At 44.7% G+C, this 127,765-nt stretch overlaps 5 protein-coding genes, 1 non-coding gene and 1 pseudogene across 15 annotated transcripts; 4 read left to right on the forward strand and 3 right to left on the reverse strand.

Annotated features, from left to right (window-relative positions):
- Nucleotides 1-24,589: 24,589 nt before the first annotated feature.
- Plaat5 (phospholipase A and acyltransferase 5) lies at nucleotides 24,590-51,961 on the reverse strand. The gene is made up of 7 exons (XM_076847406.2): nucleotides 51,764-51,961; nucleotides 51,077-51,167; nucleotides 50,624-50,758; nucleotides 48,736-48,844; nucleotides 28,926-29,034; nucleotides 26,687-26,949; nucleotides 24,590-25,182 (listed from the first exon to the last, which is right to left on the reverse strand). The coding sequence occupies exons 1-7, from the start codon at nucleotides 51,789-51,791 to the stop codon at nucleotides 25,090-25,092; spliced, it is 828 nt and encodes a 275-aa protein (XP_076703521.2). The 5' UTR covers nucleotides 51,792-51,961; the 3' UTR covers nucleotides 24,590-25,089.
- Nucleotides 45,982-46,095, forward strand: LOC143393258 (small nucleolar RNA SNORA28). Its single transcript, XR_013090556.1, has one exon. It is a non-coding gene; the product is annotated as a small nucleolar RNA SNORA28 (small nucleolar RNA).
- LOC143392968 (galectin-12-like) lies at nucleotides 51,751-68,045 on the forward strand. 8 transcript variants are annotated; one of them, XM_077108910.1, is made up of 9 exons: nucleotides 51,751-52,069; nucleotides 58,881-59,585; nucleotides 61,200-61,288; nucleotides 61,413-61,626; nucleotides 62,460-62,579; nucleotides 63,097-63,154; nucleotides 63,709-63,735; nucleotides 64,300-64,388; nucleotides 67,809-68,045. In XM_077108910.1, the coding sequence occupies exons 2-9, from the start codon at nucleotides 59,517-59,519 to the stop codon at nucleotides 67,953-67,955; spliced, it is 813 nt and encodes a 270-aa protein (XP_076965025.1). In that variant the 5' UTR covers nucleotides 51,751-52,069; nucleotides 58,881-59,516; the 3' UTR covers nucleotides 67,956-68,045. The 8 variants fall into 8 exon arrangements, with proteins under 8 accessions (XP_076965025.1, XP_076703507.2, XP_076965021.1 ...); XM_076847392.2 differs by lacking the exon at nucleotides 51,751-52,069 and adding an exon at nucleotides 67,186-67,336 and having other exon boundaries at nucleotides 58,782-59,585; XM_077108906.1 differs by lacking the exon at nucleotides 51,751-52,069 and adding an exon at nucleotides 67,186-67,336 and having other exon boundaries at nucleotides 58,885-59,585; nucleotides 64,303-64,388.
- On the reverse strand, nucleotides 56,507-58,339 carry LOC143392967 (eukaryotic translation initiation factor 4B). Its single transcript, XM_077108905.1, is given in 7 exon segments — nucleotides 56,507-56,532; nucleotides 56,535-56,817; nucleotides 56,819-56,964; nucleotides 56,967-57,022; nucleotides 57,024-57,063; nucleotides 57,066-57,348; nucleotides 57,350-58,339. Coding segments are annotated over 7 exon segments (1,803 nt in total). The 5' UTR covers nucleotides 58,319-58,339.
- A 12,522-nt stretch (nucleotides 68,046-80,567) lies between the features above and the next one.
- On the forward strand, nucleotides 80,568-92,810 carry LOC143391926 (phospholipase A and acyltransferase 2-like). Of its 2 annotated transcripts, none has more exons than XM_076844722.2 (5): nucleotides 80,568-80,650; nucleotides 81,026-81,132; nucleotides 85,555-85,663; nucleotides 88,623-88,891; nucleotides 92,497-92,810. In XM_076844722.2, the coding sequence occupies exons 2-5, from the start codon at nucleotides 81,124-81,126 to the stop codon at nucleotides 92,596-92,598; spliced, it is 489 nt and encodes a 162-aa protein (XP_076700837.1). In that variant the 5' UTR covers nucleotides 80,568-80,650; nucleotides 81,026-81,123; the 3' UTR covers nucleotides 92,599-92,810. The 2 variants fall into 2 exon arrangements, with proteins under 2 accessions (XP_076700837.1, XP_076700836.1); XM_076844721.2 differs by having other exon boundaries at nucleotides 80,586-80,650; nucleotides 80,985-81,132.
- On the reverse strand, nucleotides 82,198-84,219 carry LOC143392131 (protein FAM161A pseudogene; annotated as a pseudogene).
- Nucleotides 92,811-103,411: 10,601 nt separating the features above from the next.
- On the forward strand, nucleotides 103,412-111,924 carry LOC143391924 (phospholipase A and acyltransferase 2-like). Of its 2 annotated transcripts, XM_076844716.2 has the most exons (4): nucleotides 103,412-103,529; nucleotides 105,957-106,065; nucleotides 108,929-109,197; nucleotides 111,678-111,924. In XM_076844716.2, the coding sequence occupies exons 1-4, from the start codon at nucleotides 103,521-103,523 to the stop codon at nucleotides 111,774-111,776; spliced, it is 486 nt and encodes a 161-aa protein (XP_076700831.2). In that variant the 5' UTR covers nucleotides 103,412-103,520; the 3' UTR covers nucleotides 111,777-111,924. The 2 variants fall into 2 exon arrangements, with proteins under 2 accessions (XP_076700831.2, XP_076964839.1); XM_077108724.1 differs by lacking the exon at nucleotides 103,412-103,529 and having other exon boundaries at nucleotides 105,875-106,065.
- The last annotated feature ends 15,841 nt before the right edge of the window (nucleotides 111,925-127,765 follow it).

Consider the following 127,765-nt stretch of genomic DNA (forward strand, 5'->3'; position numbering starts at 1 on the left):
TGATCCTTGTCAAAGGTGCTGAACACATACAGTGGAGAAAAGATAGCCTTTTGAATAAGTGGTGCTGGGAAACGTGGATATTCATATGTTCAAGAATGAAATTAGATTGCTACTTCTCATTCATAATAGTCAACTCAAAGTGACTCAAGGATACAGAAATTAGACCAGAAACTCAGTAACTGCGTGAAGAAAACATGAGGTCAACATGCCAATATATTGACTCCTACAGCATAAGGGGAAAAAAAAATCAATAAATGGGTTGGTATGAAATTTAAAGTTTTGCAGAGCCACAGGAAACAATAATATGAATAGAGAGATTTTAAAATGGGAGAAAGTATTTGCCAGATACTCTTGTGACAGGGTATTAATATTCATAATACATAAAGTTTCAAGGATGATATTGAAGAAAAGTGGTGAAAAAGAACAAAAAAACTTAACATCAGAAAAATGTATAATCAATAAATGAGCAAAAAACCTCAACAGACATTTCTCAAAAGAAGAAATACAAATACATAAAAAAATTCAATATCCTTAGCAATTATGGCAATGCAAATCAATACTACACTGGGATTTCATCTCATTCCACTTAGAATAGAAATCATCAGTATACAAACAATGAATGTTGATGATATGGGGGAAATGTACACTTATACAATGTAGGTATAACTGCAAATTCATACAACCACTATGGACAGCAGTGTGGAAATTCCTCAAAAGACTTGAAATGGAATCACCAGGTGACTCAGATATTCCACTCTTTGGTATGTATCCACAAGAACTATAGTAATACATGCATACCCATATTATGGCAACACAATTCATAAAATTCATAATGGCCAAGTTATGAAACCATCCTAGATGTCATCAACAGATAAATAGATAAAGAAAATATGGTGTGTGTGTGTGTGTGTGTGTGTGTGTGTGTGTGTGTGTGTGTGTATATATATATATATATATATATATATATATATATATATATATATATATAATCACTATGCCATATATTTGTATGTATAGATTCTCAAAGAAATGCCCAAAAGAAAAGATTTGGGTGATTTTCAACTTTAGAGGTGATATTGGATGAGACAAAAGAAATTTCCATCCACAGCTATTTAATGAAGGAGCAGCACTAAATATCATGTTAAAAATGACTCTCAGGCTGAAATGTAGGCAACCTGGATACCTTACAGCATTTGTACCATGACTCTCTTCTTCCATTCTTCTCTTTAGAAAACCTTAACATAAAGAAAATATGGTGTGTGTGTGTGTGTGTGTGTGTGTGTGTGTGTTTTTACTTAGACAAAATAAGTGAATTGTGTTCTTTGCTGATAAATGAATGGAACTGAAGAGCATCAAGCTAGTGAAATAAACCAGACTTAGATGACCAGGGGTCAAATGTTTTCTCTCATATACAGAAATGGGAGAGAAAAAAAAGGAATAGAAAGGGGATCTCACATAAATATAAACAATACCAATAGAGCAGTGGAAGGAAATCTAAAAGTAAAGCAAGGGGAGGTGGGTACTAGGAAATGAAATCAACCAAATTATGGTATTGAATGATAAAGGCACCACAATTAATCCATTTTTATATGTAATTATAATCACTGATTAAAACACAATTAAAGAAGCTGGAGCTGGAGCTTAGGGGCAGAATGCTTGACTGGCCTGTGTGGGGCACTGGGTTTGACCCTGAGCACTGCATAAAAAATAAATAAAGGCATGTTGTCCATCTACAACTATAAAATAAATTTTTTAAAAAATACAATTGAAGAGAGATCAGTAGAGAAGAGAAAGGAGAACAGGGTGATGGAATAGGGAATGGAGAGGAGGAGAAACTGGGAAAAAATACTGATCAAATTATGCTCTGTGCATGTATGTGTATGTCACAATGAATCCCAGTATTGTATATAATTATAATTAATTTTAAAAAAATTAAAATTGTACATTTTAGTTTGACCCTGCCAGTTCCTATTTTAGGAACCTGAGAAAATTAAGATTATTTTTAGTACAATTTATGATAACCACCCACTGTTATCTCTATGCCTGTACTTTTTTGAAGATTGAAATTACATAGTGACTATGAAGTTGCTTAGTGAAAATTGAAAGCATTGAATAAATATAAAACAATGAAACAATAAAAACACTTTCCATCACACAGGAAAGAATTTGAAGATTAGATAGCAATAACTATGCCATGTACTTGTGTGTATAGCTTTTCAAAGAAATGCTCAAAGAGAATATTTGGGTGATTTTCAAATTTGGAGGTAATATTCAATGGGACAAAGAAAAATTTCCATCCATAGCTATTTAATGAAGGAGCAGCACTGTTTTTTTTTTTAATTTTTTTAATTTTTTTTGTGGTGCTGGGGATTGAACTCAGGGCCTCACACATGTTCAGCAAGTGCTCTGCCACTGAGCTACTACCCCAGCCAGGAGCAGCACTGTTATCATGTTGAAAATGAAGGCAGCCTGGACACCTTACACCATTTGTTCCATGAATCTTCTTCCTTTCCTCTCTTTAGAAAGCCTTAAGACAGGCTTTGATATTCCTCCTGGTTCAGTGGAGGAGACCCATTTGGTGATGAATGTCTCTCAGAGAGATGATTACAGAGAGTGAGATGAGTTCAGACTGACAAGAGGGTGTACCCTGTGGTGCACTAACAAATCTGCAAACTGTTGATATTACTGTACCCATTACATAGATGAGAGTGTCCAGGCAGACTGAGCTGCTTGTGTATCCAGATTCCATCACAATGACAGGAGCAGGAGTGCTTCCAGTCTGCATGGATCCTTCAGTAAGCAAAACTATTTTGGGGGTGCTTAAGTTAGGAAAATAACACTTTATGAACAAGCATTTCTTATGCCTCACAAGGAACTTGGAAAGTTTTGAAAAGCCAAGTTTTCCTCCTGCTCCACTGCTGAGTGTCATAGTCAATGTGTATCCAACCAAGAGGGGAGTTACTAGGACTCCATGTCTGTCATCCCAGCTGCACAGTGGTACTGCATGAAAGTATCATTTCCCATTTGCCCAGGTATCATACTAGGCAATGTGACAGTAGGTTTCTTGCCTTAATTGAGCAAGTGGTAGGTATTAGATTGAAGGACAATGAAGGTGATGTGGAAAATACCATGTGAGAATTGACTACATTTCCATCATCTTTTATCAAGTGGGTGTCAAGGTCAGCTCGGTGGCTCATTACCAACAACAAAGCTGAGGAGGGCTTACAGGAATTTTAAAAGATTGCACAGAAATGGAATGAAGACTTCTGCAGATGCCCTAACCATGGAGATGAGCAGGATGGAAGGTGCTTATGAGACAGGGAAGACATAGCTGGACATACTATTAATTTGTATGTAAAGAAGCAATATGCTGTTGCTGAAAAAACTGGACATAGATTTTATTCAGAGGCAAAGGGCCCCAATTTTTTTCTTCCTTGCTCCTCAAATCTGTATTTGAAAGTGTTCCAGGTGATTTTGAAAATTGTCTTCCCATTTTAAAATCAAATTGGTTTTATTATTTTTTGTTGTTGTTTTTCCATTCATTGTTGGTTATTGAATAATTTGAGTGATCATACATGTTGGAGAATTGCTGCCACGGACCAGCATGGGCAGCTGAACTTAAGGTCGCTCATGTGAATTTCCAGGGACACCAAATAAAACATAGACACACACTTTACCTTTAAAAAGGCTTCAGGACAACTTCTTCACTCTCAGCCTCAGGCTCCCGAAATGGGAGAGCAAGAGAAAGTCACGAGAGGCTGGCAAGGGAAAGCGAGCACGTTCAGCAGTGGGCTTTTATTGGGGGGACCCTTGTTCTTAGAAAGTTCCACCCAAAAAAAGGCCAGAAGGGGCAGGGTTACAAGGAACAGGTGAGTGTAATTCAACCCAAGGGGCATCACCTACATCTGAAGACACACCCTCAACTTCCTGAACCAGAACAATGCCCAGATCACTACAAAAGGTAGTGATAGTCAAAGCCTCTCCCTTCAGGAAGGAAGGCACAAGTCATTTAGAGTGGATCCCCACATTCCCCTTTTCTTTGAAAAAGCAGGAGATGGGTCACTCAAGTCCCCAAATCCTTGTTTTGAAGGCTTGCCATCCTACAATTATGACACCAGAGATAATTAGTAGCAAAAAGGACAATGCAAGGATATAACATGCAGAATGCTTAAGCATATTTCCAGGATTAAAGCCATTCAATTCTTTAAGTATTTGATCAGCTAAAGAAGTAGGATCTGAAAAGTCAATCTTACTTTTTTGTATATCTTGAATATGATGATGGATCTCCAAAAGATCATCCAAGCTGTTATTATTATTTTGCCAAATGCCCAACAAATGGTTTTAACCTTCTACCAATCCCATTGGGAAGCATGGTATTTGGCAGCAGTAACACACACATACTTATAGCTAGCATGACATTTAAGCTCTCTTTGAACTTCAAACCTGAAAGTTCATTACAAATATTTATGACAGTTGCCTCTAAGGCATTTAGCTTAGTCTCAATCCTTTCAATATTTATTTGATTATGAAGAGCCTTGGAAGTATTCTGAGCCAAATTATTAAGAAAATTTGCATGCTAAATATTTTGAGATATGGCCACTGAAGCTGTGACCATTGAAGCAATAAAGGAAACTAAGGCAACAACTCCCACTATTACAAGTCCAAGAGCACACTTAAGTCTCACTAGCTGGGCATGTATTTGTCGTAAGACTTAAAAACTGGCATCAGCATACCATGGCTCTGAAATATTAGCTGACAATAAGACAAAAGAGGACTGATGAAGTATCAGCATTCCTTTCCCTCTATTATATCTGGTGATACAGTAAGTTAATTTACATTTATTACATGTTACAAGATACCTATCATCTTTCCTTTTAACTTTTACATTTCCAGTAATTAAAACATAAGGAGATTGAACACAGGCTTGTAAGCCATAATAGAAACCCTCTTTAGAGTTTTTGCCTACAAAGTCCAGTAAAGTCTTGTCAGTAAAATGTAAGAATTCTAAGGCAGCAATTAAGCACCAGACATCTTTCTGAATGCCACCTTTGCTGAAGGTCAACATGTTACTAACAAATCCTCCAGGGGTCATGGCAACACCTTTGCATAATTGCTTTTTGTCAATTCTAGGAGACCAGTCCAAAAAGTACCCACCATTTCTAGACACCTTATGCTGTACTGGGAAAGCATTTATACAATACATCCACTTAGGAAAAGTGCCAATTTCTATTGCAGAATGATTAGGACAATAAGGTATTAGTGGACATTCTGCTGAAAGGACTTGCTTGTTATGATACAGTCCCATTTTAATAACTGATCTGATCTAAGGCTTTGAGTTTCCAGCAACAGTAAAATTTGCTGATCTAGGTCCCCCAATTGCTGTATTTTCCTAAAAGGACACTTTTAAACAGCCAGAATGTTTATCTTTAGACCAACACAAAGGTGATTGAATAATTATAGCCAGAATAATTAAATTTAGTCACATGGATGGGAGTAATATGGGTGTGTGTAAATCTTCCCACATATATAAGTCATTAATAAATACTGAGATGAATTCTCTAGTCCACACTGCTGAGTGTACTAAAGGTGTATCTGGAAAATATGTCCAATAAGTTTCTCCCTAATTCCATTTACCTGACAGCTCAATAGAGCTAATATTGCAGCAAGCATCATTGTTGGAGTAACAACATTTGTGCAGCCTGCAGTATCAATCTCCTCAGGTCCTTCCATGTTGGTTGCTTCCTCATTTGGCCTCTCTGGGCCATCTTTCTTCTTCTCTTCCTTCAAGAGTTCTTTTTGAGGGAAGTCAGGTCTAGCATGTCTGGGTCGATCTTCAGTCATTTGAATCTTGACTCTGTTTCCTCCATGCCTGATGAAGCATTCAGGTACCCAAGTAGGATGAAAAGCACCTTCTGGCAAAATATAAGCATGACCTCTACCCTACATAATCACTGGATCTGGTCTTTTCCATTGACCAGATCTGCACAGTCATACAAAGACATTTGTTGACAAACAGCAACCAATTTATCAATCTTATCATTGGCTGTTAGAGGCCCTGGAAGATTAGTGTGGACCCATATGTGGCCTATAAAACATTGGTGCTTTCACATTTGCACCATGCTTTGTAGGGTGTGAAACAAATTGAATAACTCTTGTGGTGATGTATACCCAATAATTGAAGTTTCAATATTTTTTGTAATTCCAACTTCATATAAGCTGTCAGAATAAATATTGATGGGTTGATTTGTAAAATGACTTAAAGCATAAATTACAGCTTGTAGTTCTGCTCATTGGGTAGAAGCATATGAGGTTTATATTACCTCTGTATGAGCATGACTATAAAAACATGTTTTATCTGAGCTTGAGATCAGTGAATGCTGTTAGTGCACTATCTATTGATTGTGCATGTACAAGCCTTGGAAATCTAAATGAGTTACCAATGCAAATTGAATAATTTTTATCATGAGGATAATGACTCTCTGACTAGGAAAATTAGCAAATTTGCCAAAAATTCAAAGTTTGAAAAATCCAATCATTCTGTTGAACAGAAAATTGAATAATTATAATATTAGGATCTGATCCAACTAGCTGTAAAACTCTTGTTCTACCCTTTATCACTAATTGAGAAACAAAATCATGAAAAGGAGTTGATGACTTTTGAGGAGAGTGGGCTAAATGAATCCACTCAATAACTCCCAATGTTTGCCATATCGCCCCTATAGGAGCATAAACAGTTGGAAATATTAATAAATATATCAGCTCTTGTGAAGTAATTCTAGTAATTTGAGCATTCTTAATAGCAATTTTAACTTTCCTCAAAGCCATTCTCACTTCTTCTGTGAGCTAACAAGAAGTTGGGAAAGGATCTCCCTATAATGTCTGGAATAAAGGACTTAAATCTGAAGAAGTTAGCTAAAGATGGCCTCAGCCAATTAATATCTCCTAATAATTTTTTAAACCCTTAAAGGTGTATAGCTCCTTGACTCTCATTTGTAAGTTTTGAGGACGGATTATATGTCCTTCAATCACATGACCTAGATATTGAAAAGGAAATGTCTTTTGCACCTTCTGATATGCAATGCACAAACCCATTGCTGTGAGTGAAGTCTCTAATTGGGCAGAAATTTTTAAGAGTACATTTGAATTAGCATCAGCTAAAAGTATGTCATCCATAAAATGAATAATATATGCATCGGGGAATTTTTTCTCACAGGCATAATACCCTGTGCCACAAAATTTTTACATAGGGCAGTACTGTTATGCATTCCTTGAGGCAACACTTTCCAGCAATGTCTTTTAACTGGTTACTTAAAATTAATTGCTGGGACACTAAATGCAAACTCTTTATATCCAACTGGGTGCAAAGGAAAAAAAATCTTGTAAATCTACTAGTGTCAAATAATAATCTAAGGAATAGCTGCAGGAGAAGGCAGCCCAGATTTAAGGCTCCCATGGGCTCTATAATAAGATTAATAGCTCTAAGGTCTTATAATAATCTCCAATTACCAGAGTGTTTTCTTAATTACAAAGATGGATGTGTTTCAAGGGCTGAGTATAGGCTCTAAATGACCAGCCTGAAGTTGTTCCTCAACTAACATGTGAGCTATTTAAATTTTTACTCTGCTAGGGGACACTGACTAATCCAGATTGGCTCTTCTGTGAACAAATTAATTTTTTCTGCTGTTGTTTGGGACAGGGAAAAAGATCAGGGGCCCAACCAAAAATTTTGGCTGGGTGCATTAATTAATCTCCTTTAGGGAGATTTATTTATAGGTAGGTACACTGCCTGTAAATTTCCCTCAACTTCTCTAGGAATAAAATCTTGATTAAGCCCCTCAAATGACATGATAGAATTTGGAGTTACTGATAATAATCCTAAACTGCTTAAAATATCTCTACCCCATAAATTTACCGGTAACATCTAAAACATAGGCTTGAAAATTCCAGGATTACTATCTTGGACTTCCCAGCAAAGATCCCAGGCACTCTAAGCAGGTTGAAATATCTGTCCTATGCCTTCTAAATTGGCAGGAGAAAGAATGATCAAGGCTTGCCATCAGAGAAAAATGCCCTTTTATTGAGGAACAGCTCTACATATTTATAGAGCCAGGGGTAGTTTGACAGTTGGCATGGGGTGCTTTTTGATTGGTGGGTAAGGATCAGGTGAGCCAGCAGGGCTAGTCTGATTGGTGGGTAAGGATCAGGTGAGCCAGCAGGGCTCACCATTGGATAGCAAGGACCTTCTTAGCAAGGGGTACTTCCATCCTGCTCATTCCCCTTACTCCCATACTAGTGGTAGAAAAGCCCAATGGGTCCTATATACTACTCATCAACACCTCCGTTAGGCCCATACATCCTTTGGTTCTCAACCCATACACCCACCAGTTAACATTCATCTCAAAGATCCTAACACCTTCCCTGAGCCAGCTGGGCTAGTCTGATTGGTGGGTAAGGATCAGGTGAGCCAGCAGGGCTCACCATTGGATGGCAGGATCATGTGATCAGCAGGGCTCACCATTGGACAGCAGGATCATGTGAGCCAGCAGGGCTCACCATTGGATGGCAGGATCATGTGAGCCATCAGGGCTTACCATTGGATGGCTCTTCTTGGGGGATGGGGAAGTTAGTCTTTGGAGCCAGGGCAACTCCCAACATTCCCCCCTCTTTGTTATTAAATGAGAGTGGGCGTCCACTCATTCTGGGTGCTTCCTGCTGAGATGGGGCTGTGTGGGAGAAAGAGAGGAAGGAAGTAAGGAGCCCCCACAGGAGGGCAGAGAAGACCGATATCAACAAGGTTCCTTGCCACCACAGATCCATGATGATGTCAGTCCATTCGGCATAGGTCTCAACTGGAGGTACCATCAGTAGCCAGGAGTTGGTAATTTCTGAGGAGAAGCTGGTTAAAAGCTTGATTAGAAATTTTACCCACCTGAGTCTGAATGAACTTTATGATAGGAGGAAGGAACAGGCACAGGGAGTTTTTGTTTTTATAGCCCAAATCCAATGGGGTCTCTGGGTCTGAAAGCTGCCTTGTTGGCCCAAGGGGGGTTAAGTGTTCAACACTGAGCATGGGGGTACAGTGTTCAGCCTTGAGCGGGGACTTGGGCGTTTGGGCTTGAAGCAAACAGGTGATATAGAACCAGAGGGTTTGAGAAGCCAGGTCATTCTGCAGCTAACTTTGTTTGGCATGACCTGCAGACCAGCCTGTCCTTCACCTAACATCCTCAATTCCACTCTTCATTCCTAGTCCAATCTAGCTCCCTCTCCTCTCTATTAAGGCTGTTCTTCAAACTTTCTCTTAACTGGGTGTACCAGCTTGCTTCTCTTTTTGCTTTTATCGAAGGTGGCCAAGGGAGGACAGTGGCCCATTGTTACCATATTTCCCTTTGAGAGCAGTCAGATCTCTCCAGGTTTTATGTGAAACATCTCAACTTTAAATACTGATACTTGAAATTCCTACAAAACTGAGAGGGTAAACAAAACACACATGTTCCTTCTTAGGCCCAAAAGGCAACTGGTAAAGTGCTCTCTTATGATCATACTTATTCAGGTGTCACCATGCTCTGGACACCTAAGTGGTTTGTCAGAAGGACAACACACAATGATCCCACTACCAGCCAGACAAGCAAGTAGGGGATCTGTAAGGAGGAGAAGAAGGTCTGGCTGGAGGGGGCCCTTAGGGTCACTTGCCTTGAATCTTCAGACATAGGGCAAAAAGAGCACCCAAGAGGGGCCAGAAATGAGGGGGAGCAAGAGTACTTGATGACAGGTGATGATCATGGGCTCTTCTGATGAAGGTGTAGGAGTGCCAGGCTTAAGCCTGGAAATGTGAAGCCAAGGGGTAAGTTGGTTATTAGACAACTTGAGTTTGGCTGCCAAGGGAGTGCACATAATCACCTGAGCAGGACCCTCCCATTTTGGTTTTAGAGGGGGGCTTTTTCCCCAGTGGGCAATAGTAAACAGGTTGACCAGGTATTAAGGAGGTAAGGTTTTGAGAGAGACGGATCAGGAAGAAGCCAGTCTTGATAGCGCCAGAGTTCAGAGCGTAGATGGAAGAGGAGGGGCAGAGCATAGGTTTTGGAGATGGGTAGGGGTTCTATAGTGCCGCAGTCTGGCTGAGCAAAGTAATCAGGGGGTGACAAGCAACTTGTAAAGGTTGATACAGCGGGAGCTGCCTTATTGTAGGACAGCAGAGGTATTTATATCTAACTCATTATACATAGCTTGTTTCAATTAACATCATCTAGCTACATCAATTAGTCATTAAGGAATACTCATAATCTTAATAATTACACACAGCTTAACTTAATTATCATCTAGATACAGCAAGTCAGTCATTAAGGAATCTCCATTATTTTAATGGCTTGCTGGTGTTACTTCTCAAACCACTCCTCCTGGCAAAGTGCCAGGCGCCATCTTGACTTTACTGTGGCCCTCAACACTGTAGGCAGTTCAGGAGGAATGAGGGAATGGCCATACATGACTTCGTAAGGTGAGAGATTAGAAGGCTTCATTGGCAAGGCTCTAATGCTCAATAAAGCAAGGGGAGAGCAAGGGGAGCACCTTTACCCAGTGAGCTTGGTGAGCTTGGTGAGGGTCTCTTTAAGGGACCGATTGGTTCTTTCAACCTTTCCAGAAGCCTGGGGGCGGTAAGGGCAATGAAAATGCCAAGGAAGTGATAGCATGTGAGTCATCTCTGAGTTACCTGCGAGGTGAATTCTGGGCCATTGTCTGATTGGATAAAACAGGGGATTATGTGAGTCAACTGCCGTGGAGGCCTGCTTGTTAGAAGTGGGAAAGGCTTGATTTTTTACTTGGGGTATGTTGGTGAAATCAATCTGCCAGTCTGCAGCCATGGTACGACCGCAGGCCTGATGAGAAGGGAAAGGTTTGGGTTTTAATGGAGTATTGGTATTGATTCTCTGGCAGATCTGACAAGCGGAAGTGATCTGTTGTAGGAGGTTCTTATTGCATGGGGAAAGGGTGAAAAAGGAGTGAAGGAAAGTTAGTGAGACTCTGTGGACTAGAATGGAATAGAGAGTGAAGAAACTGGAAAAGTTGTTGGGGATCTTTGGGCCAATCCCCGGTAGTGATGAAGAGTAGCGGAGAGGAGGTAAAGCTCTGTAGGGCGGCTGATGGAGCCACTTGATTGGCCTTGGAATTCCCCATAGTAGTAAGAGAGGAGTCAGTTTGATGGGCCTTGCAATGGATTATTTCCAGTTGGGAAGGCAGCCTGGAGGCTCATAGTAGGCCTGAAATAAGTGTGGAATTAATGAATGCCGTCTCTCTGGTGGTCAATAGCCCTCTTTCTTCCAAATGGCTGCATGGGAGATCTGTATATAGGGAGAGGGTTTTTCCCTCCGCTAGCTCGCATGCCCTTGTGGCAGCTATGGGTTCAGCTTGTTGGTTGATGGTATTGAGTGGGAGAGGTTGTGCCTCTATGATGGATGAGAGGGAAACGACAGCATACCCCGCTACTTTAACCCCTTCGTGTATAGAGGAGCTACCATCTGAGAACCAGACGAGATCTGAAGAGGGCAGGGGTCCCTCAGAAATAGTGGTAGGGCAGGGTAAAATCATCTCTAATACCTCCAGGCATTTGTGGATGGGATCTTGTGAGGGAGAAGATGGGAGAAGGGAGGTAGGGTTTAATGGAGAGCAGGGCTGAAAAGAGATGGAGGGATTTTCAAGGAGAAACAAGGAGGGATAGAACTCTGGAAGCCCCTTGTAAGTGAGAAAATCCTTTAGATGGTGAGGAGATGAGATGGTTAAGTTTGTGAGCTTCTTTCTGGAGGTCATGGGCTGCTGCTAGGGCTCTGAGGCATGGGGGCCAGCCCTTGACAGTGGGGTCAAACTGTTTGGATAGGTAGGCCACTAGTGCAAATGTGGGGCCATATTCCTGACCCAGAATGCCCAGACTTTGTCCCTATTTTTACATAGAGGTGAAGGGTTGGGAGAGGTCAGAGAGATGCAGGGTGAGTGCCCAGAGGAGGGCCTTTTTAAAGGGCTTCCCTACCGCTGAGAGTAGGGGTTCATCTTGGGGACCCTTGGCCAGATTATATAGGAATCCAGGCCCTGAAGTACCCAGCCAAACCCAAGAAGGAGATTCATCTTTAGTCTTTGGTGTAGATATAGACACAATAAGCTGTTTTCTGTCTACTGTAGTGGCCTTTTTCCCTTGAGAGATAGAGAACCCTAGATACCTGCAATTTGGGCCTTTTGTGGAGAGGCCCGATATCCCTTTAAGGCCAAGAAATTAAGTAGGAGAACTATGTCATCTGTTGAGCACTCTTTGTTGGGCTAGAAGAATTTGTAGAGGTTTGCAAGAGGCTCAGAGAGCAGGATTGGATCAGAGCAAGAAGAAACCCTGGAAGAGATCCCTTAGAATGGAGGGATCCAGGGACCCAAAAAGGGGCCATCTGCTTTGGTTGCCTAAGGGATAAGTGGGCCAGGCCTGGGTGCTATATTTGATTCAAGAGGCATTGTAGGGGAGAGTCAAATGGCAGAGAAGACACATTACCCATGTAAGGAGGAGGGAAGAGGACACAGAGAAGGAGGAAACTGATTTATTGGCAAAAGGGGCATCCCTGCTAGAGCCAAAATATCAGGAGTGCCTAAGTGGCAGGTTCGAGCTGCAGAGATTGGTCGTCACCGAATCCTGACAGTCGAAGCTCTCATCCTGGACAGAGCCAGAGTCATGGGAGACCTTGGCCAAGGCTTTTTTGGGACCCCTCCTGGAGAGGCAGGACACTCCCAGGGCCGGAAAGTGGGGAGAGGAAGGGGTGGTAAGCGTCTCTCCAGCGGCCAAGTCTTAAAGGTGAGAGGACTAGGACTTTCGAATCTGCCCAAGGAAGGAGTCCCTGAGGGCCACCTTAGCCTTAAAGGCTGTGGTGGGGATGCTTTCCTCCCCACAGGTGGGCAAAGAGATTTGCTGGATGTTAATCAACATATTGCAAGAGGGTGGATTCGGGGCACTGGGGGTGAAAAGATTGGAAGTCATAGGCCAAGGTTTGTCCAAAGAGGTGTGGACTACCTCAAAATCCCTGAGGAAGGACAGTCCAGGTTAAAGGCAAAATATATCCTCTAAATCTATGATCGAGAAGTGGGTGGCAGTGTGGGGGATCTGAGACAGCAGGGTGTATGGGTTGGGAACCAAAGGATGTATAGGCCTAATGGAGGTGTTGATGAGTAGTAGATAGGACCCATTGGGCTTTTCTACCACTAGTATGGAAGTAAGGGGAATGAGCAGGATGGAGGTACCCCTTGCTAAGAAGGTCCTGAATAATAGGTTGTAGGCTCAGAAGAGCTTTTGTGGACAGGGGGTATTGAGCCTGATTGGGGAAGGTGTTAGGATCTTTGAGATGAATATTAACTGGTGGGCAGAAAATGGTAGAGGGGATGTGGGTATCCCATACAATCTGGTCAACCAGGTTAGTATGGTATTTCATGTCACCCTCCCAAGTGGAGCAGAATGGCCAGTCTTCTGCCAAAAGGGCCAGAAAAGATGAACAGGTCGATTCTGGGGGCCTGACTGGTGCCAGGAGCCCAGATGTTGATTGTTGAATTGAATTTAGAGAGAATATCTCAGCCGAGCAAAAGAACTGGACATTGGGGCATAACTAGGAATGTCTGAGAGAATGGGAAGTTGTCTATAGAACAGAGTAATAGGGGAGTCTTTCTTGGATAGATGGTCTTTCCTCCTACCCCGACAATAGGAGAGGTGGACGGCACTGTTTGCCCCCAGAATTCTGTCAGGACTGAGAAGGTAGCACCGGTGTCAAGGAGAAAATCAACCTTGCGTCCATCCACCTGAATTTGCACCCTGGGTTTCTGTCTATTGATCATTAAGGCTGGGGACAAGGACCCAAGGTTCCATCAATTGATTGCCATGCCCAGAAAATTGGAGAGTTCCCTGGCCATAGGCCTCCTATGGGATCTAGAACAGAGCCCCAATGACCTTGTTGTTGACATTTAGGGCATGGAGTACGCAAAGTGCATGGTGCAGAGCATGCCCTGGCCCAATGTCCCTCCTTGCTACACTTGAAGCAGGCACCCAGGGGGGTTGGGGGGGGGCTTTCAGTAATGGGTGGCGACCCAAGGAAGCACCCTGCAGGACCTGGGTGAGCTTAAAAACCTTAAAGGCTATCACCAAGATCTGTCTGGTGGGTGGAAGGGCCTTGTTTGAGCTTTTTTAGTTTGGCCCAGATGTCAGTGTAGCTCTGCGAGAGGAAATATGTCATAAGGACATGACGGCCATCTGGGGCTTCGGGAGTTTGATCTGTGGCAGCAAGTGGCCCCGGAGGGTGATTGGGATTAACTCTGTGAGTTTCATCCGCATGGGCTCTGGCAAGTTCCCAGACTCTGGTACGTTCCTCAAGAAGGAAAGTATTGGACAATAACATATAAGTGAGGCTATAAGCCTGGAGGACCCACTGAAACTCTCTTATGTAAGTGGTGGGATCTGTGGTGAATAAGCCCAACCTTCACTTGTGTTGCATGGGGCCATTCATAGAGAATGAGACATGTACCAGGATATTGCCCTCAGGTCCGCATCCTCTCTTAAAGGGGCCATGATATGTGGGACTAGGGGCAGGACCTAGTTTGGAGGGAACTAAAAGTGTTGGCTGAGTCAGGGGGAGCACCTGAAGGACTAGACAGAGCTAACAGGGGAGGTTGGTAGGGAGGGGGTTCATCTGCTGGATAGGTAGGGGTGAGAATGAAGAAGAGAAAAAGCCTCAACATCTCCTTCCACTTTTTCGAGCACTCGCAGAAATTAAACAGATCTCTGAGAATTGTGGGATCTAGGGATCCTCCTGGGGGCCATTAACTTTGATTGTCTAATTGATAGTAAGGCCAATCTTGTGTGTAGAATTTAATAAGGGGGAGTCTGCAGGGAGGGAATAAGAGGCCCCATAGGTTAGGAGAGGGACAAGGGTGGGAGAGAGAGAGAAAGAGAGAGAGAGGAGTGTGCCTGTTCTTCCACCCCTCAGGACCTCCCGCTCATGAACCGGGTTCCAGAGAGTCCACCGTAACCATGAAGGTCGTTGTGGGGTGCATTCTCTCCTCCAGATTGGGTGTCAGAGGTTTGCCGGATGATCACAGTCAAAGCCTCTGTGTAGCCCGTCTGAAGTTGAATACACCCAGTTAGGAGAAAGTTTGAAGAGCAGCCTTAATAGAGAGGGGAGGGAGCTAGATTGGCCTAGGAATGAAGAGTGGAATTGAGGGTGTTAGCATGGTGACACCTGAATAAGTATGATCATAAGAGAGCACTTTACCAGTTGCCTTTTGGGCCTAAGGAGGAACATGTGTGTTTTGTTTACCCTCTCAGTTTTGTAAGAATTTCAAGTATCAGTATTTAAAGTTGAGATGTTTCACATAAAACCTGGAGAGATCTGACTGCTCTCAAAGGGAAATATGGTAACAATGGGCCACTGTCCTCCCTTGGCCGCCTTCAATAAAAGCAAAAAGAGAAGCAAGCTGGTACACCCAGTTAAGAGAAAGTTTGAAGAACAGCCTTAATAGAGAGGGGAGGGAGCTAGATTGGACTAGGAATGAAGAGTGGAATTGAGGATGTTAGGTGAAGGACAGGCTGGTCTGCAGGTCATGCCAAACAAAGTTAGCTGCAGAATGACCTGGCTTCTCAAACCCTCTGGTTCTATATCACCTGTTTGCTTCAAGCCCAAACGCCCAAGTCCCCGCTCAAGGCTGAACACTGTACCCCCATGCTCAGTGTTGAACACTTAACCCCCCTTGGGCCAACAAGGCAGCTTTCAGACCCAGAGACCCCATTGGATTTGGGCTATAAAAACAAAAACTCCCTGTGCCTGTTCCTTCCTCCTATCATAAAGTTCATTCAGACTCAGGTGGGTAAAATTTCTAATCAAGCTTTTAACCAGCTTCTCCTCAGAAATTACCAACTCCTGGCTACTGATGGTACCTCCAGTTGAGACCTATGCTGAATGGACTGACATCATCATGGATCTGTGGTGGCAAGGAACCTTTGTTGATATCGGTCTTCTCTGCCCTCCTGTGGGGGCTCCTTACTTCCTTCCTCTCTTTCTCCCACACAGCCCCATCTCAGCAGGAAGCACCCAGAATGAGTGGACGCCCACTCTCATTTAATAACAAAGAGGGGGGGAATGTTGGGAGTTGCCCTGGCTCCAAAGACTAACTTCCCCATCCCCCAAGAAGAGCCATCCAATGGTAAGCCCTGCTGGCTCACCTGATCCTTACCCACCAACCAGACTAGCCCAGCTGGCTCACCTGATCCTTACCCACCAATCAGACTATCCCTGCTGGCTCACATGATCCTTACCCACCAATAACACTAGCCCTGCTGGCTCACCTGATCCTTACCCACCAATCAAAAAGCACCCCATGCCAACTGTCAAACCACCCTCGGCTCTATAAATATGCAGAGCTGATGCTCAATAAACGGGCATTTTCTCCAACAAGGAGCCTTGTTTGTTCTTTCAGCAGGTGCAATATATAAAGGCCAGCTTTGGGGCCAAAATCTACAAGAAAAAACAGATTTGTCTGCCCCAGTATCTACAATACCTCAAAATTTTTTATGATTGATTTTAAGTTCTAGTAAGGGGTGCTCCTGCTGGATTAACTGAGTCCAGTACACTTGGTCTGGGGACTGGGAAGTTGAGGTCTAAGCAGGCTGTCTGCAGAATGGCAAGGCAAATGTACTAACTGTGCCAGTACATCTTTTGTGGAGAGCCAAATGGCATTTTCTGATTGCACAGTGATTTTTAATCTCATCTCTAAAATCTGAATCAATAGCCCCTGGCATTACCTGGATTCCATCTTTTAAATTATTTTTGTCCCAAAATTACCTGGGGGTAATGGCCCATGGATTCAAATAGGAACTTGCTGTGGTCCCATTTCAGGTATTAAATTTACTACCATGGCTGGTCATAAAAGTACCATCTGGAGGGAGCTGGTTGGTAATAGTGAATATCCATCATGGCCGGCTGTGATGACATCAAAAGCCTGCGACTCTGACCCCTCGTCCTGCACATACTCCAGAGCCCCCATTGTTTGTTGAGCCTGGGGTAGCCCCTGCCCCCCCCCATTTTTTGGCCCTGAAGGACTCAGGCTGCTGCCATGTCTGTTCCCATCCCCCCTCACCATGCAGCTTTCTGTCTGGGAGCACCACCAGCGCAAACTGGGAGAGGTCTCTGCCCTACTGTGCCAAATGCCCAGTCCTGCCACAATTGAAACACTGCCCTCGAGAACAGGGTCTCTGGGATTGGGGCTGGAGTACCTGTTTTAAAGCCGCAGCAAGCATAAAACCTTGTAATTGTGTGGGACCAACATTCGCACAAAGGCGAATGAACTCAAAAACTGTCCCTTTCTTCTGATGGGGTCGGAGGATGTCCTGACAAGCTTTATTGACATTTTCAAATGCTAAATGTTTGACTGTGAACTCAGAGGTGTTTGAGTCTCCAATGGATTTGTTTGCTGCCCAGTACAGGTGCGCTATGAAATCAGAGAATTGTTGTTCTGATCCCTGTTTAATCTGACTAAAATCCATTTTAGACTGAACCCAGGAAGATATTTGGTGCCACGCCCTTTTGGCACATGCAGTGATCTGATCAGAAATGGCTAGATCATAATTCAATCGTCTTTTTATGTCTATAAATTGCCCAATTACCATTAACATCTCCAAAGGGGCATTAAAAGCCTTGCCTCCTATTCGTCTCAGCCTGTTTGGTGCAATCATCAGTTCAGTGAGCTCACCAAAGGAGATAATCACTCCTGGAAAGGCAAGCTTTTGCCATACAAAACCAGTCATTTTGGGGTAAAGGCTCATGGCATAATGAATCAAGCAGACTTGCTCCTGCCATAGGTGCTGAGCAAGCATGATTACAGAAGAAGAATCCAGCAGGTTGCAGCTATTAACAGAGATAAAAAGAAACATCTTAGGAAGGAGTTGCTGCTTCACAGCCACTGTGGAAATCACTATGGAAATTACTCAAAAGACTAGTGATGGAACCATCACCACAGATCCAGCTACTATTCCTCAGTATTTATCCTGAAGAATTAAAGTCATCATGCTACAGTGAGACCTGCATACCTATGTTTATAGCAGCACAATTCACAATAACCAAACAATGGGACCAGCCTAGGTGTCCATCAACAGATGAATGAATAATGAAAATATGGTAGGGAGAGAGAGAGAAAGAGAGAGGGAAGGAGGGAGGAGTAAAGAAGAGTAGAGGTTTATTCAACCATAAAGAAAAATGAAATTATGTTATTTGCAGGAAAATGAATGGAACTTAAAGACACCATTGTGTTAAACAAAATAAGCCAAACTCAGAATGTCAAGGGGCCTATGTTTTCTGTCATATAAGGAAGCTAGAGAGGAAAAAGGAAAAGAAAGTTGTAAGGGAAGGGTGGAGGTACCATGAAAATTGAAGAAAGATCAGTAGAATAGAGGAAAAGGGCCAGGGGAGTGAGGAAAAGAGAGAAAGGGGAAACACTGGGAAATGATATTGGCCAAATTATATTGTTATATCGTGTGCATGTATGAATATGCAAAAAAACTCACCATTTATGTACAACTATAATTCACCAATAAAAATATGGAAAAATAAAGTGTCATGTCAATGGTGTAGTTAGTAGCTATCTAAACGTAACTTTTGTTGATGTTTCTTTTTTTTTAATTTACTCACTAAACAATTAGTCACATAAAATATTATGTTAGGCTGTAACCAAAGGATCAAAGTTCAAACTGTAAAGTAGAATAAAAAATGTTGATTAAATAGCTGCACTTTGTAAAATATTTATTTTATTTTTTACTGGCAATATGTCTACAAAATTAATCTAAAAGATTTTTCTTCACTGTATATTGATTTTATTATTATTATTAATTTCACCTCATGATGAGTACTGGAAATAATTTTGTCACATCGAGGATTAAAATATGAAGTACTTCAGGAGGCAGATGCACTAGGTACTGCCCCTGTAAAATTGATTAATTAATAACAGAAGGGACCTGAGCATGATTCCCGGCAGCACTCTGGCTTAAACATTTCCCTGCACAAAGGTTAGGGAGCAGCAGAGTACAGCCAGCCAGCCCTGTTCTGGAGAGAGCATAACAAACCCAAACCACCAAGGCCTCCAGTAAGTCAAGAGAACTTTTGAAGAAGTGAGGACTGAGAGTTTCTGAATCTCGAGGCCCCCTAGTGGAACACTGTAGGAACTACACCCTTGGCAGTTCAGCTAGATGAGGGGTGGACCAACAGAGAACAGACAGAATGAGTTATACTGAGGCAGGGGACTAGTGAGGACAGACTCTGCCTTCTTCCTGTGTCCATTAGATACCACCCTCAGGGAAAATAAAGAGAAGCAAATATTCTGGAACGCCTAAATTTAAACTTGAAATAGCTGAGGGTACTAAAACTGCTGTGACGCAGGACTGGGGCTCTAATGAAGGTGAAGCTGTATTTTTTCTAAGTTACATGTTTTGTACAATTTAGTTACTCATCTTTAAAGAAAATTCCTTCTGCTACTCATAGGCTGTTGAGTAAAATCCAAACACCTCCCAAAATGGAAACTATCTTCATATGTGCTTACAGAATCTCATAATAATGTAATATAATGTAGTTCTGCCAGTGAAGGACGGGCAATACCATGGTTTTCCCTCATGTGGAAAAGGAGTCTTTTTCATCAGTGAATCCCCAGAAGCTAACAAAGTGCCCAGGGAGTAGTAGGTGTGGACACTGTGGTGTGCTGTGCACATTTGTGGTGAGCTGCCTGCTCCCCACTGCCTTCAGGACTGAAGGAGACTAAGAGGATTAGTAACTCAGTCCTCTCTGAGAGGGCTGCCCCCCCCCCTTCTTTCGCCTCCTGCATCAATAGAATAATAAGTGGGAGGCTGTGGAGATCTGGGCCTCCTGTCTCCCTTCAGGCAACACCACAGAGCCTTCACACTGCAGAGCTCCCGTAGGCTGGCTTAGGGCTTTCTCTGTGCCTGCCTCACAGTTCAGCTTCTCCCTCTACCCAGTCCTGCCATTTTCTCCAGTAAAACTTCCTGCTCACAAAACTTAGGATCCAAGTCCGCTTCCCAGGGAGCCTGATCTGAAATAACAAGTTATCTATAATGCTGAACTGAACCGAAATGGCAACAAACATGAACCTCAAAAAGCGTATTTCCTATAAAATAACCTAAGTGGGGAAAATCTGTTAATAAGTGATACCTACTTGTCTCATTACTATGGAGCTTCTCTAAGGAATCCCAGCCATGAGTCTGAACAGAACGAGAAGGACTAGTTTTCATGAGTCACAGCGTATGGCAGGTCCTGCTGGAAGCCAAAGTGAGAGGCCCAAAATCATGAGGTGTACTGTGGTCTTGTGCTGGCTCCATCCGCCACCTCCACCAGCTTCTCCTCAACCATCACGTGGTTCCAGAGGCCTGACCCACCATGTGATTTTAAAGCCAGTACCATGAAGCCCTAACTCCAATTGCACTGTCTTCTACTCCAGGATTTGACAGTCACTTAAACCAGTAAATTCCTCACTTTGCTTAAGCTATTTTGTTGAGTTTTCTGTCCCTTGCAACCAAGACAATCTTAACTCTAGTTCTACTGGAGCTTCAGGAATGCCCAGAGAGACAAAAACAACTGAAGGCTTTTTTCCCATATTTAGGGATTGGCAGATCAATGCTGCCATATGCTCCTTTTCTTTCCACCACTTTTCTTTAATATCATGTCTGCCAGGATCCTCATGTGTGAAGTATGGGTTCTTGATAGACAAGATGAACCTCCCCAGCCATCCCACCCTTCCTGAGCCCATTCTTGCAGTGGAATAGCCTTGAATGTGTGTCCCCAGAAGGCTACTTCATCAATGACTTATAAACAGCTACTGCAGTACTATTTTTCCATTGCCTTGTGACATTCCAGGGCTCTGGGGGAGGTGCCTTCCTGCTTCCTTGGACATTCACCAATGGGGTATAGAAGTATGAGAGCACAGAGCCCTCGGCATCTGCTTTTGAATGAGTCCCAAAGAAATGTCTTACTATAACCCCTTGAGCTGAGGGGTGGTGGAGACTGATCCTACTGTAGTTGGTCCAGAGTGGGCTCCATCAGGCTCCAAAGCTGCCCTCCTGATAGGTGTCACTGTCCCGGTGAACTCTGCCATAGTCACAAGGTTGGTGGTCTCTGGGTGGCATCAATCTACTAAAGAGGTTTAGATGTTCCGTGGCCCCCTGGTTACTCCAGACTAAAATGTCTTGTTATTTCCGCTCTCATGAGCAGACACTGAATGTGGATAATCCTAACTCAGCATCTGTGAGTTTCTGGCACCATGACACAACACTTGAGGTAATTAACTTATAAGGAGGAAAGGTTTATTTTGGCTCATAATTTCAGAGGTTTCAAGTCCATGGTCAGTTGGCTCCCCTTCTTTGGGTCTGTGGCAAGGCAAAAGAGCATCATGGTGGGAGCACTGCTTACCTTATGGCAGCCAAGAGGCAAAGAAAGAGACAGAAAGGGGCCAGGATCCCATTAGCACCTTAAGAGCATGCCCCCCCCATGACCTAACATCCTTCCGTGAGGTTCCGCCATATAAAGATGACACCACCTCCCAGTAGCACCAGAAACTTGGCAACCAAGCCTTTTAAGACATTTATCCAAAACAGAGCAGTATCTGCACCCTGCAGAGACCCTCCCATCCCAAAGGTGCCATAAATCAGTTTTCAAAATGTATCCTACTCACTAATATCCACTACTACTCACCAAATAGCCAAGACCTGATTTAGGATGATCTGCACTTGACTCTGTCCTGCTACTGAGATGCAGGATGGCACAGCCCTTTGCCCCTGGCCAAATTGTCCCTATAGTGATACATCTCTGGCCCCTACCTACCTTCTTCTCTGCATTTGTTATAAATAGGCTCTTTGTTTCAATTTATTTCACTAAGGGGACATGACCACTCTGAATGTTTACCTGGGTAAGTCACAGATCAAGTTGGTTCAGTCGGGTAGCATGTTTGGGGGGCGGGGCACCAAGTCTATAAGGAAATAATGAAAAAAGTCCACAGAGCCATGGAGTGAGTGAAGGGACTCGTAGGGATGTTTCTAAAACATATAAGACAGCACCTGGAACAGCATGAACACTCAGATGTCATTGTTAGTCATCATCTGAGAGCAGAAACTGTCAATAAGAGCCTCCAGTGTAGCCCAGTGCAGTGGTGAACACCTGTAATCCCAGCAGCTCCAGAGGCTGAGGCAGGAGGATTGAGGGTCCAAAGCCAGCCTCAGCAACAATGAGGCACTAAACAATTCAATGAGACTCTGTCTCTAAATAAAATACAAAATAGGGCTGAGGGTGTGGCTCAGTGGTTGAGGGCCTCTGAGTTCAATCCCCAGTGCCAAAAAAAAAAAAAAAAAAAATCTTCCAGTCTAGCAGAGGCCCCTCTAGCTGCCTACTCAAAGTGACAGGCCCTGTTTTAATCCCTCCTTTCCGCTGGGCAGAAATGTTATGCCTGAAGAGAAGATCCTGCTGCTAAAGAAAAGTGTGAATTACTGCTCTGGGAAAAACAGTCAAGGCCACATTGTTCTTCTCTTTCTGACTCAGGATTCACCTGACCACTGCTCATGGGTTCAGCAAAAGACGGAATACACTGTTCATCAAGAGCGAAAGACTAGAAACCTGTGGTCTCCAGGATTTTTTTTTCCAAAAGCTCTTCTTAGAACTAGAAATGCTGGAAACTAATCATTTACAAAGCACTCCCCACACTGCTATATAAACTCAGCAATGCTTTGGCTTTAAACTTTAAGCCATCTTTTTAAAAACAAACATAAAAACTTTTTTTATATCTCTCCTGGCAAACAGAATAATCTGAGTCAGCAAAAATATTTTTTATAAAACGCACACATAAAAGACCATCAGACTCAAGCAAAGAAAAAAAAAATCAGTTGGTTTCCATTAAAGGTGCTGCCAGGTGAAAGTTGGTTTCAAAGGCACTGGAAATAGAAACTTTGAGAACAGAATTTCAATTGGCTCAAACAGTCTTCTTAGAATTTGTGCAGTCATTAGTTACTCTGCTGAAGTAATAAAAGAGGTTTCTATAGGAACAACATGAGGGTGGAAATGGGCTGTGGTCACAAGAATGCTGAAGGTTCAGAGACTCAGGCAAAGGCATGGATACTCAGGGCTTGCTACTTGGCATAAGCTCAAAATTTTTCTTTTAATGAATGAATAAACCCAGCTCCTAATACTCCAGAGTTTTCTGCTCCACAGGGCTCAAACCAGACAGAACCCAGAGATGTATTTCTGCTCCAGACATAAGAAAAAGATGGATGAGTTCATTATTTAGAAGTCACTGAATACTTTTTGGTGGAGAGATGTTGTTAATCAAACAACATCCAGTTTATTTGATTAGAGATTAAGATGGTCCATAAATTCAAAACCTTCTTGAGATTAAAGGGTTCGCTAAAACATGACAGAGCTAGTTTAAGGAATAGACTTCATTAAATATTATAAATTCCTGGTACTTGGGTTCCATAACATCTCTAGTAATTAGAGAAATGCAAATCAAAACTAAGATTTCATCTCATGCCATCAGAAGGCAGTTATCAAGAATACAAACAACAATAAGTACTGGTGAGAATGTGGAGAAAAGGTATACTTATACATTGCTGGTGGGACTGCAAATTGGTGCAACCACTTTGTAAAGCAGTACAGAGATACCTTAGAAAACCTGGAATAAAACCACCATTTGACCCAGCTATCCCATTCCTTGGTCTATATCCAAAGGACTTAAAAATAGGAAGCTATAGTAATGCAGCCACATCAATGTCTACAGCTGCTCAATTCACAATAGCTAAACTGTGGAACCAACATAGATGCCCTTCAACAGATGAATGGATAAAGACACTGTGATATATGTATACACAATGCAATATTACTCAGCAACAAAAGAGAACAAAATTATGGCATTTGCAGGTAAATGGATGGAGTTAAAGAATATCATGCTAAGCAAATTAAGCCAACCCCAAAAAAACAAAGGCCAAATACTCTCTCTGATAAGTGGATGCTGATCCATAAGGGGGTGGGGGGGGACATGGGAAAAATGGAGGAGCTTTGAATCATGGGGAAAATGGAGGCAAAGGGGAGGGGGTGGGGGCAGGAAAGATGGTGGAATGAAAGACATCATTATCTCTAGGTACATGTATGACTGCACATATGATAAGACACTACATCCTGTACAACCAGAGAAATGAAAAGTTGTGCTGCAATTGGGTACAATGAATCAATTCATTCTGCTGTCATATATACCTAATTAAAATAAATAAATAATGTTTTTTTTAAAATGGCAGTCTCAATACAGATCAGATAGTGAGTAAAGAAATGGAAGGAAGGGGTGATTGGGAGTTCACTGCTTTCCCCGGGGGTGGAGAAGATGGGGACAGGAACCAGTCATTAAACGTCATCCTAGTTGTAGTTTGCAGAAATGAGGGCTTGCTCTGTCTACAAGCACCCAGGACTACCCTGCAGGCAAAGAGACAGGCTGCTTGGGAAGGGAAGAGGGAAGGCCAACAAAGACACATGCCCAGAGTCCAGCATTCAGGATGCAGTCGAGTATGGATGGCTAAGAAAAGAGACAAAAAAAACCTCGCAGGTCTCCCTGAGAAAGGCCACCAGGCAATCCTAACTAGAGCTTATCTGAACTCTTTCTGGGTTCCACCTTACTGCTCTCTTCCACATGCTTCCTGTTTTCTGTGCATTTCCAGAGCCACAGGGGAACCCATCTCTAGTTTTCTTGGGTGATCAGCCTAAGAAACAAGCACGGCTCCTTTCTCCCCTGAGGGTCAGATTAAATGGTATGTGAAATGCCTCACACAGTGCCTGGCGCATAACAGACACACAGTAGATATGGGTTCTCCCCATTTTGAGAGTCCGTGGTCACATATATTGGATGTATTTCTGGAGGGGGAATTGGATACATTGTAAATTCTTCCAGAAGCTCACAATTTTCTTAACAGGGCCATTGAGGGAGGGAGGCAAGGGAAGGGAAAGAAGCATACTCTCTTTACTGGTGTCGGTAGTTTTTCCTCAACTGGAGCATCCAGCACCTTCAGGCAGTTAAAGGTTTGGGCCTGATGCTATCAACAACCGCTGAGATGACCGCGCCCGCAGCCTTTGCTCCATTCATCAGGGCGTGCTCCACCTGCAAAGCACACCAGGCCACAGGGCAGTCAGCACGCATCCTAGCCTGGCACCCTCTGCTGCCTCTGCCCCACCATTCCCCTTCAGGAACCAGCCTGCTGGGAGTCTTTTCCCAGAGAAGGAACCAGTTTGTGCTATCATATATTTCCAAAAGTTCTAGAGCTGCGAGAGTCCAAGAGAGGCCAGGACTGCTGGAGACGGGGACCCAAGGCGACAGGCTTTCTTTCCCTTGGGAAGCATCCAGGGGTCTTGGTCCTCATCTTCCTGCAGCACAAGGGCTGGCTCCAGGTGGGGCTTAGAGGCCACTGAGCCCTCAAATGGGGAACCTGAGAGCCAGGGAGGGGAATTCACTTGGACAGAATTGCAAAGTAAATGAATATCCAAGGTTAGCCCTTGGCTGGGACCCCCAGACTCCAGGGCCCAGAATTCCTCAGAGGGCTTCAATCATGCCCTGCATCCTCGGGGGCTTTTCTTCACACACAAATGCTCATGGGATGGGAGATCCCTCGTATCAGAGCGCACCAAGACCCTGGGCACTGGTGCACACAGAGTGAAGCACAGGCGAGCAGAGGAGGCAGAGACCAGAAGAGGGCAACCAGAAAGCACAAACAGGAGCGGGAACAGGTTGGAGGCCTGGCAGTGCTCACTGGGGGGCATGAGGACAGCAGAGAGACCAACCATAGGATTTGAGCCCAGTCAGTTCAGAGAACAGAAGAAAAAAAATGGAAAAATTATGATCCACCTTTAACCCTTGATTTTTGGCATCCAGTTAAAAGGAAATAATACACAGTTCGTCGGTTCATCTCATGAGGTTTTGTCAAGGGTCAGCTACTAACAAGAACCATCCAGATTCTTACAGATACTTGGGCTTTCAAGTCTCTCGCACGTGTACTCTATGTACCACAAGACTGATTAATTCATCAATGCCCTGTACAGCAGGGGGTGGGAGCGTCACACAGCCAAATGCAACAAGAGGCAGGCAGGTAGGTAATGGAGAGGAGCAGGGAACACTAACCTCCCACACACCCCTCAGAGCCACAACCAGGTCCTGCAGAGGCTCACTATGCAAGAACAATGGCCCAATGGCCTGATCAATTGGTTGTTCAAGAAAAGCTGGAATCCAGACCTCTTTATGTAAAATGTCTAGATTTTTAAATGTTGGCAAGTAACTTAAAAAACATGTGACAACAACAGATCCAAGATGAGACCAGCACCCGCCTCAAGTCTCAGAAACCGAGCAACTAGACAGAGACCACCACCCTGGCTAAGGGCCGAGCTGGGACTCCACTCAGGGGGTGTTCCCATCAGCACCGTGCTTTTTCTCCACCTCCCTGGGGAGCAGAGGTGCACGTACTTCCTGAACCACATGGTCCTGTAAAAACACAAAGCCCAGCTCGCACAAATAGCATGAGGAAGCCAGTGATGGGCCATACTGATCCCTGATGAGTTGACAGAGCCCAAGAAAGCTCCACGGGAAGCCACCGTCAGAGTAAGTGGGACCACACCTGCTGGCTCCTGTGCACGCCGTATCTGAGGTCGTTGACGAAGTGCTCACAGTTCCCTTCGATCAGGCTGTACTGCACGATCTTGTTGATCATGTTCTTCGTGCGCTGGATGATCTTGTCCACCGGCAGGGGCAGGTAGGTCCCGTCCAGCTTGTTGTTGATCTTCCAGGAGCACCCGTGCAGCACATCCTGCAGGCGGCTATATTTTACGACTGCACGGTTGCTGAAGACAGAAGTTATGCTGCCAACCTCAAATTCCTCACCTGGAGACCAAAAGGAAAAGAAAAAAAAAAAGTGGGAAAGCTGCTAAGGGGTGGGGCGGGGCGCTGGCTCAGCCCAAGGCTTCAGGAGGGGCTTGGATTAAATGAACCTCAAAGGACCACCTTTCCAGAGAAGCCTTGGGCCTGCACACTCCACTCCCACAGGAATCTTTTAATATCCACTCCAGAAGCTCCTTAGGCTGTGGCCCTGGACTGGCCAGTACTGACCTGACCAAGCCTGAGGACTTGAGTCTTGTTTCCTAACCAGAGTTCACTCACCTCTACCCTCTGGATAAGTGTCAGCTCTGGGTAAAGGGTGGTCACATTCACAATGACATGCCTCCGTCAGGTGAGGACAAGCGGTCACAGCTCTGAATGTCCACTTCCACCACTGCCCACCTACATCCCCTGGGACTTCATCTCTACTCAAATACAGGGATTTTTATGAAGGGTTTTTTTGAAAATGGGCTGCATGTCTTCGAAAAAAAGGAGAGATATTTGAAAGCTGCTGCCTTATATTAACCCTTGGAGGAGACAGAGATTCAGAGAGGTTAAGGAATCTACTGAAGCCAGTGCATGGTCATTTAAAACCAGCTAGAAGATAGGATTTTGAATGTTCTTACCAAAAACAAATGAGAAATGTTTGAGGCATTGGATATGCTAATTACCCTAATACAATAACTACACCTTGTGTATCAAGACACCACACTGTACTTCATAAGTATCTATCATTAATGTGGCATATACAAATGAAACTGGGGGGGGGGGGAGATTGTTTTTACACTGCAACTACTTTGATAGGCAAATCCATGTTCCCCCACCACCACCTCTTTGTAAGTGTCCAAGAGCCTGAACTGTTCCTCGTTCTTCTCCTCAGAGAAGAGCAAACTTAATAAGAGCAAGCAGTAGACAATTGAACATTCGGATACAGAGATGGCAGAATCCATTTTTACAGAAAGATCTGAGGGGGGGTGCACAGTTTTAACCATTTCTTTGCTTATGCAAGAGAGGAGCTCATAGACTGCATGTGGAAAGGGGAGGTGGAGAGGAGTTTTTACATTCTTCAGTTAGGCTCTAGACAGGAAATGCAGGCAGGAAGTGGGTGGGGCTGAGAAGAGAAGTGGCGGGAAAGGGGCTCTGCTCAGTGGTAAGGTCCCAGCAAGGTGAGAGACTGGGCCAAAGCAAAAGGACTACACATGGGGATAAGTGTTGACAACAGGCTGCGGCCACAGGCCTGTGGCATGTTATTCTTTGGTAATTTCATTCTGAACAGTCAATGGGATACTAAAGTCAAATGTCCTCAGAGAGTAGTGACCAGTGACTTCTTCCCCCACCTCCAACCCTGCCCCCCAGGCACCATCTCCTGAGGCCACTCTGTGCTATATTCAGTTTTAATTGTTTCCCCTTCTGTTCCAGTCCCTCTCCATAGTCACCACCTGGTCCCCTAAAATCTCCACTAAACTTCCATTCACCCAAGTTCAACATGAGGCTGGAGTTAATGCTGCTTTGAGAACAGACGAGCCCTGGGTCGACATTTAGGGTAAAGCAGCAAGAATGAGGATGAAGGTGTCACAGGAGAGCTCAGGAGCAGGAAGCAGCATTCGGAGATAACGGGAAGGAAGTGACATGTAAGCACCCACCACCACCACCCCCCTTCAGGGGTATCTGCAGAAATATGAAGAAGGATGCTGAACTGCTGTCAGTACAGAATGGAGGCTCGTGTTTTTCTCTGTAAAAGTGCTCTAGAAGGCCAGGGAACTCAGGGGACACTCTGCATTTGTGTCACTCTCAGGCTGGACACTCAGTGGCGACTGGAGAACAGAGACCAGGCTCTACTTCACAGTTAATGAAAGTCCAGGAATGCTCAAGGGTGTTTTATTGCCAGAGAAGGCAGCAGCTGAGGGACATGGTAATTGACTGTACTTCTATTTATACTGATAACTTCAATGTCAATATTTCAGTCTTGTCTCCTCTCTTACTCGGAGGAGCCAGATGGACCACATAGTCATCTTCTACATAGATGGCCCAGTGCTCATAGCCAATTCGAAAAATCTCAATCAGGTCTCCGGGTCTGGGTCTTGGTCTGACCTGTAATTGGGGAGGAATAAAAAAAAGAAGGATAAACTGCACAGACTCAAGGAACTCCCAAGACCCCTTTTGGGGGATGAGGGAGCTACAGTTCACACATAGATCCCCTCCCTGGAGTTCATCTCTTAACAGAAAGAAAATGAAACTGGAGGAAGCTCCACAGAGGACTGCAGGACGCCCCTCTCCTGCCACCATCCGCATGATCAAGCCGTCGGGGCCGTCAGTGCAGTGATCACGCACTGTCCAGCTCCGAGTGCACAGTCTATGCCTGTGATGAGTGGCTGGGCTACTCGAAGCACTTCTCCTTTGAATGAGCATGTTGCACTTTCGGAGGAGAAGGCACTGCGGGGGCACTGAAAGAGGGGGCCCCTCCAGAGTTTGGGATCAAGGAAGGCAGGATGCTTGTTGGTCAGCGGTGGGGTATGAGGACCACCGGTAGAGCTCTGCCTCATCCCAGAACCCTCAGCCCTATCCACCTTGTAGTCTTGACCTGGTCATCACATTTCTGGAGTCCATTTAATAGGGAAACCAGGGTCCAAAGCCCTCCTTCCCCTGCCTGCACCACAGGGACTAGACCATTCCAGGCCTGCTTGCACAGACCGCACACCAGCTCCAGCCTGGCAAAATCAGTGAATCTGTTATCAAGGGAGTTGAACCACATCTCCCCGACAAAGGGTCTGAGCCTCTTCCAAGTGTGTCCTTCCTTGAGCACTGTCCCTCGGCCCTGGGAGACCCTAGAGCGTATCCTTGTTTCTTTAATCATGGTTTCATAATTCTTTAAATTCCTTCTGTTTAAACTACTTCGTGGTTTCTGTCTCCTTTTTGGATCCAAACTACTGGTAGACTATCTGTCAAAGAGGACTGAAGGAGAGAGTGTCCATCTAACAGGCATTGTGTGTGTGCATGTGTGTGCATTTCAGGGAGAGAAGGAGAGAGAGAATGAGGCCATGATGAGCATCCACATTGTTAAAATACTTGTCAAGGGGCTGTGGTTGTGGCTCAGTGGTAGAGCGATTGCTTAGCATGTGTGAGGCACTGGGTTCGATCCTCAGCACCACATAAAAATAAAAAATAAATAAATAAAGGTATTGTGTCCATCTACAACTAAATTTTTAAAAAATGTACTTGTCAAGCACTCCATCTGTGTTAGATCCCAAGGCACTAGGAATTTCTCAGAAAAGAAAATGGTACGATCTTTAATGGTACAATCTTCAATGTACACAATGAGGTGGGTATGTTGGTGAATGTGAGAATGCATGTTTGTGTAACATAAATGTGCCTGCTTGTGTGTATGTGAATGTGTAGGTGAACATAGATGAAGATGCATGAATATCTGAGAGTGACTAAATGCGTTCACATTACACATATATGTAGCAAAGCCTCAGGTTCCCCTGATAATGGATTTCTTGTAATAATCAGAGTTCTTTTATCCTGGTTATTCCAGTAGTTGTGCTCAAAAGCATAAAATTTCCCCCTAAATTCTTATTCCCAAGCTCCTCCTGCCTCCCAAACTACGGCTGTTTTTCCAGGAGTCATCCTGGGAGGAAGCTTCTGCCCACCAAGGCCTGTCTGGGCAGCAGGTCAGCGGTATGAACTACCCTAACCCGCCTATCTGCTTTCCAATTGCATTGCTCCTTACCCCGGGCTGCAATGAGTTTCTCACTTAGTCTAATTTCCTCAGGGCTGTTTCTCTCCTCCCACTTCCCAGCCTGATTTTTCCTGGCTGAGGACAGTCGTTTGCCAGAGGAAGAATTTGCAGAAGTAAAAGTGGCTCTTGTACTTATTTCTTTAAAAGCTTTTCTATCATTTACATTCCATAAGGTGTATGCATTTTAAGTGTACAGTTTGATAGCTTTTATAATTTATAGTTTGTGCAACTATCACCACAATCCAGTTTCAGAACTGACCACTATGCCCCGAAGATGCCCCATGACCATTTGCAATCCTTCCTAGTTCCTACCCCGCAGACACAACCTGTCCCCATAGCTGTCACTTCCCTTTCTCTCTACCATCCCCAACCCCAGCCCCAGGCAACCACTAAGCTACTTTCTGTCTCTGTAACAGATTTGCCTTCTCTGGACATTTCATATAAATGAGATCAGTCACACAGCAGGTGGCTTTTTGTGTCTGGCTTCTTTCACCCACAGTAATGTGTTGTCCCATCCACATCATGTCAGATATATCAGGGCTCCATTATTTGGAGGCATCACATTCTCCTTCACTGATTTTGTTCTTTGTTTTTGTCAATATTATTTTAAGTATTCTGGGTTCTTTGCTTTTCCATACAAATTTTAGGATCACTTAGTGTTGGGGACCACAAATCAAGTCAAGATGGCGCCTGGCAGTTTGCCAGGAGGAATGGTTTGTGAGGCAACACCACCGAGCCATTAAGATGATAGGGATTCCTTATTGGCTGACTGCTGTAACTGGATGATGCTAATTGAGTCAAGCTGTGTGTAATCAGTTAAGTATATATACCTCTGCTGCTTTGCAATAAAGCGGCTCCAGCTACCTTGGGTGCCCGCTATCTTGAGTTCCCGCTCAGTTCCCGCTGAGTTTCCTGGCAATAAAGCAGTTCCCGCCTTTCAACCTTCAAGTTGCTTGTCACCTCCCGGTATTTTGCCCAGCCGGACTGCGGCAGCTTAGTAGATCTATGTTTTTTTTAAATACTTGTATTTCAGGAGAGTTTGCATTTAATTTATGCATGGACTTGATAAGAGGTTTTCCAACCCAGACATGGACTGTCCTTGCATTTATTTACATGTTTTTTACTCTTCCTCACCAATAGTTTATGGTCATATTTTTTGTGTGTTCAATTTATTTCTGAGTATTTTTATGCCATTATGAATAGTTACTTTCTTAATTTCTTTTTCAGATGTTTTATAGCTGAAATATAGAAACACCCAATGGTATTTTTGTGCATTAATCTTGTAACCTGCAATGTTACCAAACATATTTATTCATTTTAATTGCTTTGTAAGTGTGTTTTTATACATGCATTGATTAGAAGTGATGAGACTGAACATCCTCACCTCGCTCCTCATCTACTCACTTGCCATTCAATATGTTAATTGCGTGTTTTCATAGGTCCTATTTTTCAGGTTAAGAAAGATCTTTTTTAAGAGGATTTTTAATTTTTTAAGAGAATTTTTATCACGAATGGCAGCTAGATTTAGTCAAATGCTTCTCCTGGGTGTTTTAGTCAGATTTTGCATTGCAGTAACCAAACCATCTGACAAGAATGACTTCGAGAAGGATAAGTTTATTTGTGGCACATGGTTTCAGAGGTCTCAGCCCATTATCAGCTGACTCAGGGGTCAAGGTGAGGCAGAACATCCTGGGGGAAGGGCCCAGTGGAGGAAAGCCGCTCAGCTCACCTGAGTCAAGAAGCAAGGGCCAGTGGGAGTGAGGAGAAGAGGCCAAGGGGAAGATGAATGCTTCCAGGGCACCCCCCTCCACCGTGACCCACCTCCTCAGGCCACGCCCCACCTGTCTACAGTTACCGCCCAGTCAGTCCATCCAAACTAGGATGAACTAATTAGTTACAGCCCTCATAATCTAACCATTCCACTTCTGAATATTCCTGCATTAAACAGGTGATTTGGGGGGAACACCTCATATCCAAACAATAACACCGGGGACATTGAGAGGATCCTATGATCATGGTCCTTTGCCCCATTAATGGTGTTTTACATTAATAGATTTTGGAGTGTCACACCAAACTTGCATTCCTAGGATAAATCTCACATTGCCACTGTGCACAACCTTTTCATGTGTTGCTGAATTCAGTTTGTTACAATTTTTCTGAGGATGTTTGCATCTATATTCTTAAGAGATAATAGTGTCCAGTTTTCTTTTCTCTGTGTATCTTTGTCCTTCTTTGGTATCAGGATAATTACTGTCTTCATAGAATGAGTAGGAAAGCATTTACTTTGTCTGTTTTCATCGAGAGTTTCTGAAGGATTGGTAACTTTTCCTCTTTATACATATGGAAGAATTCTCCAGTGAAGTCATCTGAGCTAAGCCTATTGCTCCACCCTCTGTGCTAGAGATTGAACCTAGGGCCTCAGGCAGGATAGGCAAGCACTCTACCGAGTGCTACATCCCCAGCCCTGTACAATTCCTTTCTGATGTATGTAAGATTCTTTCATTCCTGATTTTGTAAATTTGAGTTCCCTCCCTCCACCCACCCTCTCTCCCTCTCTCTCTCTGTATCTAAAAGTTTGTCAATTTTATCTTTTTGAAGAACCTGTTTTTGGCTCTGTTGATCTTTCTCTATTCCTTGTTTTATATTTCATTGATTTTGCTTCAATAATTATTTTCTGCTTTGTGGTTGCTTTGGGTTTAGTTTACTTTGTTTCTTTGCTAGTTTCTGAAGGCAGGAGATTAGATTGCTGATTTGGGGTCTTCTTTTCTAATGAGGGTTTACAGCTATAAATATTCTTCTAAACACTGCTTTAGCTGCATCTCATAAAACTTCAAATACTTTGTTTGCATTTTCATTCAGCTAAAAGTATTTTCTAATGTCTCTGCTTCTTTTCTGACACGTGAGTTATTTAGAACTATTTTAATTTCCAAATACTATGATTTCCCAAACTGTTATGATGTTATTTCATGTGATCAAATAAAATATTTCATATTATTTCAATCTCTTTAAACTTATAGACACTTGCTTTAGGTCTTAAAATAGGGTCTACCCTGGAAAACATTCATGTACACTTGAGATGAAGATATATTCTGCTGTTGTCAAGAAGTGTCAGGACAAGCCGGACTGTTGTTCAAATCTTCTATAGTCTCATTGATTTCTTGTTTAGTTGTTCTGTCCATTTTCGGGAGTAAGATATTGAAGTTTCCAAACTATTATTTATGAATTGCCTATTTCTCCTTTCAATTCTATCACGTGTTGCTTCATACATTATAGGGTTATGTTGCTGGGTGAGCATGTGTTTTCATAATTGTTATATTTTTCCAATGAATTAATTTTCTGTCACTATAAACTGTCCCTTTTTTCTGATAATATTCTGACACTCCTGCTATTGCTACTATTTACCATTTTTTTGTATCCTTTTACTTTGAACTCATCTCTAACTTTGGATTTAAACTTTGGATGGGATACGACTCAACCTTGTGCTACCAAGTCAGATGACTTCTGCCTTTTTTGAAACATTTAATCCATTCACATTTAATCAATTTGGATTTATGTTTGTCATTTTGCTATTGGTTTTCTACAAATTGCATGTCTTTTTTTGTTTGTTTGTTCCTCCAATACTCTTTTACCAATTTCTTTTGTATTAAATACATACATAACTTCCAATGTATCATTTTCATCCCTTTGTTGAGTTTTTATATTTTTAATTATCTTCTTGTGCTGATTGCTCTGTGGTTTTCATAATATGCATCTTTACTCATCGCTATCCACTTTAGGGTAATGTTAACTGAATTCCAGGAAAATGTGGAAACTTTGCTTAACTTTGTTTAACTCCCTTCCCTCCCCTCTCCCTTATCCTATTATTGTCAGACATATCTACATAAGTTGTAAATTCAATATGTTAGAAATATCATTTTATACAAACTTCCATTTTTAAATTAAGTAAGGGAGGAAGAACATACATAATATATGTATAATAACAACATGTATAGTATAGAGAGAATTTTATATTAACTACGTATCTGTCATTTCTGGTGCTATTTCTGTCTAGTTTCATATCCTGATTTGATGGAGCTTTTTTTATTGCACTATTGTTATCATATTTATTACATCTTTGCATGCCAGAAGACCAAGGACAGAACTGAAAATTATTATTTCATCCAATTGTCTTTTAAATGAGGTTCATGCTCTCTTTTATAATGTAATAACCTTCCTGGTACTGTGATGGCTCGGATCTGGAATGTCCCCCAAAGGCTCCTGTGTTGAAGCGTGGTCCCCAGTGCAGCAGTGTTCAAAGGTGAGGCTTTTGGGGAGGCGATTTTGGGAGTGCTCTGACCTCATGAATGAATTCCTCCATTGGTGATTTCACAGCTGAATGGACTATCAGGAAGTAGAATCAGTTGGAAGATGTAGGTCTCTGGGGCATGTCCTGGAGGGGTACATCTTATCCAAAGCAGTGGGGACAGCCAACCATGGACTAAAACCCTAAGCCAAAATAATCTTTTCTCCTTTAAATAGTTTCTATTAAGTATTTTGAGAGACAGAAAACTAAGCAGGTGCTTCACATTTCCTCGTGTGGATTAGAATTACTCACTTCAGGCAGCCTGCAATCCTGGCCTTCCATGGTCATGTGCCACTGAGATGACCATTGTTATCAACATGATCTCCGGGCCACGGCACTTCCCAACTGTGCTCCTAACAAAGTTGGTTTCCTCGGCTGCCACTGTCAGGGCTCCCGGGCGGCCCACACTGCAGCCCGCAGGTCTTCCTGAGGTTCTGAGTTCCGTAGACCTTCTCGAGCTGACACTTCTCAAGCACTGTACGTATGCCCCTGATTGAATTTCCAGACCCTTTAAGTGGCGACTTGAGCAGTTCTGTCAGACCTTATTTTTGCTTTTTGGGGAGAGGATGTGCTACAATCTGAACTTAGCTAATCCAGAAATCCTGCTCACTGTGGGAGGATGACTTTTTATGGGAACAAAGCAGACGGTGTACACCACAATACTTCATAAGAGGAATCGAGGCCAAGAGAAATTAAGTGATCTTCCCAAAGTCGCAGAACAAGTCTGTGGGCCACAGCCGGGACCAGAACTAGGTTCTAGCCACACCAATTCTTCTGCCTTAAAAGGGAAGTGCGGTGGCAGTCAGCATCCACTAGAGAGCCCCCCCAAGCCAGGCTTCTCACCCAGAAAGCAAAATTACAGGGCAGAACTAAAACTGGATTTCATATTCTTTTGCCCTAGGACCAAGGAAAGAGAAACGGATATAGCCCTCCTTATACCCTAGAAGGTGGTGTGTCTGGGAGCTAAGGGTTGTGAGGACAGCATGTAATGGTGACACTGATTCAGAAGTGATGCGATTATGGCAGATGGCACGCGATGGATATGGTGAAGCAGGGGTGGGGAGAGAGGGAGGGAAGGAAGGGGAAGAGCAGAGAGGAGCTTTCTCTTTTGAGAACATTAAAAAGGAGCAATTACCAGTTCTCCTTGTGAATCAAATGTTAATAAGAGTGTATCATGTCTCCTTAAGCAAATGCCTCTGCCTTGATAGATGGTGGAGGGATCTAAAAGAAATGTTTCAAAATGTCCACAAGGAAGTCTGAATCCCAAGCATTTTCAAACTCTTTTTAAAAATATGAACACAAGCCAAGCACAGTGGCTCACACCTATATTCCCAGCAGCTCAGGAGGCTGAGGCAGAAGTGACGCAAGTTCAAAGCCAGGCTCAGAAACTTAGGGAGGCCCTAAGCAACTTAATTTCTAATTTATCATTTTAATGATAAAACCCTGGTTTTATCATGGTAAAATCCTGTCTCTAAATTTAAGAAATAAAAAGGTCTGGGGATGTGACTCGGTGGTAAAGTGTCCCCTGGGTTCGATCCCTGTACCTCCCTCCCCGCAAAAAAAAAATTAACATAGGTTCAAATTTTGCGTGTGCTGATACAGTTTAATTTACAGTTTAAGTATATACAGATCTTTGATTCTCAGATTTTCTACTTAGTTTTTCCTTTTGAGAGAGGGAGATGACTTACTCCCTTTAATGTCTTTAGCTGGACACGTGCACTAACTAGCTGAGGCCCTTTCCACCCTTCCATACGCGTGACACACAAAAGCCCAGAGGCCTGTCCTTACTGATACGGTTACCTAGAGGCCATTACATCTAAGTCCTGACTCTGGACAGGAAAATAAGAAAGGTCCATGGATAAAGGATGAGCAATAAGTGTAGATGCAGGTGCAGAACTCAAATCCCTCAAAGTCAGCCATGTCTGGCCCTGATCAGGGTGGAGGCAGAGATGGCCACAGCAATGCCACAGGGAAGGCTCTGCTGAGTGGGTCCACAGGGACACCCAGGTCAGATGTTAGTACCCTGAACCAACACCTGACTCCATCTCACTCTACCTGAGCGCAAACCCCTGTACCTGGGAGCCCTGCCCAGTGCCATTCCCCCTCCACCCAGGCCATCAAGCCAGCTGGACAGTCACATCTGTTCTTCCTGGGAACATGTGGTCCCCCATAGACCTACTTCCCTACCAACCACATAACCAATGACTTCCCACCCCTGACAGCACAACAACAATCAAAGCCATCAAAGGAATCCTGTTGTTCTTTCCTGGAATAAGTGAACACAGACAATAGGTAGTGGTGCCAGTCTATGCCAGAGGAAAACCCAGTGAAATCTGACTTCCAGCCATCAAGGATGCAGACAAGCTTTGTGGCCCAGGAAACAGAAAGTCCAGGATTGTGGGGGGCAGGGAGATCTGGAGGATTTGAAGGAATTTTCTTTCTTTAACACCTGAGAGATTGCCCCTTGAGGGGACAGTAAGGTTAAAAACTGAATGAGATTCACACAGACCTAAGATTCATCGGAGCTACCCACTTTCAGTTTTCGCCCACTGTAAACTGATTGTATCAGGCATGGTTCTCAGTCTTGATCACACCTTGGGATCACCTGTGGAGTCCTGAGGTTCAGAAGAGGCTAGCACATGGCCCAGGTGCTAGAATTTCAAGCGCCACCCAGTGATACTAAATAAGGTCAAGGTTACCCTGTTTTGGAGACTCTTCCAAGTTCCTCTCCTTCTCTTTCTTTACTTTTCCATCTTCCTGGCCTTTTGGGATCACAGGAACCTGTCTCTGTCCTCCCAAGGGGCCTCCAATGCCACATGATTCTCCAAGCTTCAATTCCAGGGTAAGGTTTTCTTGACTTCTCTCCTTGGAATGAGCTGTTATTTCAAAACCCTCCCTTTGTGAGCTATTTATTTCCTTCGCTGGCAGCTCAGCTCTGGCCCTTGTCCCAGAAGTGGGTAGCCACTTAGAAAAACTGGTCTTACGTAAGGCTTCCTGGGTAAAAGTGGGTTCTGAAAGTACTATAAATTCAACAGGTGTGTGTGGTGCAGGGAAGGCGTGGAGCCTCAAAAGCTGACATGACAGAAAAGAGAAAATATCCATGAGAGTCGTTCCCTGCCCCACACCTTCAGTTTCCCTTTCTGCGGTTGTGATCTGTGGTCAATTACAGTCCCAAACTATTAGAGGGAAATTTCCAAATTCCACGCAATTGAAATTGTACACTGGTCTGAGCAGCAGTAGTCGGAGGAGGCTGTGGGAGAAGGAAGGCACCCGGCTGTGGTGGGGGCTGAGGCCTTTCTGATGTGGACTCAACAGGAGACAGAAGGTGAGAAACCAGAGACCAGGAGGCAGACAACTCTCACTGTGCTGGCTGTGAAGGGAGTAGACACCGTGGAAAATGGCAGGGCCCGGGTGGGGGCACCTCCTAGATGGGAAAAACAGCAGTCAGTCGTATAAAGCCAGGAATGAGGCTCTGACAGAGAGGGAGACGCTGCAGATGGCAGAGAAGGAAAGTTAATCAGCAACCAAAGGAGTCCTGGGAAAGCAAGCAGAGGGGCCAAGATCAGGAGCATGCTGAGGACTCAGCCTGAAGACCAGCGGTCAGGGAGGGCCTGCCTGAAGACAGAGGTGTGTCTTCAGCTGATTTGCTCACAGCCTGACATTCTCCTCCCGACTTCCCTCGCCACAGGAAATGCTCCCCCAGCAGTCTCTGCACTCCCTCCAGGTGGAATGATCTCCCAGATCTTCACATATTTTTCTCCTTCATGCCTTTGACATCTCAGCCTAGATCTGACTTCATAGAGGTCTCTCCTGACCATGCAGTCCAGAAGCCGACTAGGGGCGCTTAAACAACAGGTATTCTCTTCCCTACTGTTCTGGAAGCTGGGAAGTCCACCATCAAGGTGCAGCAGGCAAGAGTCATTCTGAGGCCTCTCAGAGAGCTGCTCTCCCACTGTGAGCTCCCATGGCCTCTTCTTCATGTGTGGTACAGGGAGTGGGTGGAGAAAAGAGAGAGAGCTCCCTGGTGTTTCTTCCCTTTCTTTCTCCCTCCCCCTCCTCCTCCCCTCTGCCCCTGCTCTCCCTCCCCCTCCCCCTCACTAGTTGTGTTTCTTCTCTTAAAGGCACTAATCCTATCAGCTTGCCACCCCCATGACTACCCTCAACTACTTCCTTACTCCAAATGCAGCCACACTGATGGCTTCGGCTTCACATGAATCTGGAGGAGACATACACACCTAGTGCCTAACAACTCCCATGGCTGGCTGGGAAACCAGGGAAGAACAGTGCTGGCAATATGGAAAGACCAAGACAGGAGGAAGGAAAGAGACTGGTTCATCAGAGGAAGGGAGACAAACACACAGCAGGCAGGATGGCTGGTGCACATGTGGACACAGAAAGGGAAAGGGAAAGGATGCTGTCAGGTGGGTGTGGGCCTATGTCCCTGTTAGAAATCGCTAAGGCCTAACTTCTGGGAAACAGCAGGAGTTCCTTAGGTACTAGAAGAACAAGATGCATTTATTTCATCTGCGCTCCTCTCTTGGAATGAATTCGCCTATTACAAAAGCAGTGATTCCATGCATTTTAAAGAGATGTACATGGGTTGGTGACAGCAGCAGAAACAATAGTTTGGTGATTGCAGGGTTGCATCCAGAGCTGCACAGTGGCCTGGGAGAATAAGTAACACTAGAGAAGGTAAAATGAGCATGCCCTCCAAAGATACAGAGACACAGACCTCCACCAGGTGTCAGGCGAAAACAGAACGGCCTATCATGGCAGGTGTTAGTCATAACTCTCCACAACAGAGAAAAGTCATGAACCCATGTGTCAATGTCATAGAAGGTAGAACTGGTAATGACGTTGCTCTTCCTCTTCTACTATAAGTTTTTATTTTCTTTTGTTTCCACAAATAACCCAGGAGGACCTTGAGAGCAAGATCAAAAATATCCTTCCAGATCTCTGCTGAACTACAAACTACAAAGCAGCAATGCTATGAATGCCCTGTATCACTGTTCCTGAGTCAGATCCTTACTTTCAACTCTTACTTCACATTTTGCCAGTAATATGTTGTTCTACAGGTCTACTTTTTGCTTATAATGTTACCAAAAGGAATTCCAATGGTGAGCCATAAAAATAATAAGTCTAACAGCTCAATTCACAATAGCTAAAATATGGAACCAACCTAGGTACCCTTCAACAGATGAATAGATAAAGAAAATGTGGCACACATACACAATGGAAGATTACTCAGCCTTTAAGAAGAATGAAATTATGACATTTGCAGGTAAGTGGATAGAGCTGGATAATATCATGCCAAGCAAAATAAGCCAGTCCCAAAAAAAACAAAGGCTGAATATTTTTTATATGCAGATGCTAATTCTGGGCAGGTAGGTCCTAGGGAAGAATAGAGGTACTTTGGATTAGGCAGAGGGGCATAAATGGAGGGGAGAGGGTACGGGGATAGGAAGGACAGTGGAATGAATTGGACCTTGTTAACCTATGTGCATACATGACTACATGACTGGTGTGATTCTACATCATGTACAACCAGAAGAATAAGGTGTTGTGGCTCAGTGGTAGAGTGCTCACCTAGCATGTGTGAGGCACTGGGTTCGATCCTCAGCACCACATAAAAAAAAAAAAAATAAGTAAACAAAATAAATGTTTTTTTACAACTAAAAAAAATTTTTTTAAAAAAAGAAGTTATACTCTATACATCATGTACAACCAGAAGAATGAGAAGTTATACTCTATTTATGTATGATGTGTCAAAGTGCATTCTGTAATGTATGACTAATTAGAACAAATAAAAAATAACAAGCTTTTACAAAAATTTTGTAAACAGTCATTAAATATTGAAAAGTAATGGCCACCCTGCAGCTATAGTTAACTTTCTGCATCATAAAACTTGCTAAAGAAGTTGACGTGATAATGGTGTTAAACTGAAAACGTGTATGAGAACACTGACCTTGTCCTGTGCAACACAGAGGTCTTATGAATGTTCACAACTGTTATCAACTTGTTCTGCTCTGTTCATTTAAATCAGTCCTTGGAAGTATAATTTAAACAAATGGTCTTGAAATGTGCTAGAAAGTGTGGTAGTGTCCTGTGAAAATTCCCTTCCCGGAGAACCTGAAATTCTCATTGGTCATTGAGCTTGATAATTCATTAGTCTGACAATGATGACGTAACAACTGACATCTCTATAATCCTAAACACTTGACCTATAGTCTCAGCTGATGCTTTCCTCTTCTACCATATAATGAGAAATAAAAACCCACAACTATTATTATTAGAATTATTATTTTACCAAACAGATAAAGAGTCTAATATCATTTAAATAGAAACAACCACAGGGTCATGGGGAGCCAGCAGTAACTGTATAGCCAAGTTCTTCAGCATATCCTGAGCCCCTACAATTTGTCTCAGTAAAACTACTGCAAGAAGCCCCCAGAAAAAACACTGGGTCCAATCTCTTCATTTTCTTTATAATTACAAACATCTTAAAACCTCTTAAAAACCTCTTTAAAAGATCATATAGATATAGATATAGGTATATCCAAGGGAAATGAAAACATGTCTCATTAAAAACTTATATATGAACATGGATAGCAGCTTGTTCATAGTAACCAAAAGGTGGACACAACCCAAATGTCCATCAACTGATAGGTGGGTAAACAAAATTATACACATATAATGGAATATTATTTGCCAATAAAAATGAATGAAGTATAGGTCCATGCCCAAGCATAAATGAATCTTATGGTATTATGCCAAGTGAAAAAAAAACAGTCACCAAAATTCACATACTGAAACCATATTCTGCTTGAAATGTCCAAAGTAAGTAAATCCCTAGTACCAAAAAAAAAAACAAACCTAAAATGAGAATTAAAATAATAAAATACAAAAAGTTGTAGCCAATAAGATACAAATGCCATAAAATTGAATCACAAGAAATACAAAAAACATCAAAAATAAGAGAAAGCAAAGAAAAAGAACAATGAAAAAATAGCACATAAACAAATGATAGACTTAAATCTAACCATATTAATAGTCGTATTAAATATTGGACTTGGGCTGGGATTGTGGCTCAGTGGTAGAGAGCGCTCACTTAGTATGGTAGGGACCCGGGTTCAATTCTCAGCAAAACATAAAAAAAAATTAATAAAAAAATAAAGGGGCTGGGGATGTGGCTCAAGCGGTAGCGCGCTCTCCTGGCATGCGTGGGCATGCATGCGGCCCAGGTTCGATCCTCAGCACCACATACAGACAAAGATGTTGTGTCCGCCAAATACTAAAAAATAAATATTAAAATTCTCTCTCTCTCTCCCCCTCTTTCTCACTCTCTCTCACTCTTTCTTTAAAAAAAAAATGTTAAAAAAAAATTCTCTCTCTCTCTAAAAAATAAATAAATAAAGGCATTGTGTTGTGTCCATCTACAACAAAAAAGATCTCTCTCTCTCTCTCCTTTAAAAAAAAACTTAAAATAAAATAAAATATTAGAATAAATATCCCAATTAAAAGATTTTTGGATTGGGTTAAAAAAAAAGTGAAACCCAACTTTATGCTATCTACCAAAATGCATTTTAAATACAAGAGCATGATTCACTTAGTAAATGCTGATTGAGTACCTGCTGTGCCATACTGAGCATAAACTGGTTAAAAGTAAAAATTAAGGGCTGGGGATGTGTGGGGATGTGGCTCAAGCGGTAGCGCGCTCGCCTGGCATGCGGGCGGCCCGGGTTCGATCCTCAGCACCACATACAAACAAAGATGTTGTATCCTCCAATAACTAAAAAAAAAATAAATATTAAAATTCTCTCACTCTATCTTAAAAAAAAAAGTAAAAATTAAGAAAAATTCATATATCATGCTAAGACTCATTAAAGAAAGGTGGCATGATTATGTAAATACCAAGCAAAGTAGATTTCAAAGCAATGACTATTATGAGGAATGAACAAGGTAATGTCATAAAGATAAAAGAGTAAATTCATCAAGAGTAAACAACAATATTGAATGTTTTCATGGTGCTTTGGTTTGCGTATGGTTTTATTTGCATACGGTTTGCATATGGTTTATATACCCTTACCAAAAGGTTGGTGTTACTGAAGTTCATTCAACAGGGTAGTGTTCCTGGGAGGAGCTGTGTGTGGCTTGGCAGGGGGCCTGTAGGTCATCGCAGGAGTATACCTGGAACGTAGCTTTCTGGAAGTCCTGAGTTCTCAAAATTTCAAGCCTGGCTCCAGCTCTCTCTGCTTCCCTGGTTTGAGACATGACTGCTTGTCCTAAGACACTCCCACCATGATGGGATGCCACCCACCACTTTCCCTAGAGGCCAAATCACTGGGAACACCTGCTTTGGAAGTTTGAACCTCCCCAACTGTGAGCCAAATAAACTTCTTTTCTTCATAAGTTGGCTGCCTCAAGTACTTCATTGTTGTAAGGCAAAGTTGACATGTACACATACATATTAACAGTCCATTACAATTAAGAGTTAACTGATAGCACTGCAAGGAGAAATAAAGAAATCCACAATGACAGTCAGAAATTTTAATACTTCTAAATAATAAAATTGATAGAAAATGTAAACAGAAGATATGAACAACACTATGAACTAGTTTGCCTTAATTAATATTTATAGAACACTCTCTCAAACAATATAATACAGGTTTTTCTCAAGATCTAACAGAACACTTACCAAATGGACCATAATTGAGGCCATAAAAGAAGACTCAATAAATTTAAATGGATTTAAGGAATTCAAAGTATACTTTCTGACCACAAAATAACAAATCATAAATTAATAGCAGAAATATATCTTGAAATTTTTCAAGCCTTTGAAAATTAAATATTTTTCATAACCAACAAGTCAATGAAGAAATCAAAAGGGAAAAAAAACAAGCACTTTGAATGGAACAAAAATGAAAACATATATATCAAAACTTGTGAAATTCCACCAAAGGAGTGCTTTGGGGAAAGTTTATGGCAATAAATACCTATAATAGAAAAAGAAGGAAGGTCTCAAATGAATGACTTCTACTTCCACCTTAAAACCTTAGAAAAAAGAAGTACAAGTTCAGCCCAAAGTAAGCAAAATTAAGAAAACAAAATAAAGACCAGAGAAAAGATCAGAAAACAATATAGAAAAATAAAATCAAAGACTGGTTGACAAAATCAATAAAACTGATTAAAAACCCTAACCAAATTGATCAGGAAAAACACTAACCAAACTGATGAGAGGGGATTCAGAGAACACAAATATCAGAATGAGTGAGGTGACATCACTACAGATTCTATAGATAATAAATTGTAAGACCATTATTGTTACAGTTTGGATCTTGAGTGTCCCTCAAAGGCCCATATGTTGAAAGCTTGATCCTCAAGCATGGTGCTATTGGGAGATGGCGGATCCTTTAGTAAATGGGGCTTAGTGAAGTAAGGTCATGGGGTATGCCCTGGAATGGAGATATCAGGACTCCATTCCTGTCTTTCTCTTTGCTTTCTGGCCATCATGGCCTCCTCTTCCACCATGATCTACTATGCTGCTGCAAGGCCAAAGCAACAGGGACAAGAGATCATGGGCTAAAATCTTTGAAACCATGAGCCAAATAAACCTTTCCTCCTTTTAAGTTTATTTATCTCAGGTTACTTGTCACAATAACCAAAAACTGACTAGTGCAATTATGAACCACCTTACACCAGTAAATTTGACAAGTTACTGTGCCGAAGTGGAGAAATTCCTTGAAAGACATAAACTATGAAAGCTCACTTAAGAAGAAATAGATAACACAAATATCCCCATAGCTAATCAAAGAAATTGGTTTTACAGTTAGTATCTTTCCCACAAAGAAAACTCTAGGCCTAGATGACTTCACTAGTAAATTCTTCAAAACATTAAAGGAAGAAATCATGCTGGTTGTGCACAAGAAAAATCATGAAATAGGAATAATTCCAAATTCATCTTATGAGGTTAGCATTACCATAATAACAAAACCAAACAATTACAAGACAATAAAATTAAAGACCAATATATTTTATGAACATAAATGCAAAAAAAATTCAAACAAAACTTTGTAAATTGAATCAAACAGTACATTAAAAGGATAATACATAAAGGTCACATGTGAACTTTCCCCAGTATTACAAGGTTGGTGCAACATCCAAACACCAATCAATGTTATTAAAACTAAAAGGAAAAAATACGTCATCATCTCAACAGGTACATAAAAAGTGTTTTTTTAATTGAACATTCATTCTTGATTTGAAAAAAAAAAAACTATCAACAAAGTAAATAGTACTCAATCTAGTAAATAGTACCTACCAGAAACCTACAGTTTACCTCATACTGTTTTAAAACTAAATGCTTTCCCTTTTAAAGAAATTAGACAAAGATATTTGTTCTCATAATTTCCAATAAGCATTATACAGAAAGTTCTAGCTAGCATAATTTAAGAAAAATAAATGCATCTAGGGTAGAAAGAAAGGAGTAAAGCTGTCTTTATTTACAGATGATATGATCATCTGTCAAAAAGTCTAATGGAATTCATTAAAGTAAGTTACTAAAGCAAATAAGTCATTCTAGCAAGGTTGAAGAATAAGAGATAAATATACAAAACTATGTTTCCATTTACTAGAAACAACCAAAAATTGAATTTTTATGTTAAATTTAAATGTGGGGTGAGTGGAGTACCAGGGATTGAACCCAGGGGTGTTTAACCACTAAGCCACATCTCCAGCCCTTTTATTTTCAGACAGGGTCTTGCCAAGTTGCTTAGGGCCTCACTAAATTGCTGAGGCTGGCTTTGAACTTGTAATCCTCCTGCTTCAAACTCCCAAGCCACTGGGATTATAAGAGTCTGCTTGTTGGCCCAGCTTGAACTTTAAAAAAAATTTAATACCATTCCAATAGTATCAAAACATGAGACACTGCCCAAAGATCCACAAATATTTCAAAAGATATAAAATATATTTAGAATGAAAATTATAACAATTTGAGCTTGCTAGAGCAAGAAAGTCTAACCTATTCCGGTGTTCTCTTTTCTGTGAGACAAACCGTTATATGGGCTTAAACAGTGTAAAAAAAAAAAAAAAAAAAAATTATAAAACATTGCTAATAAAAATTAAACAAGATCAAAATAAAAGAGCACGTTTTTATTGGTCAGAAGTTTCTGTACTGTCATTGACAATTCTCTAGATTCAGTGAAATTCCAATCAAAATCTCATACTTTTTGTAGAACCTAGAATGGACAAAACAACTCTGAAGATTAAAAAAAAAAAAAAAGCAGAGTTGGAGAACTAATATTACTTGCCTTCAAAAGTTATTATAAAGCTACAGTAATCAAGATAGTGGGATAGTGGAATATTGGCCTCTCAATAGACACACAGAATCAACAGAACAAAGTAGAGTCCAAAAAGAGACCCACAGCTATATGGCAAAAATACAAAAGTAATTCAATAAAAGAAGGACAGTCCTTTTTATTATTAAAATTTTTATTAGTTATATACATGACAGTAGAATGCATTTTGGCACATTGTACACAAATGGAACACAACAGCTCATTCCTCTGGCTGTACAAGGTCCGAGTCACACCTGTGGTGAGAGTAATAATGTCCATCTCATTCCACCGTCCTTTCCACCCGCATGCCCCCTCCCCTCCCCTTACTCCCCACTGCCCAATCCAAAGTTCCTCCATTCTTTCCTATATCACCATCCCCATTATGGCTCAGTATCCGCTTATCAGAGAAAAGATCTGGCCTTTGTTTTTGGGGGATTGGTTTATTTCACTTAGCATGATATTCTCCAATTCTATCCATTTACCTGAAAATGCCATAATATTGCATTGTGTGTATATATACCATATTTTCTTTATCCATTCATCTCTTAAAGGGCTGGTTCCATAGTCAGGTATGTGAATTGAGCTGCTATAAACATTGATGTGGCTGTGTCACTGCAATATGCTGATTTTAAGTCCTTTGAGTATAAACCGAGGAGTGGGATAGTTGGATCAAATGGTGGTTCCATTCCAAGCTTTCTGAGGAATCTCCATACTGCTTTCCATAGAAGTTGCACAAATGTGCAATCCAACCACCAATGTATGAGTGTTCCTTTTTCCCCACTTCCTCGCCAACATTTATTGTTACTTACATTCTTGATAATTGCCATTCTGACTGAAGTAGTTTTGATTTGCATTTCTCCAATTGCTAGAGATGAACATTTTTTTACATGTTTGTTGATTGTGTTTCTTCTTCTGTGAAGGTCTATTCAGTTCCTTAGCCCATTTTCTTTTTAACAACTGATACTAGAACAATTGTATATTCTTAAGGGAAAAAATAAACTTTGATCCATACCTCACAACATATACAAAAATTAATCCTAGATATATCAAAGATGAAAGGGTAAAATATAAAATTATAAAATATCTATGGAAAAAAAGAGAAATTGATAAATTGGATTTCATCAAAATTTTAAGACCTGTTCTGAAAAGATAAGCTACAGAGGGCTGGGGTTATGGCTCCGTGTTAGAGCGATTGCCTAGCATGTGTGAGGCACTGGGTTCAATTCTCAGCACCACATATAAATAAAAATTAAGGTCCATTGATAATTTTTAAAAGCATTAAAAAAAAAGAAAAGCCACAGAGAAAATACTGCAAAGCATCATCTGGTGAGGAATTTATATGTAGAAATTATGAAAAATTCAGAAACATACAAACCAATAGGAAAAAACAGGAACAAAGATTTTAATACTTTGACAAAGAAGATATACATGGATATACATGAAAAGATGTTCAACATCATTAGTCATGAGGTAAATGCAAAATAAAACCAGTATGAGAAACTTAACATCTTCCAGAATAAAAAAAAAAAAAAAAAAAAAAAAAAAAAACACCAAGTGTTGATGAGGATGTGGAGGAACTGGAACTCACCAACACTGTTGGGGGAACATGAAATGACACCTCTTTGGAATTCAGTAAGTTAAACAGGCCACCTGCCGTTCATCTAGCAATTTCATTCCTAGCATCATCTCATAGAAAAGAACATACATGTGTGTACAAATCCTCACACACAAATGTTCACGATTGCTTTATTTATAGAAGCCAAAAATTAGAAACAACCCAAATGCTTATCAACAGTTGAATGGATAGAGAAATCATGATACATCCACATCATGAACTAGTGATCAATAATTTTTTTAAAAAAAGGGGGAGAAGTATTGACAACAAGTAACCACAAGACTATAGCTCAAAATAAATATGTAAAATTCTGTGAAGAAGATAGACATAAACAGAGCACATACAACATGATTTCACTCCATAAATCTCTAGAAAATGCATACTAATCCACAAAGACAGAAAGAGATTGGTTGTTACCTGGGGAAGGGGACATCATGGTGGGAAAAGGGAGGGATTACAAAAAGGCATAAAAAACACTTTTGTGCTTGATGAAGATGCTTATTATCTCAGTTGTGGCAATGGCTTTCACATCACAGTTGTATACATACGTCAAAAGCTATCAAATTGTACATTTTAAATATGTGTAATTAAATATGGGTTAACTATACCTCAGTAAGATTTTTTTTTTAAAAAAAAAAGCATAACCGACATCTCAATCATTGTGGATATTTATTAGACACAATCTAAATAAAATACAGTGCAATATATAATGCAGTTTCCATAAGATCAAAATACTCACTCTAAGAATGCTTGCTAGACTTACCTCAACTGCTTGCTTTATTAACTTGCCCTCCCTCTCAGGCTTGGGTGTTGAATCCAACTCTACACTCTTCTGGGTGTGTGTGGTCTCCACGTTAATGATGGACTTCTCTCTAAATGATTGTTCAATCACATCCTTAACAACACTATTTCACAATCATTGGAAAATCTGTATTACCATCACTTCAGATTTGTGATTTAAGACCTTTCAGGTTTAGACTTTGCAGGAGACATTTCCCCAAGCCTTGTTTTTGTGAAGCCAATTGTTTCATACAGAACAATTGCTACTTCTTGGTTTTCTGCTGTAGTGATAGCAATGTGTAATGTGAAAGTAGTCAGGTGCAAAATGGAGTCACTGATGTCAAACCCTATGGAAACAGAGCCAGCCAGAGGAAGGCCATGAAGGATGAGTTTTCATGCACAAATTTCCCAATAATAGGAACTACAGCAAGGAATTCCACAAAAATCACAACCTTTCATAAAGACCACTGCAACCTAGAAAAAAGAATATTTCCAGCAACTAACTGTTTGACTTGGATTGGTGCCACCCTTCTCATTGGTCCTTGAACACCCTTATGGAACAGAGTTTATGTAATCCTCCTCATTTTGCCTTTGAAGTTTCCCTTTACCACATGCCTTGGAATACATTCATGATTTCCACAGCATGTGCAAGAATCCTGACTTATTCCCAAATAAATATCATAAATTCATTATTCTTCAGAGTCAATTTATCCTTCCTTCCCTTCCCCTTCCCCTTTCCCTCCCTCTCTTCCCCTCCCTCACACTCCCTCTCCCCCATCTCCTCTCAATTGACTTTTCAGGGTTTCTTTTTTTATTTGCTAATCTTTTAAAATGTTTATCAAAGTGATACTATAATATGGACTTAGATGCTGCTTTTGCCAAAAGCATTTCACTTGGGCCTATGATGCAAAAAACTTGGCGTCTTGGGCTTCATTTTATATCTGTCTCCTTTGCGCTTAATCGGTGGCCTTTGATTCCAGCAACTGCAGGTCTACACTGAAAGCACCTTGGGATGTGTCAAAATTATCCCCCAAGCAATGGCAACTTTCTTATTGCCACTTACAATGCCCGGCCCAATCTACAATGATCCTGAGATAAAGATCAGATAATGATCAACTAGACCACAGTCTGATCAAGACTACTGGTCTATGCATACTTCTGATACCCCTTGCTATAAAATCTGGGTGCTCGTGTCAATTGCCTCAAAGACAGAGCTAGAAATGCTGGTTCCTAGTCTGCCCAGTATAGCCATACTGACGAAGGCTCCTTTCCTGCTTTTTACCATTATTTTTCCATTTGGTTTCTGGGGCAAGTGGGCAGACTTGATTTGCTGAAGCCCCTTAGTCCGCCCTCTGGCCCACTACTGAGGTAACAATACTTGCACACTAACTAAAAGAGGAAGGGGGAAAAAGCACCTAAAATTTTATAATGAATTGTAAAGAGCCTCTGCGCCTTCCCTTCTCATCCCAGGGGAAAGCCTGCTGAACTCTTCAATTGTTTCTTCCAATAATTAGCTCCATATTTCTAGAAATCTTCTTAAGCTACAAAGCCCTATAACTGCAAGTAATGTGAAAGAAATCAGTCTATTTTTGCAGAAGAGGACTGAAATGGAAGGCAAGAACATGCCATTGAGATAATCTATTTGAGTGAAGTATTTGAGCCAAAAAAAAAAAAATTCCAGGTATGAATCCTATTTGTACTGCCCACTCTCCAACCTTGAGCTAGTAAATCCATGTATCTGAACCTCAGTTTCATCATCTTTAAAGCAGAGGTGATATCTGTCTCACAGAGTTTTCTAGAGAGTGAAATGAGAAAGCATATCTATACATCTGCTATATCACCAACTCAAAAAAAAAAATGACTTGCTTTACCTTTCCCCTGGATTTAACTCATCTCCAGAACTCAAGGTGTGTTCAGCACAGGTCTTCTCCAAAATTTCAGCCCCTTGGCCTTTTTGTTTAAAGGAGGAAAGTGGCATGCTTTTAATGAAAGTACATTGAGTCAATCTGCAAGAAAAATTCCATCATTCATTGTTAGTGACTGACCAGCAATACCACAAACCTCCTGCTAAAGTGATTCAAATTTTAGAAGTCTGGAGAAACACCCAGTGACTAGAATCTGTTTCAAGGAATGCCACAGCAATAAGGTCCCAAGCCTAGTGCAATGTATTAGCAAAAGCACACCAGCCTCCTGCTCACTACTGGTGGTGGTAGGCTGACTCATACAGAAACCCCCTCAAGATGTGTTTTAAGAACTGCCACCAAAGTCAATTTTTCAAAGCCTTTTCCCATCCAAAGACCCAGTCCTTTCATGCAAAGACTCACCCCTGCTGTATGCATTCACTGAGTTCTGAAGTATCCTGCTGAGGCTGCTTGGGCAGGAACTGGACCAGTGCTTGGGATCCCACAGATTCTTCTAATTCAGAGAAGAGGAGTGTTATTTAAGCCACAATTGCCTTCTCTGCGATTGACACTTACCATAGTGGAGTTGGAGCCAGTGCCCTGAGTTATGCAAGGGTGGACTTGGAGCTCAGGTCTAGAACGCTGCCTGTCTCCAGGTTCCTCCTCAATAAATTTTGGGATAAAGGAGGTACTGGAGAGTGCACAGCTTCCCAAAGGGGAGACTTTGGGAATGCTGGGGACAGAACCTGAGAGAGGATGAAGAGGTGCAAAGGGAGTCCCCAAGATGTCTGGCTCACTTTGGTTAAATAAAAAAATGATCATTTGGAAATACCTCCTTACTAACTTATTTAACACGACCAATAATGTCTACAAGGAAGGGTTTGACGGCACCGACCATGCCCAACGACCTGCTGGGATTCGGAGCGCAACCCAGGAAGGCTTCCAGGCCCCCGCCTCGTGGGGACGGTTGGCAATCCCGAGGCGGACCTGAGTGGGGCACCGCTGAACGTCCTGGGCCAGGTTGATCTTCACGTGGCCGGATACTGGCGAGTCTGCGAATGGCCTGGAGGCGCGGCAGGGGCAACCTAGCGAGGTGGCGCGAGAACTTACTGTCCCTCGCAGCCGGGCTCAGGCCCATTCCGTTGCTGCGGCCCCGCCGGCCCCCAGGCCTCGCAGGGGACAACGCTCCGGGCGAGTTCCCAATCGGCCAGCCGGGGATCCTCGGAGACGCGGGATGGTGGCACTGGGGCAGGCACGGCGAGGGACAATCGAGGGGGAAGGGCAGAGGAGCGCGGTGCCGGGAACGCAGCGCGCAGTAAACGGCGGCGGCGGACGCGCGCGCGGTACAACGACGAAGGCGGCGAGCGTGTCCCGAACGTGAAAGAGGCGGGAAAGCAGCGCGCGAGACCGTGCAGGGTCTGGGGCGGGGGGCGCGGGTGAGGGGACGATCAGGGCGAGGGCTTAGGTGAAAAGGCTCTGAGGTGGCACCTAATCGAATGTTATGGAGCAATGGGGAGACGCTTGGAGAGCAGTCTGAGAGAAGATTAGGGAGTTAGGGTTTTAATTTAAAAAAAAAAACATAAATATATAATGCAATATGTAATATATACAAAATCTCATGGAATGCATGTGGTTATTCAAATTGCTTGTGAGTGCACCGTCCTGCTTAAGAATTTGAACACATCTGCTATGCATGCTGCATCTAAGCCTTCCTCCTTTACGCTGCCTCCCTGCTCTTTGAATCCTGAGTTTTGTGTCTATGGCGTCCTTATTTGGATTTGGTTTTGGTTCATTGGTTTGGTTGGTTTTTTGAGACAGAGTCTCGCTATGGTGACCAGGCTGGCCTCGAACTCACAGGCTCCAACCATCCTCCTGCCTCAGCCTCTGGAGTATCTGGGACTAGGGGACTACCAGTGCGTTAGTCCTGATGCTCCTGGGTTTGCCCTTTCTCTTTTAAGTTTCTAAATCCCTTCTTTGCATCCCTAATGCACTGTTTTGTTTTGCATATTTGAAACTTTATAAAAACTAGGGTATGGGTGTGGTATTTGTGACCTTCCAAAATTCATAGCCTGAAATCTCAGCCCCTAAGCAGATGGTCTTAGTAGGTGAGGATTTGGGGAAGAAATTAGATCTTGAAAGCAGGCCCCTCATGAAGAGGATGTGAAGAGGATTAGTATACTTACAAAGGAGGCCCCTAGAGAATATCCCCTTCCATCATGTGAGAAAGCAGAAGCTGCTATCTGTGAATCAGGAGTTGGGTCCACACCAGTCACTGCATCTGCTGTAGAGGTCTCAGGCTTCTCAGCCTCCTGTGAGAAATAAATCTCTTGTTCATAATATTTTTTAACATCACACCAAAACGGACAAAGAGAATGGTATCATGCTATGTGTTCTCTTCTGCAACTTTCTTCTTTCTATGATATATGTGTATTGTAGTATACAACTGTAACTCTTTAATTCATTTTCTTTTCTTTCTTTCTTCCTTTTCTTTTCTTTTTCTTTTTTTTTTTTTTTAAACTAGGGACTGGAGGGTGCTGTACCACTCAGCAACATCTCCAGTCCATTTTGGAGACAGGGTCTCACTAAGTTGCTCGAATTTGTGATCCTCCTGCTTCAGCCTCCCCAGTCACTTGGATTAAAGGCATGCACCACTATGCCTGGCTCTGTAAATCATTTTCACTGTTATAAAAATAGTCCTTTATGTGTTTATACCGTTTTTTATCAATCCAGTGACAAAGCCACTGAGTTGACTAGTTAGCTAGTTGTTTGACTTTCCAATTTGGAGTTGGAAAAAATTGAAAAGATCTTAAATTGTGCACTGGTGTATGCAAGCAAGACATTCCAAGGGACTTAATGTGTAGGAGGGTATGCAAATAATCAGCCTCATCAATTTCACTTCCACCAATATATTAGAATTCTTTTTTAATTACATCTTCATCAATACTTAGTTCTACAACAATTCTTAATTTTTCCACGAGAGTCTACTTAAAATATTATTTTACTAAAGTTTTAATGTGCATTTTTCTGGTCACTAAACAGTTAAGACATTTACACACACACAAGTATATTCATATCAGCCACTTAGATTTCTTCTTTTTTAAAAAAAAAAAAGTTAATTAATGAAAACACTATAGAGAACATTAATAGGAAAGGGTTGAATAAATTCTAGTAGATTCAGGCAATGGACTTCAATGCAGTCATTTTAAAAATGTGCTTTTGAAGCACATTTGTCTATCTGGAATGTTTCTTTTGATATTGCATTAAGAGAAAACCTACAGTACAGTATTAGAAAATACTTGGAAATTATCTTCTTATTGATTTTCAGGAGTTCATTGTATATTCTTGATATTCATCTTTAGTCAATTATAATTATTTAGATATACAGTCAGCCCTCCATCTCTGCAGGTTCTGCATACGCGAATTCAGTCAAGCAAAGACTGAAAAAAAATTTAATTATGTGCTGAGGGTACAGCTCAGTGGTAGAGCATTTGCCTACCATGCACAAGGTCCAGGTTGGATCCCCCACATTGCAAAAATCAAAAAATTGTGTCTATATGGAACATTTATAGACTTTATTTCCTGCCATTATTTTCCAAACAATACAACAAGCATGTCCGTTTCATCTGCACCTTGATCTTGGACTTCCAGCCCCCAACATTTAGAAAATGGAATTCTGTTGCTTAATCCACCCAATCAGTGTTATTTTGTTATGGGAATTCTACACATGAATGCCTCTTTATTTCTCAGCAAACAGAAGTGAATCTGGGTGGCGGAAAGGGTGCCACTGACCACAGGTCACAAGATCTGTGTTGCTGGGGCTAGGACCAGGATCCAGGTCTGATTTTCATGCAGGGTTCCATGTCCTTGCTCAACAACTGTCTCTCCACCTTTGGTTTTTCCTCCCAGTGTATGTAGATACTCTTCCTGAACATACCCCTAATCAAATTTCCCCTCAGAAGCACCTTCTGCTACCCAGCTCCACCTACAGCAGGATCTGAATAAACTCCTGGGCTCAGTACCCAAAGCCCTGTCAGTTGTACCCTAAGCCAGAGCTTCGCAGACATTAACGTGCTCCAGAATCACCTGGAGGGCATGCTAACATGTACGTTCCTGGGCCTTGCCTCTAGAGAGACCCCCAAACTTTGCATTTCCAACAACTTTCCAAGTGCTGTGAATGCTGCCAAGGAGCACAGGCTCCAGGACCCTCGTGAACTCTCACTTCCAGCCCAGGAACTGCTGACTCTTGCCCCAAGCACTTGACCCTTTGCCCAGCTGGTCCTGCCAGAAGTTCTCCACTGCCAAGTCAGACACTGTGGTCAGATCCAGGGACCTCCCAACTCAGGCCAGAGTTGTGTTTGTTTGTGTGCAGAATGATGGGTTTCATTGTGGCATATTCACATGCGTAAAAACAGTTTGATGAGTTTCACTCCCTAGTGCCCTTCCACCCTCCCGGGTCTCCCTCCCCTGCTCTACTCCTTTATCCTATTGGTCATCCTTCTATTTTCTTTTTCTTTTTTTTTCTTTCCATTATCATTTATTCTGTCATAGGAAGATTAAAAAAAAAAAAAAAAAAAAAAACCTCCAAAAAAGCAAAATAACCACACATTGGTCTAGGCCACATTATAAATCCAAGCACTGGTGTGGAATTTCAGTGGAGAGAAGAAAACTTGTAAAAACCCCCCAAAGTCATAAGAAAGTCTTCCAATTTAACTGTCTCTGTTTACCCATCCTTATTCACTACCCAAGACCATCAATTCTAGACTAGTCTGATCTGTAAGAGGGGTCAAAACAGCCAGAGCAGGCATGGATGGAGGGAAGGAATGAGAACCAAAAGAAATCAAGGAGCTGATCTGTTTGTGAAAAGCAGTGATTCCTCAGGTCACAGCTTCCAGTGGTTGAGATGTAAAATGCCTAAGAGAGCAGATCCGTGAATTAAATGGATTGCTTTTGGGGAGGTGAAAGTAGTATGAAGAACATGAGATGACAAGAGTCTGAATTTTTTTTTTAAAGCTTCAAGGTTTCAACAGAATGTGAATGTACTTGAGCTTTTCAAAAGGATGGCGTTTAGAAAGGGCAAAACCAGGACGCACAAAAGACTGGGAATTCCCATGACCCTTAAGTGCTTCCTGCTCCAGGAAATAAAGTATTTACTGGAGGTCACATCTACTACCCAGTGCAAACTAATCCGTCACCTCCCAAAAGCTTTTCGAACCACGATTTCCCCCATTTATTTTGGTCCCCAAGCAGCCCTCTTCTTTAGTGGCCTGTAGACTCACTCCCAACTACCCCCCCCCGGGGGGGGGGTAAAAAAAATAAAGGAATTCCCCCTAGGCTGGCCCCAGTAACTCAGAATTAAATAAGAAGAAGGGCTGGCAGCCTCCTGGAGACTAAAACAATTTGAGACTAAATCTACCTTTCCAAGGATGGAAAATGTATTCAGATAATGTTTGAGAATTCATATATGCCACAATAGAATAAGAATTAAAAGGTAGAAATCTCACTCTTCCTTACACCTCTACCTCCCCTACTGCCCAAGCAATCCAGACATTTTTCCACTGTCATTACCATTTCTTCTAAATGGAGGCCCCTAGGCACTAATCACATAGGCAACTGCATGGTATTTAAGAACACACCACGACTTTTCCATTAAAAAGCTGTAGTCTCTGTCTCTCGGCTACATTGGCGATTCTCCGGTAACTTTGATACTTTAAAGGCTGCAGCAGCATGCAAAAGAACCTCATTTCATTTTTTTTTTTTTAAAAAAGTTAAGAAAGGTCTCCAGGAGGTGGTGAGTTTTATTTGTCTTGTGTGGATAGAGGGTGGAGAGTAGGAGAAAGCACAGGACACAGAGGTCTACTCAGTGTAGTCTTCTCCCTCATTTCATCTTCACCATCCACAGAGAGAGTGGCATACTTGCTTGCAGAACTGAACTTAGAAGCTGGATTTTCCTCAGGTCTCTTTGGCTCAGGTGCAGATCTGGAGCCTTGATCCTTTTTGCCCTCTTTCCTATCTGACTCCTTCCAGTGATCCTTGTGCCCTCCATCTCCTGGACCACGGCTGGAGTTCCCAGTTTGGCCTTTTGGGACCTTCATTCCATCTATTTTATTATCGTCTTTCCTTGTGGGTCCTTCCTCAGATGGCTGAGCTGGAGCTGCTTTCCCCCCAACCACTTGTGGGGGATTCCTGCTCTGTGTCTGAGCTCTGAGATGGAGCAGGAGGGTTAGAACTTCGCTTCACCCACGCATTCTCCTTTGGTGGAAGGGCTCCCATTACCTTTAGAGGCTGATCAGGTTTGGGAGGCTTAGAAGTTGACAGTCTTCCTCCTTATTGAGTGTTTCATTTTCTAGAGACTTCTCTCTCTCCTTCGTGCATTCTGCCAGGTGTGGCTGAGGTTCCAGTCTGTGATGACTTCCTGTCCTTGACCATTCTGGTTCCCTAGTTTCTTCACTTCGCCAGCTTGGGTGTCTCTCCCTAGGCCGCCGTTCTAGTTTTGGCTCATCCAACTGGCGCTGCAATTTCTCCTGCTCCTTCTGTAGCCGTTCTTCTACTTCTCTTTCTCTAGCAGCTGTGTCAACAGGTATTGCCCCTCCAAAGACGGGAGCTGCTCGACTGGACTGGGAGGTGCTAGCAGAGGAATCATCTTCCTTAGGAGTACTCCGAGGCCTTAGATTCAGTTTGGGTCTTTTTTGGGGGGGAACCTCTATCATCACGCCTATAATCATCCCGAGAGTAATCATCTCTGGAGCTCCATGACCGTTCGTCTCGTCTGTCATATTGGTCCCCACCTCCTCTGTACTCATCATCCCTTTGGTACCCACTACCAAATGCTCTTCTGCCACTGCCTATCCTGTGATCATAGCCTCTATCATAATCTCTGCTGCCTCGGTCATCATAGCGATCCCGGCTCCCATATCCATCCATATCCCGGCAGGGGCCATCACGATATCCATCTCGATATCCATCCCGATATCGGTCGGAATCATATCCATCTCGATACTTGTCTCCAAAGCTGTCATCACCTCTTCTAGGCGGATAGTCGTCAAAGCTGTCTGTGGCAGGTCGGACTCTCCAGTCGGTGTCTGTTTTGTCAGAATCCCGATTTCTATCTCGGCCAAAAGAACCATCATCCCTGTCTTTATCCTGTGCTTGATCAGCAACATCCCCTCGAATTCTCCTGTTACCTAGAGACTCTTCATTGAGACTCAGGGCACTGAGCAGGGAGTCCAGGTCCTCCAACTCAGCGTAGCCAAAACCTTTCAACCTTTCTGGATTGCTGGGTTCACGTGGTAAACGCACTGCACTGATATTTAATCCTCTAAAGAATTCCTTAATGGAGTCTTCTGTCACATCATAGGGCAAGTTCCCTAGAAAAGCAGTGTAGGGTGGCGATTTGGGAAGACGGCTCCAGTCAATATTGGGTTCCCCAGCAGCCGGTGGAGCAGTGGGAAGGATGGAACGGTCAGTTGGAGGTGCCCTGTACACATCATCATCATTACTGTGCCAGGTGGTTGAAGCACCTCCTTCCAGGTCATCTGTTTCATCAGCCCAGCTGACTGGTTTGGGGACATAGGTGCTTCCTCCACTAGTCCCCCCATCCTCGGCCAGAAAGTCTGTTAGGGAGGTAGTCTTCCCCTTCTTATTCTTCTTATTTGCTGAGGCCGCCATGTTGGGAGAGGGAGGGAGAATGCAAAGCCACCCTTCTATTTTCATGGCCTCCCTGTCCTTAGGCCCCTGGTTTTTTTCCTGTAGCTTCCACATGTGAGGGAAAATATGGGTAATATAATAATATGGACACTTATTTCTTTGGGTCTGGCTTGTTTTGCTCAAGATTACAGTCTCCAGGTCATTCATTTCTTGCAAGTAAGATAATTTTGTTGTCCTTTGTGGCTGAATAAAACGCCGTTTCAAGGGCAAGTCTTCCTGAAGGTTGAAGCAGGACTGAAGGGCTCTCCTAAAACACCAAAGTCTGGGCCGGTCTCAGACACAGGGCTGCTGTGAGACACTGCAGGGGTCACCTTGTTTGTATTCAGGCGAACAAAGGGAAGCCCAGAGAGGTGAAGAGACTTGCCCAAGGGCACACAGTGCATTAGGTCAGAGGCTGAGCAAGAATCCAGGTCTCCCAGGTGCAATCATCTGCTCCCCCTGCAGTTTGCTGCCTTGCTTGAGATAAGGGGTGCCTGCCTCCATCCCCTTTTCTCACTTCCTTTTTTTTTTCTTTTGACCTCAGCTGCTCCTTGGCATTACAGCTGTTGCTGACATGAAGCCACAGGGGACCATAAAACTTGGATAAAGAAGAGTGGAGAAAGGGCAGGGAAATGAGGGAAAGAGATGAGACCTGGTGGCCAGGGGAGGAAGAATGGGAAGCCACCCCAGGCTGTCCAGGAAGCTGGGGGTGGGGTTGCTGCAGGAACCTGCACACCACGTGTCCCAGCCCTTGCTCTGACCCAGTGAGGACTCAGGTGAGCCCCGAAAACACAAATCCTCCCAGTCCCAAAGAGGCCAACCTCTGGCTTCCCTCCATGTGGTCACATGCTTCAGACCCAGGGGCCCAGTTCCTTGATCATGGTGGCTTAGTGCCAGCATCCCACCCCTACAAAGAGTTTCGGCCAACAATTGCAGTCCAGCCATAGCTGCAGGCTTTGTCCTGCTTCACCAGAGCCCGGCGGGTGTGGCCCTGCAGGTGGCCCGCTGCCCCACAGATGGGCTCCAGGTGGCATTAGGACCCTGCAGAGCGCAGGTGAGACTAACAGCTGGAGGAGCTCCCAGGACACTGAGGACCTGGCAGGGGAAGGTGAGCCCATCCAGGAGAGCAGGGCTCCTGGAATCAGGATCTGCAGCCCTAAAAGGAGTGGCCCTGCCCCTCATGTCACCTGGGGAAATCCTGGACCCCATTCCTGACTGCTTCATCCTGCAGCCGCCAGTCTTCCACCCGGTGAGCAGCTGCCCTCACCTGGGACTTCCCAGGTCTCAGGGGTCCTCCCTTTCTCCTGGGCGGACTCCTCCTGGGTGGGTGGGTGGGGGTGCATTGGACCTCAGTCTTGGGCCCAGCTTCCCTAGGACCTGCCCAGGATTCTGGAAGGCTCTCTTGAGTTTAGCACAGTGGCTGAGCAGCTAATTGAATGTGAGTGACTGATGGACATTTTAACTTGGTGAAGCCTGGGAGCTGAGGCTGCGCACTACTGGGCTGGGAGGCCAGCAGGAATGGGGAGTGGGTGGGATCTTTGAAGGGGACCCTGATTAGTAGGAAGGGTAGCCTCATCTCCAGCCTGGAAGGGACAGTTCCAGGGGAACCTCCCAGTCAGAGATGGGGGGGGGGGTCCCTCTCCTCCTCCTCCTGTTCTGAGAACTTGAAGCCAGGCAATGCTTAGAGAAGGCTGCCCCCCACCTCCCAGGGGCCACCCCCCCCCAGCAAGCACTAATTATCCTTTTCCCTTAATTGGCCCTCTCCTCCCAAGGGCAGCTCAGTTAATTACACACCCTGCCTGGGCCTGGGAAGTGGAAACCACTGAACTTGAAGCCCTGCTAAGCTGTGGGTGGCCAATGGCATGCGACAGGAGGGGGCCCTGGGCTCCTCCCAGGAGCCTGAATAATGGGCTGAAGCAGCTGCACAGGGCCCCAGGGCTACTTGCTTCCCAGGCTGGAGCCTGTCACCAGGAGGCAGCGCTGGGGACTCAGCTCTTTCTGGCTGGTTTGGGCTTCTGTGCACTGCTGGGAGTTGGCAGCAGTGCCTGAAGGCGCCCTGGAGATGCTGCCCTGTTCTGCTATTCACACTCCTTCTGCAAACAGCTCTGCAGAGACCTCACTGTGCTGGGCTGGGCCTGAGCCCAACAGAGGGAAAGAGCAGGCTTCAGCTCTGGAGGGGCTTGTGGCCTCCCAGGGAAAGCAGCCAGCCAGACCCGCTGCACCAGGGCCCAAGGGCCAAGGCAGCCCTGTGGACAAAGTGCCCTGGGAGGACAGGGAAGGGAAGGAATAACTCAGGCACCAAGAGGATGATGCTTGGAGAAGGCATCAGGGTGGAGGGAGGGCGGAGGAACAGCCAGGAGAGGCAGGGGGTTGGGAGAGTGTGGGGGGTGGGAGGAAGGCCAGGAGAAAGGGACCAGGAGGGCAGCAGGGCCACTGTCAGGTCCCCGTCAGGGCTCCACATAGGGTCAGCTCTCAGCTCCAACTTGCCATTCTTCTGCCTCCAGTTCCCACTCTGGCCATTAAACTGTCCCAAGAAACTTCAGTACCAGGCTCTGGGCACCAGGTGGCATTGAGTGAATGACAAGCCTCACTGGGGACACAGCAGCCTGTTATGTCCTAAGAGCTGGGGACAGCTAGCTGGCTGCAAGGGAACTGAAGGGGCGTCCCCAGTGTGATGTAGCTTAGACTCCTCCATGACAGGCAGTCGGCGGAGGATTTCAGAGGGAAGGACTTTTTCCTCCAAGGACAGGTTCTGTTTGGGGTAGGGAAGTGGAGTTGTCCTGTTTTTCCCTCCCACGCACTGGACATGGGGTCCCTCGGGCCTTTCTCCAACCTGCAAGCACAGGTCTCTTCCCTCGTTCAGGTGATTCCGTATGTCACAACCATTTTTGGTGGCCTGCACGCAGGCAAGATGGTCATGCTGCAGGGAGTGGTCCCTCTACGTGCCCACAGGTAAGGGAGGGACCGGGGGAGCTGGAGCCCAGCTTCAGCAGCGTCAAGCTGGGGGCTCCTGTCTGCCTTTGGGATCCCTGTGGTCTCTGACCAGACAGCACTTGAGAGCCGCCCCTCCCCTCAGGTTTCAGGTGGACTTCCAGTGTGGCTGCAGCCTGCACCCCCAGCCGGACATCGCCATCCACTTCAACCCTCGCTTCCACACCACCAAGCCCCATGTCATCTGCAACACCCTGCACAGTGGACGCTGGCAAAGGGAGGCCCGCTGGCCTGGCGTGGCCCTGCAGAGAGGGGCCAGCTTCCTCATCCTCTTTCTCTTTGGGAATGAGGAGGTGAAGGTGAATGGAAGGGACAGGCGTCGAGGGGTCCTGAGCTCGTTTCCTTGCACCCATCCTTCCCTCAGCCAGTTCCCTCTGTCACCGTGGTGGGTGGCATGTGAAGAGAGGACCAAGGAGCTGCCACACCTGGTTCCAGGCTCCCTGCATCCACAGGCTGCTGGACATCCATGGAGCCTGGGTGTGGAGAGGCCGCCTCTGCCACATCAAAGCCAGCTGACTCCTAGGCCTTTCCTTCAAGGGGAGGGGGCAGGGGGTGCTGGGGCTGAACCCAGGGCCTGTGCGTGCTGAGCGGGCGCTCTGCCCTGGGCTACACCCTGCCCCTCTAAGCCCACTGATGTCGTCACTCATGGAATCCACCCCACCCCATGAGGGGGCACTTGGTCCACCCCCATCTTACAGCAGCTGCACAGGACAGGGAGAGGGGACTTGTCCACTAGACTTTGGCCTCTGAGAGGACGCCTGCCAGAAAGATGAGAGGGTCTTCAGACAGCTTAGGCGGGAAGGGCGAGAGGGACTGAGGATAGGACAGCACCAGCCTCTTCAGCCTCGGTGTCCCCCCTGTCAGTGGGGACAGTGATGATGCTCTGGGCCTGCTGAGAGGAGAGGGGCTTCCTCGGGGACAGGGACGGGCACTGACGGGGCCAGCTCTGCCGTCTACCAGCTCTGTGACCTTGGGAGCTCTCTTAAACTCATCTGTAAGTGTCCTTACGCTGCAGAGCTGGGTGAAGCCACAGAGGGAGTCTCCAGGTAGAGGTGCCTGCAGAGCTTGGGACACAGTTATGGGCCCAGCCAAGCTCAGCTGCTGCTGAGCCTGGCGCTGTCTGCCTCTCCAGGTGAGTGTAAACGGACGGCACTTTCTCCACTACCGCTACCGGCTCCCACTGTCTCGGGTGGACACCCTGGGCATATTTGGTGACATCTTGGTGAAGGCCGTTGGGTTCCTGAATATTAGTGTAAGTTCCCTTGGGGCCAAGGCCCGGGGTCTTGGTCTCTGCCTTCCTCTGAGTCCTGGGCAGACCTGGGACCCTCTCACTTACCCCAGAGCAGCAGACAGAGGAGGCCTGTAGGTCAGAAATAGCCCAGGTGTCCTATGTGAGGGTGGTGCATGGGAAGGTGACAGTAGAAAGGGAGGCCAGGAGCTGGTGGCAGGAGTCCATGCTGGCTGTGGGGTCTGGTTTACACTAGGAGCTAAGGACAGAAGGAAAGAACCGGCACGTGGGGCCCAAACAGGCTGAGCTCACCTGCTCTGTCATTCCCTCCCGATGAATTTATTAAAAATGCAGATCTTTGTGACCTGTCACCAGAGAGTCTCGTTGAGTAAGTCTTTGGTGGCCTAGAATTGGTAGGTTCAACACACCAGATTCAGGAGCCACTGAGGAGCTATGTGGGAAGCAGGGCAGGTGGGGGCCAGATGAGTGGCTCCTGGGCTTGTGGTGGTCTGAAGAATTGTTTTCCTCTCTTTCTGGACAGCCATTTGTGGAGGGCAGCAGAGAGTATCCCACTGGATACGTGAGTCTCTGGGGGCAAGGTTGGCCTTGTGGTTGGACAAGACTCATGGGGTCAGCCTCCTCCTCTCCCTGCATGACCTGCAGCCACACTGAGGCCCAGCTGGCCCCCTCCTGCTGTGGTTGTCATGGATAGGACCGGCTCCTTTCAGCCCAAGGACAGCCTGGATGTGCCTCTCCCAACCCTTCTTCAGGGCCAGCTTAGGGAGAGCGGTGGATGGGCGGCTGGCAGGTGGGGCCAGGATCCATAATTCCCACTGGGAAATGACTTTTGCTTGGAGCTTTCAATCTTCAGAGTGACCCTGAGAGGTGCTGGGGTTGGCCTTGTGTGATAGAAGGGGAGATGAGGCCCATGAATTGGTCAAGGTGTGGGATGACTGACCCACTGGCCAGTTCTCCCCATTTCCCCAGAGCTGGTGGGCCTCCGGACGCAGGAGGATCCCACTGGGGCTCCAGTCGCTCACCTGCTGCTGTGAGACACAACCCCAAAGCATCCCCAGTGTGGAAGGATAATGGCAAGAGGGTCCCTCCCAGCCCATGACCAAGGGCTTCCTTGTGCCCCTTTCTTTCCTGACAGCCCTTCCTGCTGCAGAGTCCCAGGCTGGTGAGTGAAGCTCCTTCCTTGTGTCCCCTGGAGGTGTGGCCTCTTCTGGGCTCCCTCAGGCCTGGGAAGACACCTGGGTAGGAGGCCAAGGAGCTCCCTGTGGTGGGAAATGCCCTTGGTCTCAGGATTTCCCTTGCTTTGTGGGAGCCTGCAGGGTGTGGGTGGGCCAGGCAGCTGCAGCTGAAACTCCACCTTCATTTGACCTTTTCTCCATTTATTCTGCAAAAAGATATTTGATATCCTCTGTGCCAGGCCAGTGCCAGGCTCTACGACAGAGGGACAAGCCGGTCCTAGCCCTCCATGCAGCCGCTGCAGCTCAGGACACAGCCATGGGAGAAGCACTTGGTGCTCAGACACTGGAGCACTGAGCTCAGCCTGGGGGCAGGAGATGCTCTCAGCAGGCCAGCAGCAGGGGTTTAGTAATGAAGAGAGCTGCACTCCCTGCTGCAAGCCCATGGCAGAAACTCGCCTGTCCCTGTGCGCTTCCGTGGCCCCTGACAGTAGCTGTTCCTAGAGGCAGGAGACCCTTCCAGAGCCTTCACAGCCATCCCCTTGTTCCTTCAGCAGGTGCCCTGCTCATGTGCTCTTCCTCGGGGCCTCTGGCCGGGACAGGTCATCATAGTTCGGGGACTGGTCTTGCAAGAGCCAAAGGAGTAAGTATCCAACCAAGCATCACCTCCTTTAACCTCCCAGCACTGCCACGTCACCCCTTCTTACAGATGGGAAGGCGGAGGAGCAGCAGGTAAGGTGTCCAAGGTCACGGAGTTTCCAGCAGCCCCACTTGAAGGAGCATCTTCCCTCCTGGTGCCTCTGGTCAAGCCACCAGCCCTGCATCTGGATCCCAGGGAAGACACAGAGACCCAGAGAGAGGAGGTGGACTCCCAGAGTGACACATACTTGGTTTAGGAAAGAGCCAGAACACCCCAGAGAGGAGGGCTAGCTAGTACTTGGAAGCCAGAACTTGGAAGCCAGGACTGGGAGGGACACCAATACTTGCACTTCCTCGCTTGTCCTCCAGGGGGCGCTCGAGTCCTGACAGTCTGCTCAAATCTAAATAGACCAGAGCCTGCCCGCCTCCCTGGAAGAAAGGCATTGGATGTTATGGCTTTGGGAAACCAGACTGCTGGCACACTTACTACCTGTGCAAACTTAGGGCAGTGACTTTTCCTCTCCATGCCTCAGTTGTCTTATTATTTATTTATTTATTTATTTTTTAGTTTTAGTTGGACACAATACATTTATTTTATTTATTTATTTTTATGTGGTGCTCAGGATCGAACTCAGGGCCTTGCTCGTGCTAGGCAAGTGCTCTACTGCTGAACCACAACCCCAGACCCAGTTTCCTTATTTTTAAAGGGGGTAAATATAACACTGACTTCAGATTGGTTCTTTTTAAAAAACAAGGTTTTTTTCTTAGTTGTTGATCGATCTTTATTTATTTATACATGGTACTGAGAATCAAACCCACTGCCTCACACATGCCAGGCAAGAGTGCTACCGCTGAGCCATAGTCCCAGCCCTCAATTTGGTTCTTAAAATAGTACCTGACCCACGGTAGGTGCTCCACAGTGTGGGAAGCAGAGGAGGGGAAGTGGGGGCACCATCCTCTCCACTCTCGGCTTCATTTTCATGTATTTTTAACTTGCTGAGGGTGCTACACCCTGCCCTGAGTGCTCCTGGTCACATGTAAGAAGCTGGCATGAAGCACATCGTGGGTAGCAGGGCCTTGCAGAGCCAGGAGTGACTCTTGTAAACTGTGTGTGCTTGGGAATGTCACTGCACCTCTGCGTCTGAGTTTCCTTATCAGATAAAGGAGAATGTTGATGTCAAGGTGATGGGAAATGATAAGGTGTTCCAAGATCAGGACCACACCTCCCTCCCCAGACATACGGAGGGATATGGCCAGGTTCATATCCTGTCTCCAGATCATGTCGTTGTTATTAGTGACACAGCAAATAACCTGAATGCCGTTTCCCAAGGGCCGTGAATGCACATGTCCTCAGAGGTCAGACTGGCCACATGAGTAGGGAGGACCAGAGTGGGAAGGGTGTGAAGTGGGAGGAATATTTCCAGGGCCCAGTCACGACAGATCCTCTGGTGAGTTCTAAAGAGAAGTTGAAAACCCTCTTTTACATAAAGTCTATTTTTCAATATGGAGTGAATTTGAAATTGGAGAGTACTGTGCCCCACAGAACCTTCCTCCAGGCCCTCCAGTACCACCCCTGGGCATCCTTCAGCACCTTGCCTCCAGGCTCCTTCCCAACACTAAGCCCTTGCCTTCTCCTCTCCAAAGCTGGAAACACGTGTGGCCCTTTCCTGGTGGGGATCCATGGAAGTCCCAGAGGCCCTCCCCAGGAGGCTTCTACAACTGCCCCCCATCCCCTCGCATCCCGTCTCTCTTGCTCTCAACTGCTTCTGCTGGGATCCACAGCAGCTGCAGGGCTGGTGTTTCAAAGAGGGTCCCTTCAGAAGTCATGGAACAGAGTCTGGGGGTGCTACTGAGAGGAAGATGTCAGGCACAGAAAGACCAGCCCCCCAAAATCTGGAGTCATGAATCCTGGTTCACGTCCCAGTCTGAGGCCGCACTGTTGTTCACAGTAAAGCAGCCAGTCCCCTCGCTTGCTGTCCTCGCCACTGAAGTGGGCTCCTAAACCTCTCAGTTCAGGCCATTTGTGAGGATAAGGCAAAGGCAAATCCTGGCTCCTGTAAGACCCCTATGGTACTCTAGGGTCTTGCTAGTCTTCAGGTACATTACCTTCTGGGTTCCTGCTTGTTTTCTGTGTGTGTGTGTGTGTGTGTGTGTGTGTGTGTACGTGTCCTTCAGAGGTAAACTTTGTATTATGTAATAATAGTTTCAAATGAAAGGTATCATTTGAGTACTGACTGTGTCCCAGGCACTGTTCTAAGTTAACACTTTACATGTATTAACTCATTTAATTCTAACAACAACCCCAGAAAGCAGACACAGCACTGTTATCATCCCTAAATTTCCATAATCCGGCACAGAGTCATTAAGTGACATGCTCTGGATCACAGGACTAGAAAGCAGCAGGGTTAGGGGGGAACTGCCCCAGCCTGGCTCTAACCACTAGGCAGCTTGCAAATATTGAAGACAACACTTGACACAGAATTAAACACACAGTAAAGGTTAGCTACTATGGCTATCATCATGATCACCCATTTTCAGGAGAAGGAATTGAGGCCTAGGCCAGGTAACACCCCTGACCTCCAGTCAGTAGACAGCAACCCGGGGATTCAGACTCAGGTCTAAGCCTCCTGTTCTCTCCACTCCTCTAAGCTGTGGTGGGTCCCAGGATCCAGCCCTGAGCCTGTGGGAGGAGCCCAGCCCTGGATTCTGAAGCATCTTCCCACAGCCCTGCTGCTCCCTCAGGGTGTGCCATGGCCTGAGGGCAATGGAGGCCAATCCCCTTCTCTGGCCTGTTCCTGCAGGTTCACTCTGAGCCTGAGGGAGGAGGCCACCCGCACTCCTGTGATGCTCAGGGCGTCCTTCACAGACAGAACTCTGGCCTGGGTCTCACCCTGGGGATGCAAGAAGCTCATCTCAGCCCCCTTCCTTTTTCACCCCCAGCGATTCTTCGAGGTGGGTCTGACCCCAGCAGCCACATCCCCCAGGAGGGAGAGCGCAGCTGAATCCCCAAAGTGGTCGGAGACTGGGCATGTCCTGGCAGGGTAGAGGTCATGGGGCCAGGAAGCCAGGCCGGCCCAGCAGAGGGTACGTCTAGGCATTGGCCCTCAGCTCTCCACGCTGATGCCGAGGTTCTGTGCCCAGAAACTCTGGCATAATGAATGCAGGTGGGGCCCAGCATCCTTTTGTTCAAAAGCTCCCCTGATGATTCCAGCAGGCGGCCAGAGTGGAAAACCGCTTCATGAAGCAAGCCCAGTTGTAGAAGGTCAACTAGGCCCAGGGTCGGTTAAGAGCTCTGTGGAAGGCCACAGTGCACTGGGGACATCTAGGCTGTCCTCTAAGGGAAGAGGGTCTCCATGGGCAGCACGGCAGGCAGGCAAGGGAGGGTCTGCCCGGAGTCCCACACCCACTCAGGCCTCCTCACCAGGTGCTGCTCCTGTGCCAGGAGGGAGGGCTGAAGCTGGCACTCAACGGACAGCCGCTGGGGTCCACCAGCCTGGACCAGCAGACCCTGGAGAGGCTGCGGGAGGTCCGCATCAGTGGAAGCATCCAGCTCTACTGTGTCCACTGCTAAGGAGGATTCCAAGGGAACCCCGGCCAGTCCACTCCCAGGGCCTGTGGTAGGGCCCTGCTCTGCTGCCTTCATTAAACTGTCCTCCTGTCACCATCGTGTCAGGTCTGGTTCACTTCCGGGTCACAAGCCTAACTCTGCAGAGGAGCTGGGGCCCATAGCAGAGGAGGCACTGGTTGTAAAGGTGGCCCCAACTCTGCTTCTACACCAGGGGCCTGGATTGGGCTCCATCTTCCTTCAGGGCCTAGAGTCCACTCAGGCGGACAGGTTCTGTGGCCTAACATGAGGACTAAAACACACACTTTAAAGAATTCAGACATTGTTTTCACTCCTATCTAGAGGTTCTAGGGAAGGGGCCCCTCCTCCCCTGGAAGTTCCAGGCCTTGTCTTTGACATCACTCTGCCATGCCCAGGGCACAGGCATTGGCCTGTGGTTGGAGCTCTGCTGCTGCCCTGTCTAGGTTTCAGCCACTGAGAAGCCAAGGAGAGACAAGACGCCCTGATTTCATAGGCCCAGGCCCAGGATTGACGCACACCATCTACTCTCCCACTGCATGGGCTCACAGAGCCTCTGTCCACACTGACACGTAGCACAGCTGCTCATGATTTTGGCCAAAATAAGTCACAGGGCCACACTTCAGAGAAGCACGCTAACAACCAGCCCAGAAAGGGAGAGAACCCCATGTCTGCCAGTTAGCCACAAGGTGCCATAGCTCCTGAGTACAGTCACGTGCTGCAGGAGCACATGTCAGTCACCTGGGTGCACAATCCATGGAGGTCCCACTAGATTGTCTTCCAGGCTGTGCACGTTGTGCTGGACCATCTGGGTTTGTGGGAGGACACTCTGTGGTGTTCCCACGATGACAGAATTGCAAACAATGCATTTCTCAGAGCTTGTCCTCATCATTAAGTGACATGTGACTGTATTTTGCAGATTAAATAGAATAGGGGGGGAAAAGGAAGGATATAGAGAATTTGAGTCATATAATCAAACAGCTGAGGTGAATAAGTACTTTTAAGACTTGGTACCCTACACACAGAGAGCAATGCTCTCAATATCCTGCCCTGTATCCACTTTCCAAGGCTGACCAGGAAAAATCTTAGTACATTCCCCAGAGCAGAGGTTCCATAGCAAATATGCCCTGATTACAGTCCAGTAAAACTTGAAATCAATGAGAAAGATAACTGACAAGTGACCACCTAGAAACTGAGGCACAGGTTTCTGGATTCAGGTCCAGGTCAAAGAGGAGAAGATAAAAGGGTGGAAGAGCCAGGGGCAGGCAGATCCCCAGGCCCAAGCAAAGCAGGGAGCAGGCAGCTCAGCCCCGCCCAGCCTGCTGAGCTGGGCGCAGAGCCCGTCCTGGGTCCTCATCCCCTTAAAGTAAGCCTTACAACACCAAGGCCTTCCAGATGTTCTTAGCTGTTTTTGACCTTTTAATTCTCCACTAAGTTTTTCTTTGTTTGGTTTGGTTTTTCTTTTGGTTAGAATTGACCAACCAAGTGTGGACTTTGGGGACAAGGGGACTCTGCATCTCTACATTGGTTCCTTTCAATCATAAACATAGCGTCTCTCTCAATATATTGAGCTCATCTTTTACATCTTTCAATTAGGTTTTATTTATTTTTTATAAGCACCTGACACAATAGTCATTATATTTATGCTCAGGCCCTTTATAGTTTTTTTTTAGTACATTGTAGTTATTCATAATCTTGGGGCTCATTCTGACACTGATCATAGAAACAGGGAACACAATTTGCTCTACTCCACCCCCAGGGCTTCCCCTTTCCCTCCTCCCCTCCCTTCCTCTGTTCCCTTTCCTCCACTCAACTTTCTTCTATATATTTATAGATTTTTTTTCTTTTTAAAATTTGTTCTTGTTGATACTGATACAAAAATGTATCTGATTTATGCATAATTCTCTTATTTCTAATACAGTTGCTGGATTCTTTTAGTACTTCAAAAAGACAACCATAACACTTGCAAAAAAAAAAAAACTGATTTGTGATTTCTTCCTTTTAATCCTATCTCACACACCCGCAGTCTCCTCCTCCCTTGTCCTTCCTCCTCCTCTCCTAAATGTACTACATTGGCCAGAACTCCCCGGCCAATGTTGAATAGAAGGCCTGTTAGCCAGTATCCTTGATCTGTTCCTGAATTTAGGGAAATATTACTAATATTTCACCATTTAATAGGGTGATCATGATAGGCTGGGGATAGAAACAAGTTTTAGGGCAAAATTTTTTGGCTTTTTCTTAGTTCACTAGCAGATTTTTTTTTCCATTTTTTTAAAAAAATCAAGAATGAGTGTCAAGTTTTATTGGATATCTCCAGCATTTGTTGATATGATCATGTGTGGTTTTTCTTCCTCAATCTGTTAATGAGATGAATCATGTTAAGAGGATCAAAGACCTAGTGGGAAGACCAGAAGCTTCATGACTGCTAGAGGAAAACACAGGAGAAACGCTCCAGCTACAGGTGCCGGCCAGCGCTTCCTGAATAGGACTCCTCTAGGTCCGGAAATAACACCATCAAGCATCACCGGATGCATGGAATTAAACAGCTTCTGCACTACAGAGGAATCGATGGGGGTGGGATGGGAGCAGGACTCCGCCAGCTGCTCCTCTCACCAAGGATTGACATCCAGAGAATATAATGAACTCCAAAGACTCAAAAAGAAAAAAAAAAAAAAAAGATAGTAACCCATTCAATACACGGGCAGATGAAGTGAACAGACATTTCCATAAAGAAATCCAAAAGGCCAATAATTCCATGAAAAAATGTCCACCAATTGTAGCCATCAGGGCAATGCAAAGGAAGACCACACTGAGATTCCACCTGGCCCCAGTGAGAATGGCAATCATCATCAAGAACTCAAACAGTAATAGAAGCTGATGAGGATGTGGGGAAAAAGGAATCCTTACACACTGTCAGTGCACCTGTTGGAGAATATTTGATTTGTTTTCCTTTGGGGGCAATTATGGGTAGAGCTTCTGTCAACATTTGTGGATGACTTTATGTGAAGAAGTTTTCAGTTGTCTATAGTAGACACCTAGTTAGGGTGCATGGGCTCTCTCTTGTCCAGTGAGGAGGACCACGGAACAGGGTAGAGGAGAGTGTGGCTGCAGAGTCACTATTCAAGACCCCTGGAGACCAAGGAGGAAGCAGGTCTGATTTTACTGTGCAGTTACCATGTGTATATACTTGGGCAGTAGCTAAGCAGATTACCGGCACCACCAATGCAATTTATGGCCAACTGTCCTTGCAGCGACCAATCAAGGAGTGAGCTGTGGAGCAAGCACAGAGACTATGACACGTGGCCTCATGCCCAGAGCTGTGCCTATGGGGTAAGCGGTCTGTCACGCACACGCCTAGCATGAGGGGAGTGGTTTGCCACTCAGACACCCTAAAAGTATGCCATGTATGCAGCACTCCATGCACTTGTCCCCACCTTAGGGAATCGCTGGTGATGTGGTAAATGTACATTTAACTTTATAATTTAAAAAAAACCTACCAAGCTCTTGTCCAGAGTTGTTCCAGTGTGACTGCCTGATTGTGCATTCCCATCAACAATGTCTGCCATTTCCATTTGTTCCACATCCTCTACTGCACTTGATATTGCCAATATTTTTTATTTTAGCCATTGAGTATGTCTATAAGGGTATCTCACTGCAGTTTAAACTTGTATTTCCCTATGGTTAAAGATGTTGAGCATCTTTTCATGTGTTAATCTGCCATCCATTATTCTCTGAGGAGAATTCAATTCTTTCCTCATATTTTAAAATTGAATTGCTCAAAGATCCAAAGAATCATCCTTCAAAAGAAGAAATGCAAAGGATCGGCAATATATTAAAGAATGTTCAACATCCCTAGCAATCATGAAGTTACAAACCAAAACTATGCTGAGATTTCATCTCACCCCAGGTAGAAGGGCAGTCATCAAGAATTCAAATAATGATAATTGACAGTGAGGATGTTGGTGGGGGGCAGGAAGGCACATTTACGTGTTGTTGGTGGGACTGCAAACTCTGCAACCACTCTGGAAAGCAATATGGAGATTCCTCAAAAGACTAGGAATGGTACCACCATACGACCCAGCCATCCCACTCCTTGGTGTTTATCCTGAAGAACTTAAAAGTAAACACAGTGATACATGCACACCAATGTTTACAGCAGCACAACCCATGATAAACAAGTTACAGAACAACCGAGGTGCCCTAGAATAGATGAATGGATAAAGAAAATGTGGTTTATATTTACACAATGGAGTTCTATTCAGCCATGAAGAAGAATGAAATTATGTCATTTGCTGGTGAAGGGATGGAACTGGAGAACATCATGCTGAATGAAATAGTCCAGACTCAGAAAGTCAACGTTCAAATGTTTTTCCTCATATGCAGGAACTAAAGAGAAAAAAGGGATAAAAAAAGGGGGCTCTTATGAACACAGTAGAGTAGAAGCAAGGGACACAGGAAGTGTGAGGAGGGGAGGGAAAGACAAAGAACTGGGGAATGAAATCTACCAAACTATACTAGGTGCATGTGTGATCATACCATAATGAATTCTAATGTTTATATAATTATAAAGAAGCAATTAAAGTAAATAAATAAATAAACTAATGGAAGACCAGGAGAGCAGAGGAAAGAGATCACGGGGAGGGAGGAGGAGGGGGAAAGGGTTAGTGCTGGGGACGGAATTGGAGAAACGATGTTATGTGCATTTGTGGAAATGTCAAAATGTTTGCTAATATGTATAGTGCAGTTAAATATAAAATAAAATAATTGAATTGTTTATTTTCTTGGGATTGACTTTCATGAGATCTGAATATATAATGTTTAAAAGTTTTTTTTTTCAAATATGTGATTTGTAAAACGTTTCTCTCCATCTTGGATTATCTTTTCGTTCTCTGGTGTCTTTCACGTGGCAAAAGTTTTTGATTTTGACAGAGTCTAATCCTTTAAGTGTTTCCTTTTGGGCACTTTGCCAGTGTCTGTCTACTAAAGATTTTCTCCCTTGTAGTCTCCTAAAAGACTCATACTTTATATTTCACGTGTGAATTTGTGGTCCATTTTGACTTAGTTGGTGATGAAGACACAGTTTAGGCAGAAGTGTCTGCTCGTGTGGCTGGGTGTGAGCGATTCCAGGAGCGTGGGCTCTGATCTATCCACTAATCTATGCACCTGTCTCCTTGCTAGGACCACTGTCTCGACTCCTCTAGCTTCGGGATAACTTAACGTTGGGTAATGTAATCTTCCATCTTTTTATTCTTATTTTTCAAAATTATTTTAACTTCTTTCTGCTTTTTGTCTTTCCATATACATTTTAAGTCATCTTGTCCAGAACTATAAATCATTCTGTGGGGTTTTGTTTGGCATCTCACTGGCTCTGTAAACCAACCTAACAAGAACTGACCTTCCTGTGATGGGTCTTCAGATCCAGGAGGTGACGTGTCTCTTCCTTTACTTAGGTCTTTGCTTTTTTTCAATCAGAATTTTGAATATTCATTATACATGTATTGTTGGATTTACAACTAAGTATTTAATTTTTCAGCTGTTTACAGTTAGCGGAAGGTTTTTGTTGATGACCTTTAATAAGTTGAGGAGGTGAACTTCTAGTTCTAATTGCTGAGATTTGTTCTAGTGCATTAGGTGACACTCCACCAATTATATTTTTAATAGAAAAACAATAGTTTATTGTCATTTCATTATTTTATGCAGTCATTAGTCCATTATAACTATGTATACAGCAGGGTTCATTGCGACATATTCATATACGTATATGACATAATTCCCCAGTATTTCCCCCCTCCTGTTTTTTTTTTTTTTTTTCTCTACTTTTCAGGGCTTCTTCTATTTATTCACATATATTTTTATCCATTGATTCTCTAATTTTTTAAAAATCATGAGTGAATGTTGAATTATGTCAAAGGCTTTTTCTGAGTGGATCCAGGACTTAGGAATTAGAACAGAAACTATGCTTATAGAGGGAAAAGTAGGCCCAAATCTTCATCATATCAGATTAGGCCCTGGTTTCTTTAACAAGACTCCTAGAACACAGGAAATAAAACCAAGAATCAATAAATGGGATGAATTCAAACTAAAAAGCTTCTTATCAGCAAAAGAAACAATCAATTAGGAGAAGAGAAAGCCCACAGTTTGGGAGCAAATTTTTGCCACACGTATGTCAGATAGAGCACTAATCTCCAGGACATATAAAGAACTCAAAAAACTTAACATCAACAACAACAAAAAATAATAATAATAAATAAATGGGATAAGGATCTGAACAGAATACTTTCTTTCTCTCAGAAGAAAATATACAATCCATCAAAAAATATATGAAAAAATATTCAACATCTTTAGTAATTAGAGGAATGCAAATCAAAAGCTACTCTAAAATTTCATCTCATACCAGTCAGATTACAATTATCAAGAATAAAAATGACAATAAGTGTTGGCAATAATGTGGGGGAAAAGGCACACTCATACATTGCTGGTGGAACTGCAAATACTCTGGGAAGTAGTATGAAGATTCCTTACAAAACTTGGAATGGAACCACCATTTGACTCAGCTTTTCCACTCCTCAGTCTATACTCAAAGGACTTAAGAACAGCATACTACAGTGACACAGCCAATTTAATGTTTATAGCAGCTCAATTCATAAAAACTGTGGACCCAACCTAGATCCCCTTCAATAGATGAATGGATAAAGAAACTGTGGTATATATACTCAATGGAATATTACTCAGCATTAAAAGAAAATAAAATTATGGCATTTGCAGATAAATGGATGGAGATGGAGAATATCATGCTAAGTGAAGTAAACTAATCCCCAAAACCAAAGGCTGAATGTTCCCTCTGACAAGTAGATGCTGATCCGTAATGGTAGGGGGGTGGTGAGAAAAATGGAGGAACTGTGATTGGGCAAAGTTGGGTGGGAGAGAAGGAGGCATGGGAGCAGGAAAGATGGTAGAATGAGATGGAATCATTACTTGAGGTGCATGTATGACTGTACATGTGGTAACCAGAGAAATGAAAAGTTGTGCTGCAATTGGGTTCAATGAATCAAAATGCATTCTGCTGTCATGTATACCTAATTAGAATAAATAAATAAATAAATAAATTATTAAAAAAGAATTTAACAAAAGAACACCTGGATCAGATGCCAAGGAAAGGGAAATTAAAACGGCTAATTGCTTTGCCTATTTCAAAATAATATTTTTTAGAAAAGAAAAGAAAATTGCTTTTTCTACATCAGTTTATATGAGCATATAACTTTTGTCCCTTACACTGTTAATATTGTATATTGAATATTTGATTTTTAATGATCAAATCCTTTGTGTTCCTGGGATATACTCCACAGGGTCCTGGTATGGTGTTATTTTGAAAAGAGCTGAGTTTGATCTGCTTTTTTTTTTTTTTTTTTTGAAGATTTTTACATCTGTGTTCGCAAGAGATGTTGATCTCTGGTTTTATTTTTTTAATACTCAGTTTTCAGATTGGAATCTGTAAATGGATGAGATGAAGTGTTCCCTTCTCTGTTTCCTGAAAAGATAACATGGAATGGGACTGTTCCCTCCTCGTTTGGCTGGGACAGCCATCTAAATCTGGATCTTTCTTTTGGAGCAGCTATAGACTAAAAATGCACCCCAGGCAATACTTGCAGAACTATGTAGAGTATCTATTTCTTTTAGAACCATTTTGGTCATTGGTGATTTCTAAGAAATTAGTCCATTTAATCCCAGTTCTTAAATTTTAATTATGATATTATTTTCTTCTCATTTAATATCTGCCAGACCTTTTCTGAAAGCCCCTCCTTCACTCTTAATATTGCTAATTTGTGTCATTTTCTTTTTTGCCTCTGTTGGTCTCACTAGAGAGTTATTGAATGTTCTTTTAGAAGAACCAGCTTTGGGCATTACCAAATTTCTCCATTGTTTTCTGTTGCTCACTTTATGGATTGCTGCTCTTATCTTCATTGTTCCCTTCCTTCTGACCTGTTTTTGCACTTATTTATTCTAATTTCTTCAGTTGGAAACTCAGTATAATGATTTTCAATTTTCTTCTCTTCTAAAATACGCATTTCGTTCCAAAAAGTTCCTTCTCAGTACTTCATTAGCTATAACTCACAAATGCTCATAGTCTGTATTGTGATTTGGGGTCATTTACAAACATTTTCAATGTCCATGGAGACTTCTTATTTGACCCATGGGTTATTTTGAAGTGTGGTATTCAATAGCAAGTGTTGGAGATTATTCTTATATTCTTCTGTTATGGAGTTCTAGCTTAATCTTATCTTTGTGAGAAAGTATATGTTGGATGATTATAATTTTTTAATTTGTAAGTTTTGGGGTTTGTTTTTTTTCCCATTACCTAGAACAAGAATGTTCTTGGGCACTAGAAAGGAGCGTGTACTCTGCTGTTGTGGGTGAAGTGTTCAGTGAATGTCAGTTAGGTCCAAGGACTTGGTGGTTTTGCTCGATTCTACTAGATCCTCAATTGGTTTCCTCCTGTGGGCTGCATCAGTTATACAACAGTATCTCCAACTACAGTTTCAGTTCTCAGATCTTTTTGACTGCACCTGTTTTGAAACTGTGAATGCCTACACACTTGGGATTATATTTTATGCACAATGATTTAACGTACCAGGCCAGAGACAGGCATTCCTAGAAAGACATATTTACAAGGTTGGCTTTCAGCTGAGTCTGGGAACTGCGACGGGAACAGTTGCCTGCACTAGTATAAGCCTGGCCCTAAGGGATCAGAATGACTCACTGCTCCTAAACCCTCTGTATGAGCAATGGACTACGCTGAACACTGCCTTCCTTCTGGGAGTCCGGAGCTTCAGTATGTGTCAGGCAGAGAGGAACTAACCACACAACTCTCCCTGGACTAAAACCATAGATATCTACACCCAGGATGTTCTTGGGTAGAAAACCCTCCACACGTGTTATCACAACTCACTGAGGTGGAGCTCAGGGATCCTCAACTGTTTGAATGCACTGAAGAGACTCGTGGAAGCTCTCACCTGGCTTCCTCAGGACATCTCCCCACGGGCCTTTCCCTCCTGCAATTCTTGCTCTGTGCCCTTTGCCTAAATAAATCTTAGCTCTGGGTACAACCATATCACCACAACAGAAAGAAGAGGGGTGAACTCTCTCCTTGTGGAGGTGCAGGGGTTGGGGCTCAGAGAGGTGGAGGGATGTGCTCAGGTCACTGTGTGCAGAGGCTGAGCTGGACCCCCCCTGCCATAGCCCTCATGAGTCACCCCAGGGCCTCCCTCTGCTCCTTGTTCCCCGCCTCCATCCTCACTCTCGGCACTCCACCAGGGCACCTCAGCGACACGAATCAATTCTTTTTCTCTTCCTCTTCCCTCTTCAGGCCTGATCTCATGGATGAGCTCTCCCTCCCCAATACCAAAAGAGGGGTCATCCAAAGTCCTCCCGCTGCCCCACATTTCCTCCCTCAGCCCCATGGCCCACACTGCTGCCACTTCCAATCCCAAAGTCCAGTCCCTGCAGACCCCAGGAGACTCTCCCGCTTCCTTTCCTCCTCCACCTCCTGTCTACTAACTTAATCAGGGCAGTTCCCTTCCTGCTTCTCTGACCCCCATAGCCTCCTGCCAGCTTCCCCACCTCCTCCCCTGCTGCCCCATACCCAGTCCCCAGACCACATGCCCTTCCTCACCAACACTTCCTCCCTCCCTGCCCTCCCTGGGCTCTGCCCCCAGGTCCACCCAGGGCCTCGACCTCCACTCACCTCCTGCTCCCTCTGGCCTCTGCTCTTCTGCACTCCTGGGTCTCCCTGCCCCAACCCCCTCCCCATGCCCACTCCCCCTCTTCCCATTCCCACCCGCACACCTTCCCACCTGGTGCCTCACTGCCCTCTGGATCAACTGACCCTCTCGGGGACCCAGGTTACAGAGTCCATCGTGCAAGGAACAGGATGGGCCACAATTCCCTGTACCTGTCTGAGCTCCCTCCAGCCTCCAGGAGGAAAACTCCTGGGGGCTTGGCCTCCCTCCCTGCATCTCCAAGATCCATCTCGGGGCCTGACTTGGACTGGAGCAGAGCCAGGCCTCTGTCCACCTCCTCCTGCACCCCAGCCTGGGGCAGCCCCAGCAAGGCTGAGACAGCAGGAGGGAGTTTCCCTACCATCCTCAGTTGCCCAAGGTCATGGCCAGGGCACTGTGAGCAGAAAGGAGCTGAGCTCTGAGGTTGAGCCTCTGCCTCCATGAGGACACAGGGCAGGAGTTTTCCTGGGGACAGGGCAACACAACCCCCACAACTTCCTTTTTCCAAATTATAAAACATTCCTTCCAGGAACTGTTCCATTTCTTATAATTATAAGAACCTGGCCTCTTCCTTTTCTAATTCCCATGATAGGGCTGAACTCAACCCTGCTGAGAACTTCTCTAACAGAAAGTCACAGTTTCTGAGACTAAACACTTTGTGGATCACAGGGTGAGGCAAGGATCACCTTGAACTGGGAGGAAAAGCTTGTGGAAGGAAGAAGAGGGACAGAGGTGTTCTCTGGGGCTAGGAGAGACCCAAACTCTCCTCACAGAGAGGCAGGCAAGGAAGAAGCTCAGCAGCCAGAAGCCCAGAATGCAGGCTGAGTGTGGACAGAGTGTGAGCCCAGTCCCCAAGGCCCAGATACACGCCTTCCACAGCAGGGACCTGTCTCCCTTCACCCGCCACTCTCAGTGCCTCCCCTCCCCAGTCCAAGACCCCTACTCAAGCCCCATGGACACAGAAAACAGATGTGTACTTGAAAATTGTCTCCCATGGAAAATCGACTTCCATATCACAGTGGAATTTTCACAGGCTTTCAAAATCCAAGCTAGCACACTGACACAGTGGTGCACAGGGGTCATTCCAGTAATTTAAGAGGCTGAGTCAGGAGGATTTCAAGTTTGAGGCCAGCCTTGGCATCTCAGCAGGACCCTGTCTCAAAATAATAAGAACTACAAAGTGCTGGGTGTGCACCTCATTGGTGCAGTGTCCTAGTGTTCCTGGAAGGCAGGGCCTATGCTCTGACTCTGCCCCATTCTCTGCGCAGGGGGAGCACACTGGTCCCCCGCCCTGCTCAGCAGCTACAGGCAGCAGCTGGGGACAGGTAACATTCCAGCTGGGCCCACCTTGGTTGCTGGCTCCTCTCACGTGACTCCTGGGCCTGAGTTTCTGACATTGAGCACATTGGATTAGCTGAAGAGCTACAAGTACCAGCACGAGGACTGTGGCCTTTCTTTTGCCTTCACCCTGCACACTATAGAGATGGTCCCTGTGCCCGACCTCACCTGCCATCCCTTCAAGTCCTCCTGCTTAGAAAATGGGGCTGTGATATCATTAAAAGTGGCTGGCACCTAGGGCTGGACTTATGGCTCAGTGGTAGAATGTTGGCCTGGCATGTGTGAGGCTCTGGGATTGATCCTCAGCACTGCATATGAATAAATTAATTAATTTAAGATCCATTGACAATTAAAAAAATGTATAAAAAAAAAAAACAAAAGTGGCTGGCACTGATGGGTCAAGTGAGATCACCTAGTCAGTCACCCATAAAGGTCTAGTGTGGCCAAGAGGAGTCAGCCCACATGACTCTGGCCAATTTGTATGTGAGGGAATTAGCCGAGCCCACCCCTGCTCTTTCCCTCCAGAATGAGGATGGGGAAGACCTTGAGAAGGGTCCCTCCGCAACCCAAGGACATTGGCATGGAGGGGCTGAGAGAGGCCACGTGTCCACAGGAACAGTGTAGGCTGCAGGAGTCGCAGGTCTGCAGTGACACTGTGAATTCTGAACACGGAGCCTCCCAGTTTGGGTTCCAGTCCCCCGGTGTGCTCACCCCACAGCTCTGTTTTCCCGAGAGCCTGAAGAGAGCATCGGGCTGGTCCTTGCTTCCTCCCCAAGCCTCACAATGAGTATGCTATGCTTGTAGTGGCACCCTCTTTCTCCATACATTTCTGGGCTTCTCCAGAAATCTTCACCATGGCTGATTTTAGGACTGTCAGCAAAAGAGTCTCTGCAAAAGAGTCCATTGTGGATAACCTTCCTATTTTCATGTCGCCCTGTTTACTTGGCCACTGGTCGAGAAGATTCCAGCACTCCAGGTGCTGGACACCCCCTTACTAGTTTTTCACAAACGTAGTCCAGTATAGTACTTTGTAGAAATGTACACACAAGGCCTCTGGCCTTGAGCTGGGCTTCACAGAGATGTCTGCATTTTTAAGATAAGTTACAATTGGGCTCCATGGTAACAGCTGGCAGGGGGAGGAAAGAAAGGGGAGAAGAAGCTCTGCCCCTTCTCAAATGTTGTCCTTGAAGGGTTAACTTGCCCACAACAGTGAAAGAAAAAGCTGCTTTTATGTGAACTTCTGCAGACTGTGAACTTCTGAGCCCCTCCCCTTACACGCTGGGTATAAAACTCTGAAACTCCCTGCACTCGGGGTTCAGGGGATTGATTCATTACAGCAAAAGCTGTGCCCTCTCAACCTGGCTGCAGCCAAATAAAACTGTTTCCTTTCTCTTTCGGTGCTTTGCCTCTTTTGTCCCTACAACAAGCTGGCCCAGTCCCCCCCACCCCTTGCTGTCTGGACTGCCCAGGACGTGACGTGGATAAGTGGGTGTCAGAAGAGAGACGCTAATTTGGGGCTTGGGTGGGGTAGCACACTGGTGTCTCAAAGCAGCAGCCTCTTCACACCAGGTAGTAAGGGTTTGGGTTTCCTGTTGGGCTACAATGAATGCACTTCTGACCTGGGGGTGAGAGGAAGGATCGGGTTTTTTTTCCATTTTTCTGCCTGTGCAGGCTCCCTGGGTTTCAAGGATTGTGGGAATGTGTGTCTGGTAGTCTGTTTCTGGTGGTGTGATTGGTTTTGAAATGTGATTGGTCAAAAGGTTTGCCTGTTTTGGAGATGTTCCTTCCACTGACCAGAGATTTTAAAATCTTTCTGAATGCACACTGAGCTCTGTTCTCTCTCCCCTCTGGCTGATTTCCATATCTAACTGTCTCTGGACATGTGCCCTGCACTTTTTCGAAGATTAAAGTTTTTATGTGAACTTTGATCTACATTTCCACTAGTTGAAGGCTTGGATAGGTGGAATTAAGGAAAAATAAACTCAAAGCGAAAAGAAGTCTGGACATCCAGCCAGCAACACACAACACTTGTGGACAGAAGAATGACTTTGGTAAGTCTCCAGAAAGGGTTTTAAAGCTTTCATTTTAAAAGCAATAGTGACAGCAGGGGCAGAGGGCTGCAGGTCTGGGGCTCTCACACAGCAGGAAGGGAACCATGGTTTGGGTCCAGGAGCCCAGAGGCTTCCCTGCCTCAGCTGCTGTGTGGGGTTTGGTCTCCTGAGTGCTGGCTGCCTCCTGGCACCTCACTGAAGGCTTTTCTTTACCCAAATGAGGTCCAGAAACACCTTGTGAAGGAGGAAATGCAGAGTGAGATTCCAGTTTAAGATCAGAGTGGGGAGCGTCCAAAGTTGGAGGGGGGTTTAGATTCCAAAGCCTTTAGATCTGTTTTTATTTTTAATTAATTCCACAATAATATGTGAAAGTATTTCCCTTGATTAAGAAACCAAAAGCAGAAAGGGGCCAGGGGGTGGGAGGAGGGGAGAGAAGGGGGAAGTGTTAGGGAGTGATATGGGCCAACATAATTGCTATATGGGGTGCATGTGTATAGGCAACAAAACGCTCATCATTATGTACAAGTGTAATGGACTAATAAAATACACGTGGAAAGAGAATTTAAAAATTTAAAAAAGATAGAAACTGAAAGCAAAGTCGAAGCCATGAGCATGAAGGAGGGCAGCCCTTCTCCCAGGCTCCCTGCGCTCTCTCCTTCCCCACAAGCAGCTTGGGGTGCACTCTGCCAGACCTGTTTCTATGCAAACATATACAGCTACCTTCTAAGTGTTGTTTTATAGCTTTAGGTTTTGTTGTAGTTTTTTTTTTTTTACAATTAATTAAATATCTTTATTGATTCATGCTTTCTAGAAAATATTTTAATTATATCATCAAAGGCCAATACTTTTCTAAGCCATTTTTCCCACCAAATATAATAATGTATATTTTTACAACTAATCAATTTGTAACAGCTGTGACCCCCAAACCTTTGTTTTCCCCCAAACGCTTCTTTAAAAGATAAGATCATAGTTGCAAACAGACCATAGTAGCAATAAAAAAAAACCTAAACAGGCAAAGCCTTACTCCAATTTGCCAAATTATCACCACTCAGTTGGACCCAGCTTTTAGGCTTTGTTCAACAGCCCTGCACGGAGGTGTCCCAGGACGTTCTCAGCATCCCAAGTGCAGCTGCTGCTGTTCTGGTGCCGCAAACAACCACAAAGGCTCCGAGGGGAGACCTTGCCCATTCCATTTGGTTCTTCGACAGAGTTCTCTTCTGCACTTTCTCCATCATTTTCATCTTTTTCTTACAAGAATCTTGGCTGTTGATATCAATAAAATAAAAAAATAAGAGTTTTTCTTTTTCATTCTCTCTCCTATTTTTCCTTCTTCATTAAAGCTTTCATTATCTTCAGTGGAACTTTTTGTTTCTTGATTGTCAAACTTTTCAAATACTTTTCCACTTTGACCTTTCTTTGATACAAACTTATTGGATATTCCTTGTGCCTTTCAGGTGTTAGAATAATGCTTTTCTGCTGCCATTCTTGCAATTTTCTGAGCAACTCCAACAGTAGTGGCCTCTACTTAAGTTTTTCTTCTCTCTCTTGTACATCTCGTTGGTATTCTCATCCTTTCCTTTTCACTCTTTCTTATGGCTTGTCCCGTCCTCTAGAAGACACTGTGGCCTGGGAAGGGGGCGCCTATAAGGCATGGTCTTTGCACTTGCACTTCTTCCTGATGTCTTTTGCCATGGAGACTGATAAGGCCATGTGTTTCCGATATTCTTCATCTGTTCTAATGTCTGTCAAAATGGTTTCTCTTTCAGCAGATGCCCTTGAGGATGTGTAAAGATCAGGGGGTTTACTGACAGGTAAGAGTTTTGGAAACTTGGGTTCTGAGAAGCCTGTCTTATATGTCTCAGGAAGGTCTTCAACCTCATGAAAGTGGCTTTGAGTTTACACCTTAACCTTCCAGCCTATTCCGGATACTTAGAATGCCTGCAAGCTGGCTTATAGGGCACAGGGGACACCTTGGCTGCATCTTAATGTTTCTATAGCACTCTTCTTCTTTTAACTTGTCACTGGTAGTTGAATCATAAGTAGACGGAGGTATGGGTCTAGTTTAAATGGATTTTCTTTTCTTTTTAGATCTAAAAAAGTCTCTCAGCTGCTTTTCCCAGGCTGTTTTCAATAAAATTGCAATAAACTTAAATGGCTTTTGTGAGTTCAGAAGAGCTTCTTTGTTTTCCTCCTTCCTAGACCTCCTTCGTTCTTCTTTTAGCTTGGTATTATCGTGAGAAAGGAGGAGAAGGACACATACAGGAACTGGAGTGGCTCAGAGTTTCTTCCTACTCTCCGAATCTGCTTCTTGTTTTTTGTTTTTTTTTTTTTAAGCAGTTGATGTGCCATTTCAATATTTGATGGATTTCGATTTCATGGCCTCATTTTTTTTCTTCTGTTCTCTTCTCATCATCTGAAAAGGCACAGGTACTATATCCTAGGAAGGCATTCTTTCTTAATCTTCCTTGTTTTTTTCAGTTCCTTGGAAGTCAACATCTTCATACTGAATAGAATCTTTAACACAAAAGTCTGTCCTTGGCATAGTTCATCATTGTGTATCTTTCTAGATTGGGCATGTCCTCCTGAAAGGAAGAAGTATGCAAGGAGGACGCCTGGCCTAAGTCAGGCTCTGAAGATGTCCTCATTAATGGAGCAGGTCGACGGGAGTTCTTTTCTCATGTAGAGCTGGAAGAGACACGAGGAGCATCTTCCTTGGCCATCACTGGCTGAACTTCCTTTAAATTTATCTTGATACATTTTTTCCCTAATTTTGCCATAGTTTCTAGCTTCATCTCTCCTAGCTTCCTGAAATACTCCTCATTAGATGGTAAATATCAGAAAAGTGCACGATGTCCTCATGGTTCACATGCTCATCCACTCCAGAAAAGTTGGTGTTAAAATCAGCTGACGCCTGCACGGACCACAACACCTTCTCCTCCTCTTCCTCCTCCAATGCCAACACCACTGATGCCGCCAGGGCCCCTGGGGGTCTTTGTGTTCCTACTGGGCGACCCACATTCCAGTGTTGGGAGCTACCAGCATGTGGAAACTGGAGGCCCCTATCCCAAATCTGAGTGCTATGGCCATCACCTGCCTCTGAGGCCTGAGCGCCACAGCTGGTCCCCTTGGGTTTTTAATTGATTCCCTGAGTACAGTTCATCTAAGACATACTTCAATCTTCCCCTTTACTTAATTGTGTTTACTAGAACCAGTTTGATGCATTTCACTACATGTGTGGTTATCTATCTATCAATCTATGTATTTATTTTCAGTGCAAGGGATTAGGACCAGGACCTGGTGCAAGCTAGGCAAGTGCTCTACCACGGAGCCTTTTTTAATCTTCATTATGAGGCCAGGTCTCTCTAGGTGGCCCAAGCTGGCCTAAAACATGTGATGCTCCTGCATGGCCTCCCAAGTCACTGGATTACAGGCATGCCTGACCACTGAAGGCAGGTATTACCTTTCTGAATAATAAAATTAACCAACTTTTGGTCAAGCTGACTCCTGATCCTTGGTGCCAAGGACTTGAACTCCCAGGAGATCTCCCACCACCTCCAGGCAGCTGCACCCTCACCTGTCTCTGCAGCAGCTCAGCTCCCTGGCAGGGTGAACTGGGCCAGAGGCTGGGCTCAGCTGAGTTTGAGGAGACAGCTGGTTGCCTCAGAGTGTCCCAGAAATACAACTCACTCATGTGAACTTCAGAAGAGATCCCCTCCCACTCTGACTCCCAACCACATCCTGTCTTTCTTTTTCTTGATTTTTGCTTAGAGCCCAGACTCCAGCTGCCCCAACTTGTCTGGGACCTTCTGGGATTCTTCAGGCATAAATGTCGGAAACCCTGAGATCTCGGTTTCCTCTGGCTCTTCTGCTCTCTAGGCAAGTTTCCTAACCATCCTGAGACCCAGTCTCCTCACCTGTCCAGGAGGGTGACAGTAGTTCTTACCTGAAGGAGTGGTGGACAGTGGGGTGCAAGTATTCTGCAGTGTTTGGCAGGTTAGGCTCTGTATGTGGGCTCTCTGTAACTCAAAAGCATCACTGAGGTCTGGGCATATGGCTGGTGGCCCTTAATGAGTCATTATACACCTTCATGGGAATCTTATCATCGTTTTCTCATACAGATATTCTCTGTGCATAAAATGTGCTCTCTGTAGCTGGAGCCCAGAGGCTCCATCACTGCCCCACATTTCCATACTGTAGAACCACTAGTACCTCAAAGACAATCTCTGACCCGAAGTCCTTTAGCAGCTTTCCAGGCGAGCAAGCATATGGTAAATGAAAAGAAGAGGCTTCAACCTGTGTGGGATTCCTACAAGTGATGAGGACAGGGATTCTGTAGGCCTGGGCTGGGGCTTCTTGCAGGTCAGGTTCTAGAACATTCCATACAAAGGCCCCCTCAAACTGTGTCTGCTTTTTCTGTTGCAGGATGGAAAACAACCAAAACTTGGAGACCTAATTGAAATTTCTCGCTACTGCTATCAGCACTGGGCCATCTATGTGGGAAATGGCTATGTGGTCCATCTGGCTCCACCAAGTAAGCCTGGTTTCTCTATTGAGCACAGCCACAGTTATGTGCTGGTCCTCACACTGGCTGGCACAGCAGGCACTCAGTCAGAATTTACTGAAGGAATCATGCTCCTTCCCTCTGGCAGTATCTACTGCTAGTCCTCCTTATCAGAGAGTTCAGGGAGAGAATAGTGACCATTTTTTCATTCTACAGTGGGGTTCAGTCCGGGGTGAACCTCTTTGGCTAATAGCATCCCTCCAAAGGTTCAGTACGCTGTGTATGTAGAGTTCTGCAAGGTCAAACAATAATAGAAGGAATTAATGCTTCCAAGAGTTTATACCTGGCTGCAGAGAGCAATGGACAGGTGTGGGTCTCCAACCTCCCCAGGGCCAGCCTGGAATCCTGCTCCTCTGCCTCCTGACTGTGGAGTGTGTGGCTTCACCTCAGTCAGTTGAGCTTCTCCTCAGAAGAGCAGGGATAGGGATTCCTGTCTCCCAGGCCGTGAGGGAGAGAAATGAAGGAGGGCAGGGAGAGCCTGTGCAGGGCCTGGCCAGGTGTGGGGCCTCCTCCCTCTCTGTCCCAGCATCATGGCTTTAAGGGACACGCTGACATGCTGGAAACCCCACTCACCTGCACACAGAGGAACACTGTCCAGTCCTGCAAGTCACTAGTAGAGTGGTGTGGACATGCACCTGTGTGCACATAAGGAAGTCAGTCAAGTGAGAGACATTGAGACCTTCTGTGGCACCTACAGCAGCTCACAAACTCAGAGACTTTGCACAGAAAATGACAAAGAGCTCAGCTCACAGCAGTGCTCACACTCAGTTGTTAAAGCGTCATTGAGGGAGTGCATTTGTCCCTGAGCCTGGCCACTAGGAACCTGCCCTCCTTAGGCTGTGCTGCTGCAGGTGCTCCCTGGTTGGTGTCTAAGCCCTGGGACAGCAGCAAGGTCCTGCTCACAGCAGGAGAGGGAGGTCTGTCTGGGTTAGAGCTGGCTCTGAGGAAATCAGGACAGTGTCCAGTTAGGGCTGCATGAGGTGGGCCCTTTGTTCTTGTTGGTTTTTGTTGTTTGGATGAAGCCCTGGGGATTGAACCCAGGGTGCTCTAACCATGAGCTATACCCCAGCCCTTTTAAAATTTTATTTTGAGTCAGGGTCTCACTGAGTTGCTCGGGCTGGCCTCAGACTCACATCCTTGTGCTTCAGTCTCCTGAGTGTCTGAGATTACAGGCAGGTGCCCCACTGTTGAGAGCCATAACCAAGTCAAGATGGCACCTGGCAATTTGCCAGAAGGAGTGGTTTGAGAAGTAATGCCAGCGAGCCATTAAGATGATGTTAATTAAGTTAAGCTGTGTATAATTATTAAAATGAAGTAATGCCAGCGAGCCATTAGATGATAGAGATTCCTTATTGGCTAATTGCTGTATCTAGATGATGTTAATTGAGTTAAGCTGTGTATAATTGTTAAGATGATGAGGATTGCTGTATCTGGATGATGTTAATTGAAACAAGCTGTGTATAATCAGTTAAGTGTATATATACCTTTGCTGTCCTGTAATAAAATGGCTCCTGCTGTATCAACCTTCACAAGTTGCTTGTCACCCCCCACCGTTATTGTGCCCAGCCAGACTGCGACACCCCACACCGTGCCTGGCTCTGGGGTTTTGGTCTACATTCAGTCTGTGGCCTTATTTACATTTCTGTTTAACAATTCCCTCCGTTGGTCAATCTGTCATTTGGACCAGAAATGGAACTAATCCCCAAGATTACTCTTCGTCTCCCGGTGTTTTCCTTCAGTGGGTGCCCTAGATGGTAAACCAGGACTCTGCAGATTCTTCACATGGTTTTTGTGAATACAGTTTTGGTGGCTTAGTGCTCATAGAGGTCATCTGAAGAGCACGTGGCTGCTGACAAAGTTCATGTCTCTTGAGGATACGCCACATGTAGGGAGTGTTGTTACTGCAACTAGGTGAGAATAATACCAAGGGCCTGGAGAACATTCCCGAGCCAGGTGTCCAGGAGCCCAGAGTTAACCAATTGATTTGGGAGGTGGGTCCACTGATCACATCTCCTTGGTCACATGAGGTACCTGGATCCACCCTTTAGATCTTTAAGATTCTGGGCTACAACCCTGGGTTTATTATCTTAGAAGCAGCATTTTCCCCAATAAGTGCTTTGGTTCCTTCCCATTGAGCAGTTAGTCGATAGAGGACCCTTTCGTTATGGAGTATTGAAGCTAAACTGCTTATGTCAGGCTGCAGCATTCAGATCCTTAGCATTGGAAATCTTTGTATATCTTATTACCACAAATAATGAATAATCCAATATGAAAGAGACAGAGAGAGAGTGTGTCTTTCCAGGTAGATTTCATTACCCACCACCAAGTGTATTAGGAATATCGTGATTAATCTTGGCATCTTGGCAGTGATAAAAGTCTTGACAAGTTTTACCTCAATTAAATATGATTTATTCATTCTCCAGATATGCCCTGAATATTGGTCTTACCGTGTACACAGAAACACTACTACAGAAACACTCCATGTACTCACAGAGTTTCCATTGATTTCAACTATGGTTTCCATGAGTTTCTGAATAGTATATTGGAAGTTTTCATTTTCACTTTTTAATTTTATTTCTTCATCATTCAACACTGGATTCCCCTATCTGCCATTATGAATCATATGAAAGGAATTAACAATAGAGTAAATCAAGGATCTACCAAGTCAGGTCCCATGGCATTAAGATTTCCCAGATATAGGGGGAAGCAACACAGACATAATAGCCGTCCAGAGACACACCTGGGTGGAGGGCTGCCTACCAGAGCCGCTCCAGCTGGGAAGGAGCACTTGTTGAAGACGCTGTCCAGGGGAGGAGGACAAAACTTCCTGAAAACCACTTCTCTCCCAATGTGCAGTGAGGCTGTCTTGATTGGGGACAGCTCTGAGCCACTGTGGCCCTGCCCAGGCCTGAGTCCACTGTTTCCACAGGTGAAGTGGCAGGAGCTGGCATGAGGAGTATCATGTCCATCGTGGCAGACAGAGCCATAGTGAAGAAGGAGCTGCTGTCGGTGGTGGCCAGAGGAGACAAGTACCGGGTCAATAACAAGCACGATGACAAGTATGACCCACTGCCATCCAACAAAATTGTCAAGCAGGCAGAGAAAATGGTGGGGAAGGAAGTCCCCTATTCAGTGACCAGTGACAACTGTGAGCACTTTGTAAACATGCTGCGCTATGGAGTTTCCCGCAGTGACCAGGTGTGTCCTCAGCCTGTGTCCCCTTCCCTGACACTAGACCATTCCCCAGCTCACAGGGGCTGGGCACCTGCTGAGGGCTGGCAGTGCAACCTGACTTGGAGATTGCCTGGGAATGCGGGTCAGGGAAGCTGGCAGAGTGAGCAGTGGGGTCCAGGAGAAGGGGACTCTGGTCATGTTGGGCCCATTTTTTTCTGCACAAGGTCAACAGGAAACACTTCAGCTTTCTTGATCCAGCTGGTCCCTCTCCTTACTCTGCCAGGGTCACTCTGTAGCCTGAGAGCAGCCGACACACATGAGGCTATTAACTTCCAATAAAACTTGATTTCTTTTCACTTATTAATTTTTGTAGAAACACATGACAGGCTAGATTTGACCAATTGGACACAGTTTTACAAGTCTTCGTTTAAAAGAACTCGAAGTGCTGAGGCTGTAGCTCAGTGGCAGAATACTTGCCTGGTGTGCATGCGACCCTGAGTTCTATTACCAAAACCCCCCCCCAAAAAAAGACATATTTTGTTGGACATTTTATTTGAAAATCAAACATTTCCAAAATCATGAATGTGGAAGATATGTACGAATGGAATTTTTTGCATTTTACATCTGTGATTCCAGCACAGATTTTCTTGAAAACCTTGGTGTTGCACAATTAGTTTATTTAATGACTGAATAATGCCTTTGGTAGAATTTCAATTGTCAAGCCAGGTGCTATTGTAAAAGTGTCAGTCAAATCAGATAATTTTTCTAGTCAGAAACTGATAGATTGCCAGGCACATTGGTGCACACCTGTAATCCCAGAAGCTCAGGAGGATGAGGAAGGAGGATCACAAGCTCAGAGCCTCAATTTAATGAGTACCTAAGCCACTTAGTGAGACCATGACTCCAGATAAAGTACAAAAACAACTGGGTATTTGGCTCAGGGGTTAAGTGCCTCTGGGTTCAATCCTCAGTGCCAAAATCAAAAACAAACAAACAAAAAGACCATTTTTCGCTCAGTAGAAGGTGCTCATGCCCATGGCCATGACACCACCTCCCTTTGGTATCCTAATATCAGTGGGTGGTGGACCTGGCAGGAGGCCTCCCTCCACGGGGCTGAGTATTATTTGGGGAGACCTCTTGTTGGGGAGCAATGCATTCTTCTATCCTCCCTTTTTGGTGTCCAGGTATGTTTGCACCTTGGCCTGTGCCCCATAATTGAGGACAGGGGAGGGTCTGGCTCTCCTTTGGTAAGGTAGGAGAAGGGCTGTGGTGAAGCGGGGAGGTGCGCAGGGAAAACCCATACCTTCTGAAAGTGAGGGCCCCAGCCCAGGCTGATAGTGAGAACGCCGGTCAGCTCTGGGCGTTGGGTGCGGTGAGACCTGCTTTGTTGATGTGACCTTGCTGAATGGGTTCCCTTCCTGTCAGCTGTGGAGGGTGGACCTATGTCTGGCGGTTTGCTGCTACGTGTGGTGTGGTGGGCTGCCTTGTAATGCATCTAAACCACTTCCAAAGGTTGTACAAACAGCCCAAGGATCAGTCCCCACCCCCGGGTGTTTTAGGGGTGGTTGGCTCTCTGCTGTTCTTCTGAGAGTTCAACTTAAGCAAGGCTGGGGCACTCAGTGGTGGCTGTGCCATTTAGTTTCTCCCTGGCCTGGGGCCCCTCTTTGGGAGCCTCTTCTGCAGGTATCTCAATGACTCGCCTGTCTTCTCCCTCTCACTCCTTCCTTCCCTTCTGCCCTGTCTCCATAGGAAGCTCCTCCTCTGCCCATCTACAGCTGTCTTTTGGCTTCTGTCTCTGTACACAGTGTGCTGTGGGCACTGCAGAACTCTGGGCCCCTTGTGACTCTGTCCACAATTTGCTCTGATAGACCACTAACCTCTAGCATGGTCCCTGGTGATATGAAGCTCTGTCCCGAGGAACTTCCCAGTCCCTCTTCAAATGCCTGCTTGAGAAAGTTCTGCCTTTCATGAGAATGTGCTATCGGTTTTTTTTCCAAACAGCAGCAGATGATAGACCCAAGACCTTCTGTCTTAGTGCATTTACTAAAATGGACTTATAATTATGAATCCTTCCTCTGATTCTATGAGGTACAGATTAATAGAAAGATCACATAGACATAGATAGAAGCCTTTCAACTCAGAAGTGTCATTCTCCAAGGTCTGAGAGTCATGCCTTCGGAATCTATTCATCAGAAAAGCCAGGGCCTCCTGCCATCTCCATCAGACGATACAATCCAAACTTCATTAGTTGCCAGGCAGCACACACAGGGGGCCTCCTTGCATTTACAGAGACCACCCTTTGTCACTTTTTCTCACCTCCCTGACTCTAAAGACACCCACCTCCCACCCCTGCACCCTCATCTCACTTGGAAATACTTATTAATTCTGCACAAATTGCAATGGAGCTAGGCTCACTGCCAGTGGTGACTGAATAGAGATTCTGGTCATTGCTTTGACTTGTGTCCAGCTTCACGGAGGTGATCAGAGTGTCTGTGGATAAGATGGTGCACTGTTGCCCTTTCTCTTCTCCCACCTGCACATGGTGCTGCTCCCCAGAAATCTGTCCTTGGGTCACTGAGGTTTCCTTCCCTGGCTGTGAAGGCACAAGCAGAACTGAGCCTTGTCCCTTGCCAGCTGTGTGGTTGGAGTGAGGTCTCTCCATTCATCACCGTCAGTCACCACCAACTGGGAGATGGGAATTAGAAAGCCAATCTCACAGGGTTGTTGGGAGGGCCAAGAAAATACGGAAGCTGTCAAACGACCAGCACAGAAAGTAACTGAGAAAATATTTTATTGGTTCTTGATGGACCTTTATTTATTTATAGGTGGTGCTGAGAATCGAACCCAGTGGCTCACACATGCTTAGCCAGTGCTCTCCCACTGAGCCCCAGCCCCAGCCCCAACATTCTTATGGTGTTTGTGGCCCCCCTGCCTGAGTTCCACCTGTGTGCAAGGTGGGACCCCAGGTCGTGGTTGGCCATGTCAGTCAGCTCACACTAAAGCAGCAACCATCAAGGTCCCCCTGACGTCCCCAGTCTGTCCTTCAGCAGGACCCCTTCCCTCTCACACACAAGCCAGGCCTCTCACTGCACAAAAGCCTGCCCTCAGCGCTGCTCCCAGTCCACCATTTGCTCAGCAGCTAAGTCACCAGGGTCCACCTGTGCCAGGCAGTGGGCTGAGCACCAGGGACCCCAAGAACACCTAGGTGGGTCCCTGTCCTCAAGCCCTGGGCAGTGGGAGTTCACAGGGGTCATTCCTCAATTGGCACCTGCTTCAAAGCTCTCAATCGGCCACCCCTGACCTAGAACATCTGAGCCCTGCCACTGTGTCCTTCCCACAGCCACCCCATGGGTTGGTCATGCTTTAAACACCTCTAGGCTGCATCTCGCTTTCCTCCTTTGAGACTCCCTTTTCATACTGAGACTCAGTCCTGCATTCCTTCCTTCCTGACCAGGGACTTCCTGTCCTCTCTCCTGGGTGGCCTGACCTTTTGGGATCCCCCCTCCCTGCCAGTCACTGTTTCCTCTGTGATGTGGTGATCATGGGTCTCTCCTGAGCTGCAGGTTCCTTCGACAAGTATCTCTGCTCAGACTCCTGATGTGACCCCGCCCCCTTGTCTTCTGTTGCAGGTGACTGACACCTTCACTGTGATTGGTACTGCATCAGTCATCCTGGGTGTTGCTGGCCTCATTGGGATGATGCTGTACAGAAGCAAGCGGGAAAAGCAGTAAATGCAAGGCTTTATCTTGGTGGCACCAGTTACCTTGGGGGAGTTTGAGCAAGCCTGTGGGAACGGTTTGGTTTACAGGTTTCCCTCTTTTGTAATCATGAGCACTTGGTTTAAGTGCTCATGATTTGATTGGGGCTCAATCAAAGCATAGGAAGCTGTTTTCTGAGGGAAACGCTGCATGGAATGAATTCTATTAGAGAGCTGATTGCACAATGTTATGGTGTCAACGTTTGTGTCCCCTCCCACCCCAAATTCATATGCTGTTGCCAAATGTGATGGTGTTCAGAGGTGGTGTCATTGGGGTCAGGAGGTGGCGAGAGTGGAACTCTTATCCAGGGATTAGTGTCCCTCTAAGAAGAAGAAGGGAGACCAGAGCCCTCTTTCCCTCCCTCTGCCATGTGCAGCCCTAGTGACAAGGGGACCAACTGCCTTCCAGGAAGGAGGTCTCTAGACACCTTGTCTGACATATCTTGACCTTAGATTTCCCAGCTGCTGTGGCTTCAGTTAGGGGTCCCTTCCAAGTCTGTGTTCTAATACAGTTCCCCGGGGACATATGATGGAGTGAGACCAGGGTAGGCAGGCAGTGGTCCTGGCACGGGGGTGTGAGAGGGCACCAGGAGAGGCGGGGGGCGGCCGTGGCTGGGTGTGTAGCTCTGGTCTTCCTGTGCTGGCCTGGTGCGGAGTGGCTCTCTGTGTGGGAGTTCTGTGTTTGGGATTGGGGTCTACAAACTTCGTGATTGTGACATGCTTGGTGACTAGGAAGTTTCTGTGCAAAGACATAGAAAGCCTGGCTGCTAGGTAGTACCTGGCGACTGGGAAACTCCTGTGCAAAAGCGCGGGATGCCTGGCTGCCGTAGCACTGTCCTTCACAGGTTTGCCCTGATTCCAGACCTGGGGTGCCCAGCCTCCTCCCTCTGAGCTAAAAGGACAACTCTGCAGGTGCTATCTGGTCTCCATGGCGTTGCCCCTGGAGAATAGGAGCCCCATATTGAGGTCCATTATGTTAAGGTCCATTTAACCTGGACCTTGTCTCAGTTAGCTAGGACTCAGGGTTGAAGAAGTACTAATTAGAATGAAGTCATGTGTTGAGAGCCACAGCTGAGTCGGGATGGCGCCTGGCATTTTGCCAGAAGGAGTGGTTGAGAGGTGACGCCAGCGAGCCATTAAGAAGATGATAATTAAGTTAAGCTGTGTATAATTGCTGTGACTGGATGATGCTGGATTGAAACAGGCTGTGTATTCAGTTGTATATAGACCCCTGATGTCCGGCAGTAGGGCGGCTCCTGCTGCCTCTGGCGCCCGCTACTTTTGAGTTCTTGAGGAATTCCCGTTGAGTTCTGTGCCCCGCCCCGGAGAGGGCGGGGAGAGTTCCCAGGGAGTGCACTTGGAGTGCCGGTGGAGTTCGGGCAATAAAGGAGTTCCTGTTTGAACCTACAAGTGCCTCGTGGCGGCTCAGTTATTTTGTGCCCAGCCAGATTGCGGTATTTGGTGGCCCATGTGGGGGATGCCTGAAGCTTGGGGGTAAGTGAAACTGCTCACCCCTGAGGACAGGGTGAGAGAAGGGGTGACCATTTCAAAAAACAATGTGTTTTTGTTTTTATTTGTTTTGTTTTTGTTTCAAGCTGCCTGTCCCTAGAACTTTCTCAGGCAAACTGGGGAAAGTGGTTGGCTCAACATTTGAAGTTGTTCGCCCCTGAGGAAGAGATAGACCACCAATATACATTTCAAGAAAATAGGAAAATTGATACAATGCATTTTTGTTCTGTTTTTGTTTCATTCTGTTTCGGTTTTGTTTTGTGTTATCTTGTTGGGTTGCGTTATTTTTATAGCAGAAATATGGAATTAAAAATTAGTAAAAACCAAACCGAAAGGGTGTTAAGTAAATTGCTAGAGGAAGGAGGCATCTCAGTAAAATCAAGAACAGTTAGGGCATACATTAAGACGACACAAAGGTGTAGCCCATGGTTCATTAAAGAGGGGTTGTTAAATATATCACAATGGAACCATCATGGTGAAGATTTAAAACGGATAGAAAAGGAAAGCCCAGGAACTCTGCCAGTTGGCACATTACTGTTATGGACGTTGGTACAATCTTGTTTGCTTAGTCAAGGAGAAGACATTTTAGATCAAGTAAAAGAGGAAGTCTCTCGAGTTAGTCAGAAAAGGGAAGAAAGTTCAGAGAAGGGAAGGCTATCAGGGGAGAAGTTACAACGGGAGGTTGCTACTAACACCTTTCTATCACCAGAGGGCGTAAGTATTCAACCAACAGCTCCACCTATGGAGACATCATATGCTGAGTGGCCCCCAACCCCCGCAGTTGATAGATGGGATCCTGAGACAGGACCTCAAAGATTAGCATGCCCTGTATTTGAGCAGGCAGGAGGACAGCGAATTCACCATGCTTTAGATTTCAAAACGGTGAAGCAGCTGAAAGAGGCTGTAACAACCTATGGTCCTCAAGCACCCTTCACTGTAAGTATGGTCGAATCCATTACCAACTTGGACATGACGCCAGCAGATTGGGCTAGTATGTGCAAAGCTGTACTAAATGGAGGACAATATCTGTTATGGAAGGTTGCCAATCAGGAATTTTGCACAGAGATGGCTAAGTGAAATGCAGCAGCCGGTTATCCTCAGAGAACTCTAGCTATGTTGTTAGGAGAGGGACCTTATGAGGGTCAGCTGCAACAAATTAGATATGATCCTGCCATATACTCACAAATCTCTTCAGCTGTGGTTAGGGCATGGAAAACTTTACAGGGGCATGGAGATTTACAAGGTCAATTATCTAAGGTAATACAAGGAACTAATGAACCTTACACTGAATTTATAGATAGGCTTATACAAACAGCTACTAGAATCTTTGGGGATGTAGAACAAGTGATGCCATTAATAAAACAACTAGCTTACGAGCAAGCAAATAAATGGTGCAGGGAGGTCATTAGACCATGGAAACATGGAGATTTAAACACCTATATTAAGTTATGCAGAGACATTAATGAACAGGGGCAAGTCTTGGCAGTTACAATACAACAGGCTTTAGGTGCCAGGCGCCATCCCAACTTGGCTGTGGCTCTCAGCAGTCATGGAATCAGATGGCATGTAACTTTTTTCTTCTTCTTCAGGGATAATAAACATGATGGCAGAGAGGGGTAGGCATCCTTTTGTCTGCCATCCTTCTGTCTGTCTGCACCTTCCCTGTATGTCTGTGTCTGTTCTTTGTGCACCTCTTCACAGGTATTCCTCCACAGGTATTCCTTTACAGCTGAGATGCTGTGCTCAGGCCCACTCTGCTTCCTGGACCGCCAAGCCCACTCGCCATCCTTGGCAGCTGTCATGATGGGCAAAAGTGTGACATGAAGTCGAGGGGAGAGAGATAAAGAATGTTCACGTGCTTCTGCCCTTCTCAATGCCTTATTAGCCTCAAATCACTCAATACAATTCCACTCTATAGGTTCTTAATCAAGGAATGACCATCCTTAATGCTGGGCACTGCAACAGACACAATCAATTCAAAGCAGACAACTCTGAGTTAAGCACTGCAAACACACTTAATCATGACAGGCCCATGACAGACAGCCCTCTGCATGCTGAGCCCAAGTGCCAGATCTAGAGTCTCGAGTCTTAGATCTTAAGTCCAGAAGACGCACACTCACTCAGACCACAGCGATCAAGAGAGAATCCATGGAGGCTTCTCTTGGAGTGAAGCTGATGGCTGGCAGAGGAGAGGGTCATAAGGAGAAGTCACCATTCTCACCAGGGTCAAGATATGGCTGTAGAATTTGAGAGCAGTGAGGACGATGTCAAGGGTCAGGATAACGACAAGAAGAATTTGGGTGTCAGTCCAGGTCCTCATCAGGCTCTCCGGCATGTGGGCATCAGTGTCGGCTGGTTGAATGTCTGTTCATTTGTTCCATCATTTATGCTAAATTGTGAAGCTTTTGCCCACCCTTTCAATCCCTATCAGCTATTACCAGGTTTCTCAGGGACGTCTTTCATTCTGAGGTCAGGACATTGGGTCTGGTGATTTCCACCCTGATCTCTCACCTTTGCCTTTATCAGGGAGAAGGCAAAAGACAGAGTCTTCACTCTGGTTGTGGAAAGGGACTTATTTTATCAGGCTATGCCTGGTGACCACCTTGGAGGACTCTGTAGGCATGCCTGGTGGGGACTGCAGTTTTATTTAAAAATGGATTTACTTAGGCTAAGGCCCTTCTTAGGTTAAGGCCATTCTTCTAGTAGCATTGGGCTGAACAGCTCTGAGCAGGGACAGGAGGCCATTGTGTACCATCTGAATCCCCAGCACCAGGCAGAGCAGCTGGCAGAGACTGGGGAGCCCCGACCCTTACCCTTGGATGTCGCCACCTTCCAGGAGCTTAGTAGATTGCCCACGTCCTCACAAGCCTTCCTTTTCTGCAGCTTCCTGGGTCCTGTGGCCCAACAGCACCCAAGTGAGGAGTTGGCCTTGAAGACAAGGACCCATCCCCTGGGCCCCAGTGGAGACACCTGAGCCACTCCTCTCAGAAGCGTAGACCTACTGCCTGCTTTCCTAGTTGCTCTGGATAGGGGGCTCCAGAGTGGGGAAGAACTGTGTTCTTTTTCATTTTTCCCCATGGTAACTTCTTACCACTTTATTATTTTAATTCCTGCTCCTTTGCCTTTAAAAAAAATAAAATAACTTCTGTTCTACATGGATACAAAACTTTATTTTATTTATTTATTTATTCACTTATTTACTTACTTATTTATTTACTTATTTATTTTTATGGGGTGCTGAGGATCGACCCTAGAGCCTCCCACATGCTGAGCTCCCAGCCCCTTGCTGCTTTGCCTTTTCATGTGCATTTTTAGATCATCTTGTCCAGATCTGCAGATCATTCTGTGGGGTTTTGTTTGGCATCTCTCTGGCTCTGCAGACCAACCTGAGAAGAACTGACCTTCCTGTGATGGGTCTTTGGATCCAGAAGGTGACGAGTCTCTTCATTTATTTAGGTCTTTGTTGTGTTTTTTTTTTTCAATCAGAATTTTGAGTTTTCAGTATATGTGTGTTGTTAGATTTGTGGATAAGTATTTAATTTGTTCAGTTATTTACAGTTAGCTGTAGGCTTTTGTAGATGGCCTTTAATAAGTTGGGGAGGTGATCTTCCAGTTCTAATTTTCTGAGATTTGTTGGATTTAGTCCATTAGTGACACTTTACCAACTATATTTTTAATGGAAAAACAATAGCTTATTGTCATTTTCTTATTTTATGTACCCATTCATAAATTATAATTATACATGAAGTGGGGTTCATAGTGACATATTCATGTATGTAGATACCATAATTCCCTGGTGTTTCCCCTCCTCCTGTTTCCCTTCCTCTACTCTTCAGGATTTCTTTCTATTTATTTGTATTTTTTTTTTCACTGGTGCTGAGAATTTCTTAACATCTTGAATGAGTGTTGAATTCTGTCAAAGGCTTTTGCTGCATCAGTTGATGTGACCATGCGACTTCTGTTCCGTATGCTGTTAATATGGCATATTGCATATTTAATTTTCAAAGATCCAGCCACACTTGGGTTCCTGGGATCAAGTCCATGGGGTCATGTGGGAGTGTTCTTTTTGAAAAGAGCTCAGTTTGATCCTCTGATGTTTTTTGAGGATTTTTACCTCTGTGTTCATGAGAGATGTTGATCTCTGGTTTATTTATTAATGCTCAGCTGTCAGATTGGGATGTCACTGTAAATGGGTGAGATGAAGGTTCCCCTCTCTGTTTCCTGAAATAGCTTCATGGAATGGGTTTTGTTCCCTCCTCCTTTTGCCAGACCAGCCTTCTAAACCTGGATCTTTCTTTTTCAGTGATTATAAACAAAAATGCAACCCCGTCAATACTTGTAGAGCTATTCAGAGTATCTATTTCATCTAGATGCATTTTGGTTGTTGGTGATTTTTAAGAAATTAGTTCATTTAATCCAAGTTGCTCAATTTTAATTGTGATATTATTTTTTCTCATTTGATATCTGCCAGACCTTGTCTGAAAGCCCCTCCTTCACTCTTAACATGGGCATTCTGTGTCATTTTCCTTTATGCCTCTGCAGCTCTCACTACAGGTTTAACTTTTGCTCTTTTAGAAGAACCAGCTTTTGGAGCTACTGATTTTCTCCTTTTCTGTTGCTCATTGTATGGATTGCTGCTCTTCTCTTCATTTTCCTTCCTTCTGACCTGTTTTGCATTTATTCACTCTTTTCTAACTTCTTCAGATGGAAATTCAGTATCCTGACTTTCAGTTTTCTTCTCTGCTAAAATATGCATTTAGTTCTATAAAGTTCCTTCTCAGTCCTGCATTAGCTATAACTTGCGAATGTTGATCTTCTGCATTGTGATTTGGGGTCATTTAAAATATGTTTCAGTGTCCATGGAGACTTCCTATTTGATACTTGGGTTATTTAGAAGCATGTTGTCCAACTGCAAGTAGTGGAGATTATTCTTGTATTCTTCTGTTATTGAGTTCTAGTTTAATCCTCTTTTTGTGAGAAAGTATATGTTGGACGATTTCCAGTTTTTTAATTTGTAAGGTTTATCTATTTTTTTTCATTATCTAGAACAAGAGCACATTGCATATGTTCTTGGGCACTTGAAAGCAGTGTGTCTTCTGCTGTTGTGGGTGAAGTGATCAGTGGATGTCAGTTAGGTCCGATTACTTGGTGGTGATGTTCAGTTCTTCCGATCCTTGATGGTTTCCTCCCATGAGGTCTATCAGTTATGTGAGAGGAAAGTCAAATCTCCAACTGCAACTATTTATTTGCCTATTAGATTTTTCGGTTATTTTTTTCCTCCACAGTTTTGAGGCTGTGGATGCCCACGTACTTGGAATCGTTGTATCTTACACACAAGGATTTAACATACCATATCAGAGACAGGCATGCCTAGGGAGACCTACTCACAAGGTTGGCTGTTGGCTGAGTCTGAGAACTGAGCAGGTAAACAGTTGCCTGCACTAGTATAAACATTGCCCTCAGTGATCACAATGACTCACCAGGTCTAAACCCTCTGTATGAACAATGTGGTCTACACTGCATGCTGCCTGCCTTCTGGGAGTCTATGGCTTCAGGACATGCCAGGCAGAGAGGAACTAGGAGACTCTCCCTGGACTGAGACCCTGGACGTCTACACTGGGGATCTTCTCAGGTAGACAACCCTCCACACATGTGGTCCCAGTTCATTAGTAAGGACTTGAGTGAGCCCATGTGAGTCCACTGGAGAGGCTCTTGGAAGCTGGCACCTGGCTTCCTCAGGACGTCTCCCCACGTGCCTTTTCCTCTGCCCATCTTGCTTTGGGTCCTTGGCTTTAATAAATCTTAGCTGTGAGTGTGACTCTATGATGAGAACTTCTTCTTTGAACCAGTGAATATCGAGTGGCCTCAGGATGCCCTTCTCCAGTAGCTGAGGCCCTGACACATACTCAATGACAGTATCTAATGTCCCCAACAGGAGGTCAGTCAGGAGATGTGGGCACCTGATTCAGGTGCTCTCCCGCCCGTGATCCAATCCATACAACAGGAGGAAGAGCGGTGAACTCTCTCTTTGTGGAGGTGCAGGGGTTGCGGCTCAGAGGGTGGGGTGATGTGCTCAGGTCACTGTGTGCAGAGGCTGAGCTGGACCCTCCCTGCCTCATGAGTCACCCCAGGGCCTCCCTCTGCTCCTCGTTCCCCGCCTCCGTCCTCACTCTCAGCACTCCACCAGGGCACCTCAGCATCACGAAACAGTTGCTTTTCTCTTCCTCTTCCCTTTCAGGTCTGATCTCATGGATGAGCTCTCCCTCCCCAATACCAAAAGAGGGGTCATCCAAAGTCCTCCCGCTGCCCCACATTTCTTCTCTCAGCCCCACAGCCCAACTGCTGCCATTTCCAATCACAAAGTCCGGTCACTGCAGACCCCAGGAATCTCTTCCTTTCTTCCTCCACCTCCTGTCTACTAACTTAATCAGGGCAGTTCCCTTCCTGCTTCCACGACCCCCATAGCCTCCTGCCAGCTTCCCCACCTCCTCCCCTGCTGCCCCATACCCAGTCCCTGAGACCCACATGCCCTTCCTCACCAACACTTCCTCCCTCCCTCCCCTCCCTGGGCTCTGCCCCCAGGTCCACCCAGGGCCTCGACGACCTCCACTCACCTCCTGCTCCCTCTGGCCTCTGCTCTTCTGCACTCCTGGCTCTCCCTGCCCTAACCCCCTCCCCATGCCCACTCCCCCTCTTCCCATTCCCATCCAGACACCCTTCCCACCAGGCTGCCCTCACTGCCCTTCTGGCTCAACTGACCCTCTCGGGACCCAGGTACAGAGCCCATCATACAAGGAACAGGATGGGCCACAATTCCATGTGCCTCTCTGAGCACCCTCCAGCCTCCAGGAGGAAAACTCCCTGCATCTCCAAGATCCACCCCAGGGCTTGACTTGGACTGGAGCAGAGCCAGGCCTCCTGTCCACCTTCTCCTGCACCCCAGCCTGGGGCAGCCTGTCCATCAAGCCCCAGCAAGGCTGACACAGCAGGAGGAAGTTTCTTTTCCATCTTCAGCTGCCTAAGGTCATGGCCAGGGCACTGTGAACAGAAAGGAGCTGAGCTCTGAGGTTGAGCCTCTGCCTCCATGAGGACACAGGGCAGGAGCCTCTGCCTCCATGAGGACCTGGGGACAGGGCGATACAACTCCCACAACTTCCCTTTTCCAAATTATAAAACACGCCCTCCAGGAACTGTTCCATTTCTAATGATTATAGGAACCTGGCTTCTTCCTTTTTTAATTACCATGAAACAGCTGAATTCAACCCTGCTTAGAACTTTTCTAACACAGAAAATCAAGGTTAGGTACTTCATGAATCAAAAGGGTGAGGCAAGAATCACCTTGAACTGAGAGGAAAAGACTATGGAAGGAAGAAGAGGGACAGGGGTGTTCTCTGGGGCTTGGAGAGACCCACACTCTCCTCACAGAGAGGCAGGCAAGGAAGAAGCTCAGCAGCCAGAAGCCCAGAATGCAGGCTGAGTGTGGACGGAGTGTGAGCCCAGCCCCCAAGGCCCAGATACACGCCTTCTACAGCAGGGACCTGTCTCCCTTCACATGCCACTCTCAGTGCCTCCCCTCCCCAGCCCAAGACCCCTACTCAAGCCCCATGGACACAGAAAGGAGATGTGAACTTGAAAAGAACCCATTGTCTCCCACAGAAAACCCACTCTCATATAGTAGTAGAATTTTTATATAAGCTTTCAAAATCCAAGCTAGCACAGCTGCACACAGTGATGCACAGCTGCAATTCCAGTGACTCGGGAGGCTGAGGCAGGAAGATCTCAAGTTTGAAGCCAGCCTTGGCAACTTAGCAGGACCCTGTCTCAAAATAATAAAAACTACAAAGTGCTGGTTCTGCAGCTCATTGATGCAGTATCCTGTGTTCCTGGCAGGCTGGGCCTGTGCTCTGACTCTGCCCCATTCTCTGCCCAGGGGGAGCACACTGGTCCCTTGGCCTGCTCAGCAGCTGCAGGCACCAGCTGGGGACAGGCAGCCTTTCAGTGGGACCCACCTCGGTTGTTGACTGTTCTCATGTGGCACCAGAGCCCAGTTTTCTAACCCTGAGCACATTGGATTAGCTGAAGAGCTATAAGTCCCAGCACAAGGACTGTGGCCTATTTCCGTTGCCATCCTACAAGCTCCAGATAGTCCTTGTTCCCAACTCACCTGCCATCCCTTCAGCCAGCAGGGCCCACCAAGTCCTCCTGCTCAGGAGATGGGGCTGTAATATTGTTAAAAGGGGCTGGCACCCCTGGGCAAACTGAGATCACCTGTTTCAAGGTCAGCCATGCAATGATGTCCAGTGTGGCCCAACAGTGTCTAAGTGAGGGAATTAGCAAAATCCATGCCCACTCTCCTCCGCCAGATGAGGATGGGGAAGGCCTTGAGGAGGGTCACACCGCTACCCTGAGAACATTGTCATGGAGATGTCCACAGGAACAGGGTGGGCTGTGGGAGTAGCGGGTCTGCAGTGACACTGTGGATCCTGAACACACAGTCTCCTGGTTTTGGGTCCAGTCCCCCTGTGTGCTCACCCCACAGCCCTGTCCTCCTGAGAGCCTGAAGAGGGCCTCGGGCTGGTCCTTGCCTCCTCCACCACCCCACAGTGAGGGTGCTGAGCTGCCTCTAGTCCCTCCCGCCCCTTGCTGTGTGGACTGCCCAGGATGAAACATTGATAAGTGGGTGTCAAAAGAGACACTAATCAGGGGCTTGGGAGGGGTAGCACACTGGTGTCTAAAGCAGCAGCGTCTCCACACCAGGGAGTAGGGGTTTGGGTTTCCTGTTGGGCTACAACGAATGCACTTTGGACCTCGGGGGGAGAGGAAGGGGAGGGTTTCTTCCCATCCTTCTGTCCACGCAGGCTCCCGGGTTCCCAGGGTGTGGAAATGTCTCTGGTGGCCTGTTCCAGGTGGTGTGATTGTTTGAAGTTGGTGGAAATATTTGCCTGTTCTGCAGATGTCCGCTCCTCATTGTGGGGGGTGTCTGTGTCCTCAGAGCCCCTCATTCCTTGAAACCCTTCCCTAAGGCTCTGTCCCTCCCTCCTGCCTTCCCCACACCCTCCAAGACTCAGGTGGTTATTATTTTTTTCCAGTATCAGCATATTGCTTGTTTCACTTTCTCTCCTCCCTCCCTGAAACTTGGGGACATTGGAATGTTCCCTGGGCCATCAAATCCTCCTGAATGCACATTGGGCTTGGATCTCTCTCCCTTCCAACTGATTTCCATATCTAATCATCTCCTGGAAGTGTGCCCAGCACTTGTTGGAAGATAAAAATTTTATGTCAACTTTACCTTTGTTTTCACCTAACTGAAGGCTTGGGTAAGTGAACTTACAGGAAGACGAAGTCTGGACATTCAGCCAGCAGCACACAGCACTTCTGGACAGAAGGATGTCTTTGGTGAGTCCCCAGAAAGGGTTTTGAACCTTTGATTTTCAAAGCAACAGTGACAGTCTATTATCAGAAATATGTATGCTGTCCTTGTTGGCTGCAGCTCAGGTGTAGAGGGGACAGGGGAGAGGAGGGGCAGGTGGGCTGCAGGTCTGGGGCTCTCACACAGCAGGAAGGGAACCATGGTTTGGGTCCAGGAGCCCAGAGGCTTCCCTGCCTCCGCTGCTGTGTGGGGTTTGGTCTCCTGAGTGCTGGCTGCCTCCTGGCACCTCACTGAAGGCTTTTCTTTACCCAAACCAGGTTTCATGAAGCACCTCATTGGGACGGGGTTGTGACCCAGTGATAGAGAGCATGCCTAGCACACGTGAGGCACTGGGTTCCATCCCCAGCACCACATAAAAATAAATTAATAAAATGAAGGTATTGTGTCCATCTCCACCTCCCCCACCAAAAAAAAATAAATAAAAATAAATAAAAGAAGTAGGAGAAAACAGTTGAGATCAGAGGAATTCTCAAACGATGGAGGAGCATTTAGTTTCCAAAGCATTTAGTTCTGTTTTTTTAATCTAATTACGTTTTCTAATTTATTCCAAAGTAATATGTGAATGTATTTGCCTTGTTTAAGAAACAAAAAGCAGAAAGTCCAAGGGACATCAATAGAGGAAAGGGAGGGGGTGGAAAGAGGGAAGTGAGGGGGAGGTGTTAGGGAGTGTCACTGCAAATTATATTGCTATATTGGTGCAGGTGTGTATAGGCAACAGAACACTCATCATTATGTACAAATATAATGCACTCGTAAAGGGATGTTGAAAGAGAATTTTTAAAAAGAAAGAAACCAAAATCCAAGTGGAAGCCCTGAGCATGAAGAATCAGCCCTTCTCCCAGACCCCCTGTGTTCTCTCTTCCCCCTGAAGCAGTTTGGGGTGAGCTCTGCCAGATGGTTCTATTCACGTGTATATAGCTTCCTTATAAGTGCTGACTTGTAGCCTTGTGTTTTATGGGGTTTTTAACTGGGTTCCCTGAGTACAGTTCATCTAGATATACTTGAATCTTTCTCATTACTTAAACGTGTTTCCTAGAACCAATCTGTTGTATTTCAGTACCTGTGTGCTGATTTTTTTCCCAGTACGAGGGATTGAAACCAGGACCTTGTACGAGCGAGACAAGTGCTCTCTATAAATGAGCTACTTCCCAGCTCTTTTTAATCTTCATTATGAGGCCAGGTCTCCTACTCGCCCAGGCTGGCTTCAAACATGTGATCCTCCTGCCACAGGCTCCCAAGTCACTGGGACTACAGCCATGCCTGACCACTGCCAGCAGTCATTACCTTTCTGATGCTCTGATCAGCCCACCTTGGGTCAAGCTGACTCCTGATCCTTGCTGCCAAGGACTTGAACTCCCAGGAGATCTCCCACCACCTCCAGGCAGCTGCACCCTCACTTCTCTCTGCAGCAGCTCAGCTCCCTGGCAAGGCGCACTGGGCCCAGAGGCCGGGCTCAGCTGAGTTGGGATGCTGGTTGCCTCAGAGTGTTCTAGAAATACAACTTACTCATGCAAACTTCAGAAGAGAACCCCTTCCCCCAACTCCTAACCACATCCTGTCTTTCTTTGCCTTGATTTTTTTTTATATTTATTTTTTGGTGTAGATGGACACAACACAATGCCTTTATTTTTATGTGGTGCTGAGGATCAATCCCAGGTCCCGCCGGTGCTAGGTGAGCGCTCTACCACTGAGCCACAATCCCAGCACCATCTTTGCCTTGATTTTTGCATGGAGCCCCGACTCCAGCTGCCCCAGCTTGTCTGGAACCTTCTGGGATTGTTCAGGCATAAATGTTGGAAACCCTGAGATCTCAGTTTCCATCTGGCTCTTCTGTCTAGGATAGTTTTGTAACTGTGCTAAGACCCATTCTCCTCATCTATCCAGGAGGGTGATGGTAGTTCTTACTCTCAGGACTGATGGCCAGTTTAGGTCAAGTGTTCTGCAGTGTTTGGCAGGTTGGGCTTTGTATGTGGGCGCTCTGTAACTCACAAGCATCACAGAGGCCCAGGCATATGGCTGGTGGCCCTTAGCAAGGCGATTTTGACACCTTTAAGAATCATATCGACATTTGCTGATACAAACATGCTCTTTGCTTAAAATGTGCTCTCTATACCTTGGGCACATCACAGCTCCACACTCTTGTGCTGTAGACCTATTGTCATGGACCCCCAAAGACACCCTTCCCATCTCCTCCTATCCCTGAACACCTTTCCAGGCTCACAAGCACATAAATAGAGGGGCTTCCTACCTGTGTAAGAAGTCTCACCTTTCTGATTCCTACGGTGAGGAGGAGAGGGATTTTATAGGCTTTGGCTGGGGCTTCTTGCAGGTCAGGTTCTAGAATGTTCCCTACAAAGGCCCCCTTCAATCTGTGTCTGCCTTTTCTGTTTCAGAGTGGAAAACAACCAAAACTTGGTGACCTAATTGAAATTTCTCGCTCCTGCTATCAGCACTGGGCCATTTATGTGGGAAATGGCTATGTGGTCCATCTGGCTTTACCAAGTAAGCATACTTTCGCTAATAAACACAAGGACTAAGATCAAGAGTACGAGCACAGCCACAGTTATGTGCTGTCCTCACACAGGCTGGCAGAGCAGGCATTCAGTCAGCATTTACTGAAGGATTCATGCTCCTTCCCTCTAGTTATATCTATGGCTACTCCTCATCAGTGAGTTCAGGGAAAGAGTGTCAACTTGTTTGCATTTCAGAGTAAGGTTCAGTCCCAGTTGAACTCGCTCTAATTGATGAACATTTCTCCAAAGGTCCAATATCCTGTGTCTGTGGAGTTCTGCAAGGTCAAACAACAGTAGAAGGAGTTAATCTTTCCAAGAGTTTATACCTGACTGCAGAGAGCAATGGACAGGTGTGGGCCTCCAACCTCCCCAGGGCCAGTCTGGAATCCTGGCTCCTCTGCCTCCTGACTGTGTAACCTCAGTGTGTGGCTTTACCTCACTCAAATCAGCCCAAGAGCAGAGATAAGAATTCTTGTCTCCAGGCCATGAGAGCGTGAAATGAAGAAGGGCATGGAGATATTGGTGCAGGGCCTGGGCATGTGTGAGGCCACCTCCCTTTCTGTTGAGCATCATGGCTTTAAGGGACACACCGACATGCTGGAAACTCCACTCACCTGCACACAGTGGAACATTGTCCAACAGAGCTAGTGTGGACATGCACCTGTGTGCACAGAAGTTAGTCAAGTTAGAGAAATTGAAACCTTCTGTGACACCTATGTCAGTTAACAAACTCAGGAACCCTGAACAGAAAATGACAAAGAGCTCAGCTCACAGCAGTGCTCACACTCAGCTGTTAAAGCGTCATTGAGGGAGTGCATTTGTCCCTGAGCCTGGCCACTAGGAACCTGTCCTCCTTAGGCTGTGCTGCTGCGGGTGCTCCCTGGTTGGTGTCTAAACCCTGGGACAGCAGCAAGGTCCTGCTCACAGCAGGAGAGGGAGGTCTGTCTGGGTTAGAGCTGGCTCTGGGGAAATCAGGACAGTGTCCAGTTAGGGCTGCATGTGGTGGGCCCTTTGTTCTTGTTGGTTTGTTTGGTTTGGTTGAATCACTGGGGGATTGAACCCAGGGTACTGTGACCCTGAGCTACTCCCCAGACCTTTTTCATATTTTATTTCATGTCAGGGTCTCACTGTGTCGCTTGGGCTGGCCTCAGAATGACATCCTCCTGCCTCAGCCTCCCTAGTGCCTGAGATTACAGGCAGGTGCCCCTACATCATGCCTGACTATGGAGTTGTGGTCTACAGTCAGTCTGTGGCCTCCTTTCTGTTTCTGTTTAACAATCCTCAAGATTACTCTTGGTCACCAAATGTTTGTCCTTCAGGGGACCTTGTAGATGGCAAACCAGGATTCAGCAGATCCTTCACAGGGTTCCTGTGAATACAGTTTTGTGGCTTAGTGCTTCTAAGTGAAGTGGCTGCTGACAAACTTCATGTTTTAAGAATGCGCCCCTTGTGGGGAATGTTGTTAGTGCAACTAGACGGAGGATAATACCAGTTGTTTAGAATGCATTCCAGAGCCAGGTCTCCAGGAGCCCAGAGGTAACCAATTGATTTGGGAGTGTGTTCACTGATCACGGCTCTTTGATCACATGTAGTACCTGGATCCATCCTTCAGATCTTTAAGATTCTGAGCTACAACCCTGGGTTTATTGTCTTAAAAGTAGCGTTTTTCCTCAGTAAGTGCTTTGGTTCTTTCCCTTAATCAGTTAGGCTATCCAGGACCCTTTTGTTATGGAGTATTAAAGGTAAACTGCTTATGTCAGGCTGCTTCCTTGGAGAGAGTTTCATGTACAGTTAGAACTTTTGTCAGGCCTTGTAGAAATATTGGTCAGGGAATTCTTAAATTCAGAAACTCCCACTTAAGGAAAGAGTATGCTAAGAAAAAAAAATAATGTCCAGAGTTTCTCTTCATGATTGGCTTTGGAAGTTTTTGAAAATTTTGAATATGGAGGAATATTTCATGCAAAATGAGCTTAAGGTGAGAATTTGACTGGCATTTCAAATTCATATGTTGTGGGTGAGAGATATCCCAGGCTGCAGCATCCAGATCCCTTGGTTTGGAAATCTTTGTATAAATTATTACCACATAATGAATAATTCAATGAGAGAGAGAGAGAGAGAGAGAGAGAGAGAGAGAGAGCACGCATTTGTAGGTAGACCCCATGACCCACCATCAAGTGTATTAGGAATATCATGATTATTACTGGCATCTTGGCATTGGTACGATGTCAGTTTAAATGATAGTGTTTTAAGCCAGGGTAAGTGCATAAAACATTCTTACAAACTTGATAAAAAAATTCCCAAGAATTCTATCCTCAATTAAATATGATTGGTTCATTCTCCAGACATGCCCTCAATATGTCTGTACAGAATGCACGCCTGGCCTCTGCCTCATATAATGCTACTACAGAAACACTCCATTTATTCACAGAGTTTCCATTGATTTCTACTATGATTTCTGTGAATTTCTTTTTAGTATATTTGAAGGTATCATTTTCACTTTCTAAATTTAGATCCATGTTTTCAACCCTGGACTCCAGGATCTCTCCTATAAATCATATGAAAGGGATTAATGATAGAGTAAATCCAGGACCTGCCCAAGTGAGGTCCCAGGACACTAAGATTTCCCAGGCAGAGGGGAGGCAGTGTAAACATTGCAGCCGTCCTGAGCTGCCCCTGGGTGGAGGGCTGCTTACAGCACTGCTCCAGCTGGGAATGAGCGCTGGGGAGGACGCTGTCCAGGGGAGGGGGACAAAACTTTCTGAAAACCACTTAGTCTCCCAATTTGGCAGTGACGCTGTCTGTCTCCATGTCAGCTGTGGCCCTGCCCAGGTCTGAGTCTACTGTTTTCACAGGTGAAGTGGCAGGAGCTGGCGTAAGCAGCAGCAAGTCCCTCCTGGCTAACAGAGCCATAGTGAAGAAGGAGCTGCTGTCCACTGTGGTTGGACAACACAAATACAAGGTCAACAACAAATATGATGACGAGTATGAGCCACTGCCACCCAACGTAATCCTCCAGGTGGCAGAGGCATTGGTGGGGAAGGAAGTCCCCTATTCAGTGACCACCAAGAACTGCGAGCATTTTGTGACCATTCTGCGCTATGGAGTTCCCCGCAGTGACCAGGTATGTCCTCAGCCTGTGTCCCCTTCCCTGCGACCAGACCATTCCCCAGCTCACAGGAGCTGGGCACCTGCTGAGGGCTGGCAGTGCAACCTGAGTTGGAGATTGCCTGTGAGCGGGGTCAGGGAAACTGGCAGAGTGAGCAGTGGGGTCCAGGAGAAGGGGACCCTGGTCATGTTGGGCCCATTTTAAGTAAAGGGGACCCTGGTCACGTTGGGCCCATTTTTTCTGCACAGGGTCAACAGGAAACATTTCAGCTTTCTTGGGCCAGCTGGTCCTTCTCCTTACTCTGCCACAATTGCTCTGTGGCCTGAGAGCAGCCATTGACTCTGTGTAAACCAACAGGTGAGGCTGTGTTCCAATAAAGCTTGATTTCTTTTTATTTATTTATTTTTGTAGAAATAGGTGGCAGGCGAGATTTGACCAATGCAACATAGTTTAGCAAGGCTTAGATCAAAAGAACTTGAAGTGCTGGGGTTGTATCTCAGTGGTTCAGCACTTGCTTGGCATGAATGAGTTCAATTCTAGCACCATAAAAAAAAAAAACTAAGAAAAATGACATTATATATTTTTAGGTGACAAACACTTCAAAAATCATAAATATAAGAGTTTTACAAATGATGTAATTTATGCATTTTTCCTCCATAATTTCAGAACAAATTTTTTGACAGTTTTGGAGTTACACAGTTATTTAATGAGTGAAAAATGTCTTCTTCATAATGTAAATAGCCAAGTCCAGTTTTATTATAATACTCTCAAATTGAACGACTTTTTTTCTAATCAAAAACTGACAATTTTTCGGTTCATTTGAAGATGTTAATGCCCCAAACCACCACACAACCTGATATCATTTCTGGAGGTTTCTTTGGTGTGTTGTTTGGTTTTTTTTGTTGTTTTTTGCTTTTTTTTTTTTTTTTTAATTGTACCAGTGATTGGACCCAGGGATGCTTAAACATTGAGCCACATCCACATCCATTTTTTTGTTTTATTTAAAGACAGGGTCCCTCTAAGTTATTTTAGGGACTCATTAATTTCCTAAGGCTGAACTTAAACTTGTGATCCTCCTGCCTCAGCCTCCCTAGTCACTAAGATTACAGGCTTGAGCCACCAGGCCCCACTAGAGGCCTCTCGGTTGGGGAAGTGTACATTCTAGAATCCTCCCTCTTTGGTGTCAGGAATGTTTGCACCTTGGCCTGTGTGCCATGTTTCAGGACAGGGGAGGGATTGCCTCTTCTTTGGTAAGGTAGGAGAAGGGCTATGGTGAACAGAGGGGGTGGGCAAGGAAAATCCATACCTTCTGGAATGACCACTGCCCGTCAGCTCTGGGCTCTGGGTGCAGTGAGACCTGCTTTGTTGCTGTGACCTTGCTGAATGGGTCCCCTTCCTGTCTGCTGGGGAGGGTAGATGTTTGTCTGAACCAAAAATTGGTGTGCTGGGTGGGGGGGTGGGGGTTGGCAGAGGTGCCTTGTCATGCATCTAAAACCACTTCCAAAGTTGTATAAATGCCCCAAGGAAAATACCCCCAGGTGTTTTTGAGGTGGTTGGCTCTCTGCTGTGCTTCTGAGGGTTCAACTCAAGCAAGTCTGTGGCACTCAGTGGTGGCTGTGCCATTTAGTTTCTCCCTGGCCTGGGGCCCCTCTTTGACAACCTCTTCTGCAGGTATCTCAATGACTAAACTGTCTTTTCCCACGCCCTCCTTCCTTCTCTTCTGATCTGTCTCCATAGGAAGCTCCTCCTCTGCCCGTCTCCATCTTTCTTTCTCCTTCTCTCTCTGTACACAGTGAGCTGTGAGCACTGCAAAACTCTGGGCCCCTAGTGACTCTTGTCGACACTTTGCACTGATAGACGACTAATCTCTAGTATGGCCCCTAGGAACATGAAGCTCTGTCTCAAGGAAGTTCCCAATCCCCCTTCAAATGCCTGCTAGAGAAAGTTCTGCCTTTCAAGAGAATGTGTTATTTTTTCTTAACAACACCAGATGATAGAGCCAAGACCTCTTGTCTTAGTGCATTTACTAAAATGGCTTTCAATAGGAATGCTTCCCCTTACCTTAGGAGATGCAGATTGAGAGATAGAGAGGAAGATCACATAGATGTAGACAGAGGCCTTACAACTCACAAGTGTCTTTCTTCAAAGTCTGAGAGTGATGCCTTTGCATCAGAAAACCAGGAACTCCCGCCATTTCCACAGGACCCTCTAATCTGAACTTCTTAGTTGCCAGGGAGCAGGCTCAGCCAGCCTCACTGCATTTACAGAGACCACTCTTCATCATTTTTCACCTCCCTGACTTGAGAGACCCCCGCACACCCACCCGTGCCTCCCATCTTCCTTTGGAACACGTGTTACCTCCCTGCCAATGGTCAGATGTAGTGAGAAGATCAGGGCCCAACGGGTCTTTCCTGAGCTGCAGGTTCCTTGCACAAGTATCTCTGCTCAGACTCTGGATGTCGAGTGTGACCCCACACCCTTCTCTTTTGTTGCAGGTGACTGACAAGCTGACCACGTTTCTTACTACACTTTTATTCGGTGTTCCAGGATTAATCTGCAGGACGGTGTTCAGAAAAATGTCAAAAAAACAATAAATCCAAGGCCTTATCTTGGCACCCACCAGTTATCTCAGGGGAATTGGAACAAGCTGGGGGAAATGGTTTGGTTTACTGATTTCATTCTCTTTTGTAATCATGAGCACTTGGTTTAGTGGAGCTGAATCAAAGCATAGGAAGCTGTTTTGTGAGAGAAATGCTGCATAGCACAAATTCTATTAAAGAACTTGCTGCACAATGTCATGTTCTCAATGTTTTTGTCCCCTCCCACCCCAAATTCATATGTTGATGCACTAACCCCCAAGGTAATGATGTTTGAAGATGGTGTCATTGGAGGGTCACTAGGATTAGAGGAGGTGCTGAGGGTAGGTCCTTATCGTAGGGTTTGTGTCTCTATTAGAAGAAGAAGAGCAACCGCAGCTCTTTCCCTCCCTCTGCCCTGTGCAGCCCTACTGAGAAGGGGGCCAGCTGCCTGCCAAGAAGAATCTCTCTGGACACCATGTCTGCCTCACCTTGATCTTGGATTTCCCAGATGCTGTGGCTTCAATTTAGTTGGTCCCTTAGAAATCCATGTTGTAACACAATTCCCCTTAAGAGGTGGGACCAGGATTAATTTTAAGGGGCAGGACAAGGATTAATCCATTCATGTGGTTAGATAATTACTAGATTAGTGAGTTGGTGGTCTAGTGGGTTATCTCAGGATGGGTTTCCTATAAAAGCCACCTTGGCTCCGTGTCTTAGGTGTTTCTTGTCTCTTGCTGTGTGATTCCTGCAATGCCTCAGAACTCTGCCAGCAGGAAATCCATCTCCAGATGTGGCCTGTTGACCTTGGACCACATCACGAGCCAAAACAAACTTCTTCTTTATCACTTACCCAGTCCGTGGTGTTTCATTATTAGCAACAGAAAGACTACGATGCCAGCCTCCAGAGCTGAACTGTGCACAGTAGAAGTCTGTGGTGTAAGCCACACCAACTGCAGCCTGCTGTAACAGTCTGTGCTGGCACACACAGGCTCCTGGCCCTTCAACTTTTCTGCTTCTTCCTCTTGCAGGACTTTTTTGTTTGTTTTGTTTTGTTTTAGGGTGTGGGGACACATAAGGGACATTAGAAGACCAACCTGACTGATAGTTAAGAATACAAACTATCAAGTCAGCCAGGGTTGGTATTTGCTAGAGTTGTGTGGAAGAGTCTTGGCCTTGATTGTGACCCTGTCACTACTGCCCACCTGCCCTCCTCTTGCCACTCTTGGTCCAGTCAATGATTGTGGTCATTCCTTCCCTCTGCTCTCCACGTCTTATTTCTGCCTTGTCTCTTTCGCCTCCTCAGAGCTCCAGCTTCCTCACATCATCTGCTTGACACGATCTCTCTGTTTCTGGTCCCACGTTTCTATCTGCTCTATTTCCTGCCTTAGTTCAACATCACTGTTCTCTGCTACCTGCAAGCTTATGCTCCCACACTAGTTCCTGGGAGTATTGGTTTGGCTAAGTGCCACACACAGCTCGACCTACCCATTGGCTGCTCTTTCATCACATGGCCCACTGGACCATTCGACTCTATGCAGTGCGGTCCATCACATAATTCCCACATGGCCACAGAAGCAGTTTCACTTGCGAGGATTGCAGGTCAGGCTAGGTCCGTGATGGACAGTCCTGGTTCAGGTGCAGTGGAGAATGATATATGAGGGTAAAGCTGGCTCCAATGTTAGCCCTCAGAAACTGCAGAGAGCCTGGATCTTGTACCAGAGGAGATTCATTGTCTAGAATTAGCAACTGGAGCTCACATCAGTCATAAGATCTGATTCTTCGATATAACACTGTTATTTGTAAAATTAAAAATATGTGAATCAAAACTTTTACTTATTTTTTTTTTCATGTATCAAATGCCCATTTTATTAGCAGGTATCAGGATTGGTGAGTAGCAAAAGTGCTATGTCCTTTCCAGCCCATCTCCCACGGCCAATCCCTCTGTCTGTGCCTCTGGTGTGGGGGAAAGGAGGCCAGCTCCTGTGACTACTGTGTTTGCAGAACCAGTTCTGTCGGTTTTTTTCTTCTTTTTTTTTTTTTTTTTTCAGTGCTGAGGATTGAACCCAGGGCCTTGCACATGCTAAGCAAGCACTCTGCCATATCCCTAGCCCTACAGAACCAGTTCTGGAAGCCCGAGTGTGACACCCACTATAGCAAATGAAGTTGAGCTATCCCAGGTCACACAGAGAGCTCTTAGGTTTCTTTTTGCCAAATAATGATTTGTGTCCACAAGTCTGAACAAGTTCATGTTAGCCGTTGCCCAAATCTTACCCTCAGTTATTAGTAAAACCATCTTTCAGGGCAATTTCCATCACACACACAGAGGCATTTGTTAAACAGGTGATCACCAAAGAGTCACTGGGCTATTCATCCATCCTGTCCTGAAAACTGAGTGAAGACACAATTCTCTCTCCTTCTTGTGCTGTATCCGTATCTTGCATGAAAGCTTCACTCAGGGCAAGATTCTGTTGCTCAGATATCAGCATTAGGCAACCAGAAACCCAAGAAGATGTAGGCCTCACCAGGTGCAATTGAGTGCCAGTCTGAAAGGCACAGGCCCCAAGCCTGTCTCATGTCTTATCACCTCTGAGTTAGGTAGAGTTTCTACAATATTTTAGCCAATTCACATTTTTTAAATACTAGCAATTTCACCTGGGAGAGAAAGGTCTTTTCTAACCTCCAACTGTGCTGGGGTATCAAGTCCTTAATTTTTCCAAGGAAAGTCCATCTCCAACATTCAATTTCCTAACTAGAAAAGCATCTGGTGAACAGATGTTGTCATAGTTTGAATGAGAGCCGCTCCCACCCCAAAGCTCCTGTGTTAATACAGGAATGTCATGAGCTCTCTCTCATCCAGCAAGAAGGTCCACAGAACAGGGTAGAGGAGAGTGTGGCTGCAGAGTCACGAATCAAGATCTCCGGAGATCAAGCTGAGAGCAGGGCTGATTTTATTGCACAGTTTCCACGTATTTATACTCAGGCAGTAGCTAACCAGATTTCAGGCAACCACCAATGCAGTTTCTGGCCAACTATCCTTGAGACAACCAATCAAGGAGCGGGCCATGGAGCAAGCGTTGTGATTGTAACACGTAGTCCTATGCCCAGGGCTGTGCCTACAGAGTAAGCAGTTTGCTGCTCATGTGCCTAGCACGAGGGGAATGGTTTGCTACTCAGGCACCTTTACATATGCCACGTATGCAGTACTCCATGCACTTGTCCCCACAGAATGTTTGGAGGGAAATTGATTAGATTGTCAAAGTTGTCACTTATTTAGTCTATTCTAGTATGAGTGGATTGATTCTGTTATAGCTGAAGACAGGTTGGGTGAGGCCGGAGAGGGTGGGTCACTGGAGTCATGCGCTGGAAGGCTTCTTCTTCCCTGTGGCCCTTCCTTCCCCTCTCTCTCGGCCTCCTGGCTGCCGTGAATGGAGCAGAGCTCTTCCCCATGCCCTCTGCCATCGAGTTCTCCTCTTCATGGTTCCAGAGCAGAGGAGTCAGCCCACCCCGGGCTAAACCTCTGAACCATGAGCCACAGCAAACTTTCCCTCCTCTGAGTTGTTCTGACCAAGTATTTTGATCACAGCGACACAATGCTGACTAAGACAGAAGTTATGACCAAGAAGTGAGGTTGTCGCGGTAACCAGCAGGACCATGTGGTCAGCAGCCTTCAGAACTGGTTCACAGGAGTTTGGGATAGTTTATAGATACAGCTGGAAAAGCTTGGAGTGTGGCAGAATGACTCTGGTGGGAGCTCAGAAGACCCCCAGGAGGGAGGGACAGACTCCGGAAAGTTGCTAGATTTAGATGCTCCTTTAACCCTGGGGGAGGGGTAGAGAGAAAGAAAAGGGACTGAGAACAACTGTCATGGTGGAGAGCAAGGGTCAGGAGAACAGAGGAACTGGAAAGGGTGGGCACTAGGTCCATCTCGATGGAGTCTCCATAGCTGCTTCTAACATGAGATTTCTGTGGCTGCTTCAAGGAATCACTGTTTCTTGGTGTCTGATCCTCAAAGAAAGCCTGCAGTTAATAACATGGGTTTTGGGGGGGTTTTTTGTTTTGTTTTGTTTTTGTTTTTGTGATGATGAGAACTTGTACCAGCAAACCACGCCTTGCTAAGGGAACTTTTTCAGCGGGTAGAATGCTCAGTCCCTTTGCACTTCCCTCCTGCACAAAAGGGAAAGAGGCTAATTTCCTATGAAAATACTGCCTGGTTTGACAAGTTTCAATTAGGGAAATGTATCCCACAGATAAAGTTGTTCAGAGTTCACAGCTCCTCCACCCTCCCAGGACCTGGAGGCCCAATTCACTGTCCTGATCCCAGGGAATGAGGGCCTGGCCTCTTCTTCTCTCCCCTCCCTTCTGTTCACTACACACTTCTCAATCCTGGGGACTCATTTCCTGAAATACGGCCACTTCTCAGAGCTGGACTTGTCTGGGCTCATCCTGACAATGGGCCTATGGAATCCTCTGGAGTCAGCTCCTGGGTCAGGACATTTGTTCCTGATTGGGGTGGGCAGCAGAGCATTTGTGCCTGCATTCCTGGGGTCAGAGCTCTGAGTCAGCCTGGTCCTGTCTTCCAGTTGGGTCTCACCTGAGCTTCTCACCTGAAGAGGGAGCACCAAGGCAGAAGCTGAGGGGAGACAGAGGAGGCCTCAGCCTCAGCCAAGTGCACCTTGAGTCCCCTGTGCACTGCTCACAGGTGCAGTCTGGAAACTTCTACCCTCTGACCCGACCTCCGGTTCTTATCTACCTCTCTCCCTGGATATTTAATGGGGCACCTCAAACATCCCATAAGCTGTGTGAGTTCTTTTGTCTTTCCTTTCTCATTTCCCCTCCCTCATGGCTAAAGGATGGCCTAAACCTAGCAACTTTCCAGAATCCATGAACATGTCCATCTATCCCTTCAGAAACTCTCTGTGCTTGGGGGATGTCTGAAGCAGAAAGGAGGAAAGTCACGTTGACTGAGCACCTCTTGGGTGGTTAGGGCAAGTGCAAGCTCCGTGACCTTGAGAAAAGTGCAGGACCCTCAGAGCTCACTTCCTTTACCTCTAATCAGAGGTAATGAGGCACCTCAGGGGGTGCATCCTACCCAGAAAGGAGGTCATTCTGGGCTGAGAAGCTTTGGGGAAGGCGAGAGAGACACACAGCCCTGAAGGAGGGGGTCGTCAGAGTGAAGGCGGGGGTCAGACTGTGGGGCTTCCCTTAGCGTTTCCTTGCAGCCCTCCCCTCAAGGAAAGTGTTGGCACCAATACATGGCTCCCTTTATGGACTCTCATGTTTTTCTCTCTGGGCAGCTCCTGCCAGCCTCCTTGAGACTTTTTCAGCTGGTAGAATGCCCAGTCCCTTTGCACGTCCCTCCTGCCCGAAAGGGCAAGAAGCTAATTTCCCCTGAGATGTTCCTTCCCGTGGCAACTCTCCATTAGGGAAACATGTCCCAAGGGCAGTCAGTTGGCCTTGTGCTGAAAGAAGCAGTTGCTGTGAGCCATCTTTACCTCGGGATATCAGATATTCACCCAGTGAACATACTGAGTTCTGGGGATCGGGTTTCGTTGAAAAATTAAAAACTTGATAATCAGCAGAACTGGAGACTAGAAAGAGTAGAAATGACCCACTCACTGGTGATATTAGTGTTGGTCGGGATGTGAGTTGGCTAAAATATTTCAGAGATCTTAGGTGTTACTTTTTGTTACTGTGACAATTACCTGAGAAAATAATGTCGAGAAGAAAAGATTTATTTTGGCTCTTGGTTTCACTCCATGGACACCTTGCTCCATTGCTTGGGGCCTGAGTGAGCCGAACAGGATGGCAGAAGCTCACAGAAGAGAAAAGCTTATCAGGGTCATGACATCCAGGAAGGAGAGATGATAACAGAAAGAGAGAGAGAGAGAGAGCAGGGCCAAGACATGCTCTTCTGGGGCATGTCCCAGTGATCTACCTCCTTCAACGAGGTCTGACCTGCTACAGTTTCTGTTACCTCCCAGGAGTCCATTCAGTTACCAGTGGAGGAATCCATTGATGAAGTCAGTACCTTTGTGATCGAATCACTTCCTGCGAAGCTCCACCTCTAGATATTGCTGCATTGAGGTCCAAAACTTCAACCAATGAGGTTTTCTTTCGGGGGGGGCCACATTATACCCAAACCATAGGATTATGGTTGAGGGAGCCCTCAAAGGCCCATGTTCATCTCACATTAAAAAAAGGCATTAATTTCATTTCTAAGAGTCACCAAAAGTTCCAGCATTGCTCAAAAGGCCAAGTCCAACGATACCTCTCAAACCAAAAAAAAAAAAAAAAAAAAAAATTCATAGCTGTTATTCCCCCATAAAAATCAAAAAGTTACATGCTTCCAACATAGAATGGTACAGAATGAACCAAAAGGGAGAAATACTAGCATAAGCAAAAGGGATGGTACCAAAGCAAGGTCAAAACCCAGCAGGGCAGCATTAAACCCTGTGGCTCCAGGTTCAGCATCTGCACACTGTGGGGAGGTGTGAACTGGAAAGGGCTTCAGCAGCTGCAGACCTTGCCTGCTGCAGACCACATGGGCTCCCCCTTGGACTGGCCCTGCTCTCTGCCTGCAGCTCTCCTAGCCAGATATTCACGTTCCTGGCCTGTCAAATTTCTTGGGGACTGTTTTAGTCAGCTTTGTGTTGCTGTGACTGAAATATCTGACAGAAACAACTTAGAGAACGAACAATTTCTTTTTTTTTATTAGTTGTTCAAAACATTACAAAGCTCTTGACATATCATATTTCATACATTTGATTCAAGCAGATTATGAACTCCCATTTTTACCCCAAATACAAATTGCAGAATCACATTGGTTCCACATCCAATTTTTACATACTGCCATACTAGTGTCTGTTGTGTTCTGCTGCCCTTCCTATCCTCTGCTATCCCCCCTCCGCTCCCCTCCCCTCCCCTCCCATCTTCTCTCTCTACCCCATCTACTGTAATTTATTTCTCTCTCTTGTTTTTTTCCTCTTTCTCCTCACTTCCTCTTATATGTAATTTTGTATAACAATGAGGATCTCCTTCCTTTACCATGCAATTTCCCCTCTCTCTTTCTTTCCCTCCCCCCTCCCCACCCTGTTTAATGGTGATCTTCTTCTCATGCTCTTCCTCCCCATTCTGTTCTTAGTTGCTCTCCTTATATCAAAGATGACATTTGGCATTTGTTTTTTAGGGATTGGCTAGCTTCACTTAGCATAATCTGCTCTAGTGCCATCCATTTCCCTGCAAATTCCATGATTTTGTCATTTTTTAGTGCAGAGTAATACTCCATTGTGTATAAAAGCCACATTTTTTTTATCCATTCATCTATTGAAGGGCATCTAGGTTGGTTCCACAGTCTAGCTATTGTGAATTGTGCTGTTATGAACATCCATGTGGCAGTATCCCTGTAGTACGCTCTTTTAAGGTCTTCAGGGAATAGTCCGAGAAGGGCAATAGCTGGGTCAAATGGTGGTTCCATTCCCAGCTTTCCCAGGAATCTCCATACTGCTTTCCAAATTGGCCGCACCAATTTGCAGCCCCACCAGCAATGTACAAGTGTGCCCTTTTCCCCACATCCTCGCCTGCACTTGTTGTTGTTTGACTTCATAATGGCTGCCAATCTTACTGGACTGAGATGGTATCTTAGGGTGGTTTTGATTTTGCATTTCTCTGACTGCTAGAGATGGTGAGCATTTTTTCATGTACTTCTTGATTGATTGTATGGAGGAACAATTTCTTTTCCCTCATACTTCAGAGGTTTAGTCCCTGGTGGCTGACTCCATTGCTTTGGGCCAAGGTGAGGCAGGACATCATGGCAAAGGGGTGTGGTGGAAGAGTGCTACTCCATTCATGGCAGCCAGCAAGCAGAGAGAGCAGGGACAAGGGGCTACAGGGAAGAGTAGCCCTTCCAAGGCATGCCCCCAGTGACCTACCTACTCACCATGCCCCACCTGTCTTCAGTTTCCACTCAGTTCATTTAAACTAGTCTAGACTGATTAGGTTACAGCTATCACAAGCCAATCATTTCACCTCTGAACATTCCTGCATGGATAGAGGAGCTTTTGAGGGACACCTTATATCAAACCCTAGCATTTTAGCCCAGTCCCCAAAGGTTGCATCCATCTCACAATGCAAAATGCATTTAGTGTACCTCCAAGAGCCCCAGAGTCCTATCAGTTCCAGTGTCCTAAAGTCCAAGTCCAATGTCTCCTCTGAGACTGGAGGCAAACTGTTGGTTTTGAGCCCCGTAAAATGTCAAAATCAAGTTACGTATATCCAATATACAGAGGCACAGAGTAAGCATTCTCATTCCCAAGGGGAGGAATAGAGACACAGAAAGAAGGAATGGGACCAGAACAAGACTGAAGCCCAGCTGGGTAACAGCCCCTCAGATGTGTGGTGGGATATGTTCTCTAAATGGCTTGGGCAACCCTGCCCCTTTGGCCGGCCTGGTGGCAGCCTCCATGGGCTTTCTTTGGCATGGCATACCAAACTTCTTAGGGTTTGTTTAGTCGGCTTGGCTTTGCTGTGATCAACATATCTGACACAAACAACCTAGAGGAGCAACACCTAATTATGGCTATTTCATGGTGTCTCCACAACATCATTTCTCAGCAGAAGCATCATTTCTCGGAAAACAGTCCATGTGGCTGTTAATCCCTAACCTTTCCATCCAGCTTTGGTTTCACTTTCACAATGTCATGCATCAACCTCTCAGAAGCAGCCTGCTGTACTTTGCCTGGTTCCAAGGGTTCTTTTGAAATCTCTATGGAAACCTCCATGACCCGTTAACATGAGCATTTTGAATTTCTACAGAAGCAGCACCACATGAATGATGCCAAGATTCTGCGGTGGGTGAACTCCTTGGAGTTCTGCAAAAGCCTCTGAGTGCTTCAGTGACTGAGTCCAGTTAAACAACTTCCTAGGCACCCCCATGCAAGCAGGGTACCCCCATGATTTCCTTCAAAGGAATTTCCCTTTGTGAGAAACACACTCACCTGTCCAAGCCCAAAGAATGGACTAGGAGACCCCAGAACAGCAAAAAGCTAGGCCTTGCTTTAATGACAGTCTTTCGAGATAGCGTGGCTGGTGCTCAGGGACTCACACATTGGGACAACCAGTGTTTTATCCCCTAGAGCACAAGATGTCTCCCCCATTCCTCATTGGCTGAGTGCTGTGGGGCGCACCATCTTCCTGAACATCACCTTGGTTTTGTGGTCTCCTACTGGGTTATTTAAAGAAATGCACCTTTAGCTGCCCCCACTGCCCTTTGTTCCCTTGTGGACTGAGGGCCTTGGCATGTGCAGTTTACCTCTGTTGGGCCCCTGTAAAACCTAAAAGCAGGTTAGACCCATCAGAGACTCAGAGGCACAGAGTAAACCTTGTCATTCCAAAGGGGAGGAACAGGGCACAGAAAAAAGGAACAAGACCAAACAACACTGAACCTCTGACTGTTGATCAGGTTGGGTTCCTTCCTTCCCACCTCCTGGTTGTCAAGGAGCTATGAATTTTCACTCTGGTGTTAACTGTCACTTTCCACTCTGCTGTCCCCTCCAGCTGCCTTTCTCCATTCCAAGCCACTTTACACTGAAAGCTAAATACTGCATTCTGAAAAGGGACCACTGGGTTCTCATTTCACCACACCCTGGAGCCTGCAGTGAATGATCTTGCAAATTTCTGAGATGCCTGTAGGAATCTTTCCTATTGTCTCTGTGTGGAGTATGTAGCATTTTTAGTGCCTATAATCTCTTTGACAACAACTTTCTTGGCCCCAGTATTTTTTCTCATTCCACCATCTTTTTTACCCCCACGTTCCCTCCCTTCACTTCCCACTCCTTTACCTTATCAAGAGTTTGTCTAATCCTCCCATGCTCCCCCTCCCAACTCCCAACACCACTGTAAATCAGCCTCCTTATATCAGAGAAAACATTTATTATATACAAGCAATCTTTTTATAGTATTGTGAACAAAGAAGGCAGCCTTCCAACAGCAATAAATCAGGTCTTTCAGCTAATTAAACATAGCAAACAGAAGTTTTACTTTCTAATCAGAAGTGACCCGCTTCTCATGGCTCATCTATAGTCGGCTTGGAGCATGCTGAGCTCTGCTCTTGTTAAGAACAGAATATAAAATTTTTTAGTGCCCTCCTAGCCCACTTGGTAGAACATCCCTTTTGCAGGTAAGCCCTCCCAAGGACAGTAGACACCTCGTTTTCAAGCATGTCCACTGTTACCTATCTATACCTTGACAGAATATCCCGTTTGCAGGCAGATTCCATCAAGGAAAGTAATAGTAACGCAGTCACATCTAATTCTCTATATTTCCCTCCTTTTGTTTTTGTAAATGAGCCATAGCAGAAGCGAGAGTTTTAATGTTTCAGTTGCCTTCGCTTTTTCCAGCGTTGGAAGATTATATAAAAAACAGAACACGAAACAAAAATTATTACAGTGTTACCTAAAGAAGTTGATAACAAGGTAGAGAAATGTCTTAAAGGAATTAAATTAGCAATACTTGAAGACAATTTTTGTAAAATGTCAGATCCTGTTAGTTCAGGTAATGTCTTACTAAAGGTGTCCATAGTAGTTTTTTCCAAATTTCTAAAGTTAAATTTTGGTGTTCATTTAACCGTCTTTTAACAGTTTCCCAGGAATCACTTGTATTATAGGGAAAGGAGTCACACAAATATGAGAATTCCATTCACATTTCAGAACACTTTTGGTAGCCAAGATGGTCACTTGATCGCCAAGCCAGGAAACAGTATGTTGTAAATTGATCACATCTGTAGCTAATTGAGAGTCTAAGTCCTTTTGTTGTTGCCATAATAAATGAGCATCTTGATGCCATGTTCTCACAAAATCTGCAGTTTGAATGCCTTGATGTAAAGCAACGCTAGCTATCGCAGCAGTGGCAATTACAGAAGCAACTGCAAGGATTGAAGCTATAATTATTCCTATTAATCATCGAGAGCTATGTAACAAAACTTGAACAGCATTGTACAAATGAGTAACAGACAATGAACCAGACCAAGGACGAGTCAAATTAACAGGTACCCACAATTTTGTGTGACCTTTAAAAATAACTAAAGAATAATTATTAATTTCTATTAATTCCTAATTAGTTCTATTTGCACATTGAGTAAGATAACAGTCTATACATGATATTGTTCCCCAAGTTTCATTCCATTCCCAGTTTCCAATCATAAGAGAATAAGGGAATTTCACATGCAGAAGTAAAATAAGTCAGATTATTATGTAGATATACTTCAAAAGGAGAGGAATGGGATACATCTAACGTGAAATTTCTAGTCCATACAGTGAGTTTCCCAGATACTGACCATAATTTCCATATATCCCCTTGAATATTGGAAAACTTTATATTCTGTAACATTGGAGGGACCAAAGCATAATGTTGCATTTTAATTGTCTCATTACCCCAAGCATTTATTGTCCCTTTATGTTGATGCCATCTTAAAGTACAATTTGACCAACTTTCTATCAATTTAGAATGATCAGGACTCCAATCAACTATAGTGATATTTTGATATTTAACTACTGTTTTAGGGTGAAGACCATGACATTTTTCCCACTCTAAATGAGTTAAAAAGGTTTCAAAATATTTAGCTGAACATAAAGGAAGATGAGTTCTGACAAAACATTCTTCAGATGTTAGTGATGATTGATTAACATACACACTAGAGGTAATAAATTCTCGGGAAGATATCATGACAGTAAACACAGCAGTAGGATAACTATGATAATTAATTCCCCAAGTATTATAGGAATGAGAATCGTTATGTGCTATAAGAGGCAAAGAGAAAGAACGAGCCCTTATACACAATGGGACTCCTTCAATAGCTACAGTTATATTAGAAATATTATACAGATTTTTATGGAATGGAATATCTTTAATTCCCCCACATACAGGAGGGGGAAAAATCAGTATTATTAGTACACACACAAACTTTAGGTTTCTCCAGGAAACACTGCGCATCAAAGGAAGGTTAGGAACATAGGCCCAATAAGCAAAAGAATGAGCAGAAACTATACTTATTTACCTGGCAATTAATAACTGCAAGCATAGCTAATAAAAGATTAACAGGATTTAAAGGCTGATTTGCCTTTTGAAGAGTTTTTTCAGCTTCTTGAGTTAACTTTTTCATTTGTCCCCATGTTGGGGGGCCTGCTGTTCTCGTTGCCATTGTAGAAGTTCTCTGCATTGCCAGCTCCTGAAATTGTCTGACAAATGGGTCACTCATTCTGCAATTTGATAAGTCTTGAAGGTACCCAGAAAGGTGTTTTACCTGTAGAAATAAGAGCAAACCCCCTTCCCATGTGGTGCAACAACCCAGAAATCCATTCTTTATTGTCATCCCTGTACCATATAGGTATTTCCGACTTTAGAAATAATGGCTGAGATTTAAATGCAGAGAAATGTTGCTGGGCTGCAGGAACCTTGGAAGCTGACCAGATATTTTAAAAATTTAAATATTTATGAAGTATATTTTGAGGTGTATAAGCCATAGCTATATCCTCCCTTTTTATTTTTAGTATATATTTTCTGAACGTATGATTTGTCCTTTTTGTAATAGCTTGGCCTTGGCTATTATAAGGTATGCCAAAAATGTATGTGTAATGTCATATTTTTGTAAAAATGAATGTAATTTTTGTGAGGTATATGCAGGTGCATTGTCAGTTTTAAGTTCTCTAGCAATTCTCATGATAGCAAAACAAGATAATAAATGAGAAATGACTGCATCAGCTTTTTTTTTTTTTTTTTTTTTTTTTTGAAGATAATGCTATGGCCCATTGAAAATGAGTATGAGTGTCAATAGTATGATGTACATATCTTAGTCATCCAAATGACTGAATTATTACAACATCCATTTGTTAAAGGGCATTAGGATAAAGTCCCCTTGGATTAACACCAGGAGGACAGTAAGGAATATTAAAAGGAGCACAGGATGAACAGTTAGCTATAATTTTATGTGTTTGTTTTTTGAGTTATTTTGTATTTTTTATAAAGTCCTTTAGTGTTTGTATGATGTAAAGCATGTTCTAGATGAGCCTTTTGTAAGGGGAATAATAGTTGATCAATATTTTGATTTTTTTCTAGTTAATGGTCCTGGCAGTGTAGAATGTGCTCTAATATGAGTAAAATACACTGAAATTTGGCCTACTATTTTTGTAGTTATTTTTACATGTAATGAGATAGGACATAGAGTCTTATCTTAGGTAAGCAGGGATATTTATAAATTTTAAGTAAAGTGTTGTAGTTTTAAAGTCTATTTTTGTTTTTAAATATTATTTTATAAATTTTATATAAATAGTTGTTTAAGTTTGTTTGAGTAATAACTAACAATATGATAACACATCTAAAACATGAAATAAAGAAAGGCTGAAAGCTTTTAGCTTTTTGTAGAAAAATAGAAAAATGTTTTTGTGTTTTATAATATTAACCTTTATGTAGATTAGGCTCTCATTAACTTAAAAAATACATTTAAATTGTACCTCAGTGTAAAAAGTAACATAAAACTTTATATATCTTATTGATAATAGGCCCAGTTATAGAATATTAAATGATCTAAATAAATCTCCAATGTGTTATTTTTATAAGCCTAAAATTACCATGCAACCTTTTGGAGAACACCAGCTTGTTATGATTTTTTTTAAAGCTTCTATCTTAATGACTTATATACCAGGAAAATATGAACACATTTAATATACAAAGAAGAGTAATAGTACCATAATTACTATTGATGTTTTTATATTAATTAAGTTTAGCTCTTAAAGAAATAATATATTAGAATATTTCAAAATAACAGTTGTTGTATAATCCTTAATTTCTTCAAGAATATTTGCTCAAAAAACTTACATATATAGCCAATGTACATAGACCTTCTTTATCATTTACTTAAACCTATATAGCCAACACACATAGACCTTCTTTATCACTTTTTTAAACCCTTTTATTTTATCATTTTTAGAAACACATTTTTTATTCTATTAAATCCATACCTAGAATATTTTAATTTTTTTTGTTAACCCCTTCTTTATTCACACTTTGAAACAATCCTTGTAAATCTTTGAATTTAGGTAAATTATTCCATTTTAATAAGAGATATTTTGTTATTTGTAGTAAACAATTAATCACATTTGTTTACCATATTATGAAAATATAGTGTCTAAATATTAGGGATGACAAAGCAACCATTTATTTATTTATTTATTTATTTATTTATTTATTTTTTATTTTTATTATTTACCAACTTAAAAAATTATCAATAATATTATCTAATGTAATTTAAGGAGTTAAAAGCATTTAATGATATATTTAACATTTAGCATATTAACCTTGTAAATCAATCAGATATTTAACAAAAATACTCATGAGTAATCTTATATCTAATTAATTTACTTATTTTATCAAAACATTAGACAAGTATAATGAACAGTGTTAGCCATTTTTTTTGTTGTTGTTGAAGAAAAGTCCTAGAACCAAAGCACATCAGATATTAACATGTTAAAGACATCTTATTTTTTATCTGTTTACCCAATTTCAATTGAACCATTTAAATCAGTGAATTAAAAATATTTGGATCCATTTTTTAAAAATTTTTATGAGCGCTTTTTACATATATATCAATCTTTATATCATGCACATGATATATGGACATACGCACAAACAGACATACAACACATAATACAAGTGTGCACATATAACACAATAAAGGCCTTGTAGCTATTTTAGGTGAAATTTCCATTGGAATGTTTAAATACTCCACAGTTGATCAAAAATAGAACTGATCAGAAAAACATTAACTTAGGTCTGTAGGAGCAAAATTATGAGCTCAAAAAATACAGAATCTAAGAAAAAGCAAGAGTCCTAGAAAAAATGACCGGCCAGTAATTAAAAAGTACCATAAAATTTACGTTTTTTTATATATATAATCCCTTTTAAAATGACCTGCTTTTCCACAATTGAAACAAGTTTCTGATTTATTGGGTTTAAGGGCTCCAGCCATGGCTGAAGCAAAAACAGAAGCTTGATGTTCAATTCCTCCCACTCCAGCACAAGCTCTCACATATTTACTTAATGAGGCGTTTTGCTTTCTTAATGGCCCCAAAATATGCTGACATTCAGGATTTGCATTTTCAAATGCTAATGTTTCCAATAGTACCTTTGCTATTTGATCTTGACCTACTGCCCTCATTACAGCAGTACGCAGTCTTGCAAGAAAATCAGTATAAGGTTCAGTAGCCCCTTGTACAGTTTTAGTAAAGGAAGGTTGTGCCTGACCAGTGGGTATCACCCATCTCTAAGCTCTTAAGAAAACCTTAAAATTTGTTGAAGATCTGGATCTGTATATTGAGCCTGTCTCTAAAGGCACGGTAATTACCCTCCCCCATTAACTTATCCTCCATAGGTCCCTGGGGATTTTGAGCTTCACTCTCTCAAGCTTGTTTTCCTGCCTCATCTTTCCACCAACTTATTAATTAACCATTGAGATCCCTCCAAAACTGTTTTGGCTAATGCCTCCCAATCCAAAGGAATAAGTAATTTAGAAATTCCCAAATTTTTTAACATACCGAACACAAAAGGAGACTGAGGGACATATTGAGAGACTGCAGCTTTTAAATCCTTTATAAACTTGTATTCCACTGCAGTATAGTGAACATCAATCATTGGGGGATTTTGAAGGTTTTGTTGTCTAGTTATAGGAAACAAATGTGGTGGATCAACAAAACAACCAGGAGGAGCTGCAAGGTCATCATCATCATGTATCATAGTAAGAGGAAATAAAAAACATTGTTGTTCTTTACCCACATTAATTTTATATTCTGTCATTGGAAAGAGAGAAGCGTTAGAAGGAGTAGTAGGTTTAAGAGAGGACCTTTGTTTTATTTTTTAATCTCATTTTTTCCACAAAGGCCTTCATAATTTCTTTCATATTGAAGTCATTATCTGAACTTTTTGAATCTTCCACATCACCCAGATCTGATTTAGGAGAA

Source organism: Callospermophilus lateralis, chromosome 2 (genome assembly GCF_048772815.1).
Source record: "Callospermophilus lateralis isolate mCalLat2 chromosome 2, mCalLat2.hap1, whole genome shotgun sequence".
Classification (NCBI taxonomy): Eukaryota; Metazoa; Chordata; class Mammalia; order Rodentia; family Sciuridae; genus Callospermophilus; species Callospermophilus lateralis.

What these genes read in the sequence shown, in the direction of transcription:
- LOC143391926 (XM_076844722.2), top strand. An exon ending in GGTCCATCTGGCTCCACCAA is followed by an intron (nt 85,664 to 88,622) that starts GTAAGCCTGGTT and finishes CTGTTTCCACAG; the next exon opens with GTGAAGTGGCAGGAGCTGGC. An exon ending in GAGTTTCCCGCAGTGACCAG is followed by an intron (nt 88,892 to 92,496) that starts GTGTGTCCTCAG and finishes CTTCTGTTGCAG; the next exon opens with GTGACTGACACCTTCACTGT.
- Plaat5 (XM_076847406.2), bottom strand. Translation starts at nt 51,791, where the DNA reads ATGGGCCTGAGCCCGGCTGCGAGGGACA. An exon ending in AGTGAATGCATACAGCAGGG is followed by an intron (nt 50,759 to 51,076) that starts GTGAGTCTTTGC and finishes TTTTTCTTGCAG; the next exon opens with ATTGACTCAATGTACTTTCA. An exon ending in GCGTGCACAGGAGCCAGCAG is followed by an intron (nt 25,183 to 26,686) that starts GTGTGGTCCCAC and finishes TGTGCTTTGCAG; the next exon opens with GTGGAGCACGCCCTGATGAA.
- LOC143392968 (XM_076847392.2), top strand. Translation starts at nt 59,517, where the DNA reads ATGTCACCTGGGGAAATCCTGGACCCCATTCCTGACTGCTTCATCCTG. An exon ending in TTGGGAATGAGGAGGTGAAG is followed by an intron (nt 61,627 to 62,459) that starts GTGAATGGAAGG and finishes CTGCCTCTCCAG; the next exon opens with GTGAGTGTAAACGGACGGCA. An exon ending in TGCTGCAGAGTCCCAGGCTG is followed by an intron (nt 63,736 to 64,299) that starts GTGAGTGAAGCT and finishes TTGTTCCTTCAG; the next exon opens with CAGGTGCCCTGCTCATGTGC.
- LOC143391924 (XM_077108724.1), top strand. Translation starts at nt 105,906, where the DNA reads ATGTTCCCTACAAAGGCCCCCTTCAATCTGTGTCTGCCTTTTCTGTTT. An exon ending in GGTCCATCTGGCTTTACCAA is followed by an intron (nt 106,066 to 108,928) that starts GTAAGCATACTT and finishes CTGTTTTCACAG; the next exon opens with GTGAAGTGGCAGGAGCTGGC. An exon ending in GAGTTCCCCGCAGTGACCAG is followed by an intron (nt 109,198 to 111,677) that starts GTATGTCCTCAG and finishes CTTTTGTTGCAG; the next exon opens with GTGACTGACAAGCTGACCAC.